General features: G+C 41.6%; 1 protein-coding gene and 1 long non-coding RNA gene across 2 annotated transcripts; one reads left to right on the top strand and one right to left on the bottom strand.

Annotated features, from left to right (window-relative positions):
• Window positions 1–20,672: 20,672 nt before the first annotated feature.
• Window positions 20,673–21,138, bottom strand: LOC149462620 (uncharacterized). Its single transcript, XR_016312638.1, has 2 exons — window positions 21,056–21,138; window positions 20,673–20,942 (listed from the first exon to the last, which is right to left on the bottom strand). It is a non-coding gene; the product is annotated as an uncharacterized LOC149462620 (long non-coding RNA).
• A 33,589-nt stretch (window positions 21,139–54,727) lies between these two features.
• CA4 (carbonic anhydrase 4) lies at window positions 54,728–121,206 on the top strand. Its single transcript, XM_089676624.1, has 8 exons — window positions 54,728–54,859; window positions 79,625–79,675; window positions 84,891–85,052; window positions 90,304–90,452; window positions 99,518–99,619; window positions 103,872–103,938; window positions 112,665–112,825; window positions 119,385–121,206. Exons 1-8 carry the CDS (start codon window positions 54,796–54,798, stop codon window positions 119,562–119,564), a joined length of 936 nt encoding a protein of 311 aa, XP_089532750.1. The 5' UTR covers window positions 54,728–54,795; the 3' UTR covers window positions 119,565–121,206.
• The last annotated feature ends 690 nt before the right edge of the window (window positions 121,207–121,896 follow it).

Genomic DNA, 121,896 nt, shown 5'->3' on the forward strand with positions numbered 1-121,896 from the left:
ATAGTAATTCATCCCCCATATAGTAATTCATCCCCCATATAGTAATTCATCCCCCATAGTAATTCATCCCCCACATAGTAATTCATCCCCCATAGTAATTCATCCCCCATATAGTAATTCATCCCCCATATAGTAATTCTTCCCCCATAGTAATTCATCCCCCATATAGTAATTCATCCCCCATATAGTAATTCTTCCCCCATAGTAATTCATCCCCCATAGTAATTCATCCCCCATATAGTAATTCATCCCCCATATAGTAATTCATCCCCCATAGTAATTCATCCCCCATATAGTAATTCATCCCCCATAGTAATTCATCCCCCATATAGTAATTCATCCCCCATATAGTAATTCTTCCCCCATAGTAATTCATCCCCCATATAGTAATTCTTCCCCCATAGTAATTCATCCCCCATATAGTAATTCTTCCCCCATAGTAATTCATCCCCCATATAGTAATTCATCCCCCATAGTAATTCATCCCCCATAGTAATTCATCCCCCACATAGTAATTCATCCCCCACATAGTAATTCATCCCCCACACAGTAATTCATCCCCCACATAGTAATTCATTCCCCATATTGTCTCAATTCACTTACCTTTGCTCCGCGCGTTCCTCTCGCTGTGTTCCCGCGCCGTTCTGGTCTTCAGGGCGGACTGAGAGAGGAGTTCGTCACTCTGCCCCGCCTACATCCTGGCTGCCCCACCTACATCCTGACAGCCAATGTTCCACGCTCCGCGGGCCGGATTTTTGAGGAGGGAGGGGAGCGGGCGCCCGGCACACAGAAGAGCCGCATGTGGCTCGCGATCTGCGGCTTGCCGACCACCTGGTGGGCAGTGTGCTCCGGAGCCGCAGCAAAGATGAAAAAGAGCCGCATGCGGCTCTGGAGCCGCGGGTTGCCGACACCCGCTCTAGGGTGTCAAACTGGTAGACCTCCAGCTGTTGCCAAACTACAAGTCCCATGATGCACTGCAAGATTGACAGTCACAAACATGACTCCAAAAGGCAGAGACATGATGGGACTTGTAGTTTTGCAACAGCTGGAGGGTCGCTAGTTTGAAACCCCTGCTCTAGAATATTCAGAAAGAGGTAAATTAATGGAATATTGGTACATAGGTGTAGCACCCTCCTAAGTAGTTAGGGGGAGCAAGAGTTCTATTGTTAGTTAGGAGGGCTGAGTAGCAGCACAGGTTTAATAGTCAGAGGGGTCAAATTTCGGTCAGGAGCTAAGAGGCTCTGCAGATCAGCTCTCTGGGATTTCCCCCAGCACTAGAGCTTTGGAGAAAGTTCTAAAAGCAGTGGGAGGGAGTGAGGAGTGGCTGGTTTGCACTCTCAAGGGATCCTGGCCAATCCCCAACAGGAGGCTTGGCACCAAGACAGCCCTTAAGAGTGACTGAGCATGCTCAGCTGAGAGGAGAGGAGAGGGAGAGAGTTTAGGTGGAAGATGGAGAAGTGAGGCTGGAGAGCAGGAGCCTGGGAGGGAGCTCAGATGGAGAAGAGCTCACCTCCAGGCAGGGATGCTAGAAAGGAGGAAAGCTCAGCACCTCATGGGCCCTCAGTAAAAGGACCACCTGTGCAGCTGGGAAGGAGCAGCCCAGCTAGGAGGCCCAGTAGCAGCCACCAACCCATCTGCTCACAGACGTAGGACGGAGTGAGTAGACCTACACCCCCTGGGCCAGTCAGGGGAAGGAGCACTCTAATGGAAAACTGGATCAGCTGCCTGCCCAGGATTGTCTTACATTTAAAGTGACAGGCACTGGATCCCCTGTCCAGGGATTCCTTCAGGCTGCTGGATAAAGGAGTATCTGGGGTCTGGGTTGGTACTACAGGAGATGCTGGCTAGCTCTCCAAGAAGAAGATTTTTATCTAGAGACTTGTATATACAGGTGAAACTCAAAAAATTAGAATATCGTGCAAAAGTTAATTTATTTCAGTAATGCAACTTAAAAGGTGAAACTAATATATGAGATAGACTCATTACATGCAAAGCAAGATAGTTCAAGCCGTGATGTGTCATAATTGTGATGATTATGGCTTACAGCTCATGAAAACCCCAAATCCACAATCTCAGAAAATTAGAATATTGTGAAAAGGTGCAATATTCTAGGCTCAAAGTGTCCCACTCTAATCAGCTAATTAAGCCATAACACCTGCAAAGGGTTCCTGAGCCTTTAAATGGTCTCTCAGTCTGGGTCAGTAGGAATCACAATCATGGGAAAGACTGCTGACCTGACAGTTGTGCAGAAAACCATCATTCACACCCTCCATAAGGAGGGAAAGCCTCAAAAGGTAATTGCAAAAGAAGTTGGATGTTCCCAAAGTGCTGTATCAAAGCACATTAATAGAAAGTTATGTGGAAGGTAAAAGTGTGGAAGCAAAAGGTGCACAAGCAGCAGGGATGACCGCACACTAGAGAGGATTGTCAGAAAAAGGCCATTCAAAAGTGTTGGGGACTTTCACAAGGAGTGGACTGAGGCTGGAGTAAGTGCATCAAGAGCCACCACACACAGATGGATCCTGGACATGGGCTTCAAATGTCGTATTCCTCATGTCAAGCCGCTCCTGAACAAAAAACAATGTCAGAAGCGTCTTACCTGGGCTAAAGAAAAACAGACCTGGTCTGTTGCTCAGTGGTCCAAAGTCCTCTTTTCTGATGAGAGCAACTTTTGCATCTCATTTGGAAACCAAGGACCCAGAGTATGGAGGAAGAATGGAGAGGCACACACTGCAAGATGGTTGCAGTCCAGTGTGAAGTTTCCACAGTCCGTGTTGATTTGGGGAGCCATGTCATCTGCTGGTGTTGGTCCACTGTGCTTCATTAAGTCCAGGGTCAACACAGCCGTCTACCAGGAGATTTTGGAGCACTTCATGCTTCCTTCCGCAGTCGAGCTTTATGGGGATGCTGACTTCAATTTCCAGCAGGACTTGGCATCTGCCCACACTGCCAAAAGCACCAAAACCTGGTTCAATGACTGTGGGATTACTGTGCTTGATTGGCCAGCAAACTCGCCTGACCTGAACCCCATAGAGAATCTATGGGGCATTGCCAAGAGAAATATGAGAGAAATGAGACCGAACAATGCAGAAGAACTGAAGGCCGCTATTGAAGCATCCTGGTCTTCCATAACACCTCAGCAGTGCCACAGGCTGATAGCTTCCATGCCACGCCGCATTGAGGCAGTAATTGCTGCAAAAGGGGCCCAAAACAAGTACTAAATACATATGCATGCTTATACTTTTCAGAGGTCCGATATTGTTCTATGTACAATCCTTGTTTTATTGATTGCATGTAATATTCTAATTTTCTGAGATTGTGGATTTGGGGTTTTTCATGACCTGTAAGCCATAATCATCACAATTATGACAAATTATGGCTTGAACTATCTTGCTTTACATGTAATGAGTCTATCTCATATATTCGTTTCACCTTTTAAGCTGTATTACCGAATTAAATGAACTTTTGCACAATATTCTAATTTTTCGAGTTTCACCTGTAGATCCAGGAGTTTGTCCTCAGTTGCCATTCCCTTGGGCCTCCCATACACCCCTTACCCTATCCAAGTTCAATCCCCTAATAAAATCCAAAAACAAGCTCAAGGACTGGTTGTCTTCAGGATGCAAGTCTGTGTGGAAAATGTGTGTTGCCTGCTGTGCAGAGCTATAGGGGGATCCAAAAACTTCAGTGATTCCTAAGGGGGTGAACGTAGCCTTTAAATATCGGGACCTCTCAAAGCATTACAACACAGAAGAGCCATGAGAAGAATTAATGGGATTTTAGAAGCTTAATCTAGAGAGAGACAATTTAGTACTACAGCCAAAGGCAGAGGTGAGGCGCACACAACTTAAAGCCTAAACAAATTTTACCTTAATATACTCCCTGCATTAAAGTAAAGCATTTTCTAGTAGCAGTATCACCTCCCCCCCCCCTTATTCTTACCTAAGTCCTAACTTGATTCAAAGCCATGTGCGTCTGTAGCTGCTCTCTCCTCTCTCCCTGCTGTCACAGGTTTTTCTGAGGCAGTGGGAGCCATTGACTAGGGAGCGGGGGTCAGGGCTGAGCTGCACTCTGTGTGTATATGGACTCAGGCAGCATGTTTCAGGATTGAGCCTGCATGTTCACCCCTATAGGAAGCAGCTTCCTATAGGTGCACAGAGAAGAGCAGGAGCCAGGTCCAGAAGAGCGGGCAGAGGACCCCAGAAGAGGAGGAAGAGGAGAATGCCATTCCACAGAGCAGGTAAGTATAACTTGTTTGTTATAAAAAAAATTAAGACATTGCAATTACCTTCATGAATCTAAATCGTATCACTGTAAATCTACTAAACACTTCTTCAGATCTGCCAAGTCTCTACAATCATGATCTTCCAATATTTATATCTGTTGTTTATCCATACTTGACTAGGCATAGAGCTTTTGATCTAGGTAGATCTAATATCCAAAAATGGTCTCAGGACTTTCAGATGGACAACATAACATTTAAAATATTTCAAGGGTTTGCAAAATCATAGTAAATGAAGTATGGCGAAAGACTCAATATAAAATAATGCACTGAGCATAATTACCAATTCAAGGTTATTACTCGTAGACAGGACTCAACCATAGGTGTCCAAGATGTGGAGAAAATAAGGCTACATTAGCACACTATTTTTGGTATTGTCCCTTAGTTAATAATTTTTGGAAGCAAGTACTAATTTACGCATCTAAGATCTGTGGCTGCAGCATTCTGGAAGATCCAATGCTAGTTTTGTTTAGCTACTGGGAAACAGCGCCAGTGGGACAGTCAGAAAAATACAACATAGAATGAGTCCATATCTGTCTAATAACAGCAAGAAGGTGCATACTTAGAGAATGTCTCATACTTAGAGACATGTATTTAATTTTTTTTCAAAAATTAAAAAAATTACAATTAATTAATTACAACACAAAACTCGCCATGCCCCTTATTAAATGCTTCAGACTGTATACTTTGCAAAAGGGTAATTTGGGGGGGGGGGGGGGGGAATTTATACTGTCCTAGCATTTTAGGGCCTCAAGAAATGGGATAGGCCATGATGAAAGATGAATTTTCAAATACAATATACCATAGTTTGTAGATGCTATAACTTTTACACAAACCAATTATCATATTTATTTTACTAAAGACATGTAGCAGAATACATGTTGGCCTAAATTTATGACAAAATTTGATTTTATTGGTTATGTTGTATAACAGAAAGTAGAAAATATAATTTGTTTTCAAAATTGTCAGTCTTTTTTTTTTGTTTATATTGTAAAAGATTGTAAAAGGTTAAAAAAAGGTGCTGATCAAACACCACCAAAAGAAAGCTCTATTTTTGTGAAATAAATTATAAAAATTGCATATTTTGCAGTATAAACAGGCAATTGCCAGTGAAAGTAGTACAGTGCTGAATTGCAAAAAAAAAATGCCCTTGTCATGAAGGGGGTAAAATCTTCTAGAGCTCAGGTGGTTATTAAAACCCATGCCAATGCTGAAGCTTTCAAAATTCAAGCAGCCTTTGCCTGAAAGAAAGTGGAGATGGATGCAGAAGCTACATGCAAGAAAGCAGAGGTGGAAGCAAAAACTGCAGAAAATGCATCCAATAAAGCATTGATAGAAGCAGGGGTGGAAGCAGGAGCTGCACACAAGAAAATATCCTCGGAAGCAGAAGCTACATGCAAGAAAGCAGAGACGGGAGCAGAAGCTGCATGCAAGAGAGCAGAAAGTAAAGCTTTGGAGAAACATTGTGAGCATGCCACAGCCATAGCAAAGTTAAAGGTTTTACAGCAAGCTGTGGCAACCCTCTGGATAGCCAGGGGGAGCTAGTTTTTTTTCTTAGAAAGGCTGAGCAGCAGCCTCGGGAATAGTCAGCAGAGTCAAATTTGGGTCAGGGCTGAGAGGCTCTGCAGGCCAGTTCCCTAATACCTCCCTCTGCTCTAGAAACTTGGAGAAGATTCTAGAAGCAGTGGGTAGGGGTGAGGATTGGTTGGCCTGCATAATTAGTGGACTCTGGCCTATCCCCAAGCAGGAGGCTTGGCATGGTGCCAGGGCAGCCTTTAAGTGTGATTGATCTTGCTCAGCAGCCGTACAGTTCAGGTGGAAGATGTGAGGAAGGCTAAGATGCAGGAGCCTGGGAGGGGGCCCAGTGGGAAGGGTCTTACCTACAGGCTGGGACCTGGACAGGAGGATCTCTCAGCCTCACCAGTCCCCAGAGGGAGGACTGTCTGTGGAGCCAGGAAAGGAGCCAGCCCAGCAGAAGGCCTGAAGGCAGCCACCTAAACCAGCTCACAGGAAAGAGATTGATTGAGCAATCCTATACCCCCTGAGCCAGCTAAGAGGAAAAGAGCGCTCTGGTGGGAAATCTGATTAGCTTCTTATCCGAGACTGTTCATCTTAAAGTGGCAGGCACTGGCTCCCCTTATCCAGGGATTCCTTCAGATAGCTGGGTGAAACAGAGGATTTATCTGGGGTCTGGGGTGGTACACCAGAAGAGGCTGGAAAGCTCTCAAAGAAGAGAAGTTCTGTCTTTGGACTTGTATTTGCCAGGAAGTTGTCCTCAGTTTGCAGTTCCTTGGGCATCCCATACACCCCAAACCCCATCCAAGTTCAATTCCTCTAATAAAATAAAAAAAACAAACTCAAAGACTGTTAACTGTCTCTGGAATGCAAGTCTGTGGAAAGTGCGTGCTGCCTGGCTGTGCAGGACTATATGGGGACCCGAATCTTCAGCAACTCCTAAGGGGTAGTGGTACACTTGGTTGTATTGTATGCACTATATTCTTCACACTTTCTCCCAAAACTTCAGCTCCCAGTCACAGGAGCTATATCCCTCAACCAAAGTCAGCACACTTTTCCCACCACCTCTCAGGACAATCTGCCTACTGTAGACACTGGTATGCAGATAATAGACAATGCATCTTACTATGAAGCTAATCAACTCTCTCCTATCAAGTGCTCCACAGCTGCACCCAACATGGCAATCAACTCTAAATCAGTGTAGGGTATATACACATTTGCACCAACATTCCTACCCAAAGTTGTGCAATCGTAGCACATTAGCCAATGTAGCTGACTATTTTGCAAATGCAGCTGTGCATCCAAAGTCCCAAAACACAGATGTGTCACAGTTTTCAAAATACATGCTTTGCAAAGAGCTCACCAAGACTAGTCTCACTAAGTTTGATAACAAACCTGAAAAGTAGAGAGGCTATAAATCCACCTACAAAGCCACACTCAGTGAACTAAATGTCGCAGCTACAGAAGAACTAGATCTGCTTATCAGGTGGCTAGGTCCCCAGTCCGCTGAATATATCAAAAGACTGTTCACAATGACAGCCCTGTTGCAGGTTTGAGACAAACATGAATGTAGCCTCTTCAGCTCAGAAGCCATTTATATTTAAATGGTTGCAAAGCTTCCCAAAAATATCTAGCAGAGACAGTCTAAAGTTTCAAGAGCTCATTGACCTTCTCTTGGAGGTTCCACTCGCCAAAGTTGATACCTGAATACCATTTGTGGGGATAACCCAATAGTCTCCACGTTACCTAATGGTATTCAGGAAAATGGGCATCACTTGGATCAAGGTACAAGGAGGTATCCTTTCCTCCCTTTCCAACTTCTGTGAGTTCATTAGGAGAATTGCAAACACTAGGAATGATTCAAGCTTTTCTTTTAGGGAGTCTAACCCTCTCAGTCCACCTTCTCCAAGGCTTGCAAGATCACGCATTCCTCAGAGACCTCAGAGGTCCAGTGATTGTGAAAAGGACTGATATTCTACGTGAACCTACTCCAGTCCTTAAAAAAAACAATAAAAACTAGAAAATCCAGAACCCAAATTGCCAATGTTCAATACATAACAGACCACACCTGCTTAAATAGTGTACCAGCTTCATAAAGAAACCCTTGCAAGAACGTAAAGAGCTTTTAAATATATTTTGGGTTTACTTCAAATGCTATGCTTCCAAAGAACACCCTGCTAAAGACCATAAGACCAATATTAGGAGGTAATCCTCCTACGGTAAAGCATGGCTGGGAGAGCACAAACCAAACAGTGCCTCATACTCCAGTTTTGTCTACATGTACAGAACTCAGTGCAGAAGGTGACAAATCCTGAGCCAAAATATTCTTAGTTCATGTATAACTCAAGAGTCAACCTGAAAAAACTGTAAGACTATTCTAGATCAGTGATCACTAAATGCTGGAACCGGACCAAGGAAAAGTCCCGTCTGGACCGCAGCCACGCCACCATTGGGTGCCCTCCCCCAGGCCCCTCGCCCAGCCTTAAGGGGCGCTGTGTTGTGTTAGGGGCACTGTGTGGTGTTAAGGAGTGCTGTGTTAGCAGACGCTGTGTTTTGTTAAGGGGCGCTGTGATGTAAAGGGGGGCAGTGATGTGAAGGGGAAAAGAGGACGCTATGAAACTTCTTTAACCACTTGCCTACCGGGCACTCCCCCCCCTTCCTGCCCAGGCCAATTTTTAGCTTTCAGCGCTGTCTCATTTTGAATGACAATTGCTTGGTCATGCAACACTGTACCCATATGACATTTTTATAATTTTATGCTTTCTTTTGGTGGTATTTAATCGCCACTGTGGTTCTTATTTTTTGCACTGTAAATGAAAAAACAGCAAAAAATTTGAAAAAAAAAGTTTTCATTGTTTCTATTATAAAATTTTGCAAACAGGTAATTTTTCTCCTTCACTGATGTGCATTGATGAGGCTGCACTGATGGGCACTGATAGGCAGCACTGATGGGCACTGCTGTGGTGGCACTGATAGGTAGCACTGATGAGACGGCACTGATGAGATGGCACAGGTGGGCATTGATGAGGAGGTACTGATGATGCACCGATATGTAATGATGGGCACTGATAGGTGGCACTGATGAGTACTGATAGGCGGCACTGATGGGTGGCACTGACTGATAACATCGACTGGATGCACTGACAGACGTCACTAACATGCAGCACTGCTGGGCAGCACTGATGGGCGACACTGCTGGGCAGCACTGATGGGCAAAACTGCTGGGCACTGATGGGCAACACTGCTGGGCACTGATGGGTGACACTGCTGGGCTGCATTGCTGGGCACTGCTGGGTGGCACTGCTAATCAGAGCACCAGTCCATCAATACCCTGATTATTAGTGCAGATCTCCCATGTCACATTTGCCGGTTATTGGCAGTACTTTCCTCACACTTTCCTGTGACAACGTGAAGAAAGTGCAGCTGATAACTGGCAACTGTATTTACATTGTGATCTGCTGTGTAATTGGACACAGTTGATCACGTGGTAAAAGGCCACTGTGATTGGCCTTTTACCTTATCACGTGATCAGCTGTGTCTGTCGCTGGGGGCGCGCTGGGGGTGACTGTGATGTAGAGGGGACTACAGTGTGAAAGATACGCTAAAGATCATAATGTACCGGGGGACTGTGATGTGTTATATCGCTAACGAGATTTGGACCTCTGCTGGAAGGAAATTTTGCTGACCGAACCTCCGTAAATTTTAATTTTCAATTTCAATTCAAGATCCCTGTTCTAGATGACCAGAGTAACAGAACTCCTACAAGATCAAAGCTTTTTGACCTGGTAAACGTAATTGGAGATGCCTTGGTATACACCCTGGGTACCTGTGCTGGCAATTATAGAAGTTTCATGCATGAGAGCCACTGGTCTTGTAGTAGCTCCCCTAAATGGTAACGTAGAATTACGACTGCCCACTCTCAATGAGTGCAACCAGATTCCAACCAAGAGGAGATCCCTACTACTGCAGCTGTCTCTCACTACTATCACTTAGTGGCATAGCTGATGGCATACCAGCACCAGAAATGTTGATATTTTCCTGCTTCTTGGCAGAGACACCCAGAGGTAGACAAGGCCTGTCAACAGGCCCAACCATATGCCCAACACCTAGACCTAGGCTGGGTCATAATTGGCAATGTCTGTTTGGGTAATGTCAGGAGGTCTTCCGCAGTTTCTTCTTTCAAGACATGTTCTGAGGCTCCTGCTTGTTTTGAACAGTACCCACATTGCTACCGTTTCTAAAGCAGCATTTGCAGTAAAGGCATGAAACATTTCTTCACACAAGGCCCTTAATGTCTGCGATGATAATGTGGGCACCACAGTGTTTGATGTAATGACCAGGGGCGGACTGATCATTTGGAAACTTGGGCACTGCCCGAGGGCCTGGGGTCAGTAGGGGGCCCCATGAGATGCCCCTGGTACCCTTTTCATAGGCTTTTTTGAGTTTGGGCAAGGACACAGGGGCCCCATGATCCCCTATTGCCCGGGGGCCCCATGAGTTGTCAGTCCATCCCTGGTAATGACTAAAGATAATAAGCTGGCAACCACCATGGAAGACCAGGAGTTCCTAAAACTATAAGTAAGGAGTTCTATCATGACAATTCCAACAGCTGGGTGGCACCACTACCATTTTGTGCCTCAAAAAAGAAACAATCAAATATTGTTCAGCATGCAAAAGCATGATTTGCTTCTTCACAGCGCACCCTGAACAGAAAACCTGAGATGAAAAAACACTTTGTTGACTTTATCATGGGACTTTTCACTATGGGTCTTTTTGTATTTTAATGGTTTTTTATTAACTTTTGTAAACAATTTAACAAGAAGGGTTGGAGCAAAAGATACGCCCACGCAGGGGCTATCAATGGTACAGCTTCTGCTGATGAGCCAACAGGCCTGGTATGGGACAATGAAGCAAAGCACACCGAGCCTCAGCGTATGGAGAGATGGAACAAGGTGTAAGAAGGCCAAAGACACAAGACCAGAAACGAAGCAGTCTCGGACGTGACCACCATATATGCAACACATCTCCATCTGGCCGCAATCCCAAAAGTAGCGATCACTATAGGCAGGGTTCGCCTGGGCTATACGAGCCGGGACCCAATACCAACAAAACAGTACTTTGTATGCCGCCTCCAGCGTGGCCGTATTAATTGAACATTTAGCTACAAACGACCGGGCCTTATTCCACTCCTTCAAATCCATGACCGTCCCCAAGTCATACTCCCACTGGACAACATATGACAGAGAATTACGCATTGGGTGCCTATTCAAGGATGCATAGAGTAGGGAAACAAGACACAGGGCGCCTAGACGCTGTTGGCAAAGCTATTCAAAGACTGATCTTTGATATGGAAAGGCGGAAATGACACGCAGTGAGGTCAATCAGTGCCGCAATTGAAGATAACGGAGAAATTCTGCCTGAGGGATATATTTTGATTCCCAAAGAGAGTTCCAGGTGGGGAAGGATCGAGAGGCCAAAAAGTGTTGCACTTGAGAAAAACCGTTGGCCACCCACCAAGAGAATGCCCCTGGCTGATCCAAACCCAGTGAAAAAAGAGGATTATTGTTAATCGGGAGCAGGGGCAGAAAGGGCAACATCAAGCCACTAGAGTAGCATACTAAATCCCACACTCATAGGCCATGGAGCAAAATGGGACTCAATGTCCTTGGGCGTTGAGCCAGGGGGAGCCATAAAATCGTTGATGTCGCAACGGGGACACAGTTAGGCAGTTCCAAAAGGACCCAGAGAGGAACATCAATATGGGACTTTATAATGCATATGCTATGCGGTGCCAGGCAGGGTGACACAATAAAGATTACAGAAGCGGGGCTAAATGTTGTCACTTAGCTGTGAGGCTTACATAGAGGAGTAAAAAGACTTACATGACAAGTCTCATGTAAGTCTAGGTGATATCTTCACTACAATGTCCTCTACAGAATGCTCCTTTTATTTTACTAAAGTCACATATTGACCTCCTACATTCTTTGATTTACAGTGGGGATCGAAAGTTTGGGCACCCCAGCTAAAAATTTGTATTAATGTGCACAGAGAAGCCAAGGAAAGATGGAAAAATCTCCAAAAGGCATCAAATTACAGATTAGACATTCTTATAATATGTCAACAAAAGTTAGATTTTATTTCCATCATTTACACTTTCAAAATAACAGGAAACAAAAAAATGGTGTCTGCAAACGTTTGGGCACCCTGCAGAATTTATAGCATGCACTGCCCCCTTTGCAAAGCTGAGACCTGCCAGTGTCATGGATTGTTCTCAATCATCGTCTGGGAAGACCAGGTGATGTCAATCTCAAAGGTTTTAAATGCCCAGACTCATCTGACCTTGCCCCAACAATCAGCACCATGGGTTCTTCTAAGCAGTTGTCTAGAAAACTGAAACTGAAAATAGTTGACGCTCACAAAGCTGGAGAAGGCTATAAGGAGATAGCAAAGCGTTTTTCAGATGTCAATATCCTCTGTTCGGAATGTAATTAAGAAATGGCAGTCATCAGGAACAGTGGAAGTTAAAGCAAGATCTGGAAGACCAAGAAAAATATCAGACAGAACAGCTCGCAGGATTGTGAGAAAACCAATTCAAAACCCACGTTTGACTGCATGATCCCTCCAGAAAGATCTGGCAGACACTGGAGTTGTGGTACACTATTCCACTATAAAGAGATACTTGTACAAATATGGTCTTCATGGAAGAGTCATCAGAAGAAAACCTCTTCTATGTCCTCACCACAAAAATCATCGTTTGAACTTTGCAAATGAACATATAGACAAGCCTGAAGCATTTTGGAAACAAGTTCTGTGGACCGATGAGGTTAAAATTGAACTTTTTGGCCGGAATGAGCAAGGGTACGTTTGGAGAAGAAGGGGTACAGAATTTAATGAAAAGAACCTCTGTCCAACTGTTAAGCATGGGGTTGGATCAATCATGCTTTGGGGTTGTGTTGCAGCCAGTGGCACAGGGAACATCTCACGAGTAGAAGGAAAAATGGATTCAATAAAATTTCAGCAAATTTTGGATGGTAACTTGATGCCATCTGTGAAAAAGCTGAAGTTAAAGAGAGGATTGCTTCTACAAATAGATAATGATCCTAAACACACCTCGAAATCCACGGGGGATTACATCAAGAGGCGTAAACTGAAGGTTTTGCCATGGCCTTCACAATCTCCTGACCTCAACATAATTGAAAATCTATGGATAGACCTTAAAAGAGCAGTGCGTGACAGACAGCCCAGAAATCTCAAAGAACTGGAAGACTTTTGTAAGGAAGAATGGGCAAAGATACCTCAAACAAGAATTGAAAGACTCTTGGCTGGCTACAAAAAGCGTTTACAAGCTGTGATACTTGCCAAAGGGGGCAGTACAAGATATTAACTCTGCAGGGTGCCCAAACTTTTGCAGACGCCATTTTTTTGTTTTCTGTTATTTTGAAAGTGTAAATGATGGAAATAAAATCTAACTTTTGTTGACATATTATAAGAATGTCTAATCTGTAATGTGATGCCTTTTGGGGATTTTTCCATCTTTCCTTGGCTTCTTTATGCACATTAATACAAATTGTTAGCTGGGGTGCCCATACTTTCAATCCCCACTGTATATTGCTCTTTGGTGCTATATATGGTAATATTATCCACTGAAGTACACTATAGAACAAAGGAAGTCTCCCCTGTTACCAATATTGTAACTGTCTCATTTATCTTCCATTCTCTGCACCACTCATTTCATTCTCCTGGACACTAGCTCTTTTACAGTGCAATTGAAACAAGGAATTGTGCTTCTAAGCTTTTCTAAAACAGTTTACTGTGACTTGTTTAATGTGTTGAGTGTTAGGAATACGTAATATATTAAGCTGCAGATCAGGCACATACTTGAACATAGTAAAGCAAAGTTCCAACATCATTGCCTTTATGGATCTTTGGTCGTCACTAGTTTATGCATACATTGTGTTTTACCATCTGCACAACATAGTCTCTTATAATCTCATTTTACCTGGTTACATAGTTACTAAGAATGTTGAATAAACACACAGGTCCATCCAGTTCAATTTATATACCTAGAGTTTTATGTAAAAAAAAAAAACCCAACCCATTTTGTGGTTTAAAAGGTAAACCTTTACCAGGGCTGTAAGGAAACATAAAAGATTATAATCAAAGTACAGTATTGACCTTTAAATGGTATAGGATATCAAGTATAAATCCATAGGGATATACAATACAAAATTATGGTAGAATATCTAAACAACATGTAGATAATATTTAAAAAGTAATAGTAGGTATGATTAAACATAAATAAAAATTATGTTCGAATATATAAGCTATAAAAAAACACAGGCATGTATTCATTATAATTTGATTTGGTGTGGTGTAGATACATTGATCTAGGAAGACCATGTAGAATACTGACCAGTATTATTCACCATATTTTACAGTATAGTATTCTGTGCCAAGAAGGCACCAGTGTGGAAGCTCCTGTGTGCTGCCCATGTGGTCTTCTACTTACTTTATACTTACGTTCATCCCCAAGCCTTCATCACTGTGTGGCTCCCACTCCATTTTTTTTTTTTTGGGGGGGCGGGTATGTTCACAGGGTTCAATCCTAGGATTGGCCCATTCTTTGTTTTTTTTTCATTATTATTTTGTTCCATTATACTGCTATAATGGAACTAATTTAGAACTAACATGTAAATGTTGAAATATTGGATAAATAAAGGATGGGGAAGATGGATTGTGAGATTTATGTTGCTCTGAAAAATAAGAACATAATAATTGTGTGTAAAGGGAAGTACAGCAGTTGTAAAACATTTACTGTCCGTCAGTAGCTGCCTTATTAAGTCATAAATATGTGTACTTAGATATACTGTAATTCTCTTCATGTGCAAACATATTCTAAAATACCCAAGTTACAGCTGATCCTTGGCATAGCCATACAGATAACTTTAAAACGTATTCTGTATCAACAGGGAGCATTGAAAATGTTGTTGCAGCAGAAGTAACAATCCTTCATTGCTTTAGGACACGAGTGTCTCGGCATAGCCTATATGTACAAAGTATTAACACTCAAATTTGTTCAAAACAAAATAATTTCTTGGCATCATCCATAAGTTCTCCAAGTTCTCTGTCTACATAGAAAATGCTTGAGACGGATTGATGACACTAAACACATTTTTTCTTATAAAATAAATGCCTAAATACAAGAATTTGTTTCATCTCCCAAATGCAAGCTTTTTTCTGATGTTCTCAGATTTAATGTTCTAGGGTGGCTATATTTGTTCTCTATGCCCCCCCATGTGTGTGAGCATAGCCACCCTATTCCCTGTGACGGACCACACATCTTCATGCAGTCAAATTCAACTGTGTAGGAGTATGCATAGAGCGGATCATGTGAACAGAAATAATGGCATTGCTTGATTTACACTAGTGGTACTGAGATGCATTAGTGAAGGAGACAGAGCATGAAGAGGATAAAAAAGAAGCCTGAAAACAATTGTAAAAGATTTAAAAAAAATAAAAACAGAGCCATGGTATACTTGATATTTTATAACAATTAAAGTAAATAATTCTAAAAGTTCTTTTTTTTTTGTAAAATAATAAACATGTCTATGTTTACCTGCTGTGTGCAGTGGTTTTGAACAGGATCCTCCTCTTCTTGGGTCCCTTGCAGACTCTCCTGGCTCCTACTGTGTTTTGGATGCCCCCACAGCAAGCAGCTTGCTATGGGGGCACCCGCTGCTCCATGTGTCCATTCACACACAGAGCCGTGGCTTGGTCCCGCAACCTTTCTCTCCTCATTGGTTGACTGGCTATGATTGACAACAGTGGGAGCCAATGACTCCCGTTTGCTGTCTCAGTCAATGAGGAGGCAGAGACCCTGGACAGCTGAGGCTGTCATTCACATGGCTAGATTGCAATGAGGCTCAAGTTATCTATTTATTATTTATTTCAGGTACTTATATAAGTTCAAAACAAAATGCAAGCGTGTCATGCTCCACTAATATAATTAAATGTGAAATATAAACATGCACAATATGATATATATACAGTATAAATTTGAATTAAATAAATTAATAAATATAATTAAAATTAAAATAACATAAGTGAGTCCAACATTAGTTCAGCAGCATTATATTGCAATCCTACTAATGCTGCGTGCTTGTCTTAAAATAATCCGTGACTTTGGCGTGTCTTTCACTAGTGTAAAAAGTGAATCAAAAAGTGTGCGCTCACCTGACGTATATGACCAAACCGTTAGGTGAGGTTAAAAACAGCTTGTGTCCCTTTAAATGGACTCAGAGATGAGTAGATATATGTATCCCTGTTTCCCAGATGGATGGATGGATGGATGAGTGGAGTGTTTCCTTTTTCCCAGCAGGGGGTCTCACTGCTTCCTAGAGACCTATTTTCTGGAGTCAGATGGATGTATGGAGTTATCCCTCTTCTCTCTAGGGGGTCTCTTCACTCCTTTTTGATATTTGCTGTGTCTCCCTGATGAAGCCAAGTGACCTGGTGGCGTAACGCATAGGGGAGGGGCTCTGACATTACAACGCTTAAAGGCAAATACACAGCAAGTGTTTGGAGTGTGGCAAACACATTGAGGATCCTGTATTTTTGCACAAAAAAGTGATTTTATTATATATTTCATGTGAGTGCACTATATTTGCTTAATAAATACTTTTTAAAAGAAGATAAGGCACTATATTCTACTCTATAATTACATGGCACTTATTCATATGGAGAGAAAAATCAGAAAGGAGTGAAGAGACCCCCTATAGGGAAAAGGGATAATTCCATCCATCCATCCGACTCCAGGAAATAGGTCTCTAGGAAGCAGAGGGAGGAAACTGGAGGACCCGGAGGAAACCCACACAGGCTCAGAGAGAACATGCAAACTCCAGGCAGGTGGTGCCATGGTTGGGATTTGAACCAACAACCCTAGTACTGCCAGGTGGAAGTGCTAACCATTTAGTATTGAGGGGATTGGAGGAGCTGCTGCATGTAGAAGGTTTTTTTTATCTTCATGCATAGAATGCAAGAAAGTTAAAAATCTTCAGCCTTTACAACCACTTTACTGTAAAACAAATTGAGTTTAGTGTCACTTTAAGCCCTTCCTGGCTGACCTGACCCAATTTTGCAACGTTATCATGTGTTAGTACAACTGTACATGTGATTGCAACTACTTTGTGAATCCAAATAGACTATACCTTGCTTTTTTTCAGGAAAAATTGGGCTTTCAGTAGGCTAGGTTCACACCTATGCAGTTTGCATTTGATCTGTTTCTGCGGTACATTTTGCAGTGCGTTTTGTGTTTTTGACGTGTTTGCAGTTTTTTTCCTTTTTCTTAAGCAGATTTAAAATGCAAAATTCAAAACGCAGCAACACTGCACTACATGCTTTTATGCAGCGTTTCCATTGAAGTCTGTAGAACCAAAAAACTGAACTTTTTGCATTTAAAAAAGTCCCTGATCCTTTCCAAAAAACGCACCGGGTGGAAACGCGAAGATATGAACCTTTCCCATAGGAAATCGTGTTACATGGACTGTATTCCTGCAAAATGCTGAGGAAAAAGCTTAGGTGTGAACCTAGGGTAAGGGTTGCCACCTCATCCCTTTAAAACCAAACACATATTATTTACACAGGTTCTGTGGCAGATTAAGGCGGTAATTAAAATCACTTAGTGCCTTATCTGCATTAAATTAGCTTCAGAACCTGTATAATTAATATGTGTTTAGTTTTAAAGGGATGAGGTGGCAACCCTAGCTTTCACTTGGTCGTAAATTGTAATGAAAATCTCCTGATTTTTTTCAAAGGAAAACTGGCCCAAAATAGAAAAATATCAGTATCATCTTTTAAATGTAGTTGTATATTTCTTGTTAATACCATTACCTACCACCAAAGAACAATCCAAAATAAATTCTAAATAATAGTATTCATACCCCTTGCAATTTTCCACATTTTGTCATGTTACAACCAAAAACGTAAATGTATTTTATTGGGATTTTATGTGATAGACCAACACAAAGTTGCAAATAATTATGAAGCGGAAGGAAAATGATAAATGGTTTTCAAAATGTTTTACAAATAAATATCTGAAAAGTGTGGCGTGCATTTGTATTCAACCCCCTTTACTCTGATAGCCCTAACTTAAATCTAGTGGAACCAAATGCCTTCAGAAGACACCTAATTAGGTTACTCCGGGGGGCTGAATACAAATGCACACCACACTTTTCAGATATTTATTTGTAAAAAAATGTGAAAACCATTTATCATTTTCCTTCCACTTCACAGTTGTGTGCTACTTTGTGTTGATCTATCACATAACATCCCAATAAAATAAATTTACGTTTTTGGTTGTGACATGACAAAATGTGGAAAATTTCAAGGGGTAGCAATATTTTTCAAGGTAATGTATGTGGTATCATTTCAATCGTCAGGAGCAGGAGAATTTATTTTGGATTGTTCTTTGGTGGTAGGTTATGGAGTCAAAACGCGTTGGTCGGAGCTAACTTATGTCACTTCCGATTTCCGGGTTTTGGCTGTGGAACGCATGGCGTTCAGGTTTTAAGTGCTTTTTACTTCTTACTATTGTAAGTGTCTTTTTTGCACTTCCTATTTCAAATATTAAAAGGTTTTACACTATAGAAGCTTGCCCTCTTCTTTTTAATGGTCCAGTATATGGAAGATTAGAGCGATCCTCTGGTACATTTCCTTCGTAGTCTGGTATATGGAAAACCAGTGTGTTTGAAATTGAAGGGGCGCACACAGCCCTTGCGCAGTGGATTGGAGAGCTACAAAAACGTGTTAGACCCACTGGGAACAGGAGTCTAACCTTGCAGTGAGTGCAATGTCAAAGGGGAAGCACGTGTGGTTCTTTTATTATCACCTACAGCACACTAGAGCACAAGGAATGTGTTTAATGGACTACATTTTTTTTCTGATTTGAAATATCTGATTTATGGAGGGACACTTTATTTGCTTCATTTGTTATGTTTACTGTACAGTGCCTACTGCATTAATGTCACCTACTGTATATTGTTCATTTATATTGGTGAGTTTAGGTATGGTATTTCTAGGGGGAGGTGCACTATAGTACCATGTCTGAATACGTTCACTTTGAAGGGGGAGTATTGTGTATGCAGATCCTAATTTTGCAAAGGAGGAAGGCGGCTTGTAGATTTCCATTTGCCATGATTTTTGTATAGAGTTTATTGCACTGTTTATTGGCTTTATGCATTTGGTGACTTTATGTATGGTGTCTCACGGGGGAGGTGTATCATAGTACCATCCCTTAGGTACGTTCATTTTGGAGGGGAGATATTGTTTATGCACTACATTTTTTGCATCTTTTGCAATAGAGGAAGGTGGATTGTAGGTCCATCCTTCATTTCACACATATTGGATCACGGGAGGTTTGTAATTCCTACACTTGATCCATCTTAAGTAGGAAGGTGGCTTGTAGGAAGGAGGGATCTTCCTAGGGAGCCTTACTTCAGTATATATTATTTCACATTAATTTATTTGAGACAACCACAGGAATAGGAAGGGGCAAGGTGTCATATAGTACAGAGTGACTCCTTCACAGCAGATGATACCTATCACATTGAGCACTGTAGATTGCACTAATACTACATTTGAGGAACAGCGCTACACCCTTATGTTTTCATTGATTTCACAAATTCCAAATAGGGTGTGGTAGGTGTTAGCAGCAGTCCCATACAATTGCGCAGAACCAATTCCATATTTTTTTAATCACCCACATATGCTATTTCTGGGTCAAAACCACAACCTCCTATTCTACACTATACCCTGCCAACTATATCCTTACATACTTGATCCCCCTATATCAGGCATGTCCAAAGTCCGGCCCGCGGGCCATTTACGGCCCGGGGGTCGGTTTAATACGGCCCTCCAACAGCCCTCCCTGCTCTGTGTAATGTGGCCCTCCCACGGCCCTCCCTTCTATGGCAGACAGTCTTCTGCTTGAGAGCAGAGGGCAGTGCGCATGCCTGACTGCGGCGCGTTCTCCCTGGTCTGTGTAAATGCGGCTGACGCACGGCCCTCCCTTCTGTGGCAGACAGTCTTCTGCTTGAGAGCAGTGCGCATGCGTGACTGCGCTGCGCTGGGAGCGACAGAGGGCGGTGACGTCAGGGCCGGACTTCCAGCGTGAAGTGTGTTTCTCTTCCCCTCCAGGCTGCCGAGCAGAGACTTCAGCTCCAGCTACCTTTTTCACCCTTCACATTAGTGCAGGTAAGTTTTTTTTTTATTTATTTTCAATACATTGTGAAAACTCAGCTGTCAGTTGATCTTAATGTTATGAAATGAAAAGTATGTCGTTTGCAATTAACTTGGCATAAAATAATTTATTTGCATTTAATTGTAATGGTTCAAAGAATGTTCGGAAAAATGTTCGGCCCTCCACCATGTTCACTTCATCCATTCTGGCCCTCTTTGAAAAAAGTTTGGACACCCCTGCCCTATATTCTTTCATGGTTTGGCAAAAATTGTTCTAATATTTCAGAATCATCTGTGTGGCTATTCTCTCATTTGCCCTTAGGACACTCCAAAAAAAACAAAAAGAAAGAGGCACACATTAACCAAAGCATCATACATTACATGTTTCACCAAGTTCTTTGGAAGTCCCCAATTGTCACCCAACCTCTGTTCCCTCCTTACCACATCACAGATCTACAGAAATACACTATATTGACAAAAGTATTGGGACACAAATAATTGGATTCAAGTGTACCAATCACCTCCATGGCCAGAGGTGTATAAAATCAAGTACACAGAAAAAAATGGCAGTTGACTAGTGCATAACCACCCAAAAAGTGGTTAATTAAATCCCATGCGGAGTAATGTTCACTACAAAAAATTCAATGCAATGTTGTATTTATTAGATCACATGGATCATAAAAAGGTTGACATTAACATGGTGAACATGTTGCAATCATAATAAAATCAAAGAATTAAAATGAAAGAACCGTTAGGCGTCTTCAAATACGGCTGTATGGGCAAGAATGGATCCATATGAGTTTCCCTTCTGTATTCATCAACAATAAAGTTCCATATAGTAAATCCTAGTGAAGAAAGATTCTTCTTGGGCTGTTCCTTCATGAAACACACAGTGAAACTGGATGAACTCCTAGGGATTAAATCATGGAAACATGATGAATGCAGAGGAAACAGAGGAAAGTCACTTTACATAAACCTAACAGGGTGCACATGCTCAGATAGCCTTGTATAGCTCTCCTTTACCTTCTCATTGACTGTGCCATCATGAATATGCAATAGATGTGAAACCTTCCTGGATAACCACCCCAGTTGAAAATGAATCCACAATAGCAAACGATTCTAAAAGTGAATAAACGTGAATAGTGAAAATAGAATATCAGTGATACTGGAATAAATATAATAGAATAAAGTAATGTGAATTACCATAAAGGAGATCAGGTTTCCAAAAATTGCTCTTGATTAGAGAAATAGTGCGATTCCTATAGGTGTAAATGAGACTGTTTAAAACATAGTGTATAGAGTCCAAAAATTTCCCTTAGACTAAGGTTATAGACAAAACAAACAGCGTTCGGGATGTAGTTCCCATTAAAAAGTCTAAAGTGACTCAACCAAACAGACTTTTACTTGCCACCGGAGTAAGTGAGCTGTGTCTCTTAAATCACCAAAAAGACTCTTTAGAACGGTTGCCTCGTCATATTCTATATTGCCACATGCTTATCCAAGATGGAGCTGCATAGTTTGCTTCTTCTTCCCTCGTGGATATCGCACCCTATGAAGACGCCGAGCGTGATGATGTCATTATGTTGACGCGTTTTGTCTGCCAATCATCGCAGGCTTCGTCAGAACTGGGAGGGGACAAATCATCCATTGCCTTATATAGTGCCTTAATTGCGCCTTTATAAACCGCTTACGTCACCCTCTTGTGTTGAAATGTCATTACTACATTAAAATCAAAATCACGTAGAAAAACATATGGTTGTAGAAGAACACTAGGAAAAAGGCCCAATTTGAATGGAATTGCTCAAGATAGTGTTCAAGATGAATCTTTAGATAAAAGTATGTTCCCATGTTGTCAAATAGTCTTGTGGACATGTTGAATCAAACAAATTCTTACTCCTTATTCAATTCAAAAAGACTTTAAAGTTAAGTTCTGTATTTAAGCCATATGGCAATAATGTACTGAGAGTATAAATTTTTCTTTTTGAAGGAGTACTTTATCAAAGTCACCCCGCCTTGCAGAGATATTTAGCAGGAAAAAATCCCTTTACTTTCAGACCATCAGTTCTTCCCATGTGAACATCCCTAAAATGCTGGGCTAAGGGATTCTCTCTCTCCTTTTCACTTCTATTTTTATTCCTATATTTAATATCTCTAAGATGTTCACCAATTCTTACTCTCAGTGTCCTTTTAGTCTTTCCTATATAGATCTTTTTACATGGGCATTCAATCATATAGATCACTTTACTACTGGAGCAGTTAATGAAATTTTTTATTTGGAAAGCTTGAGATTTATCAGTATTAAAAAATTGATCCTTTTTGTGTACAAACGGACAAATTTGGCAATGACCACACGGAAACATACCTACTACCTTATTATTTGTTAACCAGTTAGCTTTTAAATTCTGACTGAACCAGTAAGTCATTCAGATTGGAAGCTCTTCTTGCTACCATTAATGGCCTTTCACCTACAATTTGTGATATTCCAGGGTTCATGGTTAATAGGTGCCAGTGTGAATTTAAGACCTCTTTAACCTCATTCCACTGTTGTCCAAATTTTGTAATAAATCTCACTGGTTTATTTAGTGATTTATCAATTTTCTTGGGATTCACTTTATTAATTAATTTCTAGTTTTATAGGAAGCTTTTCGTTTGGCCCTTCTTAGTACTCTATGTGAATATCCTCTTTCCCTGAAACTTTGATAGAGTTGAATTGATTCAACTCTATATTGGTCCTCATCTGAACAATGAAAGCCCATGAAAGCTGCCTCCAATACCACAGCAGCATTGGTCTCATCAGCCACTATCCAGTTGTGCGCATGAGAGAGCAACACTGCAAGGTAATAAGAATATAGATCAGGGCAGGCCAATCCCCCCTCAGTCCAGGGTCTCTGGAACACCATTAGTTTAAATCTTGGCTGCCTCGAACCCCACAGGAAAGTGACTACTGCTGCATCAAATTATTTGAAGTATTTCCGTGGAATCCAGACCAGAGTATGTCGGAGTACATAGAAGAAGGAGGGAAGGAGTTTCATTTTGACTAAGGTAATCTTACCTATGAGGGAGAGTGGAAGGTTAGTCCATGATGCCATACATTGCTTCACCCTCAAGAGTAATGGCAATAAATTGAGCCTACAGAAATCTAAGGGGTTCGATAAAACCACAATACCCAAATATTTCACTGTGGAGGCCCACTGCAAGGGGATGTCAAGAGCAAGCAAAGTTTTAGCACTCTGATCTATAGGGGGAATTTGAGATTTATCCCAGTTAACCCTTAGTCCCGATAATGGCGAGGAATCAGAAATCAGGGCCATGGCCGCCTTAAGGGATGGACCCGGATCATGGAGAAACAACACCACATCATCTGTGTATAGAGCCACTTTCTCAGTAATAGTGCCCCCTTGTATGCCCTGAACTTCGGGGGACATCCGCAAGGCCTGAACCAAGGGTTCAATAACCAGCGCGAAGAGGGTAGGGGAAAGAGGGCATCCCTGTCCCATCCCCTTAGCCACAGGTAAAGGGTCAGAAAGGTCACCACCCAATTCGATCTGGGCTTGGGGATCACTATATATAATGCTTAACCAGGAACTAAAATGTTGGCCAAAACCCATTAGCTCCAACACCTTAGACATATAAACCCAATCAACAGAGTCAAACGCCTTTTCAACGTCAAGCATGACCATCACCTGGGAGGATGACTCAGACGAAGGAAACTGAATATGTGACAAAACGTGTTGCAAATTAATATCAGTAGATTTCCCAGGGATAAACCCAGTCTGATCCATACTTTGGAGAGAAGGAAGGAGTTTCCTCAACCTCTGTGTTAAAATTTTAGTCAGAATTTTTAAATCATAATTCAAGAGTGATATGGGTCTATAGGAGGAGCAGCGTAGAGGATCCTTATCAGGCTTTGATATCAAGACAATGTGAGCCTGATACATGGAGGGGGGGAGGACACCCTGGGCCAAGCTTTCCCTGAAGAAATCACAAAGATGCCGTGCCAGATCTGAAATATATAATTTATACCAGTCCCCAGGAATCCGTCCGGCCCGGGGGTTTTATTGGGCGGGAATGAACAAATAACTGCCTCAATTTCTGAGATAGTGATTTCTTTGTCAAGTTCAGCCGCATCATCGTCCAACAAACGCGGCAAGGAAAGGCTCCCCAATCTATCCCCCAAAACCATGGGATCTGGAGAGGGGTGAGGACTATAAAGAGACTGAAAATAACTTCTAAATTCCTGCAGGATCTGGGAATGCTCTAGAAGGAGGTCATCCATAGAGGACAAAAGTCGAGGAATTATTGTCTGCTGATGAGATTCAGCCACTAAATTTGCCAACAATTTGCCATTCTTATCACCAGATTCAAACAATCTGCCCACGAGAAGGGCTGCATCCGCATGAGACAGGGACATAAAATGTAGTTCCAGCTCCCTGCGGGCCTCAGCCAAGCCAGCATAATTGTCCTGAATAGGGGAGTCCATGAAATTAGAAACCATATTAGCAACATTAAGTTCCAACACGGAAGTGGTGCTGGTAAAATCCTTCCTTGCTGTTTTAATGGCCCAGATATATTGCCCTCATGTATAAGCTTTGAAAGCGTCCCAAACTAACAGAGGGGAGGTAGACTGGGCATTAATTTCCAAAACTGAGAGCAGGACCCAGATAACAACTCTGGTATTTTGGTGATGCGAATCCACTTAGGATCCAGTCTCCAACATCCCGGATGGCTCCAGCTTCCCAACCTCAATATCAACTCTAGTGGGGAATGATCAGAGATACCTGCCGGTAGGTAAGCAACCCTCTGCACTGATTTGGACAATGAGCCAAATGCAAGATCAATTCTAGAGGCCAACCTGTGAGTTGCCGAGAAACATGAATAGTAACGTACTCCAGGATGTTGAAGTCTCCACAGCTCAGTCAAACCAAAGGCTTGGGACCATATCTCCAAATCCGGACAGGCGGTCCTCCTAGGGTTCGAGGAGTCCAAAGAGACATCAAGTACCGTATTAAAGTCACCAGCAATAATCACCTCAGAGACCTGTATCGGGGCCAGCTGTTCCTGTATCTTATATAATACCTCAGCAGAGAAAGGCGGTGGCAAATAAACATTGACAAAAGCATATTTCACATTGCAAATCTCTAGGACTAAAATAATAAATCTGCTCCCAGGATTTAAATATACCTGCACTACAGTACACTGTAAGGATTTATATTTTTTACATTCTTGTGTTTATTAAAAGTGAATCCATTTGTAATTATTATATATTATCAACAGTTTGTGCAGTGCTTTATAAAATGAAGGTAGACAGTATAGTCACAAAATGAAAAATGATGGTGCATGATTAAAAGATAAGCGAGCATCTATGCCAGGACAACGTTGTGCATACCGTAGAAAGCCATAACGTAAGTAGCAGTCCGGCACCGACACGGTATGAATAAAAATTACAATTCTTTATTCCTAATCCATCAAGACATAAAAAAGATCCATCCAGTAAAAAGACAGGCGCGTTACAGCCGCACAACCTTTGGGCCTTAGTCATAATCTAATAAAAAGCAGTTACAATGCAAGTCAACACTGGAATTGCATTGTAAGGGGCCCTGCTCGTTAGAGTTTACAATCTCTTTGCATGCTAAGATGAATAGAGCATTTTCTATAACGCATTATGGTTGTTTCACCACACTCAACAATAATGAGCCTTTACTTTTGTGTTTCAACATTTGTTTTGGTTTACGTTCTTCCATTTGACAATGTGTCTGTGAGACATACTGAATTAAAATTATTGCACACCTTTAATTTTTATTTTTTAGTAACAAACATGTTATACTTATCCAGAGCTGGTGCTTCCACTAGGCAAACTATCATCAATGATCCTTCAGCTGAGGGGAGTGGCGGCAGAGGGGAGGAAGAAAGGACAGAGGAAGATGCTGGGGGTCTGGGGCCAGTGTAGCAGCTGAGCTGCCGCTCCGTCCAGTGTTCCTCTCAGACTCAGTCCCTTACTGCAAGCTGGCTGGTGGCTGCTGATCACTGTGGAGTTCCAGCCCTTCTCTTCCCATTCATCAGCAGAGGTGGAGCTGCACCTGCGAAGAAAGGTAATGTCTGACTCTGATGTCTTGTGTCTGTGTGAATGTGACCCGGCCAGCTGGCTGTCCATCACACGTGCAATTTGTCAGTGAGTGATGACATCATCACGATCCCATAGCCTACTCTTCTAGTGCCCGCTGGGCCTGTTGATCTGTGTCAGTGTTGGTGGTGGTGTGTTGTGTCGGATCTGTCACTGTGTGGGATCGCTCAGTTCAGCTGCCTGCTGTCACAGCGTTTTATCTCCCCTCATTGCCTGGGTAATTCCAGCCTGGGATCTGTCAGTGTGGATCCATCATCCTCCACTCACTGCAACTGTCACCCTGCCACTGCAAGTCACAGATACAATCCATCCGTGACACTGATTTTTGTCTTTCATTTTGTTGTTGGTGGCATCTTATGGCACTTATTTTTGCTAATTAAAAAAAATTTACCGGTTTCATGTTTTGTTGATTTAATATTTTCTACTGTTTTTAATTTTTTGTGGGGGGGCAAGGGGCGCAAGTAGCTAGTGTTGCCTAGGGAACAAAATAGTCTAGCATCGGCCCTGTACTTAGATGCTCTTTATGCTTTATGGTTTTGCACATAGAATCCCCAATCCTCCTCTTCTAAGGTGCCCCACAAGCGCTCCTGGCTCCTCCTGCCTTCCGAGTACTCTCCCTAGCAAGTTGCTTGCTAGGGGGGTACTTGTGCAGACTCGTTTGCCTAGCCCAGCTACCTGCATCCATAGATACAGACTGTGGGGCTTTACCCCACCCCCTGCTCCCTTGTCATTGTGTGATTGACAATAGCAAGAGCAAATGACTCCCACTGCTATTAATCTGCCCTGTGAGGAGGGAGAGAGTGGAGAGAGCTGCTGCACAGTGCTAGACTGAAATCTGGCTTAGGTAAGTATAAACAGGGGCTTGGGAAGGGGGGATACTCTTTACAAAAAATGTTTTCCTTAATGCACTAAGCATTAAGGTAAAAAAAACCCTTAAGGCTATAGAACCATTTTAATGTATGTCCACAAGCCCTACAAGGTATAACCAGCTTGCAATTTGACTACAGTAGAAAGAGATGACACAAGACATATGGCCTAGAAAGAGAGGAAGTATAAAGCTGGCCTTGAATGTTGTCTTTTTTTTCCCTTTTTTTTTTCCGTAAAGGGTACTTACAGCTCCTTCGACAATATCTATTGTATAATACAGCACTTTTTCAGAATTTGCCAGAAAATCTACAGTATTTCCTTATGCTAATATCTTAGTGGCATTTACCAGTGCAAAACCACTTGCTATCCACCCGATAGCAGAAGTACTGCTAAAGGGCGGGATGGCTGCGCAAAATCACGTATATATATATATATACACACGTCGTTTGCATTTCTGCTATTGGCGGCTGGGGATGTCGATCACTGGGTCCCAGTCAGTGATTCCTGGCTGGCACTCGGTGATCATCGGTAGTGTAGCAATCGTGCACACAGAGCCGAACGCGGCCCTCCATTTTGTTAAGAATTCTTCATTTTGTCCCATCATCCCCCCTCCCTCGCTGTTCATCCACAGTGACATGTGGTCGGTGTGTGTTGGCAGAGGTCACAGGCAGCCAAAGCACAGCAGGGAGCTCCGAGCTATAAAACCTCCAAGGGAGCTGGGTGCCTGGCTGTCTAAGAAACTGTGCAATCTGGCATATCGTAAAAGTATAACCCAAGCCTTTCCCTGAATTCAAAGACATTCCAGAGGAGTAATAAACTAGATACCACATTCAAAATCCATTTTCCCCTATGTCTCATATCTTGGAATATGAAAGACTTACATAAAAATTGTTTGATATGTCACACTCCTTGGCTGGCGTATATAGAAAAGCAGAAAAGTATATCTTTCGAACCATCCAAGTACATATTTCATATTTCATATCTAACCGTTCCACAGAGCGTCTGCATATTAATCTACCCGCGGGTGGAAGGTTACGTGTACCTAGGACAAGTTATGGATCATAATAGCAGCTATGAGAGCTTCTAGTCATAACTTCGGGCTCCACCTACACCTCCCTCCCCAAAAGGAGACCATTGGTTACTACTAAAAAGAGACACCCTGCTGAGATTCTAGAAAAAGGGCTGTTATGCTTAGAGTTGGGTGTGTGAGAAAAAGCAGAGTCTCCTGCGTTTAACATCGAAACTAGCAGTAGAGACAAGAAATCCTTTTGACTTATGACACTTGAAGCTGCTTAAAACCAAGGCTAAATGGCAAGTACTTTAACCCTTTAAACTTCTTTCTGTTATCTCTTTGCTGTGCTATTGTTTTCTGCATATTTATATATATATTGGCTACATCTTTTTTCTGTAAATATTTTTATTGCACCCTTTTGACCTTTTAGTAATAAATCTTACTTTCTGACAGTGTTGAACTGTTTCTAAAGCTCTTTAATGCAACTTACGAATTCCTGCCGCTGAAGAGCGCTATTATGTGTGTTTAACCCTCTGTATAACCTGTCTGTGGTGACAGTGGTATACAGACGATTATCCAATCATCCTAGTGTATTGCTGATATTGCCGAGTTTCCTCTTTCTCTGTACAAAAAGGAGGTGGTGGCAGTGTGAAGGGTTAATTGCATAATTAACCTGACCCAGTAACAATCGCTTTCAGGCTGCCGGTACATCGATTGTGGTCCAATTAGCTGGAAAATCATTGTGCAGGGTGCAGCTGGGCGTGGCATTGTTACGCATGTGACATCGCAGTTTTAGATTGGCTAGTCCTTCGGTCACGAATTTGGTGAGAAGGGCAGGGGTCTGACGCTGTGATCGTCACATATTGGCTGGCAGCGTACGTGGGATAGTTGCATCAGAGCTTCAGTGCATTGTTAGGAATTAGCTCTGCACTGAAAGGATTGTAACCTTTGGGGAAACAGTCCTTAGAAACAAGCGGTGCATATTTTTTATATATATAGAGAGAGACATATAGCAACAGCTCCTTCCTTTTTCTACTTTCTATTCTATCTTTGCTTGCAATTATGCCTGGTGACGCAGAATACAAGAAAATGAGCAAAAGTGATTTGAGTGCAGAATGTGCCTCACGAGGAATGGACGTCGGTCACAAAACTCGTGAAGATTTGATTCAGGACCTACTGGAGCATGATATCCAAGCAGATCAGAACTCGGGGTAACTTGACCATGCAGGGGTTCCCGCTATCTCCGATCCCAGTGGCTCAGAGACGGCCTTGCAGGATGGGCATACAGAGACTGACACTGGAGGATCACCGAATGTTATCGTCACACCACCGCCTAAGCAGGCCAGCACCGGAATGCCTGTAATTAGCAGAGACTCTCCTCAGATGCAGGAAGCCCTGAAATGCATCATGAAGACAGATCCTATGGCATACTTGCAGTTCCTTGACTGCCGGGCTGAGAGAGCGGCTGACAGAGCAGTTGCGGAACGCCAAGCAGCGGCTGACAGAGAGGCTGCGGAATGCCAAGCAGCGGCGGACAGAGCAGAACGCCAGGCTGACCGAGAGGCGGTGCAGAGGGAAGCTGATCGCTGGAACAAACTGGAGATGGCGAGACTCCAGCAGCAGCGACAGAGTCAGAACCTCGCGTCCTTAGAGCATAGGGATGCCTCTCTGGCCGTGGGCACAGCAGCCAAGTTTCCAGTGATGGAAAAAGATAGTGACATTGACACGTATTTACTGTCATTTGAAAAAAAAGTGCCGTCAGTACCATCTGCCCCAAGCTCAATGGACTTGGTACCTGACACCAGGGCTACGAGGCAAGGCCCTGGATGCATTTGTCGAATTGCCAGAGGGGCAGGACAACAATTACGAAGCTTTAAAGATGCCATTGTCCGAAAGTACCAGATGACCCCGGAAGTGTACCACAAGCGGTTCAGGTCCTTGCAAAAGGGACCTGGGGACTCTTACACGTATGTGGCGAGTCACTTACGCACCACATTCCGGCAGTGGACTAAAGGACTGAGAACTGACTCTTACGAGTCTTTAGAGGGTCTCATGATACGAGATCAGCTCCTGCATATCTGCCCGGCAGACGTCAGACAGTTTGTCTTGGAGAGAGAGCCAGCATCTACTAAAGCTGCAGCCAATTTGGCAGATACCTACGTCCACACGCAGATGGCTGACCCTTGCAAGGCTCCTCTGAATGGCTGGAAAGGAGGGAAATCGCCCATAGCAACCCCTCCTACGCCGGTGAGTCAAGCTCCCCCTCAACCAACACCTGTAGTACTTGGAGCCAAGCCATCCCTGCCTGACAACCGCAGATGTTTCACCTGTTGGAAAACCGGGCATCTCAGGACGCAGTGTCCTAAACAGAAGCAGATGACATCACCTGGCCAGCAACTCTTCCTCCGTGCTGTTTGTCCGCAGGAAGATGCGGGTAACCCCCGCCAACTTGCAGCCAGTCACTGTGGGCAGCCGGTCTGTAACTGGTTTCCGTGACACCGTGGCAGGTCACCTTGATCCGGCCAGAGGTGATTCAGCAAAGGAACCTCATCCCAGGAAAGTTCCTTACCCTCACTGGAGTTGGGGGGAACCCGTTCGCATACCCTGTGCAAAGGTATTCATAGATTGGGGTGCGGGAAGAGGGTTAAGGGAGGTGGGGGTCTCGGATGGAATTCCCACCCGTTTTGTTGGGTGCCAATTTGGGTACTCTTGTGTCATATTATGCCCCTGCCGGAAGGCCCCCCTGGAACTCTCTGGACATGCCAAGGTACTGTGTGCAGATGTTGGGGTAATGTCTGGGCACCCTGTGGATGGACAGAGGGAGGGGGCTGGGAATGGAGTGGGGTTGCAAGATTCTCCATTAGCTGGAGAACGAGAAGAAATCCCCTTGCCTGGGGAGGTATCAAACTCATGTGTCATTGATATTATAAACGTAACTGTTGATAATGATGACGATAATGATGACGATGATGCTGATACTGATAATGTCAATAATGTTGATGATGATGGTCATGATGATAAAAATGATGCATTTTCATTGTTGGGGGTCACCCACAGTGCTGTGAAGGGGGCAGAGGTACAATCTCTGGGGGCTGAGCAAAGGGATGGTCTGGATATGCCTGTTCCTTACCCAGGCACAGAGGATTCTACCTTGGAAAGTGCCCAGCCGTTGTCCGTGCATGGTACTGGACAGCTGTCTGGGACTTGTAGTTCCACGTGTAAGGCAGCACTGAAAAGCAATCCACACATGGACTTCAGCAGCCAGCTAGCTGTGAGCTTCCCTGCTGAAAAAGGTAAACAACAGCTGGCTAGTACTTGTAGTTGCACGGATGAGGCAGCACTGGAAAGCAATCAACCCATGGGCTTCAGCAACCGGCTAGTTGTGAGCTTCCCCGCTGAGAAAGGTAAACACTGGCTTGACAGGGATGATGGAATGAATGGTCTACCAGCAGGGGGCTTGGGGACTGAAAGCATGTCATCTGATCTGACCTGTCCCGGTGGGTGGAGAGAATCTGAAGCCAGGAAGGAAACCACCTTCAACTATTGCTGGCCTAGATCCCCTCCCCCAATCATCAGATCAAAGAAAGGGGGCTGCGGCCTTCAGCTCCAATCACCTTTCCTTTCCATTCAGGTACAGGAGCTGCTGGCAATGCCTATGAGAGATGGCGTCAGAGTGCAGGAAAACCCGGGAGAGCTCACCGTGCTGGTCATGAGTTGGACGGCAGGGTGTATCCTTCTCTCATGCCTTCAGCCCACCTCATCTCACAGGAGGTGCAGACTGAATGGGCCAAAGAGACAGAGGGAATGGCACCGTCAGGAATCCAGGGGTCAGCTAGAGTCTGGGCATCCCCGATAGTCTCGGTCCCCAAACAGGATCAGATGACCAGGCTTTTTGAGGACCTTGGAAAACTGAGCGCCAGCCCTGTGGTTGTGGCCTATTCCATGCCCAGGAGCCATGTGGTAATGAAGCATCCGGAAGGTGTCCACTGTCTAACCATCATGGACCTGAGCAGAGGGTATGGGCCACCATCTCTATCCCAGGAGGCTCAAGACGAGTCAGCCTTCACGGGAAAGCTAGCTGGGGTTGAGAATGCACCAACCACCTCCCCAGGGGTCAGGAATGACCTACAATGTGGAGTGGAAATGTGTGCAGTTGCCCACTTTAGAGGCCTTGTGGTGTTCGGCCCTGTCTGGGAAGAGTAACTTGGGCCCCTGTCACTAGTCAGGAGCAAACTGCCAGTGCCTAGTCTGACAGTCGAGAATGGTAACTGTCAGAGGGGCATGTCAGTGGTTCAGCTTTGGGAACCACCAGTAGGAAGAGCCCCCAGAGGTTTGGGAATGGGGAGACTGAGGCAGTTATGGCCTGACCTACTCCCCAGGCCAAAAAGCAGGTTTCGTCAGTCTTGGGTGCAGCTGGCTACGGTAAGACGCCTGGGTGCAACTATCAAGGCTCAGCTGGACCCATGACTGACCTAGCAGACAGGAAACTGACGGAACTGGTGTCCTGGATGCTAGCAGGTAAAGAGGACTGTTCATCTTGGACAAAGGTACCTGTGGACCCATCCGGGCAGCGAGTTCCATCCGGTTCCGGTACCCACAGGCGCCACTACCTTCAGGTTAGAAGGCCCTGTGCTGGAGGAAGGAGATGGGAGAGGGAAATCTCATTCTCTACCTCGACAAGAAGCTACATCTCCATATGTTAGCAGATGACACCCCTGAACAGAAGTGTTTTGTGAACAGGTGGGCACCCTGGCAGTTGCCACGATATCCGGATAGTCACAGCCGGCTGGTGCTCACCCGTGACAACTCACTTGGTTGGCACAGCAGTGTTGCTGGGGAGAACAGCTTTCCTTCTCAGAAGGAACCTGGTTCTCCCGCAGTGCAATGGCACCATATCACCCCAAAGGTGAACCTCTGGGCACAATGGCTCTGTGCCCTGGTCAGGTAAACCTGCGGCAGGAGTCGGTTGCATCAGGAGGGACATTGCAGTCCCCTCCCATGCAACCACCTGAGGAGGGAGGTGTAGCAATCGTGCACACAGAGCCGAACGTGGCCCTCCATTTTGTTAAGAATTCTCCATGTTGTCCCATCGTCCCCCCTCCCTCGCTGTTCATCCACAGTGACATGTGGTCGGTGTGTGTTGGCAGAGGTCACAGGCAGCCAAAGCACAGCAGAGGGCTCCGAGCTATAAAACCCCCAAGGGAGCTGGGTACCTGGCCTGGCTGTCTAAGAAACTGTGCAATCTGGCATATCGTAAAAGTATAACCCAAGCCTTTTCCTGAGTTCAAAGACATTCCAGAGGAGTAATAAACTAGATACCACATTCAAAATCCATTTTCCCCTATGTCTCATATCTTGGAATATGAGAGACTTACATAAAAACCAGGCATATCTTCAGATTGGTCACGATAAGACAATAATGTCACACTCCTTGGCTGGCATACAAGGAAAATCAGAAAAGTATATCTCTTGAACCATTCAAGTGTATATTTCATATCTAACTGTTCCACAAATGCGTCTGCATATTAATCTACCCGCGGGTGGAAGGTTACGTGTCCCTAGGACAAGTTATGGATCATAATAGCAGCTATGAGAGCTTCTAGTCATAACTTCGGGCTCCACCTACACCTCCCTCCCCAAAAGGAGACCATTGGTAACTACTAAAAAGAGACACCCTGCTGAGATTCTAGAAAAAGGGCTGCTATGCTTAGAGTTGGGTGTGTGAGAGAAAGCAGAGTCTCCTGCGTTTACATCGAAACTAGCAGTAGAGACAAGAAATCCTTTTGACTTATGACACTTGAAGCTGCTTAAAACCAAGGCTTAACTGGCACGTACTTTAACCCTTTAAACTCCTTTCTGTTATCTCTTTGCTGTGCTATTGTTCTCTGTATATGTATATGTATATATTGGCTACATCTTTTTTCTGTAAATATTTTTATTGCACCCTTTTGACCTTTTAGTAATAAATCTTACTTTCTGAAAGTGTTGACCTGTTTTGTAAAGCTCTTTAATGCAACTTATGAATTCCTGCCGCTGAAGAGCGCTACTATGTGTGTTTAACCCTCTGTATAACCTGTCTGCAGTGACAGTGGTATACAGACGATTATCCAATCATCCTAGTGTATTGCTAATATTGCCGAGTTTCCTCTTTCTCTGTACAAAAAGGAGGTGGTGGCAGTGTGAAGGGTTAATTGCATAATTAACCTGACCCAGTAACAATCGCTCCCAGGCTGCAGGTACATCGATTGCGGTCCAATTAGTTGGAAAATCGTTGTGCAGGGTGCAGCTGGGTGTGGCATTGTTATGCACGTGACATCTTGGTTTTAGATTGGCTAGTCCTTCGGTCACGAGTTTGGTGAGAAGGGCAGGGGTCTGACGCCGTGATCGTCACAGGTAGGGCTGAAAGGGGAGAGATCTGTGTGTAAACAACACAGGTCTCTCTCCTGTCAGAATGGACATGCTGCTTTGTATCTCTCTGCATAGCAGAGAGATACCAAGTAGCATGTCTCCCAGGTAAAACAGCACACAATGTAAAACACACACAGCACACAGTTAACCTTTTGATCACCCCAGATAACCCTTTCCTGCCCAGTGTCATTAGTACAGTGTTAGTGATTTTTATTAGTGTCACTGGGGATGTCAATGGCAATTAGTCAGTTCCCACCCAGTGTCAGAATGCCCGCCGCAGTTCTGTTATAAGTCCCTGATCGCCAACATTGCTAGTTAAAAAAAAATAAAAAGTCCAGTATATATAACACCATTTGTAGACACCTGTGTTTAGTTGCATGTTACTTTCACGTAAACCAATTATTATACAATTATTGAGATTGTTTTTAGCATCCTCTGGAGGGCAAGTGGTTAAAAATCATAACTTATCATAAACTGGACTTTAATCTTTCGCTTGTAATTAGGCATGGAGAAGCTGAATGGCATGTGCTACCACAGCAGCTATTTGTATGTTGTGTTGTAGAGATTTTATGTTCTTCTGCACACACCTGTGTTTTTATTTACATGTTACTTTTGTCATAGCTTGTGGAACTCTCTATCTGTACTCTGCTATTTAGTATAGTGACAGCTGTCAGAGATCACTTAAGCTTGTAAATATGTAGTCTTTTGACATACAAGAATGATATCCTTTGTAGGCATAGGACTTGCAATAAAGTACACTGGAATTCACGTCTGTGTCTTTTTGGCTAGTTTAGCTATCTCTGGAATTTTTTCAAAGCCGCTGTCATGAAAGTAGTGGGTCCTATGCGTCAACAGGCAATTGTAATCTGTAAGGATTGCTGAAGCTCATAGGCTAAGGAACCGCCTGATGTTGACCAGAGCATCCCATAAGGGGTGATGGGCAGTGCTGTGAATGGCTCCCAATTTGCAATCCTAGGTAACACAAATTGGCAACAGTTTACAGTAGGCAGAAACATGGTTTAAATATGAAGGGTAAGGTCATCTTCAAACAGGCAAAAACAAGGGCTAGCAGATAGCAAGGATCAGTAAGCAGAAGGCAAAGATGGGTATCAGAACTGGAACAGAAATCACAGGAACAGCAAAATGGGAAAAGATAATCAGAGAAGTATTTTTCAGGCAATTCCTAGATGCCTACTGAATAATTCTTGGGACAGGATTCCAGGGAGTTTCAAAGTTGTTGCACAGGTACTAACAGTGCGGGAACTTGGGGGAACGCAGTTCTGGCACCTCCAGCACTGAATGTATGTAATGGCAAGGAGTGCTGGGCTGTGTTGGAAGATCTATTTTGTTGCTGGCTTCTGGGGGAGCTATTGTCACTAGAGGTGATCTGCAGGTGAAACTCGAAAAATTAGAAAATCGTGCAAAAGTTCATTTATTTCAGTAATGCAACCAGGGGCGGACTGACAACTCATGGGACCCCTGGGCAATAGGGGATCATGGGGCCCCTGTGTCTTTCCCCAAACTCAAACAAGCCTATGAAAAAGGTACCAGGGGCATCTGCCCAGTGCCCAAGTTTCCAAATGGTCAGTCTGCCCCTGAATGCAACTTAAAAGGTGAAACTAATATATGAGATAGACTCATTACATGCAAAGCAAGATAGTTCAAGCTGTGATTTGTCATAATTGTGATGAATATGGCTTACAGCTCATGAAAAACCCAAATCCACAATCTCAGAAAATTAGAATATTACATGCAATCAATAAAACAAGGATTGTACATAGAACAATATCGGACCTCTGAAAAGTATAAGCATGCATATGTACTCAGTACTTGGTTTGGGCCCCTTTTGCAGCAATTACTGCCTCAATGCAGCGTAGCATGGAAGCTATCAGCCTGTGGCACTGCTGAGGTGTTATAGAAGACCAGGATGCTTCAATAGCGGCCTTCAGCTCTTCTGCATTGTTCGGTCTCATGTCTCTCATCTTTCTCTTGGCAATGCCCCATAGATTCTCTATGGGGTTCAGGTCAGGCGAGTTTGCTGGCCAATCAAGCACGGTAATCCCATGGTCATTGAACCAGGTTTTGGTGCTTTTGGCAGATTAGAGTGGGACACTTTGAGCCTAGAATATTGCACCTTTTCACAATATTCTAATTTTCTGAGATAGTGGATTTGGGTTTTCATGAGCTGTAAGCCATAATCATCACAATTATGACAGATCACGGCTTGAACTATCTTGCTTTGCATGTAATGAGTCTATCTCATATATTAGTTTCACCTTTTAAGTTGCATTACTGAAATAAATGAACTTTTGCACGAAATTCTAATTTTTTGAGTTTCACCTGTATTTGTGCATGGTGTTCCGTTGTTGCTGGGGAGATCTATTGTTGCTGGGGGGGTCAATTGCTGCTGGAAGTGAACTACTGTTGAGAGGGGTCTATTGTTGCTGGTTGCTGGAGAGTCTATTGATGCTAGCTGCTGGTAGATCTGTTGTTACTGCTGGGGAGTCTATTGTTGGGGTTGTATTTTGTTAGAGGGGTCCATTGTTGCTGGGGGAATCTATTTTTGCTGGGGGGGGTCTATTACTGGCTGCTGGGGATCTATTTTACTGCTTATTTTGTTATCATTAACAAATTCCATAGCACCACATAATGACACTTGGTTCTGTATTATCTATTAGGAGCAGTACTAGGAGGAGGGTAAGGGATGGAAGCAAAGGACTGTGCTCAGAGGTGGGCAGGGGGCTGATATAAGACTGACTCAGAGGACGGCAGTTCCTGTACCTATTCTCTGTGAAAAAAAGCCCTGGGTACTAATGAGCAAGAATCAACTATGGGGCCCAAGTGAGAAGTAGAAAATGAGAGACTCAGCTGCAACATGAAAAGCTGTGGACAGCTGTATAGGATATATGACAATAGAAAATACAGGACAGAAGCAATTCTTATAGACTTACTTAAAATACCTGGGTAAATACAAGCAACATTTATCTGTATGGATTTGTCTAGATACAATTGTAAACATTGGTGACATGCAGAGAATTCCTCAGTGACAGGTGATCAAAAGAATAAAAGGTGTACAGGACACCAGGGATGGGTCTTGAATAATACATATATGTCACCATTATTTTGGTTGTGGTCCCTTTAAGATTGGACCTGAAAGGATCAGCCCATCTGGGAGAGAGACCTGAAAAGGGAATGAGGCAATCAGCAGGTGTTAAGGAGGGCTTGTATGGAACAGGACACAGTGGTTGTGAGACCTGTGGACTGTTTGCTGCTGAGACATTGCTTCGATTTGTGACCTTTTTCCTGCATCTCTGGAGCAAGTGGAACTTTAAGTGCCCGGTCATACCGGTGCGATTTCAGGTGTGATTTGCGAATTGAAATTGCACCTGAAATTGCATCTAATGAAGGTGAATGTCAGCGTCTTAACCTGTGCGATTTGCTGCAGCACGTTTTCTAAAGTAGTTCTTGCATTACTTTTTCTGCAGTTTGGTTGCGATTGCACATACATAGAAAATAATGGAAATTACGCTGCCAATTGCAAGAAATCGTTGAAAATCTTCACAAGTAAAAATAAAGTCTTCAGAAATCGTGCTGAAATTGCACACAAATCGCGTAATTTTAAATCGCAGCAGTGTGACTGGTGACTAAATCCTGCTGTGGGACAGGTGTATGCTGGCGGTAAGTCGACTCTTTGCTTTATACAAAAGTACACTGACTGTTTTGTTTCTTTAATGAAGATAAGTTGTTTTGTTTCCTTTTTGGAGAAATAAAAACTGTGTGTTTTACAAAGACATGGCTAATAAATATAGAAATACTCGTGCTAGAGCACCAATAATAATGAAGAAAGCAGCTGACACAATACCATATGTGCCATATAATCAGAATATAAAATAACAGTGCAGCGCTAAATACAGACTACATATATAATATAACCTTGTCCACATATTACTGACGTCAGTCCTTTTAAATGGTGCAAATATAAACGAAAGCAATAATCCTTGGAAAGATAGATTAGGACAGATGATATTCACATAAATACGGAAGACAGGGGAAACAAGCCTCCACCACACCGAATAAACTGCCTTTTATGGTGCTTTTATAATGTGAGTTCAATTCTTAGATTAAATTCTATTCGTATCAACTTGCTACACTATGAGAGGGTTTTTTTCTTTGATCTATGCATTTCTGATTGATGTTACTCATTCGGTTGGAGCTGATTCATCTACACTGCTCAAAAAAGTTAAAGGAACACTTTTTAATAAAAGTATAGCATCAAGTCAATTAAACTCCTGGGATATTAATCTGGTCAGTTAAGTAGCAGAGGGGGTTGTTAATCAGTTTCAGCTGCTTTGGTGTTAATGAAATTAACAATATGTGCAGTAGATGGGCAACAATGAGACCACCCCCAAAACAGGAATGATTGTACAGGTGGAGGCCACTGACATTTTTTCCTTAATCATCTTTTCTGACTGACTGTTTTTCACTAGTTTTGCATTTGACTAGGGTCAGTGTCACTACTGCTAGCATGAGGCAATACTTGGACCCTACAGAGGTTGCACAGACAGTCCAGCTCCTCCAGGATGGCACATCAATACGTGCCATTGCCAGAAGGTTAGTTGTGTCTCCCAGCACATTCTAAAGAGCATGAAGGAGATTCCAGGAGACAGGCAGTTACTCTAGGAGAGCTGGACAGGGCCGTAGAAGGTCCTTAACCCATCAGCTTTGTGCAAGGAGGAACAGGATGAGCACTGCCATAGCCCTACAAAATGACCTCCAGCAGGCCACTGGTGTTAATGTCTCTGACCAAACAATCAGAAACAGACTTCATGAGGGTGGCCTGAGCGCCCAACATCCTCTAGTGGGCCCTGTGCTCACTGCCTAGCACCATAGAGCTTGATTGGCATTTGCCATTGAACACCAGAATTGGCAGGTCCACCACTTGTGCCCTGTGCCTTTCACAGATGAGAGCAGGTTCACCCTGAGCACATGTAACAGATGTGAAAAGGCCTGGAGAAGCCATGGAGAACATTACGCTGCCTGTAACATCGTTGACCAGCATGACCATTTTGGTGGTGGGTCAGTGATGGTCTGGGAAGGCATATCCATGGAGGGATGCACAGACCTCTACAGGCTAGACACCTTGACTGCCATTAGGTATCGGGATGAAATCCTTGGACCCATTTTCAGACCCTACGCTTGTGCAGTGGGTCCTGGGTTCCTCCTGGTGCATGACAATGCCCGGCCTCATGTAGTGAGAGCATGCACGCAGTTCCTGGAGGATGAAGGAATTGATACCATTGAATGGCCCCCGTGCTCACCTGACCTAAATCCAATAGAACACCTCTGGGATATCTTATTTCAGTCCATGCAACGACTCCAGGTTGCACCTCAGACTGTCCAGGAGCTCAGTGATGCTCTGGTTCAGATGTGGGAGGAAATACCCCAGGACACCATCCGTCATCTCATTAGGAGCATGCCCTGACATTGCCAGGAATGTATGCAAGCACGTGGGGGCCATACAAACTAATGAGTATCATTTTGAATTGCTGCAATGAAATTTCTGAAAAATGGACTAGACTACTGCATCATTTTTTCAGTTTGATTTTCAGGGTGTCTAAATTCAGTCCTCTGTAGGTGGATAATTTTCATTTCCATCAACCAATGTGGAATCCTTACGTTCCTAACACATTACCTAGTCCATATCAGTATAGATATCCAGCATGAGATTTTTCCCCATTGAGATCTCATGTGTTTTCAAAGTGTTCCTTTAATTTTTTTGAGTAGTGTACTTAGTGTGATGCCATTTGTGGTCCAAGTGGGAAATTCAGCCAAAACGTCTTATGGTGTATCTTTCTGTGCATATTCACTGTTCCTGATGGCTGGTCAAATTATCTGGTAAGAAGCAGTTTATTCGGTGTGGTGGAGGCTTGTTTCCCCTGTCTTCATAACGTAGGCCATAGACGGGTCGTTTATCGGCCGAATTTTCGTTAGCACGAACAATATTCACGCCGTTAGTGGGGCAATGCCTTCAGCCATTTTTCGCGGATCTTCACGTTTATTTTTATCGGTCATGCTGGAAAATCCACGAAAAACGGCCATTTTTTGTGGACGTTGGTGGCAGCATTGGCAACGGAAACGACCAATTTTCCGTTTATCGGCCAACAATCTATCCATTGGGGACTTTCCAAGGATTACTGTTTTCTCTTATATTTGCACCATTTAAAAGGACTGATGTCAGTAATATGATGGACAAGGTTGTATTGTATTTGTAGTCTGTATTTAGCACTTCACTGTTATTTTATATACACAAACATGGCTGACTAGGTAGCCAGACCTCCAGGATATCACAAAATGTTTGTCTTGCTGTCTCTAGAATATGTCAGTGTTTTATTTATTCACATTAAAAAATACATGAAAAAATTAAAAAATTTGCAGCAGCATTTTGTTCTGGAAGGCTTAAGGATATTTGTGAAACAAGGCTACAGTGGCTTTATATCAGTTTCTTAGTTAAAGCAACCATATGGTGAAACAGAATACACAAAAAGCATTTTATCAGTAAAAATAGATGGTTGAAGTCTGCTCCATTGAAGAATAAAAGTCTTCTTCTAAAACCTACAGTTCTGGGAGTGTTGTCTCCTATGACTATTAAAATACTGCTTGTGCACAAAATTAACATATATACATATATACCTATGTACAATGCACAATCATAAATGTAGGAATGGGGTCAATAACCAACAATAGCTAAATCCAGTTTACTTTGCATCGGTTTAGAACAGATAGAAGGATGATATCAAACTGCTGACAACTTAACTTGCTGTAGGTTGAAGCTCCTGCATTTTGCCCTTCAAAGTGGGTAATTAGAGTCTGCTTATGGTTTTAACCACTTTAATACTGGGCACTTTCACCCAGTTTCTGCCCAGGCCAATTTTCAGCTTTCAGTACCGTTGCACTTTGAATGGAAAATTGCAGTCATGCAACACTGTACACAAACAACATTTTTAGAATTGTTTTGAGAGATAGAGCTTTCTTTTGGTGGTATTTAATCACCACTGGGGTTTTTATTGTTTGCTTAACCTCCCTGACGGTATTCCCGAGTGTAGCTCGGGGTAACATTTCAGTACCAAAAGCGGTAACCCCGAGCTACACTCGGGCTTACCCTGCGGCACTGCTCCGGCAAGTGTTCTTCACTTACCTTACCCTGCGATGTGTCCCCTGCAGCGTCCCCGGCCATCTCCTCCGGCCGATGCCGGCATCCGGCTTCTGTGTCCTGTCCCTGTGACGTCGGGACGTACGGGCGCCGCCGCCGGCGGGAAATTTAAAAATTTTAAAAAATGTCATTTTTTTTTTTTTACATTTTACACAGTAAAACATTGCTGTTTCAACCTATTTCACATACATATTGTCCCTAGTGCTTTGTCCTGCGCCCTGCCTGCATTTTGTCTGTTCTTTCTGCCTGGAAACTGAGAAATGTCCATGGCGTCCAAAAAGTGTCCCTTTAGGTCAAAAGCGGTTTAGACCAGCTAGAGAACAGCGATAGTAAATTAGAACCACTTTCAGAATTGAGTGATAATGATTCGTGGGGGAAATTCGTCATCAGAAACTGAAAACGATTTTGCGACTGAGCTCAGCGATGTGCGAACTTGGCGCTCTATTTCACATTTCAGTGTTTTTGGTTTGATTATATTATTGAATTAAATTTTTTATTATTTTTATATTATTTTTATGATTATTTATTAAATTATAATTTATGATTTTGTGTTTCAAATTTTATCATACCCGGGATGTTTACTAGACTCTTGTTCGGACAGATTTCAGTGAGTTTTTCCTAAAAATTACAGCCTACAATAAAAAAAATACATATTTCCATGCAAAAAAATGGTACCGCTTTCAGCACCAAAAATCTGAAATAATCATACCGCCAGGGAGGTTAACAAATGAAAAAAGACCAAAAATTTTGAAAAAAAAAAAACCCTGTTTTTTAGTTCCTGCGTTTGAAGCTTTACAAATAAGTAACTGATGTAAATGATGGGCACTGATAGGTGGCACTGATGGGCACTGATAGGCAGTACTGATGAGGAGGCTCTGATAGACCGCACTGATGGGGCTGCATCAATTATCAGTCTAAACGTCCCCTGTGTGAATTTCCAGTTACTGGCTCTCCTATCCCATGGATGCCCTCCCAGAACTGGACAACCGTGCTGTAGCTGTCTTTTGAACAAGAGTAAATATTCCCTTCTTTGTTCCCTAACAATTCTGGAAAATTATCAACATTTGATAAATGTGGAAACTCTTTGTACCCTTGGAATCTTGAAAGAGGTCCCTTCAGAGGCTACATTTTACAGGGTAGATAGTATTTATCTCCAGCGGCGTCGCTAGGGTGGTGCAGACCGCACCCTGATAACACCTGCCCTTTGGATGACACCCAGGACCATCTGTCGGATTGCCTCTGCCGCTCACTGTCACTAACACAGCAGAGCGGAAAGCAGGAAACAGAACTCTTTGCTGAAAAGAGGGTGGTAGCTGCTGTAGTTAACTTTCCAAGTTAACCAGCTGGTGATTGGTTGCTAGGTGACTAGGTACCCCACTCTCGACCAACAGAAATATACTCTTGTACTAATTTTTTATTTCCCAAAGCGATAAGGAGTTGGATATACTAGGAGAGTCTTGTTACCTGGGGTTTCCTGCCTGCAGAGTATTGCTCTCAAAGCTAAGAGTGGATATATTGGAGAGTCCTATTGCCTTGGTGCCTGTCTACAGATCATTGCTCCCAGAGCAAAAGTGCAAATTACTAGTTTATAATAAAACTAGCAATATGCTCTATTGAGTTTATTTATTTCTACTGGTGGTGGATTGGTACACTTTTGTTGGTGATGGACTTTTTTCAGATCGTTTGAAAGAATTCAGAGACATTTTTTGTTCACATTTATATTTATTTTTACCACAATATAAGTTTTCGATTTATTTATGATAATAGCGCTACCTTTTTATTTGATTCATGTTGTTACCTTTTCTTTTAAGGGGTGAGGTTTAGCAGCTTAATAATTTAATTTTACTTAATTTTGGCGCTGTATTCATGTATATGTTATTTTATAATATAAAACATTAACTCCAACACCTCTCACCTCCTATTCAGCACTGCTTTCTCCCACTCTGCGTGCTGAGTAAGGTAGGAAGGGGAAGAACTCCAAGTAGGCTATGTAGTGTGCAGGGAGGCTGTGTAATGTGCAGGGGGCTGTGTAATGTAAAGGGGTTCAAAAGTGCAGCGAGTTATGTAATGTAAAGGGGTCCAGAGGTGTAGGGAGCTGTGTAATGTAGAGGGGTCCAGAGGTGCAGGGAGCTGTGTAATGTAAAGGGGTCCAGAGCTGCAGGGGCTGTTTAATGTAAAGGGATCCAGAGGTGCAGGGCTGTGTAATGTAAAGGGTGTTTTCCTGTATTTTACCCGCAGTTATAGCTGCACACCAAAAGTCCCACGTGCTGAATCATTGGCACTTTCAGAAAACAGGTAAAAACAATTTTGGGGAGGTGACATCATGTTTCACCGCACCAAGTGACACCAACCCTAGTGACGCCACTGTTTACTCCACCTCTGTGCTTCAGGTGACCAGATGTGGATGTCTGCCCACTGGAAAGAAGTACACTTTCTTCCCTGTTTTACAGTCATGCATGCACATTTAGACTGGAATAAACCTCCTGACTCATATGACTGGTTAAATATTGCTTAAACACAGACATTTATACATACACTGCATATCAGAGGTGTAATTTGAACCTTCAGAGTCACTGTGCAAGAAATGAAGGGCCCCCCTGGCCATTGCCATTCCTCCACGATAGGGGCCCTTCCCTCTGATCTTGGGGCCCTTTACTCCCATCACAGGACCTTTATTACGATCACGCTGTGACCCTTTCAAATGTTCTGCAGTGGGCCCCCTTCCTTCCCCCTTCCTGCTGTCTTGGGCCCCCCATGGTGTAAGAATGCCTGGCCTAGTCACATGTGTGACTTCTGCGACCCTGGTAGTTTTGTCACTGGTTTCAGTATTTTTTTTATTTTTAATATTTTATTATTTTTTACCATTTTATTTTATTTTTTACCATTTTTTAGGAGCCCTGCTGGGGGCTTAGATGAGATATCAGGGGGTCTAACACAGAGCTCCGATGTTCCACCTTTGTGACAGAGAAAGGAGATTCTGCAGCCTCAGCAGCACAGAGTAAAAGAACAGGAACAGCTCTGTACAGAGATTCCCGTACATTCACAAACTAAAGCATAGTAAACACAGTCAATGGTTGGTTTTGATCACTGACTCTGTAACTTCAGAAAAGGAGGTCATATGTAATTTACCGGCCCCTTCCCCGCTCTGCATCCTTGCACATCCCCCGCAACAACCAGCGGGAGAGGGGAGGAACGAACCCGGCAGTGTTGCAGGGGGCCAGGAGGCTAAGAAAGCATATAAGGGTCTGGGGACAGCAGGACTTGGACAGAAGGGGTGGCAGGGGCATACAGAGGAACGTTTCCCCTCCATTTTCCTCCTGCCACCCCTGAATGCCTGCAGGAAGGAGAGGAAGAGAAGTGGTCTTTCAGAGGTTGCAAGAGGAAAATGGAGTGCATCAGTTTCTCTATATACCACTGCCCCCTCAGCCCCTCCTATCCAAGTGTACAGGGGAGCTGCACTGGCCCCCTGGAGCATGTGGCCAGGTTGTAAATGAGACCCCTGTAGGTACGCCCCTGCTGCATATATTGTATAGAATTATAAAGGGATGGGGTGGGATAAAAGGTAATGCAATACAGCTAGTAATATTCCAACTTTCAAACGTTTAGAACAGTTACATAAATTAAGGTTAACTGCTGATTAGCTAGCTTATGTTAAACCATTTTGGATATTGTTTTGTACCATACTAAAAATGGCTGTCTTTCAACTCAATAAACTGTACCCTGAAAAGAGGAGTACTGTTTTGGAAATTTTATCTATAGTCAACTCCTATCTTTATATTAGTTAGTAGTTCCAAATAAACAATAACTACTGCTGTGTGGAATAGACACAAAGAGATACATTCAGCATCTTTCCAAATAACTGTTCTGTTTATTTGGCGCAATTGAAAGTTTTTTATACACATGATTACATAGGTATCACATTAAAGTAGAACTGCACTGCATCTGAGCACCACAAACCAAAATTGCTATTTAATTCATTTTTAATATTCAAAACAAACTCCCCCCATCCATGTCTCCATGCTTTATTTTGCTGAGAAATCATTTTGAAAAACACCCCCTGCATTTCTGGCAGTGGCCATCTTGAGCAAGGGCAGATGATTCATATAGTATTTACTTCCTGGAATCCATCTGCCCTTAGCTCAGGCGCTGGCTGAGCTGAGAACCCTCCCTTCCCTCTTGAAGACTCCTGGGATGTATGGCATCATTTGCCCAGGCATGGAAACCAGGAAGTAACTGAGGAAATGTAAAAACAAAAATTTAAAAAAAGTAAATATGATATACTTTCCTATCTATTTACTAATGCTAGCAGCATAAAAATTAAAAATATTCACTGATGATGAAGTTCCACTTTAATATTACAATTGTACCTATATGGTAACAAAAGGCGTTACATAGGCAGGCTAATTTCTAATCAGGATTTATAAGAATGAAAAAAATTTAATGAAAACATAATTAGTGGCACATGCACAGTGAGAACAGTGTGCAATACATAGGCAAACCATACAAAATAGAGTATAGTTTTTACAGAATTTATAAGTTTCTTTAACAGATACATGCTTAATACACATTGATAAGATTATTTCAATTATAGGTAAATTTGTATTTTTTTTAAAGCAAGCATCCCTATAACCCAACCATTCCCAAAACCTAACCGGCTTTCAGTTTGCTTGCTCTGTCCCTGTCATACTATGCAGGGGCATCATAGTTGCACCAATATTTTTAGGTTTGCAGGAGCTTTATGCAGTATATAGTGATCCAGTGCTGCATGGTATTTCTTCTATTCATGAAATATATATATGTATATATATGGCATTTTTCCTCAGAGAATAAGTCCAGGTACTCCCCTCTTCTGAGTTACCCCTTGTCTCCACTCCCTACCCACCTCCGAGCACCGTCCCTTAGTTTCACACCCTGCCCACTCCATATGGAAGAAAAATATATTTGAAATATTCTTCCCAGATATATTGCCACAATTTTGGCCATATTTAATATATTTCAAAATATATTTCAATTAAAAAAAAATAATATATATATATATATATATATTGTAATAAAAACGCATTTCAACATGCAGTATATATATATATATATATAAATACTGCATGTTGAAATGTGTTTTTATTACAAAATATATATTTAAAAATACATTTCAAATATACTGTATGTCTTTAAAAATACAAATCTACATTTTTGGAATGCATTTACAAATATATGTAAAAATATATGTTAAAATTACTTTTTTATATGTTAAAAAAATCTAAAGAATATATTTAAAAAATATATATTTTTAAAAATATATGTTTTTTTAAATATATTCTTCAGATTTTTTTTTTACACATAAAAAAGTAACAGCGCTGGATCTAGAGCAGTCTCGGGTAAGTGTTTACAGAGATGGGTGGGGGAAACAGGTATTGGAAGGTTTTTAACCTAATGCAGTTTAAAACCACTTTAAATGTTTGTCCTAGCACCATAAGGCTTCATGCACACAGGGCTTAAAAAACGCCTTTATTACAGGTTTTTGACTTTATCTTTCAGCTTGTAAAAGCACCTCAATGTTAGCGTATGTGTCCATATACACATAGGCATTTATAGGCATATTGGAAGAGGGATATTTACAGGCTGAAAAAACAATCATCACCAGCGTATTCAGGAGAGGAGCTTTTGGCCAAGAACAACGCTTGATGTGCGTAAACATGTCTAAACGCACCTAAACACACTCAAACACTAGACTAATTTAGCGTTCATTCATTCCAATGGCCAGGATAAATTAATATTCTGGGAAATGGAAGCTATGAACTCTCAACCCCTAAATGCATCTAAACATGTGTGCATTTTTAAGCTGTTTTTTCCTGTCAGGAGTAATAGGCATTCAGAGGAGAAATTCTAACACCCTGTGTGCATGAGGCCTGAGTGTCTTAAAATGTCTTTGCTCTGTACTTTCCTCTTCTAAGCATGTTCAAATTATTTGCAAAAAGTTGTGCAAAGCAATTAGGTTGTCGTTGGCTTAGCCACAGGTTTGCAGTGGATTACAGTAGGCTGATATAAAGGACTTATTCATGCAATAATAATTCTGTATGTAAGTGTAACTGCATAAAATCTAAACTTTTCTATCAGGCAATAATATGCTGCACAGGGTACTGAAAGCTGCTATATACTGTAGGCTACAATTCTTCACCTGATTAAACCAGGCAAGGGTACGATTTAATGTGATTAGCTTTTGCTGTTACAACAGAATATAGGTGAGGCACCCTTATTGTTGAATCTCTCTTCCAATGGCAGAAAGGAGGAAGAAGGAAGGCATTGCTTTAAACAAGGGAAAAACATTTTTTTTTACTAGTTATGGCTGATTTAGCACTTTTAATAAGTTTACCCTAAAGGTATTAAGCTTTTCCTCATTTCACAAGATATAAGCTTTCCTATTTGAAATCCTTGTCATTTTAAATTAGTTATCCAAAGCTCAACTTAGACATTGGCCATTCACAAATATTTCATGGTTTTAAAATACATGTGTAGCACTATCCCTGTATGAGCCACTGGTGATGATGGGCTCTCTTTTCTGCCATGACCCTTTAAGCTGCTCGGTCCCCACTGACAATGACACCTGGCTGTATGGTGTAGGCCTCTCACACCTGTTTAACTTAAGCATAAGTGTACTACACAATTGCAACAGTTCACAGAATGTATTGACCGCTCAGGAGGAGAGACTTGTATCAACTTCCCAAGCTGCTCACTGATCCTTCCAGCTAGTAGAGTCACCATTCCTTCAATTAGGACACTTCCACCTTCATTGCAGCTATTTCTGAGTTAATCTCACCAAAGCAACCACCCTGACTCCCATGGCAGGCTCTAAAGACAGACTCTTCTTTTCAGATGGTGCTTGAGATGTGGTCTTTTTTAGCAGCTCAACAACTGATTCGCACTCTGACTCATCCTCATCCTGCGAGAAGTGCTCTCCTGCTTGAGCAGAGCACATGAGGGCCTTCTCTTTCTTGATCATTTGCTTTGAACTGGTGTTTGAATCTTGAGTTTTCTCCTCTATCAAAGCCTTTTTCCTCCCTGACTTCCTTCAGCAATTCTGGATAGGTGGGAGTATTTTTGAAGCCCTTCAAAAGAAACTTTAGGACAATGGGATGTTTGGACGGACTCCCTGTAAGATTTGGTCGAGCCAGACTGTGTCTGCATCTTATGGTTCTATCTCTTCTGAATGATCTGCGTCTTGTCCACTCAGGTTATGTAGTCAGAGTTTCTCACCTCTGTGTTGGTAAGTATGTTCGAACTTGTACATTCAATCGGAAAGTGTCTTTACTCTCCCAAACATGGCATACAGTGCCTCAATGTAGTCTTAGGCTGTACAGTCCTGTTTCCCAGTTTTATTTACGAATCACTCTGACAGTGGGTCTCCCCCAGACTCCACTGACTCTTTACTTCTTTAGGACCTCTGGGATCTCCCACTCCTCTAATGCCTGGGAGGCTTAATCCTTCCATGTCCTCCTCTTTTGACAAGACAGGAACTCTTCCTGACAAGAACAACAGGTTACTATACCCATGATTAACGGGAGTGGAACCGTACTTCGCAAAGCTCTCCAGCAGTTTTTCCACATCTGTGAAGGAGGCAGGTGGGAATACTGAGATTGATTCAGAGGCTGCTGTAGCTACTTCAGGTTCTGATGCTGCCTGGATGGGACTTTCTGGATTCACGTGTGGCACTCAACTGTACCAAGTAGGCCTCAATGTCATTAGTCAACTGCAAGCTAGCTCCTTGGGAGTACATAGGTGTGAGAGGTGACTCAATCATGTCCAGTATGGGCACTTGCTGATCAGGATCTAGTACCTTCCCTGCTTGGTGAATCTGCTGTTCTGTCCATGAGTCTTCAGGAATTTTAGCCACCACACTTAATTCCAGTTGGCCGTTTTGCTCCTCGCACCACTAGATTGTGGCATCCATGTTGGCTGTCTCTAGGTCATTGTCTTGGTAACATGCTTACAGAACAGAGGCCCCAAATCTCGATTTACCCTCACAGGAGCCAATGGTGATTATGGGCTCCCTGCTCTGCCATTACTCTTTAAGCTGCTTGATTCCCACTGACATGCCTGGTTGTATGTTGGAGGCTGCTCACACCTGTGTAACTTAAGCGTTAGTGTGTTACCACTCTATAACCATACACAGAAATAGGCTACAAGCAACTGGATGGCAGATTAAGTAAATGTATTGTGCCAAGGCCGGTAAAAAAAGCACTAAGCAGTAAACGGCAAGTGAACATGCTTAAAAATATATTGTATTAGACAATGTGAACACTGACCATAAGATGGCAATCAATTGCTCTGTAGTGATGCCAAACCAAATTATAACTGGTACAAACAGGGTTAAGAGTATCAGCACTAACTATTGCCAAAAATAAAGGTATTTGTGGGCACACTACGCATACAGCCCCAATACTGGATAGGCATATGCATTCCTAACAAAAGGGTATCCCCGAAGCTGTCAGCTGGAAAAGGGTCATGGGAGTGCAGAATGAACTACAGTCCTGTGATCCATAGAAAAAGTAGGGTCAAAAAAGCTTTGGCCATGCATCTTCTTTAACTAAAGTTGCTGCCACTAATAGCACTTTCCCTTTTAGGCTGACAATGATAGTCCACTGCCATGCAATTAATAGCAGCAATGCCAGCCTGCCTATGTGTTTCTTTAGTTAGCCATTGGACTGCCTAATATGTCTATTAGGTGTGCAGAGTAACTGACAACTAAAAGACTGCATGTGGCAGGATGAAAACACTGCTGCTCATACTGTGGCTTAGCGTTATAAGCCTGAAACAGGAAACACTGTTAGGGAAAGGAAAATTCAGATACTTTTCTCTTTGACTTACACCTAAATCTGAACTTCAGGCCAGCAGTCAAATTGATACTAAAAGCCAAACCTTTCTTTTGTTGTTGTTGGCTAAAGTGTGGAAAGGTTAAAATCTCTGTTTTTATTCTTTTCTGTGTCCCTGCAGGTTTTGTCCTAGTGACCATTGTCACTGCCACTTAAATAAGAAAATCCAAAATTTTGAGTTGACACCAGAACAAGAAAAGATGGGAAACCTTTAAATTGGGATGTGTTCTGGTGGCAACTGTCTAAGGTGGGGATATCCCTCATTATGGAGAGATTTTGTCTAACTTCCTGTTGTGTTTACAAGACAGGAAGTAAAGAGTAGTCTCCTCAATGAGACCCATAGCAAAAAAAAACCCTTTCCTTATTCTGACCACCCCATTCTGGGATTTACACAGCCGTACCACCCAACATAACCAGGTATACAACCTCTAATGCAGCAGCAGAGCAGCTTGGTCAATGATATACCCAAAGTTTGTACATTGATAAGTCATCACTCTGCTCATTCAACTGCTCCCTGTCATTATGTTTCCTATCAGAGTGATTAGAGTGCTGCTGTGCAGAGGAATAAATAAGGGTAATATTAAGATGCTACTCTGTTTGCATTTCAAAATAGATTTAAGAAATACTTAATTAAAACATACACTTACCGGACTCTTTATTAGGTACATCTGTTCAATTGCTTGGTAACACAAACTGCTAATCAGTCAATCACATGACAGGCAGAAGTAACTCAAATAACCACACAATACAGCCAATATATGCAGAATACATATCTGAATGCACAACATGTCGAACCTTATTATATTATTATTATTATACAGGATTTATATAGCGCCAACAGTTTGCTTAGCGCTTTACAATATAACAGGAAACAATACAGCAACAATAAAGTTCAATACAAGAGGGAAAGGAGGGCCCTGCTCTTTGGAGCTTACAATCTAGGAGCCTTGAAGTAGATGGGCTACAGCAGCAGAAGACAACATTGGGTGCCACTTCTGTCAGCTAAGAACTGGAAACGGAAGCTGCAATTTGCTAAGGCTCACCAAAATTGGACTATAGAAGAATGGAAAAATGTTGCCTGGTCTGATAAGTCTCGATTTCAGCTGCGACATTTAGATAGTAGGGTCAGAATTTGGCGTAAACAACATGAAAGCATGGATGCATCCTGCCTTGTATCAACAGTTCAGGCTGGTGGTGTAATAGTGTGGGGGGATATTTTCTTTTTTGTTAACAAACGTTTTTATTAGGAGATATACTACAAAAATTGCAGCTTGAAAAAAACATATATAAGAAATGAACAGAAATACAAAGTACAATCATGAAAGTATAAAAACCAGTACATGAGAGAGGTTGTCAATAATATCAGCAGAACAACCAATAAAAGGTTCGATACAAAACAACTGATGATAGACCATCAATCAAATAGTAAGTGTCGATGCATATCAACTCTCCTTAAGACAGAAGCCAAAGGGACCACTGGAGATTTCCAATAAAAAGCAATGGCCCATAGGGTGGAATTGCAGATAGTGTGAATTAGGCTCATTTGGTTAACTGGGTTCCCCAAAAGCGATACACCCAATAAGCAAATTTGCAAGGATAAATCCACCAGAGAACCCGCCAAAGCAAAAGCCACCTCTGAAATCCTATGCCAGATCAAGGAAAGACCAGGACAAGACCAAAATACATGTAGAAGGGTAACAGCCAAGCCACACCCCCTAAAGCAAAGGTGCGATGTTCCCAAAAACATGACATGAAGTCTAGAGGGGGTATAGTACCAGTGAGTGAAAACCTTCAGGGCTGTCTCACGAACCGAAAGAGATCTAGAGCCCTTCCGTATATTCTCCATCATAGAACCGCAGTTGGGGGGATATTTTCTTGGCACACTTCGGGCCCATTATACCAACTGAGTATTGTTTAAACTCCTCAGCGTACATGAGTATTGTTGCTGATCATGTCCATCCTTTTATGACTACAGTGTTCCCATCTTTTGATGGCTACTTCCAGCAGGATAATGCACCATGTCACAAAGCTCATATCATCTCAAACTGGTTTCTTGAACATGACAATGAGTTCACTTTACTCCAATGGCCTCCACAGTCACCAGATCTCAATCTAATAGAGCACCTTTGAGATGTGGTGGAACGGGAGATTCACATCATGGCTGTGCAGCCGACAAATCTGCAGCAACTGCATGGTGCGATCATGTCAATATGGACTATAATCTCTGAGGAATGTTGCCAACACCTTGTTAAATCTATGCCATGAAGAATTAAGGTAGTTCTTAAGTCAAAAGGGGGTCTAACCTGGTACTAGCAAGGTGTACCTAATAAAGTGTCCGGTGAGCGTATACATTATGCACTAACTGGTATTTTTCAGTACCTGCTCTGAGTTTACCTTGAAAGATGGGACAGTCTAAGCCTACCTATAGTTAAGATTTAAAGTTAATAATGTGCAAATCCATGCATTTGATAACTATTACTATAATAAAATAGTGTATCAACTAAACCATAGTAAGTGCCAAACAAAAGCTTGCTCTATATGTGGTCCTAAGAATACTAAACTTTACTTTACCATGTAAAATGTCCAAGTATACAATAAGCTGCTGCTCACCTCTGTCAGGTATCCATGTCTGCAAGTGAGGTGCAACGGAAAGCTCCTATCAGCTCCAACACATATGAATGTATGAATATAGCACTGTAACTCTTGCAATACTCTCTTTACTTGAGGGAATACAACATACAGTCCTCCAGGCTCACGTGTATTGACCCTCAGTAGGTCTTAATCATAGCCTTTGCTAACTGTTACTATAATAAAATAGTGTATCAACTAAACCACACTAAGTGCCAAACAAAAGCTTGCTATGTAAGTTGTCCTAAGAATACTAAACTTTACCTCCTATCCTCTGGTACCATGTAAAATGTATAGCCATGTCCTTGCCCAGTACAAAGTGTAAAGCTGTTACCAAAATGTTAAGTAGGTCCCTGGGGCCCACGTTATGGACAGAATCTACTATACCCAGGGGTGGACTGACAACTGAGAGGCCCCTGGGTAATAAGGGATCATGGGGCCCCTGTGTCCTCACCCACACCCAAAAAAGCCTATGAAAAGCCAATGAAAGGTACCAGGGGATCTGATGGGGCCCCCTACTGACCCTGGGCCCTCTGGCAGTGCCCGAGTGCTCGAATGGTCAGTCCGCCCCTGACTATACCCAATCTTTATAAAATAATTATTTTTAGTAGTAGTGGTAGTAGTAGTAATAGCAGTACTAGAATAAATAATGGTTACCATCATACATATGAATATTTGTAAAATTTATGTAGTGTTCATATTTCATTACATTGTCACATTTAATCAATATAAAATACATTAGCAATAAAAATGTATCCATACCTGAAGTGTATACCATATCTCATTAATCAACTTCTCTTCAGCACATCATTGCGACAGAGTGAAATAAGCTCTCATGATGCCTGTAAATTGCAGCAAGAAACAATTGCAAATGACCACTGTATGGCTGTTTTTTTGATTCATCATATATCACAATCTCAACAAAAGCCAGATAATGCAAACTTACATTTTAGTTAACAGAGGATAACTAGTAGAGTTGAAAATTGAGTGAACTATTGTATCTAAGTAAATAAGTTTTTGAATAGGTAATGCATTTCATTAGTAGCCAAGTCTAGATTTCTTCTTTAATTAGATTGCAAGCTCCAAGGAGCAGGGCTCTCCTAACCCTCTTGTATTGAACTGTATCGTTGCTGTATTGTCTCCTTTTATATTGTAAAGCACTGAGCAAGCTGTTGCCGCTATTTAAATCCTGTATTATAATAATAATAATAATTATTATTATTATTATACAGGATTTATATAGCACCAACAGTTTGCTCAGCGCTTTACAAAAATGAAGATAGACATTACAGTTACAATACTATTTGGTACAAGAGGAAACAGAGGGCCCTGGTCATTAGAGCTTACAATCTAGGAATTAATTAATAAATTGAACACTTCTGATTTTTGTCATGTTGTGATTTCCTTAAAGCTCATTTTCTACATGCCAGTGACAGATGAATTTACTGTCAGTCCTTGGAGCAAGTTTATAAGGATTAGCAATGAGAGACACTTATTGGTGGAATCAAGGAATATTCAGTAGAAGGAGGAGTTCACCTTCTTGCCTGTGTACCCTCTCCTGTATAAAAACTCTCAGCTGAGATGTGAGCACAGTATAAAGATCCTGATTGATTCTGGCTCACAGCATCACTTGCTGGTAGATTTGCAAGAATGACATTCACCTATTTGTGTTTTTTCCTCACTCTGCATGTTATCATTGTGACATCAACAGAAGGTAAGACGAGTCTTTTCATCTGCTTACAACAGTGTTCTTTACAAAATGCTCTGTATGCTGTGCTCTTTGTAGAACTGGGGACAGTAAAAGGACAAACTCAAAACACATAACAGGATTCCTATATTGCTTATCTACTCTATTTGTTTTTAGAGCTACACTGCAAGAAAAAATGCTGAATTACCGTTTTTGTGCTGGAGAGCCTATCGCATGCATGTTCTGGCCTCTTAGCATTCAAAGTCTGAAATTGCTTTATAAAACAACTAATACTGCTTAGAATTCATTCATTCATTGACATGCCTGCAATTTACTAACAACCCTGCTTTTAAACAGCTGCCACATTGTAAAAATAAGGTTTGTTAAAAAGTATATAATATATGTTAAAACTTGTGGTTAATTCTGTTGTTAATTCAAGGCAATGGAAATTCTCTTTTAAATGACCCCTTAACCTTTATGGGTCCTTGACTGGGTCACATGTATATTAGACTCTCATAAATTATATAGATTAGAGAGAATCATGCTTACCTAGTGACAGATTTAATTTTCCGGTAATAAATAGACATCTTTATTCTGAGTACAGATGAAGGGGATAGGAAAAGAAGGGAAAGAAAAGAAAATGTAATTAGATTTAGGTTTTTTTTTACATAGCTATTCATATACTATGGACATTTGGATTCTCTTGAAGTTACAAGGCAGAAATAAAAACTATGATATAAAGTAACCCACAGCAACCTTGTGAAAATACAATTCTTTGCTTAGGAGTTTCTTATTAGCAGCCCAGGTATCAGAATGAAAATGGGCCACTGTAGTTTATAATTAGTGTTAGTCTTTATACAGCAACCTGTCACCTAATACATCATTTCAGTTTAAAGTATGTTTTTTTTTTTTGGAAACCCGTCAAGGCTTCTTTTTATTATCTCTATCTGATATAGAAAATGTATCTGCTTCTTCTTCCAGAGACTCAAAAGGCAGTGAGAGGAAATCTCTCCAAAGTGAGGGGAACTCCCTGCCTAGACAGTTGGCACTGCTTCACTTTTGAAACTGCCATTGCTTGCGCATGCGTCATTTAAAGAACGCTGCAACACATCTCTGGTGAGAACAAACTGAGAAATATGTAGCACAGAGTTTGACTGTACTGTAAAACATAGCGTATTGAATGGAAACACTTCTATTTGTATTTAGACCAGTTAGCTAGAATAGAAGTCAAGATATGCAAAGCAAACAATACTTTTATACCATTATATATTTCATGTATGTACCTGTCAAAAAATGCCAAATTTTGGAATTAATGACCTCTCAGGTATCTTCACTCACTAAAACAGAGAGTATGTTGCTAAGGCTGGACATACATTATACAATTTTCTTGAGAGTTTTGCTTTAGATTTACCAAAAACCATATAATAGGAGGTCAAACCTAAACAACACTTTCAATTGTATCCAATTAGGCGGGCCCTTGCGCTACATAGTTAAATCTAAAATAGATAAATCTAAAGGAAATTGGGCAGAAATTGAACAGAACATTGTATAATGTATGGCCAGCCTTAATCAGCAATTATATAGTTGTCAGGAGTACATCTCTTAAAGTTATCTTTCAGCGAGCTTCAGGGATATCATTTTAATGATGCCGTGCAATTAAGAAACCCTCACTTCTCCATTAGTCCTTCAATGACTTTCCCAGCGGGTAATTGTCACAGAGATCATGCAAAGTTCACAACATATCTCTAGATTACTTGAGGAAGTAAATGCCTTCGTCATCAAGGACTGTAAAGTAATTAATATCTAGCTTTGGTATCAGAACGGCACCAATTTTGAACAATTATTTTTACATCAGCATTATCATGTATATACAACACACTTTCACAGCAAAGAGCACCACAAAGTCTTCAATTAGTTTATTGTGAGCCTTTTTTAGATATGTTCAGTTAGAAAAGTACAGTTGATATACATTGATATACAATTTGTGGATACTCCATTTAAAAAGTTAACATTAAGTTTTTTAATAATTAGGTAGACAGTTATAGAAATGGATGGTATTCAAGACTGCCAGAAGCATGGGCGGTGGAGGGGAGTGGGGTGGCGTGTGCTGAGTTATGGACAAACTGGTGTGTCTATTGATGGAGACTACGCCAAATACCCATAGATTGGTAAATATTGGAAGAATTAGCAATCGGCCAAATGGGATCATTTCAGCCAGACACTATTGTTTTCTTGCAAGATAAGCCACCATTGAAGGTGCCTGGCTTTCCTCCTACTCCTGTAATAAATATGTAACTCAGGAAATGTACATGTTGATATTAATTAAGAAAAATAAAATAAAGTCTTGTGGTTGGATTTTATCTGCAGTCCTGACTGTCCTCTAATGTCTATATTTAAACTAAAGCCCCATACAGATGGGCTGAATATTGGCTGGTTCAAAAGAAACGGTCCAGCTTCTGTCAAATGGGCATGCTGGCATCCGATCAGTGCTGGGAGCCAATGGCTGCAAGTGCTCACCGGTATGTTTTGGTGGGGAGGGGGGGCAGTCTCCCTGTCAAAACTCAATAGCTCAACGGGGAGATCACTGTACTAACATTGGATAGTTAGTACAGCAAACTCCTCCCAAGCTCTTCAGTTTTTTTTCTTTCAGCCCACTGGGTTGAAAAAAAAAAAAGTGTGCACCAGGCATTAGGACGGTTTCACACTGCTGCGCTGCAGTTTGGCCACAGCATGGGTGAATCTGCTGTCTTTGGAGCATTTTACCCATTGATTTTAGCCACGTCCCATAGACTTTCTATTAAGTCATGAGTTCTTTGCACTTTTTCTGAAAGCACACCAAAAGTTCTGCATGTTGCATTATTTGAGGACTTTTAGAAAATGTGGCAAAAGCACACAACCTAATAGAAAGTCTATAGGATCACAGCTAAGACCGCAGATAAAAATGTGAAAACTGGGGATACACTTGCACTGCGGCCAAACCACAATGCTGCAGTGTGAAACCACCCTTAGGGCCGGTTCACATCTGTGAGGTGCGTTTCTGGCATGTTGCATTTTAGGCGCGTATTAGGCGTACTGCCATAAAATGCTATAGAACATATGTTTTGATGAAAGCAAAGATGCTTCATGCAGGACTTTTTTTTAGTGCACCACACAAGTAAACCATGCAGGTGTGAATGGAGAATTAAAACAGAACTCTAGGCACAAAAGCATTTATTTAATTAAATTCTCCAATAGCCACATAGGGTACAAATTCTGGAATTCAGTTTTGAATCTGCACTGAAGAGGAAGCAGGCACATCTGTGTCTGCAACTACAAAATCCACCACCCTGGGAGTTTTCTGCCTGGTTAAAACAAGCATTAGGCTGCATTCACACTTGAGCGTTTTGTAACTTGAAGCTCAAAGCTCCAAAAACGCTCAGACTTAAAAAATTAGTTGTTCTCTATGGTGCCTGTTCGCGTGATCAGGTGTGAACAGGAACCATAGAGAACAATTGATTTTTTAAGTTTGAGCTTTTTGGGAGCTTCAAGCTACGAGCTACAAAACGCTCAAATGTGAATGCAGCCTCAGACCCACTGACTATTGACAGCTGACATCTGCTGCAGTTCAGCCTTAAATGTACACCTTTTCCTAATTGAATTTAAATTCTTTCTCCCATGGGAATCTGAACACCTGTATCCAGCTTTAAATAACATCTCATGGTTTTCTCCTATCAATGTAATTTGTTATGTGAACAGAGCTCCAGAGCTATGGCCTCTTTAAGTGATTACAATCCTTCCAATTAACATACCGGTACATATCCAGTATATACTATAGGCAAATGTCCTGTCCAAGGGTGGATACAACAAGAGTACCCAATGAATTCTATTGGGGTAGAAAGCCTCTCCCTTTATGATTCCTCTTTGTTAGGCTGCAAGTGTACAATCCAAACGCACATGTTCCTGCGTTAAAAAATGGCTGTATAAGTGGGTGCTGCAGCTGGAACCGAACAGAATCAGCAAGGGAGAATGTCACCAGCACACCAACGATCACCAATATGGGTCCAAAAGTTTTAATAAACGATCACGTAGTTACAGCAAGGCAATGTTTCGGAGTCTCGCAGGACATCACATGCCTGATGAAGGGGTCCTGCGAGACTCCAAAACGTTGACTTGCTGTAACTATGTGATCGTTTATTAAAACTTATGGACTTATTGGTGATCCTCAGTGTTCTGGTGACATTCTCCCTCTTTGTTAGGCTGCACTCACATTTGAGTGATTTGTAGCTTGAAGCTTGAAGTTCCAAAAATTCTCAAACTTAAAAAATCAATTGTTCTGTATGGTGCTTGTTTGCGTGATAAGATGTGAACAGGCACCATAGAGAACAATTGATTTTTTAAGGTTACCATTATTAGAAACTAAGATATCTCATAGAACAGTGAAATGTCAGTTGGCAGGGCATAACTATGAAGTCAGGGAAAGTTGAAAACCTAGTAACAAAGCCAAAACTAAAGCGGAAAGGTGATAAAGAACTATTCTGGCTAAAGGGATGATTGCAGGACTTTTAAAAGTTTGAAATATTGAGCAGGCCCTCTTTAAACCAACAGTTCTTACCACTGACAGATTTATACATGTTTCTTAGGACTATATTACATGGGTGTATCTCACTAAATACATCATTCGGCTCAAGACTGTAATAGGCATGTGTCTATGAATATGCACTCTGTATTTACCTGAAAGGTAGACTTAATCTGTTATACATGCAGCAATATGCATCAGATTGTGCAGAACAACACTTCTGATGTGCTGTGACATGAAGTACCCTGTATGTATCACAATCCAAGTTTACCATTTACTGTAAGCTATAGGCATAAAATTTTGTTACTTCATAGAGCCTTGTCGCTGCTGCAGATGTGATAAGTGTGCTTAGGTATAACATACATCTGAGGACCCAATTCGACATTTTAATTATAAATACACATCTGAAGAAGGGGAAAGAAAAGAAAGATGAGAAAAGCATTTCCATGCCAGCTTACTACCAGTGATTGCTTGGTCACATGACATTTTCTATTGGTACCAGACTTGGAAATGTGTCAAATATAGAAAACGTTTTCACAGCTTATTGCTTATCATCTCCCTTACATTCCTTAATATCTATATAAAGTTAAATACTGCTGTACATTTCTTGCTGGATTTAAAGAGTTGAAATATACCATCAGACTCTTTGTATATGAGATATGTTTCTCATATGATACTTCAATCCCATAATGTTAAAACCTCATGATGTTCTTAACTCATGAGTCAATTAGATTTCAGTTTCTGTAGTTAGTTCAGTTAACGGTAGCATGAAAGCAATATGAGATTCCCTGAAAACATCTGTAAAAAGATTTTTACAGGCATAAAGCATGAATCTGTGTAGTTAACTAATTGGCACAGCCAAATAAAAATCCACAATCATGGATTTAATTGCCAAGGCTAAAACTCAAACATATACTGTAAAATAAACTGTATAGATGGAAAGATTTGCATGCATACTATTTGTTCTTTGTTTGATATCCATTGTTTGGCAAAATTTAGGATAGACTTTTTGTAGATTTAATGTATATAATCAAAATATCCTGAAATAATTGTAAAGCAGTTGTGTAGTAGTAATAGTGGAAATTGGCTTTCAGAGTGGTGACCGATCAAACAGAATAAGTCAAATTAGATCAAAATACAGAAATCTCTAAACAAAGCACAAGGCTGGATAAAAATAGAAAATGCTGCCTTGTTTGCTCCAGGTGCTGTTATTTTTCCCCTAAAGAGTACAATCTTTCAAATGATCTTGTATAGCATAGAGAAGAAAGAGCAAGAATATCATCCTTGGTGAACTTCAGAAAGTGACCATTACACAATTCTGAGAAATCTGATTTATACATGTCAGTGACTGCCACTATGTCTAATAAACCTAATTAATGACAACATATGTTTAATAATAAATCTTTAAGTGTCTAGGTTGTGGATGCTACTAGATTCACAGCTTCAATATATTATTGTTTCTTTTATGAATTGTGGCAACATTAGGGGCCAGTTTACATCTATGTGATACAGGAATATACAAGTTACTGCAATGCACACAATGCACGCAATGCACATTACATGCATTGCTACGTTGTGGTGCCATTCATTTTGAATAGCATCCTAATGCACTGAGATAGAGCACATGTGTTGCTGCACACTGCAGTGCACCATAGTAGGTTGCAATGTGTTGAACACTTTTCAGCATATCCAAGTTTGAAGTGTTTGGTTTCAATTGCTGGCGTAATGCAACATGCATTAACGTGATTCATAACATGTATTATTACCCAGCACACAAACATAAAAATCCACTAATTGCATTTTCTGCACTGCAAGACTTAAGCAGCCTATAGATGATTTGATTTTCTTTCCATCCACCAGGGGTATGGGGAGCCTTCCTAGTTGGCAGAACTCAGTGATTACTAGCAGCTAGCAGCAGGAATAAACTTGGGTACAATCATCCTGCCCATACATGGATCGAATCTCACCCAGTCAATGTTTAACGACTTCAGACGTACTGCTACAGGGCGGCACGGGTGCGCAAAATCACATATATATATTATATACGCGCTACCCACGATGCCATTCGCAGCCTCGGCTGTCCATCCCAGGGTCCCAGCTGGTTAATCCCCGCCAGCACCTGGTGATTGCTGAGTATTACCGAAGAGGGAGAGACCTGTGTATAAACAACACAGATCTCTCCCCTGTCAGCGCCTGCACACTGCTTTGTATGGCTCTGCATAGCAGAGCCATACAAAGCAGTGTGCTTACATGGCAACAGTACACAGTTAACCCTTTGATCGCCCCACATATTAACCCCTTCCTGCCCAGTGCCATTAGTACAGTGTCATTGCTTTTTATTAGTGTGTTGGTGTCACTGGAGATGTCAGTGACCAAGTCAGTTCCCCCTGTGTCAGAATGCCCGCTGCAGTCCCGCAGTTCCGCTATAAGTCGCTGATCACCGCCATTACCAGTAATAAAAAAAAATTCCAGTATATATATACCGCCATTTGTAAATGCTAAAACTTTCACATAAACCAACTAATTTACATGTATTGTGATCTTTTTTAGCAAAGACATGTAGCAAAATACATTTTGGCCTAAATTTATGATGAAATTTGATTTTTTACATTACATTTTACTGGACATGTTTAATATCAAAAAGTCAAAAATATTGTTTTTTTTTTTTCAAAATTGTCAGTCTTTTTTTGTTTATAGCTCAAAATATAAAAAATGCAGAGGCTATCAAGTACCACCAAAACAAAGCTCTATTTGTGGGAAAAAAGGACTTAAATTTAATTTGGGTGCAGCGTTGCATGACCATGCAATTGTCAGTTAAAATAACGCAGCATTGTATCGCAAAAAATGGCCTGGTCAGGAAGGGGGCAGGGGGTAAATCCTCTGGAGGGCAAGTGGTTAACCAGCTGAATTTTCGATCCATGTATGGCTGGCTTTAGCCTAGCCATTCAATGTAAGGACAGCTCACAGTAATACAGGATGTAAGAAGTCAGCCAAACTTTTTATGGTACACCTGAACCAGTTGTTATTATCATCAGATGCCTTGGGGGAACACTGAAAGCCCAACTCCAGCTTCTGAAAGAAAATTCCTAGGCTTTTTATCTCTATCTCCCTGCACCTCTCTTCACAAATAAATTATAATAATTGAAAGCACACATAATTTAATTCCAAGTGCATTGTATGTGGCTACATGACAAGCATTGTCTCTTTTCCTATTCCCCAGCATCAGGCTGAGTTCAGGCTCCAGTGTACATAGATTTTTCATCCTGTGCAGCATTACACTATGGGGTAGATTTACTAAAACTGGTAGACTCAGAATATGGTGTAGATGTGTATGGTAGCCAATCAACTTCTAACTTCAGCTTGTTCAATTAAGCTTTGTCAATAAAACCTGGAAGCTGATTGGTTTGAATGCGCAGTTGCACCAGATTTTGCACTCTCCTGTTTAATAAATAACCCCCTATGAGCCCAGGCTCTGTGATGACCTCCCTAGTGGTATGATTATTTCAGATTTTTGGTGCTGAAAGCGGTACCATTTTTTTGCATGGAAATATGTAGTTTTTTTATTGTAGACCTGTAATTTAGGAATACCTCACTGAAATCTGTCCGAACAAGAGTCTAGTAAACATTCCGGGTAGGATAAAACTTGAAACACGAAATCATAAATTATAATTTGATAAATAATCATAAAAAATAACAATATAATAATAATACATTTAATTCAATAATATATTCAAACCAAAAACACTGAAATTTGAAATAGAGCGCCAAGTTCGCACATCGCTGAGCAAAGTCGCAGAATCGTTTTCAGTGTCTGATGTCGAATTTCCCCACGAATCATTATCACTCAATTCTGCAAGTGGTTCTAATTTACTATCGCTGTTCTCTAGCCGGTCTAAAACCGATTTTGACCTAAAGGGACGCTTTTTGGACGCCATGGACTTTTCTAAGTTTCCAGGCAGAAAGAACAGTCAAAATGCAGGCAGGGCACAGGACAAAGCAGTAGGGACAAAATGTATGTGAAATGCTTTGATACAGCAATGTTTTACTATGTAATAATCGTTTTAAAAAAAATTAATTTTTTAAAAATTTTAAAATTTGCCGCCGGTTCCGGCACCCGTACATCCCGACGTCACAGGGACCGGAACACGGAAGCCGGATGCCGGCATCAGCCGGAGGAGATTGCCGGGGACACTGCAGGGGACGCATCGCGGGAGTGAAGGACAAGGTAAGCGCTGCAGTGAATCCCTGTGCAACGCCGCATGGTAAGCCCGAGTGTAGCTCGGGGTTACTGCTTTTGGTACTGAAACTCTACCCCGAGCTACACTCGGGAATACTGCCAGGGAGGTTAAAGTGGAGTTCCACTCACTCTGTCCCCCGCAGCCCGTTTCACCGGCCGTCCTGTATTCCAGGAGGCCGACATCTTCAGTGTGGGCACCCGGCTGTGACAGCTTGCGGCTTCACAGCCGGGTACCCACTGCTCATGCTATGTGAATTGTCCTGTAGTCTTCTGGGACCTGTCATATGTCCCAAAAGACTACAGGGCGGGAGGGAGGACACCTTTTACTTCCGATCGAAGTGGTTGCGGGTAGCTGCCAAATTCGGGTACCCGTTCCCCCCCGCCCCCGAAGGTGCCAATCCTTAATGGGGAGCAGTCCTTAAAGCGGAACTTCCCCTCTTGGGTGGAGCTCCACTTTAAGCATAGTGAATGGGTATCATGTACTTGGTAGCAGAGCCTGATATGATGAGGAAGGCCTCTCTTACTCCTCTAATTCGAGGCCCCTGGTAGTGTAAACAGAAGGTGCAGGAGTACAGAGTGGCTGGAGTGCCTGTAAGTCTTGCTAGCAGCAGAGCAGGTGACCACGCTGGGGAAGTAAAGTCATCAGGGGTCATCAGTAAGGCAGGCAGACTGGCAGGCTGGGCAGCAGACTGAAGAAGACTGGTACAGTGGACAGCAGGTAGATGAGGCAATGGCTGGTAGCAGACTGTAGATCGGCAGGAAGAGAGCGGTAGGCAGGTACCAGTGGCAGCAGGCAAGTTGCAGAGTCACACATGCCGGGTCATAAACAGGCAGGACGGATCAGGTACAGGGCACAAGCAGAAGTGTGGACTAGGTAAAAGCCGAGTCTGGATCCTGGGTCTAGGTCTCCAATCCGTGTAGAAGAAGCCAATGGAATAGAGAGAAATGGAGGTCAGAGGACAAGTAGAGGTCAGTGCAGGCAGAGTTCAGAGGGGAATCAGGATAATCCAGGCCCCAAGTGGAATCAGGATCACAGGAGGCTGAAAACAAAGCAGCACCGATCCTGAGCACTAGCCCAGTTTAAATGGCTGAAGACAAAACAGCACCGATCCTGAGCACTAGCCCAGTTTAAATTGCTTAACTTGCTGAAGAAAATTGCACACAACTGGTTCTGGCAATTGGTTACTTATGTACCAAATGTTGAATTGTGGGGAGTCACACTTGGAAGTTTGCTGGGTTTTGGCAGTGAATTAGAAATGTGGGCTGGTTTTCATTAGATACTCTGCCCTAAGAAACTATGGACTAATTATAGAAACTATAGCAAAAAAGGGTTACTTTAGGCATTTCTTAGGAATGTGATACATTGTTTATAGGTTGATATCTGACCTTAAGGCCTACATATGTCTGACCTCAAGGCTCCTCTTGTCGACCTACACATCCTTACAGGACACAGTAGTGCTGTGGAGGATGGTTGGAGGAACAACTACCACTGTGGAGGTCACAAGTGATTGTTACTTCTAGAAGTGTTGGTTTCAAAGCAAACTCCAGTGGAGTTATTATTAACAAAGCATCATTTGACAGTAGGAGAGGTAGGTATTTACTCTCATTTTTGCAGGAACCAGCACATAAATTCCCTGGCCTGTACACATGGCATGACCATTACAAAAGGGTACTACTCTTTCTGTTGAATTATTTTGAATATTTAATGAGTCACTTACCCCCAAAAACATGCATGTCTGACAGGTCACTTGATATTCACATACTGATTCCAGGTCAATGATTCATCAGATGATGAAGAAAGGATAAAGTTGATAGGCCTGAAATTTGCACCTTCAAAAATCAGTCAGCAATGGCAAATACCAGTTGCTTAATAAATTACAGTTGTTGCAAATTCAACCCTAATGTTTCTGAGAAGAAATATTCTGCAAGTTTACACGTGATTATTCATTTGTTCTATGCTGAAACTGGCTGCCAATATGTTTTACAACAATTCTCTTACACTCCTGAAAAAAAACAGTGTTTTCTTTGTTCCTCCTGTTATGCTTTGTACAATAAGTCTTGTTTTATATGGTAAAATAGCGAAATTTCCCCAAGGTAAGAGAAGCACAGGGGATGCTAGGAAAGGCTTATCTGGAGTGAACTTGTCACATCTAATCTCTAGCCATCAAATCACTATTAATAAAAACAGTACAAGGTTATATTGGTTTAATACAAGTAACTAAATTACTATGAAGGCTGTAAACTGAACAAAGTGCAAAGACTAACATAAAACATTACCACATAATGAACAACATAAAATGATGCCATCTGAAACTTTATAAAGAGGATTGATTTCACATCACTGGTTAATATGTAGTCTCAAGATCCCATAATTCATTCATTGATAAAGACAGTCCCTTTCTACAGATAGTTGTACTGTAAATCTGACAGATGATTCTTTCAGTCTACACATCTTTTCAAAATGTTTAATTTTATTAAAACCATGCAGATCATTTTCGAAACTTCTCACTTTTAGTTGCTCGAATTTTTATTTATTCTACCAACTATTTCAATAAGGGGGCCCATTCACATCAGCAGTACATTGTGGTAACACAAAATTGTTTAGTCTAGTCTTTCTCAACCACTGGGCCATGGCCAGTGTTGGGTTGCATCCTTCCTTGTGCTGGGCCACATCTTGACAGTCTATGTGCTCAGTGAATCTATATGGGAGTGACTGAGCAATTATCAATCAGGTGCTGCACATGCAGGGCACTAATGAGGAAAATTGGTCTGCATCCCTTTAGACGTGATTTATCATAGGAAGTGTTTTAACAAAAAGGACATTTTTGTTGCAGGGGATGCCAAAAATCTGACTTTTATCTTAGTGTAGACTTCTGGAAAAAAATCAGTAATCAATCACACAGGCAAGAAATGACATTTTCAGGGGGTGTTCTGTACACACTCTGTGTACAGAACACCTCCAGGTAGCCATGTTGCATTGCATTTTACAGAATATTACAGCATTGCAGATTGAAAAGGAAAGGTAATTTTTAATAACATTTAATTACAATATGACTTGAGTCACAATTGTAAATGCTACATTTTTTTTTTTTATTTGCTGATTTTTTGAAAGTGGAGTTACCTTTTAAAAGCTGTGGCATTCTTTCACATATCACACTGCTACACATAGTACATGTGTAATTATAAGATATAGTCTTCCTGATTGATCATGGCTGGGATATTATTGTATAGTCCCAGTTAGGGTCGTTGCGGGAGGGGGGACCCCATCAGGTAGGCCGGACAGGCCCCATGATTTCTAATCACAGCCCAGCTGGCACACGAGCGGTAAGGGCATTCAGCGGGCTGTTTGCCTGTCACGCCCCACAATGCACTGCGCCCTGACAGTGCATTGTGATTGACCAAAGCAATGTACCTGACTGCAGGTCACAGCGCATGATGATGTCACAAGGGATGACTTCATTACAGTAGTTAAGAACTGTCATCCTGGTGCAGCTGTCAGACGGTGGGAGTCAGCATCGAGAACAGAGCGTTTTTTTTCTTTTTTCGAGTTGGCGGTGGTGGGCGGGCATTGTGATTAACGCTGGATCTACTTCGGGGGACATTTTTATTTTTTTTGTTTTTAATAAAGGACTTGTCAAAGACTGTCTACTGTCATTTTTTACACTACACTTTTTTTTGTGAATGAGTAGCTATACCAGGTACCCCATACTCATTCACATGGGGGAGGGGGCTGGGATCTGGGGCCTCCTTGTAAAGGAGGCTTCCAGATTCTGATAAGCCCCCCCGACTGCAGACCCCCACAACCACCGGCCACAGTTGTGGGGAAGAGGCCTTTGTCCAAAGCAACATGGGGACAAGGTGCTTTGGGGGAGCCCCCCTGCCCCATGTTGAGGGCATGTGGCCTGGTATGGTCACCTGCCTGCCCCCCCCCCCCATCTTTCCTAACCTGCCAGGCTGCATGCTCGGATAATGGTCTGGTAAGGAATTTTGGGGGGGAACCCCATGCCATTTATTAAAAAATGTAAAACAAATTTAATTGCCGGGACATTCAGCTGTCATCGGGGAACCCCGCTCACAGCTGAAACAGTAAAGAATGGTTCCACTACTAAAATACCACATGATTGTGAACCGAACAGGGGGATGTTCAGCCCATCACTAATTACAAATCACTGCCAGATCTAGAAATCCACAGTGACTGTTTTTAAGCCTTGATTGAGACCCAATAAGAGGAGAATCTGGGCTGCTCTGTGCAAAATCATTGCACAGAGCAGGTAGGTATAACATGTGTACAACATGTTTATTTTTATTTTTTTTTAATATGTGAACCTTTCATATTACTTTAAGGGTTTTTAGGTGGTTTTAAAAGTTCCAAAAGACTTATAGAAGCTCCTGTATTAAAAAAAATGCTCATCATTAACACCAAAACCCTCCAACAAATACAAAGAACACTATATAAATTAAACTCAGCTGCCCCAAATACACCTCTCAAAAAATCTAAAAATCTCTAAATAAAGGAAAAAAAATGTTTCCAGCAAACTTTCCCTAAGCAGCTCAATGAGTGAAATTGAGAGTTTCCACTTCAGCTAAATTTTACAAATGAGGAAAATTGATTCAACTCACAGTAAAATCAGTTTCAACAAAGATATTCCACTCATTTCTACCCTTCAGCACTGACCAGCAAATATGAGTTCCAAGAGCACACACAAAAGAGTAACACAGAAAATGCATCATTACCCTGCCAGAAACCATGCAGTTTAAGAGGGCATGGTCTTAATTACAGTGGCTGCCATTTTACAGAAAATTTCAATTAAATATATTCTTCAATAACCGTAAAGGAAATAAATCCACATGCCATGCACCAAATGCATTTCCAAATCAAGATATCACCTTGTAAAGCTAGTGAGGACACAGCACAAAGCCTGTGTGGAGAACAGAGCTGTGGGAGGGACTCATCAGTCTCCAACCACTACAGGCTGCCTGTAGAAAACTACAAGAGGGGGCGGAGACAAGACCAGTCACCCTGCACAAGAAGAGAGAGCAGCAGTGTATGGTCTTTATCACAGGAATCTCCAACACGGAGGCAAATTTCACACTAGGTTACTGGAAGAAATACACAAATTACACCAATATTCAAGTAAGAATACAAGTCTTTTGTATTTAGCTAAAATTTGCTCATCCTGAAGTTCAGCTTTAAGGTAAATGCCAGGTCTTAGGTAATAAGTATTCTTCAAACAAGACTCAGGTATGAATACAGTTATCAAAATGCACTTGTAGGTTCTATTACTAGGTTTTATTACTTGCAGTAAACTGTGTTATACACTTGATTACCAAGATTAGTCCTTTTAGATTCTAAATGTTCCTTAATAAGATACCATGCACTGCATGGGAAACATGGTGCCTTTATTTTGTATGAAGGATCTATAGTAGGTATTTGTTTTTTTTATAATAGAAACAGCCTTAATTCATATGAATTGTGTATACTTACTATCAGGGGCGGACTGACAACTCATGGGGCCCCTGGGCAATAGGGGATCATGGGGCCCCTGTGTCCTTGCCCAAACTCAAAAAAGCCTATGAAAAAGGTACCAGGGGCATCTCATGGGGCCCCCTACTGACCCCAGGCCCTCGGGCAGTGCCCGAGTTTCCAAATGGTCAGTCCGTCCCTGCTTACTATTCCAGTGAAAACTGTTTCACCAGCAAGGTAAACTCTGCAACAGGGACACAGTCTGCAAAAAAGGCTAACATTTTTTGTCTTCCTCTGCTCTACTAAATGTAGAATTTTTATTTCTATTACTGTTTTTTCCTCTCTTCCTATCTAATGAAACTTTTGTTGCTGGAACAGGAAGTGAGTGCAAATCTCTTTTAACCCCACATGGCAGTTAAAACCTGACAGGGGTTCTTACACTTCTCCACTGCATCCAAAACAAAGAAATGTTTTGGCACATACAGTTTTTAAAAATCTTTTTTTTTTGTAAATTTGTGTTTTGCAATTTCATCCTTTCATACTCAGCCTACTTTCATACTTTGAATCATGTTTTCTCATTTCTCTTTTGTATCTCAACTTCCACTTTATGCACTAACATACAACCATTGATCTCAGGCTGTCCGGACAGTATGACCACATGCTGATTCAGCAGCTTTAAAGTGTTACTAAACCAAGGACCCTGCATTCAGTATATCTGGTCTCCCACAGTAAACACAACATGGAAATGCAATTATTTTAGTAAATATAAACTGCTAAATACCTTTTCTCATCAGCAGTTAGTGCAGTCTTGTGACTTCTATCAGGGTCCAGCAGAGCACTGGTTAAAGCTTGTAGGAGGAGTTTTCTTTCTCCTCTAGGAAGATGCAGAACCCGACCTCTGTCTGGACAGTGCTGATTGGCCATGTGCTGATCACATGCACTCTGGCAAGAAAAAAAAAAAACTCTAGCAATACACACCAAACTGAGCATGTGCAGAATGACTCCACACGATATGTCTTATCAGGAGGTAAGAGGTGGACACTGGAAGAAGGGGAGGATCAGAGAAGTCAGGATCAAACAGTCTTTTACATAATTCAGAGGATTAACCTCTTAGGTTCCACAGTGAGTATAACAAACATGCTTTGCTGCATATACAGACTGATTTTACTGTTGTGGGTTTAGTAACATTTTAAGTGAACTTTAAACTCAGCATAATTTTTAATAAAATTTATTTTCATATATTATTATCATTTATTTATCATTTTTATTATAATTTATTTTATCTTTCATTTATCATATCATGCATTTATTATTATTACCAGTTCCCAATTACATTATAGTACACCAAATTCCATTGTACTTTTTATGTTTTTTATGTAGCGTTCTCATGTTTCTCCCTGGTCTTATTCTACTGTAAGACATGGAAGTTAAATCCAGTGCAATTTTACTTCTCAAGTGAAGCGCAGCGGATATTTTTTCACTCTTTTAAAGTGTAAAACCAAATGGACTTTCCATTTCTTAACTTTACTATCTAGCACCGGAGAGGAGGGGGAGAACAGTGCAACATTTAAAGCACACACAATAATAAGTTTTGTGTGCTGAACTACCATTAGCTGTCAGCAGATATTAAATTCTAATAATACAATGTAATCCAATGCAACAGCAAAAAAAAAAAAAGCATAATAGGTGGGGCACATCCTTCGTCATTAAATATTTCAGAAGCCAGTAATAATTCTATTTTCAATTACAGATTAATATTGTACTGCGATTTTCTTAAAACCAGTCGTCTGCTGGATAGGATTTGCGATTTGCTAGCAATCCTGTTCCAATTAACATCTGTGTGCTGAGAGAACAACTTTGTAATCTGAAATTGAACACGTAAATAAAAGACTGAATTAAGCTCGAGAACACCGTCTGTTTTCATGACAATGATTTGTGCTACTTTTGAAAGAAATAAAGCAGGTTCCTCTTCAGTAACAAAATGACTGAATAGTTGCCAGGATATAGTGTTTCAAGCTTAACTAGTTTGTAAATAGTCTTTTTCAGCATGCAAGTAGCTGGAAAGAGATAAGCATTTCCCTGCTGATTTGTTGTAAGTTTAACAAACAACTTCTACACATTGCCCCTGCAGATTGAGAATGCAAGCCAGCACACTTGATTTTTTATGTAGCTATCTGATTAAAATGTTACCAAACCCAGGACCCTGCATTCATTATATCTGATCTCCCACAGTACACAGAACATAGAAATGCAATTATTTTAGTAAATATAACCTGCTAAATACCTTTTCTCATCAGCAGTTAGAGCAGTCTTGTGACTTCAGCAGAGCACTGTTTAAAGCTTGTAGGAGGAGTTTTCTTTCTGCTCTAGGAAGATGCAAAACCCATGACCTCTGTCTGGACAGTGCTGATTGGCCCTGTGCTGATCACATGCACTTTCCCAAGGAAAAAAACCAAAAACCTCTCTAGCAATACACACTAAACTGAGCATGAGCATGTGGCTACGGGTTCAGTCTGTCTTATCAGGAGATAAATAAAATATAGTGCTGTTGCGCTTAGGAATAGATATTCATGCAACTTTGATAAGTATACGCTGCAGTCCTAATTTGTGAACCAATAACACAAGAACACACAAAATACCATGTGGACCACGCATAAATTAAGTGCATTAAATTTGACAATACATAAGTAGTATTTCTTCACATATACAAAGTGAATAATTGTAACATTCAGCCCCAATTTGGAAAAATAAAGTGCCCAGGTGTTAAATATTAATTGGTGAACTTCAAGCAAAAATGACAGGTGCTCCTCTGTGCTCAATTGGTGCCCCACATGGATGTGCACTCAACGTTAGCCGTGGACCACCTATCTCTATGTTGGTCTTAAGCGCCTGGTTTGGGACTAGCCCAATGCGTGATGGCAAGAATGGCGAGATAAGATGTGGACATTAAAACAAGAGGAGGGGCAGAGAAGACAGGATCAAACATCCTTTTTACACAATGCAGAGGATTAACCCCTTTGGTTCCACAGTGAGTATAAGAAGCATGCTTTACTGCATATACAGACTGATTTTACTGTTGTGGGTTTAGTAACACTTTAAAGTAAACCTATCATATGCAATCTATGGGGCTGCCATTAATCACCAGCATCTGAAAATGCTAGTTGCCTGCCTGTTAAGATGACCCATTGACTTCAATGCTTTCTTAGCTGCTTTAAGTGTGAAGATCAAGTAAGTTGAAGGAAATTCAGAAGCTCTCAATCTGCTATAGGCCAGACAGGAGGGTATTAAATGCAAAAAATTGCATTTTGGTTCAATAGACCTCTATGGAGATGCTGCAGAAATGCAGTGCATTTTTTATGCATTTTGCGTTTTAATCTGCCTAGCAACAAGTTGGAAAAAAACAATCGCAAAATGCATAAAAATCACGTCAAAAACGCATGTGCAAAAGCAAAAAAGCACTGCAGAAACTGATCGAATGCAAACTCCATAGGAGTGAACCTAGCCTTAAAGTGGTTGTAAACCTCAGACATGAAAAATGAACAAAGCACATCCCCCTATAGTGTGTACAAGCCTGATCTCTTCTTTCTCTGCTATCTGCACTAGCCATTGCTGAGACTGTAAGCTGACACAAAAGCCTCCCGGGAAATGTTTTGCCCCCCACTCCAGCACACTGCAGGTGACTCAAAACCTCTATGTTTTTCTATGGCAGTTTGTAGATGGGGGGCTGTCCCTTCCCTCCATTCAACCATCAGATTACAGGTAGATCTGTGCTAGTCTAGCTCTGCAATGTATGTGAAATCAGAGCCCTGCCCCCTGCTCTCTGCTGCTGAGAAAAATCCTTTTATCTGTGTGTTTTTAAAGACTGTAGAGGAGAGATTACAGCAGATAAACAGGTACAACTAATGTAGGAGGAATATAGAGAATAATAATAATAATTTAGAAAAAAACATTCCTAAAAGATATCTAGACTTTCGTGGGAAAAAACTATAGAAAAAAAATAGCATTAAAGTGTTACTAAATCCACAACAGTAAAATCAGTCTGTATATGCAGTAAAGCATGCTTGTTATACTCACTGTGGAGCCTAAGGGGTTAATCCCCTGCATTGTGTAAAAATGCTGTTTGACCCTGACTTCTCTGGTCCTCCCCTACTTCCAGTGCCCGCTCTTTTATCTTCTGATAAGACATACCGTGTGGAGACACTCTGAACATGCTCAGTTTGGTGTGTATAGGTCAAGGGTTCTGCATCCTCCTAGAGCAGAAAAAAAACTCCTCCTACAAGCTGCAACCAGTGCCCTGCTGGACACTGTTAGAATTCACAAGACAGCTGTATTCTGCTGATAAGAAAAGGTATTTAGCAGTTTATATTTACTAACATAATTGCATTTCCATGTTGTGCGTACTGTGGGAGACCAGCTAGAAAGAATGCAGGATCCTGGGATTAGTAACACATTAAGTATGTAATAGCATGTAATGTAACTTTATTAAAAAGGATCTTTCCTTTTCAATCTGCAGCGCTCCTTTTCAACCTGGAGGTGTCCTGTATACATATAGTGTACAGAATGCCCCCCCCCCCTTTTCCCGAAATGTAATTTCCTGCTTGTGTAATTGGCTTACTGATTTTCCCATAAGTCGACACTAAGATACAAGTCAGATTTTGGGCATCCTCTGCAACAAACATTTCAATTTTGGTAGGATACTCCCAAAGGGTTAATAATGTCAATGGCCAAAGCTAGGGGGAGGCAAAAGGGGTATGTGCCCTGAGAGTGGACACTGAGAGGGGCACTGCCGACCCAGGAACTGTCTTCAATAACTGACCCTAAGGGGGGCGGGAGCGGGCACCTGCTCTATGTCTCAGTACAGGGTGACACTGTGATCTGCTCCTATAAAGCAGCCAGTATCTCTCCCCCTGCAGGGCTGCACTGTATAGAGACATCCTTCTTTCTATCCCAGTGCTTGTCTTGTGTTACCCCGCCAGAGAAGTTGTGGTGCGGCTGGCAGGCTGCCATCTCCCCCTCCCTGCCCCGGACTCCTGTCAGTGCCATAGATAGAGGTACACATCTCTTACTGACAACAAGGATGGCAGGATTATGATCTGTACATTGGCAGTCCTGGTGGTGTTTTGGGGTGAACATGACTGCTGCACACTCAGGAGGGGACACAGTGCCCAGGAAGGTGTGGGGGGAAAGGAAGAATGATTTATTCTGACTGATTTGGGAAAGGTGGGGGTGTAAAAAAATGATATGCTGGGGGGAGCTTTTGGAGAGGAGAGGAGAGGACTTGTCTGGGGGGGGGGGTTCTGATTTGAAATCCACCCACCCAAACCCACCTTCAAGCACACAAGTCCTCTCTCCTCCCAAAGCATCCCCAGCACATATCCTCTTACCCCCCCCCCCCCACCACCGCCACCAAATATAAGCCATGCCAGCTGCCATAGAGGGGGCGATCGCAGCATCTGGGACCCCAGGGCATGTGCCCCAGTCTCCAGGTGCTCATGCTAGTGCCCCTGCCAGATGTGTTAGGCCAGTTCACACTGTCTACAGCAGTTTAGTGTGTGGGCAGTGCTTTGTTCCAGTGAACTGGGGGTAGGGGCGGTGTGATATAGTTTAACGCAGCAAGCAGCTCCTTTTTTTTTTTCTTTTTTTTGTAAGAACTTTCATTCATGTCACTGTACAGCGGCAGAGTGCAAGGTGCTGCTGTATAGTGATAGGCAATGCCTTCCTGCAGGGTTGCTGTTAGAAACCACGGGGGCCCATACAGCTAACCTGACAGGCACCCCCGCAAAAAAAAACACAGCTTGCTATACTGCAGTTCCGAATTAAGTGAGTGATCGGTACTGATCACTCATTATGTTCATTCAGGAAAGGAAGGGGCTGGTAAATGAGACATATTTACTGGAAAAATCCCCCACTTTCCATCCTGAAGGATCCTATTGTCCTAGTGCCTGCAGCTGGAAAGGAAAGGAGGGAATCTGGCAGCACTGGGGGGGGGGGGGGGGGGGCACACAGGGGGGCCTGGGCAGCAGGGGGAAACATATGATGCACAAGGAAGATGATGCAGGGCAATTACTGCAACCGATCCCCTGTATGGCTCTCTCTGCAGCAGCTGAAAGCCGACGGGAGGGAGAGAAGAATTCAGCTGCTGCAGAAAGAGCCATACAGGGGATCGGTTCCAGTAATCGCCCCTCCGCTGTTCTGATCAACCTTCCTGCATACATCTTATTCACCCAGCTGCCTGGGCCCCCCTGCTGGCCTGGGCCCCCTACAGGAGGACTGGTGGTACCCCCTTATCCATGGCCCTGCCTTCCTGTGTGCTGCAACAAAATGCAGCAATATTAGGGTTGCATCAGCAATCTTGTCTCTAAATATCACCCAAACCGTCCTCTCCGCTCCTCGCAAGACCTCCTGCTCTTTAGCTCCCTTGTCTCCTACTCCCATGCTCGTCTCCAGGACTTCTCCAAGGCTCCAGGTTTTATTGTCAAAGCTTAATTGAAAAAACTGAAGTTAGAAGCTGATTGGTTACTATGCTCAGCTGCACCAGATTTTGTGTGCTCCAGTTTTAGTAAATCTCCCTCATTGTCACTGTACTAATGACACTGGCTGGGAAGGGGTTAACATCTCGGGGCAATCAAAGGGTTAACTGTGTGCCTAACAATGTGTAATGTGTTCTGCTTTTACTAAGAGATGTGGTTGCTTTTTCTTCCTGTTGGTTAAGAGAAAGTTTGCCATCATCATACAAAATTTCAAGAAAGGCATCTTTAGAAATGTTTAGAAAAGGCAATCTACGAACACATACTACGATAATGACAGGTGTTTTATTCTTTGTATGCCTAATTTCATTTTATGAGACCATTTTCACTAAAATCAAAAGAATACTTCTCCTTTACTTCCTGGAAGTCTGCCTAGAACTCCAGGTCTGCCTCCTGGAACATGTGTTAGGTGATTGTGACAACATGATCTGGGTTTGGAATGATTAAGGCGGAGTTCCACCTAAAAAAAATAAAAATAAAAATAAAAGTCAGCAGCTACAAAAACTGTAGCTGCTGACTTTTAAAAATACAGACACTTACCTGTCCCTCGGTTTCACGGTGTCCTCACCACCACTGGTTTCACTGGCTGTCTTCTCTCCCTGGCGCTGGCATCTTCAGTGTGGGTATCCGGCTGTGACAGCTTGCGGCTTCACAGCCAGGTGCCCACTGTGCATGCGCGAGAAACGCTACGCTTTGTGACTGGCCCCGTAGTCTTCTGGGACCTGTCATGTGTTCAAGAAGACTACGGGGAGGGAGGGGGGGACAACGTCCACTTCCGATCGCCTAGGCGATCGCAGCGGAAGTGGAAGCTGGTACCTGTCAAATTCGGGTACCCACTCCCCAAAAGTACCAATCCTTAATGGGGAGCGTGGACAAAGGCTTAAAGCAGAACTTCCCCTTTTGGGTGGAGCTCCATTTTAAGGCAGTTGTATGGAGCTGGGAATCCTTGTGGATGAACTCCACCAACTAAATACTATGTTAGTTGAAAAAAAAAAAGAAAACAAAACATGATGTGTCATGCCCTGAGCCTTCTACCTTCTTCCCAAGAAGAGATGAGGCAAAGACTGCAGGGGGACCTAAGCATAATAAAACTGAACACCACCCTGTTAAAAGCTCCCTGAAACATGCACATTATCTAATTTAGTTCCAAAAAGGTTTGTGATTCTGTGCAGTCAGTTCTGTGATCCTGGCACTCCAGCCAGACAGCACAGCCAGATCACCAACCTACATTACAACAGCTATGCAGCAGGGTCAAAAACACACTCTTTTGCTGACTCTACAATGAAGCAGCAGCAGGTGCCCATTCTTTTTATGGTGGCCATTTTATGGACAATTAATCCATTTCCCTTTTAGTTTCTGGAGCTCTCTCCAGAACTCTGGGTTTGCCTCTTGGAACATGACAAGAACTTCCCAGGATGCAGCTAAGAGGCCCTGGTTTTATCACCAGCACCTCTCTCAACCAGGGTGTGGAAAAATAGTAACTGTAGGCAAAAGCAAAAACATGTTTATTTAACCACTTGAGCTCCTGAGGATTTACCCCCCTTAATGACCAGGCCTCTTTTTGCTACTCGGTGCTGCACTAATTCAACTGATAATTGCGCGGTCATGCAATGCTGCACCCAAACAAAATTTTTTCACACAAATAGAGCTTTCTTTCGGTGGTATTTGATCACCTGTGCGCTTTTTATTTTTCACACTATAAACAAAAAAAGGCCAATAATTTTGAAGAAAAACAATATTTTTTACTTTCAGCTATAAAAAATATATATTAAACTCAATGTTGGTTATAAATTTAGGCCAAAATGTATTCTGCTACATGTTTTTGGTAAAAAAAATCCCAATAAGTGTATATTGATTGCTTTGTGTGAAAGTTATAGCGTCTACAAACTATGGTATAGATACTGCAATTTATGCCATTTTTTCGCTATACAGCGCTGCTCTAGTTTAACGGACAATTGCGCAGTCATGCAATACGGTACATAAATGAAATTTACATCCTTTTTTTCCCCACAAATTGAGCTTTCTTTCGGTGGTATTTGATCGCCTGTGCGGTTTTATTTTTTGCGCTATAAAAAAAAGGCTTACAATTTTGAGGAAAAAAACAATATTTTGGACTTTTTGCTATAAAACATGTCCAGTGAAAAAAAAATGTAAAAATCAAATTTAGTCATAAATTTCTGCCAAAATGCATTCTGCGACATGTCTTTGCTTAAAAAAAAAAACCCAATACGTGTAAATTAATTGGTTTACGTGAAAGTTATAGTGTTTACAAATGGCGGGAAAGATACTGGGATTTTTAGGTTTTTTTTTATACTAGTAATGGTGACGATCAGCGACTTATGGCAGCGATCAGTGACTTATGGCGGCGATCAACGACTTATGGCGGGACTGCGGCGGACATTCTGACATTGGGGGGTACTGACTTGGGGTCACTGACATCCCCAGTGACACCAATACAGTGATCAGTGCAAAAAAAAAACACTGACACTGTAATAATGGCACTGGGGAGGAAGGGGTTAAGTTTATTTTTCAGGGAAGGGGTTAACTGTGTGAGGGGAGTGTTTTACTAGGGGGCGGGGGTGTGTACTGCACGGGACACCGCTGATCGGGAGAGAGAAACTCTTCTGTCCCGATCAGCTTGTCCTGGAGCTGTCAGGGAACTGACAGAAAGCACAGCTAGTGCAGCTGTGCTCTCTGTCAGCGATTGCCGCCGATCGCCGGGACATAGCCGGTAACAACCGGCTGTGACCCGGCGACTGACATCCGCAGCTGTGATCGGCGCGACAGGTAGGGCGGTGTCGCGCCTCGCGCGCGCCCCTTACCTGTTTACAAAACACACATTTTAAAACGTGGTTTTGCCCAGCCGTGCCGCCCTGCCGCCGTATTTATACAGTGGCTGGGCAGCATGTGGTTAACTAATGAATGTAAGATGATTCCATAATAGCACGCACTGCTGTATGTTGGAGTGATCTTTAGTGAAAGGAGGAAAAGCTCAGCTTTAAATTTCTATCTATAAATATAGTATCTACTGAATAATACTACCTCTATAGTATATATATGTACATGACAGTATTCCATGTAGCAGCAAAGTGTCGGCTCCCCCCAGGATGGGAAGTGATGACATTAGCCTAGGATCACAGGCGTTCAGCAGTCTCTGATGAGAGAATCGGTCTGTACATCTCCGGTACACACACTGTAACAGGGAGGCGGCTATTGACCGAATAGGGCTTGTCCAGTGCTGGCTCTGCCTTCTTCTACACAGCTGGAGCCAATCAATAGACAGTAGTGTGTGCTGGTTTCAGGGTTAACCCTATGTGAATAGGATGATCGGGGCCCAATGTGTATGAGAGGGAAGCGGTCCCCACTGGGAGCCACAGCCTGGACTCCACACCCCGGCAGCAGCCATCAGAAGTGAGCCGCGCATAGGAATATGACAGGTCACGGAGGTGACAGGAGGAGGAAGGGGGCAGAGAATAGTCAGGGTGAGGGGAGCGGATGCTGATTGATCTTCTGGGACACCACCACATCATGAATGATCCCTCACCTGGGGGGAGGGGCAGCAGAGGGGGAGGAAGAAAGGACAGAGGAAGATGCCGGGTGTCTGGGGCCAGTGTAGCAGTGTTCCACAGTGTTACTCTCAGACTAAGTCAATTACTGCAAGCCGGTTGGCGGCTGCTGGCCACTGTGGATTTTTGTAACTCTTTCTTTTTATTGTTTCTCTGTCTGATTGGTTAATATAGTTCATTTATATTTGTTTATTATATATTTTGTCTTGGTACTGGTGGCACCTTATGGCACTTATTTTTGCAAAATTAAAGAAATGTAGCATTTTCATGTTTTTTTAATTTAATATTTTCTATTGTTTTATTTATTTATGTATTGGGGGGGGACAGGTCGCTGGTCTCGCCTAGGGCGCAAACGAGTTTAGCACCGGCCCGGCAAATGCATCTATCTTGGAAGTTGTTACTGTTGTGTTTTGATCTATTTTTTTTATCTTTTTCTCTTGCAGGCGAATCATGGTGTTATGAAATCCAAAAGTCATCTGGCCACAACTGTCAAGGTAAAAAGGCACTATTATCTATTGCATTACTATATAAACTAATCCATCCAACCAGAGTTAAAAGGGTAGGTCACATCAGGGCTGCTGTTTTGTGTTTCTGAATATTTCAGTGCCTAAGACTAGACACCATGCTACTATTACACAGCAATTAACCACTTGCCCTCCAAAGGATTTACCCCCCTTCATGACCAGGCCATTTTTTGCACTGTGCTACTTTAACTGACAATTACGTAGTTATACAACACTGTACCTAAATAAAATTTATATAATATTTTTACACAAATAGAGCTTTCTTTTGGTGGTATTTGATCACTATTGGGTTTTTAATGTTTTTGTTATAAAAACAAAAAAAGACCAAACATTTTGAAAAAAAACAAACAATTTTTTTAATTTTGCTACAAAACATATCCAATAAAAATAAAAACAAAAAATCAGACTTTTTCATACATTTTAGGCCAAAATGGATTTCTTCTACATGTCTTTGGTAAAAAAAAATCCCAATAAGTGTATATTAATTGGTTTGTATGAAAGTTATAGAGTCCACAAATGACAGTATATATACTGGCATTTTTATTTATTTTTATACTAGTAATGGTGGCAATCGGCAACCTATAGTGGGACTGTGATAGTGCGGTGGGCAGTCTGACACTAACTGACACTGACATCACCAGTGACACTAATACAGTGTTCAGTGCTAATAATATGCACTGCCACTGTACTAATGACACTAGTAGGAAGGGGTTAACATCTGGGTCAATCAAAGGGTTAACTGTGTCCTTAGGAAGTGTTAATGTGTGTACTGTGTACTGATTTTACTAAGGGATCTTGTTATTTTTTCCCCTGCTTAGCAGGGAATGAAAAAAAACAACAAGATCATCTGTCACTATACAGAGTTCTGTAATGTTTACCATCACAGAGCTCTGTCTGTGAATCCCTGAGCCGATCAGCGGGTCCCAGCGGTCAATCTGGCTTGTGCAGTAACAAATAACAGTGGCAGAGCCGCTCTGCCACCGTATATGTAAGTTATGCAGTCAGCAAAAGGTTAATCATGTAATGCAATATGCTATAGAATAGTACATTGCAGTTTATGACAGCTCTATACCATAGACTCTATAATGTGGCTATGAGCTATAAACAACTATATAAAGATATGAGACAAATAATCGTCAATGCAATGTACATGGCATTCCAAATAATATTAGAGTGGTAGTGAACTCATTTTTTATACTTTTATCTATAGGTAAGCTTATAATATAGCCTACATGTAGGAAAAATGAATATATCCTAAACCTGCACCATTTGGGAAATATTCAGTGTCCCTGCAGCCATTGACATCACTGGTGCATGTGCTCTGAAGGAATAACATATGCGTGCTGTTCCATCAGAGCTGTGCACATGAGCAGGGGTGACATCATCGCTGCTTCGGCCATTCAAGTGGACGCAGCCTGGGAACCTGGAAGGAAAACCAGGTGAAGATGGAATCCTCTGCAGTGGTGATTGCTGTAGGTCTTCGTTCTCAGGGAAGTCTCTCATAATGTCCTAGTATGCGATGCATATGCATTATGACATTATTATTATTATTATTATACAGTATTTATAAAGCGCCAATGGTTTGCTCAGCGCTGTACATTACAAAGGGGGACAGAACATATGACAGAACAATACCAATACAATGCAAAACATGAGGGGATCGAGGGCCCTGCTCTTTCGAGCTTACAAACATTACCTTATCTTCTTTTTTTTTTCCTCCCTGATCATCATTATGAAGAGTCATTAGGTCATTTACTCATTATCACAATATTCCAGGCCATGTTGGCTCCATGAAACATGTACATTGTGGGTGTTAAAGAGATGATCCCAGCTGATGGTTGTTACTTAAGGTGTCAAATCTTCTGTGCTTACAGTATCCATGACCTCCAGCCATGTTGTTTGTAGCATGTTATTAAATAAAATGTTCAACTTATCAGTTCTCCCTAAATCAATTTTAAGACATACACTAGCAAATGTGCACTATCCTTCCACTGGAAGGATGTATAAAATTCAGAAAAGATATTTGCCATCTTTTTAACACACTGAAAGGGAGATATTTTTAGCAAACAGTCTGATATCCAGCAAGTTTCCTGGTGTGAATGACAACATAGGCCAGCCCCGAGGTTTGTAACCTATGGTTGTACAGTATATATTAATGAATCCCATATAGTATTAAGAATGGGATTTTAGGGTCAGTTCATCAGACAAGATGCATCAGTGATTTGTAACTGCATTCTTTATTATATCCCTTAGTAATTTTCCAATAAAAAATGTTCATGACCCAAACAAAAATATGCCATTGGTATGGATTCTGGGTTTTTTCCCATTAAAAGAATATTGAAGTATTAAGAATTCTTTAAAGCTTAAAGTGGAAATTTAGTACAAAACAATTTGTGAATGGGCAAGATTTTAATGCACAACTGTGTCTTTTCTGCATTAAAGTTTCTTACCTGCCCGCAAGCACAGCTCAGTATACAATTTGGCAATGCCGAAATAAATTAATCTCCCATGCATGCGTGGGAGTGACATCATTTTGGCCCTGCCAATAAAAATGGATTGAGATTGGTACCCAGAAGCAATCTGGCCGAAGATGTCAGTGACTGGTAGAGAACTCTAGGACACTGCAGTGCTGGCGGGAAGATGACTATAGTTAATTTCCCGCTCTCCTCAATAGACACCCCATACAACCTCAAAGCTATGACAAGGCAGAAGCTAGTATTATTTTAAGGAGAAATAACCTATGAACTGACTTTTACACGCCTTTTTACGTTAACAAGTGTTAAAATCTAGCATGATTTGAAAATCACATGTGGTGCTTGCAATGTTAATGTAAAATTATCTTATTTGAAAACTATCTGATTTGATATTTTAATGCAGATAAAGAAAATAACACAAAGTAAAGCACATAACACATGTGGTATAGTTTTGTGAATTGACCATTATCCCACTTCCTTATTAGACATGGAGTTAATTTCCCACTCTCCTCAATAGACACCCCATACAACCTCAAAGTTATGACAAGGCAGAAGCTAATATTATTTTAAGGAGAAATAACCTGTGAACTGACTTTTACATGCCTTTTTATGTTAACAAGTGTTAAAATCCAGCATGATTTGAAAATCACATGTGTTGCTTGCAATGTTAATGTGAAATTATCATATTTGAAAGCTATCTGATTTGATATTTTAATGCAGATAAAGAAAATAACACAAAGTAAAGCACATAACACATGTGGTATAGTTTTGTAAATTGACCATTATGCCACTTCCTTATTAGACATGGAGAAGCAGGGGTGAGTTGTTGGGGGTTACCCCAAATGAAAATGTGTACAAACTTTATATTCGTAGAGATTAACAACATCATTATTCATATTTGCATTAAGGATGGATTTATTTTCTAATGAGTGTCTACTATCTTTTGTTTGTTAACACCTTCGCATTTTTCCAGGTTTTGTAGGTCATATGAATAATATTATTTATAGAGACATAAATAAAAGAAAGACTAAACAGGAAAATAAGCACCTAGCTTGTGGTTGACCAAATAATAGTGACTATGGAAAGGAGGCAGAGCTTGGAACTCTGGAAATATATTTTTTATCTATCAGGTTTTCATAGAAATTAGATCCTGAAGCCTCATTCCCTCAAGAATGACAATCCATGAAATTACTTTGCATAACATTTTAGGGCAAGTGAAAAGTACAGTAAGTCCCCTACGTACAAATGATCAACTTTCGATCTTTCAAAGATATGAACATTGTTTGCATGTCCAGTCATGTAAAGCTGAATACACACACTCAGTGGGCTAAACAAAAAAAATAAAAGAGAGATCGTTGTAATGCAAGTGATGTTAGTGCGGCGATCTCCCATGCCGTGGCTTTGTGTTCACCGGAACACACTGATCAGTGCTCACAGTCATTGGTTGCAAGTGCTGACTTTGTTGGACTTACGAACAAATTAGACTTATGAATGTGCCCTCGGAACGAATTTAAATCGATTTGAATTTTGCATGAATTTTGTTTCGTTATTTCAGATTCGTTTAAATTCGTTACTGTTGTAATTCAGGATTCGGATACATCCGACTCTCTGAATAATGGAAAATTTGTACGAACAAAATGAACTGCACGTCTTCAGTCTTCTGGATAATTGTCAAGTCAGCAGTCTTCCCCATGATTGTGTAACCTACTGAACCAGACTGAGAGATCATTTAAAGGCTCGGGAAACCTTTACAGGTGTTCTGAGTTAATTAGCTGATTGGAGTGTGACACCATACGAGTTTACAATATTGAACTATTTCACAATATTCTAATTTTCTGAGATACTTTGGGTTTTCACTACCTGTAAGACATAATCATCAAAATTAAAAGAAAGAAATGCTTGGAATATATCACTCTGTGTGTAATGCATCTATATAATATATGAGTTTAACTTTTTGAATTGAATTACTGAAATAAATTAACTTTTTGATGATATTCTAATTTGTTGAGATGCACCTTTATATATTTAAGTCATGTTAATGCACCATAGTTATATCTCATAGCAGAACTTGAATTCGAGTAATGCAGGCCATAGACTGTTTGTTTATCGGCCGATTTTTCGTCCGAAAGAATAATCGGCTGATTTTCGCACTGATAGTGGGGCAATGGCATCGGTCGATTTTCACGGTTCCTCCTCATTTCTTTTATCGGTCATGCTGGAAAATTAGCAAAAAACGGCCGATTTTCGCAATCATTGGTGGCAACAGAACGACTGATGTTTTGTTTTTCGGACCATCTATGGCCTGCATAACTCTACTTTTTAAAACTAGCCCTCTCCCCCCACACTCCAGCCTTCTCATCAAGATGTAGATGAAGCAAATTCATAGAGTATAATGGATGATAGAGGTCCCTTTTACTCTTTGACCCATAGTCAATGAATTTGAAATCTCCCTTTTTGGTCATGGGCGTGCCACAGCAGTGAGAAGACTAGGTGTCCCAGATCTAAGCTCTAGTCAGCAATTCTGATAACCTAGTTAAATCGAAAAGTAAGGTTGACAGAAAAGCTAGATTTTTAAGTTTACAGTTCTTTTTCAAATGTCTCCTGATAATTTATTATAACAGAGCATACCGAGCATGTATTTTTTTATTGAATTGTGGCTATAGTAACCCATGTGACTTTTTGTTTTGTATTGTATTTTTCTTTACAAACAGGACCAAGAGAATGGCCAGCAAGGGGCTCGTGTGGTGGAAAAGAACAATCTCCAATAAACATTGTTACGAAACATGCTGATTTTAAAAATGATCTAAATCCCTTTCATTTTATTGGCTATGATGCTGCATATGATGTGGAAATAGCTAACAATGGCCATTCAGGTAAGTTTCCCTGCAATGTATTTGTAGATAAACAGTACTGTTCTTTCCATATTGAAACTCACAAAAAAACAAGTGACACACAGAAGGCTGAGTACAATATTACAAATCACATGCTTTAGCTTATGGGAAGCTCCTGGAAAGACTACATTTGACTGTCAGGCTTTACTGCATCACAATCGCACCCCGTTCGTGCGAACCGCTGCTGGTATGTATGTTAAGTTAACAACACCCCGAAATCGGTTCTCAAAACGCGGTGCGATGTGCAGAATCGGATCGCATGGGTGTGAATACCCATCCAGTCCGAATCTAGTGCGTACCAAAAAAGGGTCCTGCACCTTTTTGGTGCAGATGTGGTGCAATTGGAACCGTACAAAATCGCACAGCACAGAATTCGCATGTGATTTGCACAGGAATGCAGTGCGGTTTCTCGGCGAATCACATGCAATATACCGCAAAAGTGTGAACGCAGGCTTTAAAAATCTCATCGCCAGTTAAAATAAAACTAAAATCTTTGATTACACACCTGTCCCAAGTCCGCTTTCTTCTGGTCTGTAGTGCTGCAGTGTATACATTGCTTCCTGCTGATATGAGACTGCACATTTGCTGCCAGTAGTGTCATTACAGGGCTCTCACAGTATCCTAAGGAGTGCTCACAGGGTCCTAAAGGCTTTCAGTGGTGACAACATAATGCCATAATGCGAGGGCAGCAAGAAGATCAGTTAGCTGGCCTAGAGTGCAGCTTTTGATCTCCCCATTCTAGTCCTGAAAGAGGCATCATGGATGGGACAGAAGCACTTAGAAGCATTTCTTTTTTTCTTTCTTACAAATGTCTAGATAGGCGGTTGGAGTCACATTGGGATTTTTTTTTCCCTAGAGTTAGGAGCTAATAGTCTGCTCCAGGTATTCCCTTTTCCAAAGTGAATGTCCATTCACATACCCTTAGTATTATGTTGAAGGACATTTATCTACAGACTGCAGCAGGAAAGTGAAGTGTGTTACATCAGATATCATCTTTAGCCTGTAATGAAAGGTTAAGTCAATTGGACCGTATTTAATTTGCGCTTTTCTCTTGGTGCCTTCCTTTTTAGACCTGTTCTTGGGGTTATTTGGGGCACTGATTCTAGCGTTGGCTAGACTGAGTCAGCTCTTGTTTCCTATATATGGTTGAATTTACAGAACTTTTTCATCAGTTTTTGAAAAGATCTTGCTGATCAGCTTGCTCTTCTGTTGCCTAGTTTGGCAGATATAGTGAGAGTGTTTACATACTTCCATCTGTAATTTTACATCGGAAACATTGGATTCTAATGTTTACAATATTATTAGTATTATAGTTATGATGAGTTTTGGTGAGTTTTGCTGCTTTGTGGGGTTGTAGATGTGTGGCATTTTACTTTTATTCTTATAGTTCTGATCATAAAGGAGGTGTGTGTATATTGCCACTCATATCATTTAATTTTTGCAGACTGAACACTGTAGAGGTTATGTCTACTTTTTCATGTGTTTCTTTCATGCTACAAGGAGATGAAATAAAACAGAAAGGCACAATAAAGCAATAAAATATCCTGATTTTCAACAGGTTCCTGGAGTGAAGAGTGATATATGGCATTTATGGTGTATCTCAAAAACTAGGAAAAATAGGTGCCATTTTTGGAATCAGCGGGTCAGATATTCCCAGGAACAGGTCTAACACACCATGTGTGTTGACCTGTGTTATAATTTGATGTGGTAATATATGTTTTTATGGAAAAGAAAAGAAAAAATGCATGCTTAAAGTATAACTAAAGCCATCATTTTTTTTTTTAGCTTTGGATAGACTGGGAAGGATTAGTACACTTGTCAAGTTTTTACTGCTGTTTATGCCCTGTTAGGGAGATTCACCATCTCTATTAGTCCTGTTTACCATTATCAGTGAAAGTGAAAGAAAATCCTAAATTTTGGGTTTTCCTCAGAACAGGACTAGTGTGGATATTTTCCAATGGGGATGCAACTTCTGGTTACCCTGGTACCAGTCAAGGATCTCCTCATTTTAGAGGGATTTTCTTTCACTTCTTGTTTTGGCTATGGGACAGGAAGTGGAGGTAAATATCCCCCTGGGGACACAGATGGCAAATAACTAAACTGTACAGGGGTAATAACCCTCCTGTACTTTATCCAAAATTGAAAAAAGTTTTAGTTCTACTTTAAATGTTCCTGTAATCATTACAAACTCAATCTCCTTACCAGGGGTGGACTGACAACTCATGGGGCCCTCGGGCAATAGGGGATCATGGGGCCCCTGTGTCCTCGCTCACACTCAAACCACACCCAAAAAAAGCCTATGAAAGGTACCAGGGGCATCTCATGGGGCCCCCTACTGACCCCGGGCCTTCAGGCAGTGCTCATGATCCCAAATGACGTGTAAAGGACAGAATAACAATCCTAATATGAATACTCGGTCTAATATTGCACTGCCCTTCACAGCAACATTGTAATTATGCATGATTCTGACCACTCAGAAAATACAGGGATGTTTCCCAGCACATACAGACTGGAAGCAGGGGTGTATTTACCACAAAGCAAACAAGACACTTGCCTAGGGTGGCAGTTTTTAGGGGGGCAGCACCTCCCCCCAGAAGAAGGGATGAAAGAAGGGACACGATCTCTATGAGAACCAGGTGGGATTTGAGAGAGGCTGCAAGCTGCTTGATGGTGTATGTAGAGCCTGACTCTCGCTCCTGGGGATGCCCGGAGCTGTGAAGATGAGCGTCTTTTTCTCTATTGCCGGGAGGGGGGCGGTGGTAGTGGAAGGCTCTCCCGGGTGGATGGCAGGAGTGTTGTTGGTCAATTTCAGGAATGTCAGGCTCTCTCCACAGGTGGGGGAAGGGGAGGGGGTGTTGGTCGGTGTCCGTGGGGGTAAATGATTTTTTGTGTTGCCTAGGGCAGCACAAAACCTAAATACATTACTGACTGGAAGGATGTTATTCCCAGCCTAATGGTCCCTCAAACGTTCTACTCAATCTGGTGACAAAGAATCTTGGGTAAAATATCTAAAACATATATAACCAGCTCTGGACATTTGCCCTGATGATGGATTTTCTATGGCTGGAGATGCACTTACAGACCTGAAAATATCTACATTTGTGGATTTAAGCTGCCATCTTGGGAGAGACCCAATTCTTTTAACAGATCAGCAATCTCAATTAGCTGAGCTACAGTAATAGTTGGACCCAATTATGCCCATTAAGCCTACAAGCAATTACCTACCCCTCTTCTATTATGCTGAGATGTGACCTAAATTACTGAAATACATATTTGATTCTCAAAAGATATAGCTGGTTTATTTATTTCAAGTACTTATATAGTGCCATCAATTTACGCAGCGCTTTACATATATATTGTACATTCACATCAGTCCCTGACCCTCAAGGGGTGTACAATCTAAGGTCCCTAACTTAAATTCATACATACACATACTAGGGCCAATTTAGACAGGATTCAGGTAACCTACTGGTATGTCTTTTGGAGTGTGAGAGGAAACCGGTGTACCTGGAGGAAACCCACGCAGGCACAGGGATAACATGCAAACTGCAGGCAGGTGGTGCTGTGGTTGAACCAATGACCCTAGTACTGCCAGGCAGAAGTGCTAACCATTTAGCCGCTGTGCTGCTCAGTGGTTCCATGCTGGGCCACTGATAAGACAGTACCACCTGGCACTGTTATACCCAGACCCGGCCCCATCAGCTCAACGGGGGGGGGGGGAAGCTTTATAATTAATTTCTGGCTAAATAAATAAAAGGCTTTTACTAAACCACACCCTTGCTCCTTCTGGCTTTCCAGGGTGTAATTACATTTTCCTGGGCCCTATCAGGTCAACAGAGGGGTCCTGGAAGTAGGAGCAGAGCAGGGATTTTGTTTCCTTTTTTGGGGCTCAGTCAGATAAGCCCGTGCCGCACTATGCCCTGCACATGTTATAGCTCCGTCCGTGACTGCACACTCCTTGTACCATCCCTGGCAGAGTGATTAATTTGTACACTGTTCCCTCAGTAAGTGCGGTGGACTAAGGGAGAGACCTAAGTGAGGTGGGAAGGCTGCTGACAGGACACAGGAGGTCTAATCTGGTGGCATGTGACAGTGCACAGCTTCAGGCAAGCGGCGGCACACAGTGGACACACTGACTCAGGCTACTGTGGAAGGAAGGTACAGTCCCCTGACTCCCCACTGTATACTTATGATCATCATCATTATGATGAACACAGCGGGTGCTGGATGGCTCTGTCACAGTATTCACTTGGCTGTCGGGTGCTGACTTTGTTAACTCATGGCTGTACTGTGCCCCATGATTCCCAACAGCAGCCCTGGTTTCATGTGTCTTTCCCGAGGCAGTTGTTTTAGGTTCCCTGAGCATTTTATAATATAAGAGGGCACAGACCACTAGCTGGAATCAGACTATGGCAATGTATCTATCGGGGTCCAATACTCACAGACCACTGATAGGGGAAAAAGGGACACATTTCAGGAAAAATTTCACTGATAGTAAGTAAGATACTACGACTAATGCCTCTACTTAATATATCCACCAGATTTGTATGTCATTTTAATTTTGACCCCTTAAGAGGTTTGGAAAGATGGGATGCATATTCCCTGATAATGACCACTGTGATTGGCTGTTGCAGAAGTCATATGATCAGAAGCCCTGCTCACTGACTTTCAATCGTAAATGGGGACCAGCAACTGGTGGTGAAAGCTTGGTTGCTGTGCTGATAGCACCCAGTGAGTGTGCTCTTTGGCTGCCCATACATTATACAATTTTCTTGAGAATTTTGCTTTAGATTTACCAAAAACCTAAACAACACTTTCAATTGTATCCAATTAAGCAGGCCCTTGCACTACATAGTTGAAGGTAAATCTAAAGGAAATTGGTCAGAAAATTGTAAGAAATTTCCTGTATAGTGTATGGCCAGCCTAAGTACAGAAGAGTGGAGCCAGCTGATACATATTATTATACAGCCAGGATTACAACCCACCCGCTGTGCTGAAGCATATGTGCATTATACTAACCAGAAGAGGTTGTATATATAGAGTATAATACAGTATAAAAGATTCTACAGCACACTGAACAAAGGTTTTTGTTGCATATCATTTTTGTGTTTATTCTGCTTTATAATAATGTTTTTTTTTCTTTACTTGTTTTATGATATTCAATTTAATCCATTTGCCTGTTCTATAGCTGTTATATTATTTTAATTGGGGTAATGTTTATATTTTATTTTAGCTCAGGTGTCTTTGCAAAACAAAGGAATTCAAATTAGTGAAGGAGGACTTACTGGTACATACACAGCTGCGCAGCTTCACTTTCACTGGGGTAGCAGTGGTATGCCTGGATCAGAGCACAGCATAGATGGAGAAAGATACGCGGCTGAGGTAGGAAATCCTAGCTCACCTATTCCTTATCCGAAGGCAAAACATTGTATTTTGTGAATGTAACATAAGAAATGGTCCAGACATTTCATAGTATTCTATGTCGTTAAATAGTTTTAGACTTTCTAAAAGGATTACTGCACCAAAAACTGATACTTCCGTTTTAGGTAAATGCTGGTAAGCTGGATCATCTTTAATTGATTCTTGTATCTGATTTACACCTAGGCTGATCCACATTCAAGTTATGTTTTCTCATTTAACCACATTAAATCACGTTACATCATGGTGGCTGCGATAACAGAATTTAGCTCCCATTCTTTGCAGTGTGCTGCATTACTGCCAGGGGCGGACTGACCATTGGGGAACTCGGGCACTGCCCGAGGGCCCGGGGTCAGTAGGGGGCCCCATGAGATGTCCCTGGTACCTTTCATAGGCTTTTTTGGGTGTGATTTGAGTGTGGGCGAGGACACAGGGGCCCCATGATCCCCTATTGCCCGGGGATGTGAGTTGTCAGTCCGCCCTGATTACTGCATTTGCATTTTAAGTGTGTTGCTTTAGAAAGCTTCATTTTATAAGGACCACAACACACCAAAGATACTGCATGCAGGGGCGGACTGACCATTTGGAAACTCGGGCACTTCCCAAGGGCCCGGGGTCAGTAGGGGGCCCCATGAGATGCCCCTGGTACCTTTTTCATGTTTTTTTGAGTCTGGGCAAGGACACAGGGGTCCCATGATCCCCTATTGCCCGGGGGCCCTATGAGTTGTCAGTCCGCCCCTGACTGCATGCTTAACTTCTCTTAACACAACACATTGCAATGCACAGATTGTGTATACCTGCATGTGTTTCCTGCAGTGTTGTATTAGTGCATTGGGACGCTGTTCAAAATGAATGACAGTACAACACACTGCACTGCAAGACACTCATTGTTGTGCATTTTACAGTGCATTAACCACTTCCCGTCCGGCCCATGTATATAAACGGCCGGACAGTGGCAGTGCAGGTGCGGGTTGCCGTTCATAAACGGTGCCCTCCATTTTGGACTGTGCGCGCTCGCTGGGAACGCGCTGCACCGCGATCCGGGGCCCACTGTGTCCGACGGGGCTGAAGGATCCGATCACTGTACAGGACCTCTGTGTGAGGTCTCAATCATGTGATCACTGATTGGCCAATCAGTGATCACATGAATAGGAGTAAGCAAGATGTAACTTCTGACATCATTGCTTACTACGTGTGAAATCTGTGATTGATCACAGAGATCACATGGTAGAAGGCTATTCACAACAGCCTTGTACCATGTGACAAGCTGTGACCAATCACAGCTCACACAGTATTTCTCAATGGCTGCAAGAATGCAGCCAGAGAGAAGGAGAAATTATTGCTTTTACAGCCTTTATGGGTGCAAAAGCAACCAGTGTAAAAAAAAATCTTCATCACCTCCCACAAGTAGTACAGTGTCACTATGGTGACACTGTACTGCTAGGTTGACAGTATGTTAAAAAAAAATAATAATATAAAAAAAATAAATATGTAAAAAACATTTTTTGAAAATTTATAATTTTTGGTTATAAACTAATTTGGGTTATTTTTTTTTACTAAAAAGATAACTGAATACATGTTGGCCAAGATTTATGAAGAAAGATTATTTATTTGCAAAATTTTATAAGAAACACTTTTTAAAATTTTTGGACTTTTTCATTTATATAGCAAAAAAAAAATCCCAGTGGTGAATAAATACCACCAAAATAAAGTTTTATCTGTCTCCAAATAATGCTAAAACATTCATATGGGTACAGTGTTGCATGACCGCACAATTGTCATTCAAAGTGTGATAGCACTGAAAGCTGAAAATTGGCCTGGACAGGAAGGGGGTGAAAGTGTCTGGACATGAAGTGGTTAAAGAAATTCACTTGTGTGAATGGGGCCTTTCTGTTTTTTCTGTAAGGAGAAGTGATATTTCACACCCAGAGGTGGCAGATTTGTCTACTCCAACAGGAAGATCTCACCAATGAAAAACGTTAGAAATATGAGCAGCCTGAGAATGATTCAACTTTCCACCATTTACACATAACTAAAACTGTATTTGTTTATATGTAACTTATTGGTGTGAAATAAGTATTGTAATGATTCTTTCAGATATGGTTTGATGTGAAAACACATTTATGCTATTTTTTTAAACTCTTGCTGTCATTGTTTAAATATCAGCAGTTGAAAATTAGTAGTTTAGATGCCTGTTATTTAAAACGTATCTAACTAAAAAATAAATATATAATACATTGCAGCATACCAGTCCTTAGGCTCCATGCACACTGGACTTTTTAATAACGCTGGTAACATTAGCTGTGTAAAGTCACGTTAACTTGAGTTTTTCAGTGTTTTTTAGCATTTTGCATTAGCGTTTGGCGGCATTTTCCGCCTTTTTCTTTGCATTCGCGTTTTTCAGCATCTTTTAGCTTTTTTTTTACTCAAAAAGTCTAAAAACGCTGGTTTTCCGCGTTTTACCACGTTTTTCAGTGTTAGAGCGGTTTTTTTACAGCTAAAAAACTCCTCTAGAAACCCATTAGTTCTGGGGGTTTTTTTCAGCCAAAAAACGTTCCAGCCAAAAAATGTTGATTACAGTCTATGTGTACATGGACACATAGGATAACATGCTGGGGAGTTTATTGGCTGTAGAAAAAAACACCAAAAGCCAAAAACATCAGCTGTAAAAACGTCCAGTGTGCATGAGGACTTAGAAGTAGTGGCTGCATTCATTTTCTTTTTTCAGGCTCTTTTTTCTTTTTTCTCTATTTCACCTAGTTATACAGTGAATTTGCCTTTCCTCATCTCTATTACATGGTGAAATGATAGGCCTAGTATTTTTCTAAAGATCAAATTTCTCACTTCCTAAGGTCCTCGTGCCCAGACTAATCAGAATTTCTATCGCTTTCTCCTTATGGTGCACTAATGACAAGGGCCAGAGAGGTGGAGTATCTCTAATCTACCTTCTGTTACTTCACTCTCCATTGAAATTACCATACATGGGGGAGTGAGACAAGAATCTGTCAGTTGACTTGATTTGGAAAAATGGCATGATTGCTTTTGTTCTTCCCGCTGAGGTATCTTGAATATCTCCCTAATTCAAAAAACCTGAAGGTACTTACCAGATGGTACCTTGTCCCCTCCTTCCTAGCTAAAACGTACTTTGGCTCATCCCTGTTCTGTTTTTGAGGATGTGCTCTGAATAAACTCTATGCTCCACATAAGTGGGAGCCTCATAAAATCAGAGGGTTTTGGAAAATAATTTTTCACGTGCCAAGGTATACAACAACAGCTCCATTTCGCTTTACTAAATAAACCTATACTTCAACGGGTTAAAAAAAAAAAAAAACCTATACTTGGTGCTCTTCACAGTTTGCAGAGATTGACATCTTTTATTTTCCTTGCGGCTAAAAGCAAGAAAACGGGAGCATGGAAAAAACCCTCTGTCTTTATACCTTACACTAAACATAATATCTTGTGGATTATGATCCACGAGAAGATTGCCAGTGTGATCAACAATAAGATGAAGCAATTTTAAAAACACGGGAGCCCTGGGCTACATATGTGAATGTCCAGCTCTAAGATTCATTAACTCCAGACTTGAACAATAATGAAGATCTCTAGTTGTCAGGAATGGACTCAGCACTGGTGGTGGGACTCACCTGCCGTGTGGGCTGCAGTACCAGGGCTGACCAGCGGGTGCTCTCAGCAGCCAGAAGCTCACTTCTGCAATCAGCCAAACCTGGGGCTGATTGCAGAAGGTGTATTTAAGGCATGACCAGGCCTGTGATCTGGGCCTTGGTGTGATGTCAGGAATCTAGGAATGACCAGAAAGGTGTGGACTGACACAGGGAAACGCAGGTCTCAGGTACAGTATAATACAGTTTATTATTAGCCACCCAGATATATATATATATAAACGCACAGTGAGCAAACCGACCTTCCACTAATCTTAGGAGGTGCAGGAACACAGGCGTAGTCAGGGCTGGAGAGGTGGAACGGTCAGGCCGGCCGTAGGGTTCTGTAATGACCGTTTGGTGGTACCTCTAGCGGTCCCCAGGACAGGATTCCCCAGGGCACGGAGTCTAAGTCCCAGTCTGCTTATTCACCAGGGCCCTTGATGGTGGGGATGGACTTGGAGCAGACAGGAACCAGGTCGCGGCCCCTGAGTACACCTGCTAGTGGTAGAGGGATCCGCCAGAGGTATGTGCAGGTAGAAAGCCTGATGTGAAGAGGCAGAAGGTGTGAGCAGGGACGGCTGGATCCGTGCAGGATGGATGGATGGCAGAGTAGTTAGCGTGGTCAGACGGGCCAGGTCAGCAATGTGCGGGCAGCAAGGTACCAAAGGAGCAGGCAGAGAATAGTCAAGGTCACAAGCTGGGTTCAGTAACTCACGGGCTGCGCGGTACAGGGGATCAGGCAGAAGGATGGTCAGGCAAGCCAGGGGTTCAACAGGAGATGGTCAGCAGAGGTCAGGATCAAGCAGGGTCAGCAACGAAGCAGGAACACAGGATACCAGGTACAGAGGCTCATGGGAAAACATACACCAAGGCCCAGATCACAGGCCTGGTCATGCCTTAAATACCCCTTCTGCAATCAGCCCCAGGTTTGGCTGATTGCAGAAGTGAGCTTCTGGCTGCTGAGAGCACCCGCTGGTCAGCCCTGGTACTGCAGCCCACACGGCAGGTGAGTCCCACCACCAGTGCTGAGTCCATTCCTGACACTAGTGCTGTATTTCTTTCTGAATCATTTTAAATTCTTTCTTTTCCACTCCTTCCTTCCCTTGTTTTTTCTTCTTACGGTAATAATTTACTTACTGCAAAAAACCTAGCAATAATTTAATTTATATGACATTACTGTGTACAGTGGCAGACATGGAAGTGTGCCCATAGACATTGGATAAAGATTCAATATCTAAAATGTTTTTCCTAACCAAGCATATTACAAAAATTTTCTATTTTTGTAATTTATACAGATGAATATGAATTATTATGTGTGTTTATAATATATATATATATATATATATATATATATATATATAGCTATCCCTGGAGGAGCTACTTGTATTTTTGCCCAGGTTTCCCCCTTTCTTCAACCTGTAGCCAGGCACAAAGTATTCTCCACAGCCAGGTACACACACACTTGCTCGTTGTCTTCAATGACCAGTCTAGGGGATGTTTGTTTTTAGAGTTTTATTGTAGAACTGGGGGTAGGAATAAGGGATTTAGTGGGATACTCCAAAATTAGAACTTTTCACACTGAGGATAGCCAGCTGATCTCTTAATTGAGCACCATTGAAGTCCTGGCTGAAAACAGATAGCAGACTTCTCTTTAAAATGGTTCCAACAAGTAGTTTAGGAGTGAGCAAAGTCCCTTTTGTAGTAGTAGTAGTTGCAGGGCTGAGCTCCTCAAATACAGACCTGTTACTGCAGACTGTGGCAGTCCAGAAGTAATACAACTGAGCAAAGTCCTTTGCAGTAGTATCAGTTGGACAAGCTCTTCAGAACACTAACCAGTGTTCCCTTTATCTCAGACCCACGCTATCAAGCACACAGAGTCCCTGAGAACTCTCAGTGTCTGTACTCACAAGCACAAGGACAGAATGGTTGCCTCCTTCCAAGCTTTCAAGCTACTCTCTCCAGTGATACCAGACAGATCTTTTGCAGATGGCTCTCCTCAGTCAGCTTACTTTAGAACCAGGGTCATTCTCTCTAACTTTAGGCCTTCAGGGCACCCACCTGAGGCTCACATGGAAGCAAGTGCCAGGTGAGGCAAGCCTGCCTGCAGCCTGGCTTGGTGCAATCCACTCCAGAGAAAGACACCGAATCCATGTGCTCACAGAACATAAATACCACTCCCAGCATGCAATGGGGCCACCCTTCCCTGCAATTGGCTAAGGCTGTATCCATATTCTTGTTGTTCATTTGCCGAGTCCATTCCCATGTTGTGGAAGGCTCACATAGCTTCTAGAAGGCGGACAGAACTCAGACAAACTCAAACAGCATCAGAGCTTCATGAGCAGACCTAACTAATCAATCGCAATATTCTGGTAAGCAGAGAGCCCAAGTAGATTTTCCTAACAGTCTCTCTGTTAAGCAGAGAAACACACTATACTTATCCTATCTATACAAATCCTAGCACCTAACTAGAAGGGTGATATATATATATATATATATATATATATATAAACACACACACACACTGTATTGCCAAAAGTATTGGGGCACCCTTCCAAATCATTGAATTCAGGTATTCCACTCACCTCCATGGCCACAGGTGTATTAAAAAATCAAGCACCTAGGTATGCAGACTGCTACTACAAACATTTGTGAAAGAATACATCGCTCTTAGGAGCTCAGTGAATTCAAGCATGGTACCGAGATAGGTTGCCACCTGTGCAATAGGTCCATGCGTGACATTGTTTTGCTACTAAATATTCCATGGTCAACTGTTAGTGATATTGTAACAAAATGAAGAAACTGGGAACAACAGCCACTCAGCCACGAAGTGGTAGGCTACGTAAAATGACAGAGTGGGGTCAGCGCATGCTGAAGCACACAGTGCACAGAAGTCACCAACTGTCTGCAGAGTCAATAGCTAATGACCTCCAAACTTTGTGTGGCTTTGAGATTAGCACAACAACAGTGCGTAGAGATCTTCCTGGCATGGGTTTCCATGGCCGAGCAGCTGCATCAAAGGCTTACATCACCAAGTGCAATGCAAAGCGTCGAATGCAGTGGTGTAAAGCACACCACCACTAGACTCTAGAGGAGTGGAGATGTGTTCTCTGTAGTGATGAATCACACTTCTCTGCCTGGCAATCTGATAGACATGTCTGGGTTTGGCGGTTGCCAGGAGAGCGGCACTTGCCTGACTGCATTGTGCCAAGTGTAAAGTGTGGTGGAGGGGGGATAATGGTGTGGGGTTGTTTTTCAGGGGTTGGACTTGGCCACTTAGTGACCAGTGCACAAAGCAAGGTCCATAGAGACATGGATGTGTAAGTTTGGGGTGGAGGAATTTGACTGGCCTGCACAGAATCCTGACCTCAACCCGACAGAACACCTTTGGGATGAATTAAAGCGAAGACTGTGAGCCAGGCCTTCTTGTCCGACATCATGCCTGACCTCACAAATGCGCTTCTGGAAGAATGGTCAAACATTCCCATAGACACACTCCTAAACCTTGTGGACAGCCTTCCCAGAAGAGTTAAAACTGTTCTAGCTGCAAAGGGTGGGCCAACTCAATATTGAACTCAACTCAACTCAAGACTGGGATGTCATTATGTTCATGTGCATGTAAAGGCAGGCATCCCAATACATTTGGCAATATAGTGTGTGTATATATATATATATATATATATGTGTGTGTGTGTGTATATATATATATATATATATATATATATATATATATATATATATGGGGGGGGTTTTCATAATTTTTTTATTTATTATTAATTTTCATTTTATATGTGCCTCTTCTGGTCCTCAGGTGGCAAGCAAGGGTTCTCTCCAAGTACAAATTAGGTCCTCTAGCTCTTCAGTCTACAGGATTAGTCAACCAGTACAGAACTAGTGATAGGCTGTCTTTTAAGAAATCCCAGCATTTTCTGTAGCTTTAAATCACCCTGCTTATGTTTATGGATAAAATATGAATTTTATAAACTAACTTGACACATAATCATTTTTAATCTTATAGCCATTAGAGTTTCTTTCAAATGTTTAACTAGTTGCCGACCGCAGATAGCCGAATGACGGCTGCACTGCGGCCGGCCAGTTCTGGGTGGACGTCATATGACGTCCCCCCAGAATGCGCTCTGGGGCGCGCACCCGGCGATCTCCGTGATCGCTGTGTCCTACGGACACAGCTGATCACGTGATGTGGTAAAAGGCCAATCATACCGGCCTTTTACCACGTGATCAGCGGTGTCCAATGACACGCTGATCACAGGGAAATGCAAGTGCCGGTTCTCGGCTGCACTTTCCTCACGCTGTCAGATCGTGAGGAAAGTACTGCCGAGAAACGGCAGTTGTCAGAGCGAGGATCGGCACCGATCATCAGGCCCTGATGATCGGTGCCCAACAGTGCCACCCACAAGTTCCGCCCACCTGTGCCCAGCAGTGCGCCCACTACCTCCGCCCACCTGTGCCCAGCAGATCACCCACCTGTGCCCAGCAGATCACCCACCTGTGCCCAGCAGTGCACCCACCTGTGCCCAGCAGTGCACCCACCTGTGCCACTCTGCAGTGTCACACACCTGTGCCCAGAAGTGCCACCTACCTGTGCCCAGCAGTGCCACCCACCTGTGCCCACCTGTGCCCACCCACCAGTGCTGCCCACCAGTGCCACCCACCAGTGCAGCCCAGCAGTGCTGCCAGTCAGTGCCACCAGTCAGTGCTCAGCGGTTGTGCCAGTCAGTGCCGCCAGTCAGTGCCCAGCAGTGATGCCAGTCAGTGCCGTCTATCAGTACCCATCATCAATGTCACCTATCAGTGCCGCCTATCAGTGCTGCATATTAGTGCTGCCTATCCGTGACACCTCATTAGTGCTGCCTATCAGTGCCGCCTATCCTTGCCACCTCATTAGTGCTGCCTATCAGTGCCCTTTAGTGCTGCCTATCAGTGCCCATCAGTGCCGCCTATCAGTGCCCATCAGTGCTGCCTCATCAACGCACATCAGTGAAGGAGAAAAATTACCTGTTTGAAAAATTTTATAATAGAAACAAAGAAACTTTTTTTTTTTTTTCAAATTTTTTGCACTTTTTTAATTTATAGCGCAAAAAGTAAAGCGCCCAGTGGCGATTAAATACCACCAAAAGAAAGCTCTATTTGTGAGAAAAAAATTATCAAAATTTCATATGGGTACAATGTTGCATGACCGCGCAATTGTCAATCAAAGTGCGGCAGCGCTGAAAGCTGAAAATTGGCCTGGTAAATAAGGGGGTATAAGTGCCTGGTAGGCAAGTGGTTAAATAAATTTGGGAAGCTTTTTGTTTACAAAAAAGAAAAACAGAAATAAAACACTAATACAATGCTGCCTCTGTGATTCAGCTTCATATAGTTCACACAAAAGATTCCAGCGGCCGGTCAGAATCTGGAGGAGCAACTACTGGGACAGAAAGAACAATTGCTGTACTTGGATTCTTCATTGAAGTAGGTTTGATATATAAATTATTCTGATAGTATGTATTTCCTAATGTATTAAGAATGTGTATTTTCAGATGGCAAAAATACAACTCCCATAGTTAAAAACTCAAACATTTGAGTGAGATGCACAAGTCAAAACTGACATCTAAGACAGTGCTATATTTACCAGCCCCTCAAGAAGGTCCTTTCAAATTCTAGAAATGTATATTCTTTAGCTTCTGCAGAAGATTATTCTGTCTTTGCTAGTAAAGTTAATCTATTGTTATCTGATATATTGTTCTCTGTAGTAGGACATACATTTGAGTAAAGATGAACAAATAATTTCTATTTCTTACCAATTCATAGGTCTAGAATCATACTTTCTTCCCTCTGGGGTAACTGCCTTCTGTTACCCCTTTATATCCCACTTGCACAATTTTTCCCACTCTGCATTAGTACACCAAGGACTCACCACTGAGAGAGAACAAAAATCTGTTGTCCTACTCTGACAGCAGCTTGCTTGTTGAAATACACGATTGTGTATCACTATTGTTAAGCTAGGCTTACACATGCAGTCTGTAGTTTACATACCCTCTTTAACTGGAGGTGAAGAAGAGGATGGTACTCTGACATTTTAACACTGAAGCTTTCAATGATTTATTTTAACGCCTTTATCTTTAAACATGCTAGTAGGATGTTATCAACATGATAGGAGGTAGTACACTTGGGATACTGCCCTGTATGCCTGCTGACAAAAAGAATTACACAAACATTCTCAAACTGACTTGGAAACAAATACAAACACTTTATAAATGAAATCTTAACTAATACCGCTAAACATTTCATATACTGATACAGAGCAAAATTTTAAATGAGTTCCAAAAAGGTGAACAGGTGAATGTTTGCAAAATACAGCTATATCAGATATTTAACTCACAAAAGACCCCTCAACCAACCATCCTTAACATACAATACCAGTTCTATCTTCTTCCCTATTAAAATCCCAAGCTTTAGACAATTAGCTAGCAACCCCAACATTAACACCTACCCCGTTGAATTAGCTGCATATTAACAAATCATCACATCCGAAGAAACAGTAGCTGCCATAAAAACTTTAAAAATAAAAAAAATCCCTGAGGGTTTTTCTGATGTATATTAGAAAATGTTCACCTCCTTCCTGGTTTCCTATCTACAAATACTGTTTCATAAGATTGTATTAAAAGCCTCATGCGCTAAAGAATTCCTACAGACCTACATTACCATGCTGCCAAAACCAGGTAAAGACTTAATGATACATGAAAATGTATGCTTATTTTCATTTTGAATATAGCTTACAAAATTATTCTACCAGCCCATTTAACATTAGACATTTCCTCCATTTTCTCCTCAGAACTCTTCAGATATGGTTTCATGCCATCTCATCAGCTAACAAACAATAGACACAATCTTAATATCATTTTCCACACCGGAACCAACACCCACATTCTGATACTCAAGTTAGGCAGCTATGTTTTTCAACACCATTGGATGTGAATTTATGGAAGATGTTCTCCCAGAATATGGACTGTTGAGCAGCTTTAATTAAGCCTTATGAGCATCTTACAGTAGCCTTTCTGCTCAATTGAAATTTAATTCACAATTCACACCCTTTATGATGAACCAGGCAGGGGTGCTCCCTTTTCCCATCAGTCTTTACTATTACTAATACTACTATGTTGTACTACTACTACTACTTCAATACATTCAGATCCCAGAATCTTAGGATACATATGCCAGACTGCTGAATTTCAAATTAGTATGCAAGCTGATAATATCCTGGTAACTCAACACCTTATGATCCTCCCAACCTCATTTCACATGTAACCAATTTCTCTTCTATATCATGACTTTACATTAACAAGCAAAAGTCAGAGGTAAAACCTTGAACATTCTACCATAAAATGCAAAAATCAGAGGTATAACCTTGAACATTCCACATTAACAACCAAAAATCAAGGGTATAACCTTGAACATTCCACATTAACATGCAAAAGCCAGAGGTATAGCCTTGAACATTCCACATTATAATGCAACAGCCAGAGGTATAGCCTTGAACATTCCACATTAACATCCAAAAGTCAGAGGTATAGCCATGAACATTCCACATTAACAACCAAAAATCAGAGGTATAATCTTGAACAATCCACAATAATATGCAAAAGTCAGATGTTTAACCTTGAACATTCCACATTAACAACCAAAAATCAGAGGTATAACCATGAACCTTCTACATTAACAAACAAAAGTCTGAGGTATAACTTTGAACATTTCACATTAACATCCAAAAATCAGAGATATAGCTTTGAACATTCTACGTTACCAACCAAAAATCAGAGTTATAACCATGAACTTTCCATATTAACAACCAAACATCAGACATAAAACTCTGAACATTCCATATTACTAATCAAAAATCAGAGGTACAGCCTTGAACATTCCACATTAACAACCAAAAAAAGTCAAAGGTATATCCTTGAACATTCCACATTAATATTCAAAAGTCAGAAGTATAACTTTGGACATTTTACATTAACATCCAAAAGTCAGAGGTATAACCTTGAACATTCCACATTAACAATCAAAAGTCAGAGGTCTTCTTTTTTTCTACATCCCTTCAAATGATAGGTAAAATCCTTCTGCATTTGTCAGTATCACAGAGGTGGGGGCAGGGAGCTGCAGTTAGAGCTCCATGAGAGATGATTGGAGGAAAAGGGACCCCCCACACACACACACACCACACAGGAGCTATGTTGTGAATAGACAAGTCTGTCTGCCGCCCCAACACAAATTCATCTCATGTGTTGAGAAAACTTCTCAGAGGTGACTCCTGCTGATAACAGAGGAATGAAGCACCAAAGAGAAACCACACTTAGAGCTTTGGAAATAGGTAAACACTACAGATATCTGTGCTTTGTTTAATTTTCATGACTGAGGTTTACAACCACTTTAACATCCAAATCGCAGATGTATAACCTTGAGCATTCCATGTTAACATCCAAAAGTCAGAGGTATAACCTTGAACATTCCCTGTGACATTAAAAAAACAAAATAGTTCCCTTTTTTTTTACTCCTCCAAAGGATACATCGTAATATGCCCAATAGAAAAAAATTTTCCCCCTCTCCAAAGGTCAAGCTAACTAAAGTGGTATTAAAACCACTAAAAATGTAAAATAATGCAGCTTACAAATCTGTAGATGTGGTGGCTGCATTTTTTTCCCGCTATGTTTCACCTGGTGATCCAGTCAGTAACACAATTCCTGTCTTAAGGTGTCTACCTTCTGGATGAAGCAGTAAAGCAGACAGCTTTGCATAGCAACACTGTCAGTCTGGGGAAAGGATAGTGTTAGACTTGCAGATATTTTAAGACTTGACTAACAAATTAAAGCAGAACTCCAGCTAGTACTTTATAAGCAGTTACTGAAACCATTTTTTAATTTTCCTTTTGGGATGAAGGTTTTACATAAATTAATAAAAGCTGATCATTGTAAAAACCCTTGTCAGTGGTATACGTTTTTTTCCAGCCCTCTACTGACATTGCTTAGTGAATTCTCAATTTAATACATAAAAACTCCAGAAAATGTGTAGATATTGCAATCACAATACATAAATATGTAGTACTAAAACAAACACAGAGATATATTTATAAACTCCATGAATCAAAAGGTAAAATATATAACATCTAAATGGTGCAAAATCAAAAGTCTGTGCAATATGTGAAAAGTCAAAAATGTCCAAATTTCAGTGTAATGGCGCACTTCAAGTGAATAGCCTCTCAGTCCCCTTGAGGATAAATGCTCACCTCAAGATTTGACCCTCAATGCAAAGGTCTAAACACATATCTTTACTAGAATCCAGCAAGTTGCTTAGTAATGGACACAGAACTGGTAATACTCCAGTCGGCTTGAGTCAACATTAATTACCAGCATGACTCTTGGGAACTGCTTCAGTAATTAAACCATCCAGGGAGAGACTCCTAGTGATAAGGCTCGAAGAAGCAGAATAAGGACCATAGTGTTCACCACTTAAAAACTATTTTAATAAAAAAATAATGAAAGTGCTCTCACATTTAAAACAAGGAGAAACCTCTTTCATGAATCTGACATAAAGCTAAGGAATAGCACTGTCAGGAAGAAGTACAGAGCCAAACCACTATGCAGTGCTGTAGTCCTAGCAGTCAGAAAAATAGCTTTGGGTAAAATAGTATATTTCTACATTTTCTAATATTTTGTTTTCTTTACAGGAAGGACCTACTGACAATACCAAGTATGGAAATATAATCAATGCACTAAATAGAATCAGATCAAAAGGTATGGCACAAGTAATTCACAGGCTTTAGACACTGAGTTTATGACTATTATAACTAATTTGAAACATTTGTTACTGAATTGATTACTTTTAACGGCTTCCTGACCGCCCTATAGCAGAAATACTGCTACAGGGCAGCGGGTGCGCAAAATCACGTATACATACATGATTTTGCATTTCCATTTGTGGCCGCAGCTGTCAATCACTGGGTCCTGACCAGCATCTCCGACAGGGAGGAGAACTGTTTGGAAACAAAATAGTTCTCCTTGTCAGCTTGTGCACACTGCATTGGATGGCTGTGCACAGCACAGCCATCCAAAGCAGTGTGCTTACAGTGAAGCACATGGACACAGAACAGAATAAAACAGCACACAGTTAACCCTTTGATCACCCCTCATGTTAACCCCTTCCTGCCCAGTGCCATTAGTACACTGTCAGTGCTTTTTTTTTTAGCACTGATCACTGTATTGGTGTCACTGGGGATGTCAGTGACACCAAGTGAGTTCCCCCCCAGTGGTAGAATGCCCCGCTATAAGTCGCTGATCACGATTACTAGTAAAAATAACAAATAAAATAAAAATCCCAGTATATATACCACCATTTGTAAATGCTATAACTTTCACTAAACCAATTAATTTACACATATTTACACAATTTTTTTTAGCAAAGACATATAGCAGAATACATTTTGGCAAAATTTATGATGAAATTAGAATTTTTATATTTTTATACTGGAGATGTTTAATAACAAAAAGTCTAAAATATTGTTTTTTCTCAAAATGTTCGTTTTTTCATAGCGTAAAAAATAAAAAAAACGCACAGGTGATCAAATACCACAGAAAGAAAGCTTAATTCATGGGAAAAAAGGATGTACATTTCCTTTGGATGCAGCATTGCATGACTACACAATTGTCAGTTAAAGTAACGCAGCGCCGTAATGCAAAAAATGGCCTGGTCAGGAAGGGGGGTAAATCCGCTGGAAAGCAATGTTTGAAATTACAGGACATATTTATAAGTAGTGTAAGGACATTCAGCATACATTGACTGCAGGTGAATCAATCACTGTAATTTATAACACATGCACCAGAAAGAGACACCTGCAGTGAATGTTTGGTGAATGTCCTATTTACTACTATCATAATATACCTAGTTAAGAAAGCATACATCATAATCTTTCAACTATGATAAGGGAAGCAGTTAAGGCCCTGTTACTTTAAAGTGTTACTAAGCCCACAACAGTAAAATCAGTCTGTATCTGCAGTAAAGCATGCTTGTTATACTCACAGTGGAACCTAAGGGGTTAATCCTCTGCATTGTGTAAAAATGCTGTTTGATCCTGACTGCTCTGATCCTCCCCTTCTTCCAGTGCTCCCCTCTTATCTCCTGATAAGACATATTGTGTGGAGACACTGCACATGCTTAATTTGGTGTGTATTGCTAGATATATTTTTTTTTTTGGGGGGGGAGAGTGCATGTGATCAGCACAGGGCTAATCAGCACTGCTAGGACAGAGGTCAGGGGTTCTGCATCCTCCTAGAGAAAACTCCTCCTACAAGATTTAACCAGTGCTCTGCTGGACACTGCTAGAAGTCACAAGACTGCTCTATCTGCTGATGAGAAAAAGTATTTAGCAGTTTATATTTACTAAAACAATTGCATTTCCATCTCTGTGTACTGTGGGAGACCAGATATAGTGAATGCAGGGTCCTGGGTTTAGTACCACTTTAACTCCCTGAAAAAGATTTACAGGAAAAGTCAATATTTGCATATAGATTCAACTGGATCTACTGTTTGTTTTGACATATATTTTTTTGCTGCAATTTACATATATAGGAAAATAGGATGTTTGAACATGTTACTTACACTTTGAAGGGTACTTTTCAGTTTAATTGTATGTATAAAGGAAATTACAATTCATTCACTGTTATTATGCTCAATGACACCTTCGCTGGGGTTCTCACAATTGCCAGGTCAAGCAAACACCATCTTAGTGCTGGACCCATATTGTAGGCTGGAACCGCAATGAAATAAGTAGATCTGATGTAGATAGGATGCAGGGCTATCCCATTATTTTAACTGAACCAAAATAGCAAAGAAGTGAGGAAAACGCTAAGGTACCTAGAGTAATGCGTCAAGTATGATTCTCAGAAAGGACATCTTCTGTGGCGTATTACTCCCAACTAGATGTTTTTTTAATATTTTTTTGGGTGGTTTTTTTACATATTTAATTTAGCTCTACTGAATAAATACCTTTGACACACTTTGTTTTGTGTATGTTGCCAAACCCTGCAGAAACACAGCACACACTCAAAGTGTAACTTTTGATGAGAAAGAAACAAACGTGTCATGGTCAGTTACATACAGCGCAAGGATTTTAGAGTAATTCCTACCTGGCACCATTTGTGCTAGAAGAAACACACATATATTTATTTCCTAAGTACTGCATGGGAGGGTCTTCCTACTATAGTCACATGAGCAATCCCAATGCTGTATTTTTTTAATATAATTTTTATTTATAAATTTCCAAGTACAAAGCAAATAATAGAAAATAAAATAATAAGGCACATACATGGGAGTACACATTCCCGCCACATCAGTTACAATATGTAATACAGCGGCAAAGGAATTCACAATCCCAAACAGTATAAGAGTAAGTGCATCATATGTGATATGCTTGAGTTACACATGAGGGAACAAAAAGCCCCCAGGGATATTCCAGTGCGTACCTGATTGCTGCAGTGGAATGCCAGTGGAACTAAAGTGTACCCGAAGAGGACGCCAACAAAACTGAACTTTACATAGACTCCCACCACAGCCAGCTGCATAGAGCCAAAAGCAAAAGGATAAAAGTTATCCGTTGGTTCACCTGGACAAGTTGTTGGAAGGAAGGATCAGCTAGAACTAGTAAGGCGATATCCAGGCTAGAGTGGGTTATGTCATATCCAGTGGTATACCTCTGCCAGGGTGCCCAGATGGAATTAAAGTTGGCTTTTGTACCCCTACATGTAGCCACCCACTCCTCGGCCTCCATGATCTCAGTGACCTTCTTAATCCAGTCCCCACGACTAGGAACAGAAACACTCATCCAATTTATCAGGATTAAAACGCTTAGCTGCATTAAGCATGTGAGGAAGAGCACTTTGTTTATAACTAGCTAGCGGAATCGTGGGGACATGGAGCAAGAAGTGAGATGATGAGAGGGGTAGGTCTACCTCCAGAATCTCAGCTATGCAGTCCTGTATTTCATCCCATTAAAGCCTGATCTTGGGATATTCCCACCGCATATGGAGTAGCATACCCCTCTGACCGTATCTTCTCCGGCATAGATCAGAAGGCAGGTAAATCCGGGAAAGAGCAGCAGGCACTTGGTACCACCTGGTTAACAGTTTACAATTATTATCTTGTGTTTTCATATCTATAGAGCTGGAATGAGTCAGGTGGTCTTCAGTGAAGCAGTTGGTCTTCAGTGAACTCGCACTGTAGGTCCCGTTCCCAGTCCCTGATATAACTCGGCTTAGGTTGAGAGGCAGTAGAGAGTAGCAGCTTATACAGTCATGGCCGAAATTGTTGGCACCCTTGATATTTTTCCTGAAAATCAAGTATTTCACACAAAAAAGGTATTGCATTAACACATGTTTTGCTATACACATGTTTATTCCCTTTGTATGTATTGGAACAAATATAAAACAGAGGCAGAAAAGCAAATATGACATAATGTCACACAAAACCCCAAAAATGGGCTGGACAAAAGTATTGGCACCCTTAACTTAATATTTGGTTGCACACCCTTTGGAAAACATAACTGAAATCAGTCGCTTCCTATAACCATCAATAAGCTTCTGACACCTCTCACCCGGAATTTTGGACCACTCTTCCTTTGCAAACAGCTCCAGGTCTCTCTTATTGGAAGGACACCTTTTCCCAACAGCAATTTTAAGATCTCTCCACAGGTGTTCAATGGGATTTAGATCTGGGCTCATTGCTGGCCACTTCAGAACTCTCCAGCGCTTCTTTGCCATCCATTTCTGAGTGCTTTTTGACGTATGTTTGGGGTCATTGTCCTGCTGGAAGACCCAGGATCTTGGACGCAAACCCAGCTTTCTGACACTGGGCCCTACAGTGCGACCCAAAATCCTTTGGTAATCCTCAGATTTCATGATGCCTTGCACACAGTCAAGGCACCCAGTGCCAGAGGCAGCAAAACAACCCCAAAACATCATTGAACCTCCACCATATTTTACCGTAGGTACTGTGTTTTGTTCTTTGTAGGCCTCATTCCGTTTTCGGTAAACAGTAGAATGATGTGCTTTACCGAAAAGCTCTATCTTGGTCTCATCTGTCCACAAGACGTTTTCCCAGAAGGCTTTTGGCTTACTCAAGTACATTTTGGCAAACTGTAGTCTTGCTTTTTTATGTCTCTGTGTCAGCAGTGGGGTCCTCCTGGGTCTCCTGCCATAGCGTTTCATTTCATTTAAATGTCGACGGATAGTTCGCGCTGACACTGATGCTCCCTGAGCCTGCAGGACAGCTTGAATGTCTTTGGAACATGTTTGGGGCTGCTTATCCACCATCCGGACTATTCTGCGTTGCAATCTTTCATCAATTTTCCTCATCCGTCCACGACCAGGGAGATTAGCTACAGTGCCATGGGTTGCAAACTTCTTGATAATGTTGCGCACTGTGGACAAAGGCAAATCTAGTTCTCTGGAGATGGACTTGTAACCTTGAGATTGTTGATATTTTGCCACAATTTTGGTTCTCAGGTCCTCAGACAGTTCTCGTCTCCTCTTTCTGTTGTCCATGCTTAGTGTGGCACAGACAGACACACAATGCAAAGGTTAAGTGAACGTCTCTCCTTTTTATCTGCTTTCAGGTGTGATTTCTATATTGCCCACACCTGTTACTTGCCCCAGGTGAGTTTACAGGAGCATCACATGCTTGTAACATTCTTATTTATCCGCAGTTGTGAAAGGGTGCCAATACTTTTGTCCAGCCCATTTTTGGAGGTTTGTGTGACATTATGTCGAATTTGCTTTCTTTCCTCCCTTTTTTTGTTTTGTCCCAATACACACAAAGGGAATAAACATGTGTATAGCAAAACATGTGTTAATGCAATACGTTTCGTGAGAAATACATGATTTCCTGGAGAAATATCAAGGGTGCCAACAATTTCGGCCATGACTGTATAAAACCAAAATCAGTTGTGGAGTAGGGTCAGGGACTCCCCACAGACATTCAAAAGCTGTTAAAGTGGACCTAGTCTGAGTGTAGAAAAAGTGGCGAAGTTGACGATAACGCCAAATGTGCAGGGGAAAGTGGCCATAGTGCTCCCTAAAGGAAGCTAGAAAAATAAATGTACTCCCTTTTATAAATCTGGCAAGACTAAAAACCCTGTCCCGAGCCCATGATCCAAAGAATGTTAATCTATCCCCGGGGGGAAACCATAGGAATCCCCCCACTGGTGCCAATGGAGACTCCGGAGGCGCCAGCGAGTGGGAGCCGTTTAATGTATCCTACACCCTAAACCCACAACCCAATCAGAGAGTCCTCTGTCTCCCTTACCCATGGGGCATATGATAACTTATGCCCTGCCATTGTTTTTTCTAAGGGGATCCAAAGTTTTGAAGAAGAATGAAACCACCAATTTAGAATCTACTGAAGTGCAACTGCTCTGTAGTATTATTTTATGTCAGGTATACCAAGACCCCCTAGCAGTTTAGGTTTTTTCAACGTGGCTATAGCTATTCGTGGTCTTTTACCATTCCAGACGTTGTGATCATATGTTGAAGCTCAAGAAAGATGCATTTGGGCAGGAGAACAGGCACCATCTGCAGGAAAAACATAATTCTGGGTAGAATAGTCATCTTAATTATGTGGGTACAGGCCAACACAGTGAAGGACACCCTATTCCATGACTGAAGATCATGATGGATCTTATTGACCAAGGGATTATAATTGGTCATGTACAAAGAGTCGAAGCAATCTGTGAATTGAATCCCCAGATATGTCAGGGAAGTGGGGGTTCAGGTAAAGGAGAAGGCATTCTGCAAAGCCGCAGAGAAAGTCAAAGGCAGGGTTATCAGTAGAATCTCTGACTTAGAGTAGTTTATCTTAAAGTTAGACACCTGACCATAAGCCTGTAATTCCGCCATCAAGTTGGGCAACGAGACAAGGTGGTCCGTGATATGGAACAAAATCTCATATACGGAAAGCTTATGCTCCGTGGCTCCCATCGTAACACCCTTTCTATCTGAGTTTGCTCTAACCCTGCAGAGCAAGGGTTCCAAGGTAAGGACAAACAAGAGAGGTGAAAGGGGACACCTCTGTCTTGTGCCATTCCGGATGGGAAACTCCAAAGACAAGGAACCATTAAACCTTAACTAATCATATTGGTAGGTAAGACATAAAGTGCAGAGATCCAACTCAGCATATGAGGGACAAGACCCAACCTCTCTAGTACAGCCATGAGGAAGTGCCAGTCGACCCGATCAAACGCTTTGTCAGCGTCCGTAGAAAGCACTAGATAGGGAGGGGGTTGGTGTTGCATTCAGACCCAATAAATAAGCTGGATTGCTCTAATTAAATTATCCTTCGCTTCCCCGGCCATCTATAAATCCAGTCTGATCAGGGTTGATTATCAAAAGAAGTGTTTCAGCCAATTGGCAAGGATCTTAGAGAATATCTTCCAGTCAGTGTTCAATAAGAATATCGGCCAGTAAAGTAAAGTAAAGTATGGTCCTTCTCTTCCTTCTTGAGAACCGTGACATGTGCCAAGAGGGCATCTTGAGGGATGTGGCCTCCTGAAGCAAGGGAGTTGAAGTACCTACACATGTTTTTGGAGCACTGATAAAAACTTCAAGTAGTATTGCCATCAGGGCCAGGGCTTTTACGATTGGGAAGGGATTTCACAGTAAGTAACAATTCCTCTGGGGTTATAGGTAACTCTAAATCAGCCCGTTGCCCAGGGGTAAGGGAGGGAAGTCCAGAGGAGGAGAGGTAGGGATGTATGCAAGAGAGCTTCTAGTCCTCGCCAGCAGGAGGGCGAGCAGTGTCCAGATACAGTGTGGCATAATAATCGTGAAACAACGACGCAATTTTGGAAGTATGCACAACAGACATCCTGGAGCCTGGAGTTTGTGGACACATATAAAAGCACAATTCTTGTGAAGGGCTCTCACCAACATCCGACATTTATTGGCATATTTATAATATTTGTGAGCGACAAACCACAGGCAATGGCAAATAAGTCGGTCAGGAAGTTGTGAGAAAAGCTTGCGGAGTTCAATGAGATGCTATAATGCCCCTGGCGTCGCCTGATGTTTGTGATGTAACTCTGCCTGCTGTAGTGCCATAAGGACCTGATGGAAATCTACCTGCCTCTCCTTCTTTAGCTTAGAACCAAGGGAAATGAGTATGCCACGCACAACCACCCTGTGGCCCTCCCAGGTGACACAACCACTGACCCCCTCCGTGATGTTTTCAGGGAAATATTGTGTTAGAGTTTCCATGACTTTCGCCACAATCATCTAAATGATTTTGATTGAGTATCCATGACCAATTTCTAGCAACTGAACCAGGGAGCAGGAGAGAGACCATTATCAGAGTGTGGTCAGAGATAATAAGCTGTTCTATGGAGGAGTCAGTCAAGGTCTCCAACTTATGGTTGTCTACGAACAACAGGTCAATTCTAGTATAAGTGTCATGGACTTGTGAATAGCAGATAAAATCTTTCTCAGATGCATGCATAGCCCTCCAACTATCTACCAGAGAGTGAGCCTACAGAAGTGTTTGATAAAAGCGTAGGAATGTGTGGGGCGATCGCGAGAAGTGTCCAAAGGTCCAGACTGACATTAAAATCCCCACCCATAATCAACTTACCCCCCCTAAAATCTGCCAAACAGTCTAAAACCGAATCCATAAAAGTGAGTTGAAGAGAATTCGGGGCATAAAGTGTAGCAAAAGTGTATTTCTGTCCCTGAATAGTCCCTTTCAGAAATATGAATCTACCCTGGGGATCCTCATAGTGGTCTATGGGTTGAAAAGGACAATTTATATGTAGGGCGATGGCAGTGCCAGAGTCTTCGCCACTGGGGAAGACTGAGGAACCACTGTGAGAATAGGTGAGTAGGACGTTTAGGGACGGGGGGGGGTTAAAATGAGTTTCCTGCAGAAACGGTACCTGCGCCCCGAGTCACTTGAGCTCTAGCCACAGCCTGTTTCACTTATTAGGGGAACAGAGATGACAAACATTATAGGACACTACCTTAACCGCAGCCATAGGAAAAAAGAAGAAAAGTTTTCCAAGTGACCAAACAGATGCTCCCAAGCCTAGGGAGGTAGAGAAGTAGGCTGTACAGGCTTCCTATATGCAGTTGATCACAAACATCTAGCTGTACCCTTCACAGGAATACAGTGGGCTGGGGGGTGTACAGCTGTTAACACCCGAGTGAATGAGAGCTACTTGTTGATAAAGCTTTCTATGATTATTAGCAATAATGGAGATACTTATAAAGCAAAAGCAAATGTGACTATCACCCAACATTCTCTAGTGGTGAATCAATCACTGTCATTTAAAACACCTATACCTGGAAATCCACCTACACTGAAAATTTGCTGAATGCACTACATAAAGGTTTGTTCTTTTAGATAATGCAAGAAAAAATGTTCAACAAAATATTTTCCTTGATGTTAAAGTAAACTATGTTTGTTTTTTGTTTTTTTAAATCAGACAGTACAACTGTTTTAAACGTGAAATTACAAGACCTGATTCCAGAAGAAATATATCTAGAACATTTCTACAGATATGATGGCTCTCTCACTACTCCTGAATGTTATGAAACTGTCATCTGGACTGTCTTTCCTGAAACAATAAAGCTAAGCAGAGATCAGGCATGTAGTTTTATTAAAATCTCAGTTTCACGCTCTCACTACCTCCCTCTTTTTTTTTCTTTCACTATCTTCCTATTATCTATCATATATTTTGTCAATAGTAAATCCACATTTACCCTAGTGTAGTGCGTGAATGCACACAAAATGCACACGTTCATGAAATGTGCAAAAAACGAGTGTCTCGTTTGTGATACCGTTTATTGTTAATAGCACCACGTGTCAAGCAAGAAGTGCATTTTTGCATGCACAAGAATCTGCGACAATTGGGGAGAAACATGCAGTTAAAAACCACAAATTCAAAAAGGTGCATGGGTATATTTTCTGCATTTCTTGCATGTAGAGCAGCCCATTGAAATGAATAGGCTTTCTCTATGTGCAAATAGCAAAAGCGAGCGACAGCTGATATAATGCGTTAGTAATGTGGAAGGGAGTTTTTGTCTACCTATTCAGTGTCTTATTAATATCAAAGGTAACCACTTCAGCTCTTACACTTGTATACTCTTATGGACCAAGCAACTTTTTTGCTTTTCCTCATAGGCCTTTTGACTCGGTGATAGCTTTGTCATTACTTATGATCTACATGAGATATACTGTATATACAGTGGGTAAAATATGTATTGAACACAACACCATTTTGCTCGGTAAATATATCTCTATTGCTATCTAGGTGCTATTGACATGAAATTGTCACCAGACGTTGGTAACAACCCATGCAATTCATACATACAAAGAAAAAAAAACAAATAAGTGCAGAAAAAAAAGTTGTGTAATAAAATGGAATGACACAGGAAAAAAGTTTTGAACACATAAAGACAGAGAGGTGCAAAAATGCATGAAAAGCCAAGACACCAGCTGACATCTATCAGTAATTAGAAAGCAATCCTGCCCCTTGTCAGTGCAAATTAATATCAGCTGGTTCAGTCTCAACTGCTGGTCTATAAGAAGGTGTCTCATTGCCAAGGTGTCACACAAAAAAAATCTCATGATGGGTGAAAACAAAGAGCTCCCTCAAGACCTTTGCAACCGTATTGTTGCAAAACATACTGATGGCATTGGTTCCAGAATTTTTTCTAAACATCTGAATGTTCCAGTGTGCACAGTTGAGGCCATAATCCGGGAGTGAAAGACTATAATTTCACCATAAACCGCCCATGACCAGGTCCTCCTTGCAAGAATTTTGACAGAGGAGTGAAAAGAATTGTCAGAAGAGTAGTCCAATAGCCAAGGACCACTTGTGGAGAGCTTCAGAAAGACCTGGAATTAGCAGGTACAATTGTTTCAAAGAAAACAATAAGTAATGCACTCAACCTCCATGGCCTGTATGCACACTCACCACGCAAGACTCCATTGCTGAAGAAAAAGTATGTTGAAGCTTGTTTAAGGTTTGCTGCACAACATTTAGAAAAGCCTGTGAAATACTGGGAGAATATATTCTGGTCAGATGAGACCAAAATGTTACTCTTTGGATGACATAATACTCACCATGTTTGGAGGTCAAATGGCACTCCATATCACCCCAAAAACACCATACCAACAGAGAAGTTTAGAGGTGGAAACATCATGGTGTGGGGCTGTTTTTTTAGCATACAGTACTGGCAAACTTCATATCTTTGAAGGAAGGATGAATGGAAAAATGTACCAAGACATTCCTGATAAAATCTGCTGCCATCTACCAGGATGATGAAGATGAAACGAAGGTGGACATTTTAGCAAGACAATGATCACAAACACAAAGCCAAGGAAACTCTCAATTGGTTTAAAAGAAAGAAAATACAGCTGCTAGAATGGCCCAGCCAATCACCTGACTTGAATCCAATAGAAAATATATGGAAAGAACTAAATATCACAGTTCATAGAAGAGGCCCACGGAACCTTCAAGATTTAAAGACTGTGTGGAAGAATGGGCCAAAATCACACCTGAGCAATGCATGCGACTAGTTTCTGCATACAGGAAGCGTCTTGAAGCTGTCATTACAAACAAAGGATTTTGTAGAACTATTAAATAAATTTCATTTAGCGTGTTCAATACTTTTCCCCTGTGTCATTCCATTTTATTACACATAACCTGATTTCTGAATGTATTTGTTTTGGTTTCTTTGTATGTATGGATCGCATGGGTTGTTACCCACATGTGGTGAAAATTTTATGTCAATAGCACCTTTAGAAATCTGTTTACTGAGAAAAATGGTGATGCATTTTATATATATTTACATATACACACACTATATTGCCAAACATATTGGAACGCCTGCCTTTACACACACATGAACTTTAATGGCATCCCAGTCTTAGTCCGTTGGGTTTACTAATGAAACCCACCCTTTGCAGCTATAACAGCTTCAACTGTTTTGGGAAGGCTGTCCACAAGATTTAGGAGTGTGTCTATGGGAATGTTTGACCATTTTTTCAGAAGCACATTTGTGAGGTCAGGCACTGATGTTGGATGAGAAGGCCTGGCTCGTAGTCTCCGCTCTAATTCATCCCAAAGGTTGAGGTCAGGACTCTGTGCAGGCCAGTCAAGTTCCTCCACCCGAAACTCACTCATGCATGTCTTTATGGACCTTGCTTTGTGCACTGGTGCACAGTCACGTTGGAACAGGAAAGGGCCATCCCCAAACTGTTCCCACAAAGTTGGGAGCATGAAATTGTCCAAAATGTCTTGGTATGCTAACACCTTAAGAGTTCCCTTCACTGCAACTAAGGGGCCAAGGCCAACCCCGGAAAAACAACCTCACACTATAATCCCCCCTCCACCAAACTATACACTTGGCACAATGCAGTCAGGCAAGTACCGTTCCCCTGGAAACCGCCAAACCCAGACATGTCCATCGGATTGCCAGACAGAGAAGCATGATTTGTCACTCCAGAGAACATGTCTCTACTGCTCTAGAGTCCAATGGCGGCATACTTTACCACATCCAATGCTTTGCATTGCACTTGGTGATGTAAGGCTTGGATGCAGCTGCTCAGCCATAGAAACCCATTCCTTGAAGCTCTCTATACTCTGTTGTTGTGCTAATCTGAAGGCCACACAAAGTTTGGAGGTCTTTAGCTATTGACTCTGCAGACAGTTGGTGACTTTTGTGCACTGTGTGCTTCAGCATGCGCTTACTTCGCTCGTCATTTTACGTGGCCTACCACTTCGTGGCTGAGTTGCTGTTGTTCCCAGTTGCTTCCACTTTGTTATAATACCACTAGCAGTTGACCGTGGAATATTTAGTAGCAAGGAAATTTCACAGATGGACTTATTGCACAGGTGGCAACCTAATACAGTACCATGCTTGAATTCACTGAGCTTGTGAGAGCGACCCATTCTTTCATAAATGTTTGTAGAAACAGTCTGCATGCTTAGGTACTTGATTTTATACACCTGTGGCCATGGAGGTGATTGGAACACCTAAATCCAATGATCAGGAGGGGTGTCCCAATACTTCTATCAGTATAGTATATATATATTTAATTATTTATTCAGTGTATATTTACTTTTTTTTTTAGAATACACACACAGTAGGTGCAGTGTAGCGCCACCCATAGTAATGAATGAACATTCGCTGTGCATAGGCATATGCTGTACACGAGCACAGATGCAAATCTTTCAATGCCGCTTGTGTGCATCCAGGGATTTACACATGTACATGTACTAGTGTACATATATTCATTACTACAAGTAGCTGTACACTGGAAATGCACCAGTGGAAATACACCATCCTTTTTTGTGTTTGCCTTGTTTTTTTTCAACCTATGGGCACAAAGACATAGCAAAGTAAAAAAACTATCTTTTTCTAGTTTTACCAGTGTTAGTTTTAAAACAGCAAAAGGTGCCCATTGTAATCTACAGGTTGTACCATTTTTTAATGACACTAAGGGCTCGTTCAAACAAGTGCCCTTTTGAAGAGCAATCCATGGTGGACTGCTTTTCAGAAGATGTCAGGCAATATGTCACCTTCTCATCACCTATTTTAATCCTAAAATTTCTGCCACATGCATTGGGTCACATTTGTTGGCAGCTACTGCCTGCTGAATGCAACATGCAGTTTAACTTTTGGCGCAACATGTGTATAACCTAGCGCTGTTGTATGCCCTTATTTAGGTAGGCGGTTGGGGGTGACTTAACTGCCTACTCTTTATAGCCACCCATGTGAACGTGCCCTAAAGCTACCAAACGCAATAAACACCTGCGCTCTTAATAGCTCCCTTTTTTGTTAATTCATGACCAATAACAGCTGTGCTAGAATAGAAATTTACTTAAAAATCTTAATAATAAAAAAAAAATTCCCAGTACTAACATATTCTTGCCAACCAAACAATATACCCACATTACCTAATAATTATTCAAGCATCACAAGCTTTGTTGTCTGCACTATAATTACTCACTAATCACTTTATTTTTATATTGACTACTGCACAGAAAATACAGCATTTGGAATATTTTATGTTTGCACTTTATATGGTTATACAACATTTCATATACATTTTTATTGTAGGGTCATGATTGGAATGTGAGTGTATATTGTTTGGTTTGCAAAGGTATTTTAGCTTCTTAAAATCTTTGACAGGTTTAAATACAGAGTGGCTGGATGCTGTACAGAGCAGTACTCATGTTAAGGATGTATGCCCCAAATGCGGAATTCTTGTTAGGTGCATATGTCCCTGAACACACTAAATGCCTAAACGCAAGTACTGATCGGTACAGTATCCAGCTGCCACACCTTCCAACCTGTAACACTCCAGCCTGTCAGAATCTTTGACAGGCTGGAATATGTGGCAGCTGGATGCTTTACAGAGCAGTACTTGCAAGCAGTACTTGTGATTGTCTCCAGTGGACTGGTTCTTAGAAAGTAAAATCAGATTCTACACGGTTTCAGACTGTTCTGCAATTCTGTAAATTGGCTACACACAGCTTTATAAGTACCTGTAATAAATATGACAAAATCTTTTATTAGCATTCAGGGGAAAAAAGACCCAGTGTTCCAATAAGAGCTGGTATAGAACTTCCCTATGTACATTATTATTATTATACAGGATTTATATAGCGCCACCAGTTTGCGCAGCACTTTACAAAATGAAGGTAGACATTACAGTTGCAATACAATTTAGTACAAAAGGAAACAGAGGGCCCTGCTCATTAGAGCTTACAATCTAGGAGGAAGGGTTGAGTGATACAAAAGGTAATAGCTGTGGGGGATGAGCTGATGGAGGAAATAAAAGGCAGTTTACAAGGTAGAAGCAGGATAGGCTTCTTTAAAGAGAGAGTTTTTTTTGGGATCGTCTAAAGGTGGATAGATTAGGAGATAGCTGGACAGATTGGGGTAGGGAGATCCATAGGATTGGAGCAGCTCGGGAGAAGTCCTGGAGGTGAGCATGGGAGGAGGTGACGCAGGAACTAGAGAGCAGAAGGTCTTGGGAGGATCGAAGAGAGCGGTTTGGTTGATATTTTGAGACCAGGCTGGTGATGTAGCTGGGGGCTGAGTTGTGGATGGCTGTGTAAGTTTTTGTTAGTATTTTGAATTTTATTCGTTGGGCAACTGGAAGCCAGTGGAGGGATTGGCAGAGAGGGGTAGCAGACACTGAACGGTTGGTAAGGTGGATGAGCCTGGCAGCAGTATTCATGATGGACTGGAGGGGGGATAGCCTATGTAAAGGTAAGCCGATGAGGAGGGAGTTGCAGGAGTCAAGGCGAGAGATAACCAGGGAGTGAATTAGGAGCTTTGTGTAATCATTGATTAAAAAGGGACGTATTCTGGAGATGTTGTGGAGGTTGAGGTGGCATGATTTGGACAGGGATTGGATGTGGGCCTGAGAGGATAGTTCAGAATCCAGGGTTACCCCTAGCACCCTGGCATGCGGGGATGGGTTGATAGTGGTGCTATTGATCCTGACTGAGAAATCAGGGGAAGAGACACGTGGGGGAGGAAATATGAGCTCAGTTGTGGATAGATTAAGTTTTAGGAAGTAGTGTGACATCCAGTCTGATATGTCTGTTAGTAAATCAGTGATAAGTGAGGAAACTGATGGGGTGAGCTGAGGGGTAGAGAGATAGATTTGTGTGTCATCAGTATAGAAATGGTATTGGAAACCATGGGAAGCTCTCAGCTGACCCAAGGAAGAGGTGTAGATCGAGAATAGGAGAGATCCAAGGACAGAACCTCGGGGGACCCCAACAGTAAGATTAGGAGAGGAGGAAGTAGAGTTGTGACACTGAAGGTGCGGTGAGATAGGTACGATTTGAACCAATTGAGAGTACAGTCACAGAGACCAAGTAAATAAAGTTTTTTTTTAGGAGGGGGTGGTCAACTGTGTCAAAGGCAGCAGAGAGGTCCAAGAGTAAAAGTACGGTATATTGACCATTGGTTGACCATTGGTTTTACAAGTCAATAATCACCAATAATTACCAAATAATATTTTGATTCATAAAATTTAAAAAATTAAACCCATTGTTCGAAGAGTGACTCCAAATTTTTATCTGTAACACTTGCTGCACATCAGTTCATTGTAACCTCAATTTCCTTAAAACTGATATTGTGTTTGAATCACACTGTTCATCTCTTTCTTTCCACAGCTGGACGCATTCTACACGAAACTTAATTACTCAGCAGATGCTGTCATGGTGGAGAACTTCAGACCAGTACAAAAACTGGGAGGGAGAACTGTCTATACTTCTGGTGTGGAAGCAGTATTGTCTTGCAGCAGACATTTGCTACTCGCATTGATTGTGACATATATAGCATCAACTTCTTAATCAATGCTCACTGAAGTCTGTAAATGAAGCTGGTTTAGTACTGTTAAACACTGATTGGTATATTGGAGTGGATCTGTAGCTAATGCACTTTGAATGTGGCCATTACTTGGTCTTTTTAGCTATCTTTAAGGAGGGATTATTTCCAATGACAATAAATATGAGGAGCATTCTTTGTACGGACCGTCACATTAATATATACCAAAAGCTGCAGAAACAGTAGTTATCAGCAGGGACCAAAACGTTATTTCAAAGGTTCCTCCATGTTAAAAAGGTTGAGAAAGCCTAGTCTAGAGCAACAGTTCAGAGAATAAAGCTTTATGTTTCTAGTAATAGCAGGCCATCTTTGCAGTGCATTGGCAAAAGCTCCACTTTTAGTATAACTGAATGAAATGAATTATTAGTAACAGTACACCTTTTGTATTTATTCACAAAACAATGCAATGAGGATATGCTAAATGCAGTAATCTATTGCAACCAATATGATTTTAGTTTAATGTAATAAGGCCGATAAAAATTTATTTATGATTAGTGCTGCTATTGGTTACTGCATTAAGGTAATTGATATTTGTCTTATTTAATTAGCCAGTCTTTATGTTGATTTCACAAGCTGCAGTAGAAATACATTTTAAAATAATCAATTAGTCTATGAAATATTGACTTTCATCACTGCTACATAAATAATAGAAAATAGCGTGCATCAAGCTGGATTTGTTCCATAATGGTATAATAATGTTTCTTTTTCATTATTGTTCAACAATACCTCCTAAAGCTATTGGTTGTTAACTTTTGAGATACAAGAGGCCTCAACTCCGGCCCTGATATCACCAAGGAGACTATTCCTTATATGTAATGTTACAGAAGGCTATCATAGATTGCTGATTTACTAGAGAAAATGGTCAAAGCCTGTGGATATGCTATAGATGTGGTTGGTGATGGAGTCAGGCAGCGAATGAAGGCATGTCACATGAGACACCTAGCAATCACTGCTATGACCGCACTATAAAAACCAAAGAGCTGCATGTGGCCCTCGAGCAGTAGGTTGGACACCAGGTCCCTAAGCAAAAGACAAAAGTAAACATCAAACTGTATTCACTCTATAGCATTATAAAAATTCTCTTTTAGCATATACATGTTCTACTACATGTTACCATGTGTTGTGTGTATGCATTTGTTTGCATTTTTACTGTTAACATTTTGCCACATCAAAAATACAGCATTGTGTACACCATATCACAGCAAGTACCAGTCATAGAGCTCAGTTCATAAAGCTAAAACTTTAGGATGGGGATTATGATTATCAAAAATAATTATTTTCTGTCCAATGAGATATGAAAGTTACATTTGAATGGACAACAATAAAGATTCTTATCTTTGTGTTAAAACTTTCTTATATTTCAAGTGTAATTTTAGGCTCCCTGGTGCATACTGTACATCTTTCAGAATCCCAAATATTGGTGTAACTGTTTGCAACTCACATTTTAATGATCAAGTCATACACCAATATGAATATACTAAGCCATTTAACAGAAACAACTACAAATATATGTTAAAGCTAAAGTTTAATCTGCATATATTCACCTTCCCTATCCTCTTCATCAACATGCTAATGAAATGTTTAAATAAAACCTTTCCATTTTCATTACATACTTTGTTTTAGACATTATCACTGTGACTCTGTTCTTCTCTATACAATGCAGTCCTGGTGCAAATAGTGGATTGGCTCTTAGGAGGAGTTTTGCAAATGTCAAAATGTTTTGATCGGTGGGTGTTAACCTGGAGGAGTGGGAATTCTTAGGAATATTGCATTTGGATGCTCTATCTATGTAATGCACACATGTGATGCTTCCATGATTGACAGAACTTAACTCGAATAAATGAAAGGGGTGGGCCAGGGACAGTAAAGCTGGGGAGGAACGGGCAGATGATGCTGAATGTCCTCCAGCCAGGAAATGTGGATAGCTTTCTGTAACTTGCTGCAACTTTTACTACACACTCAAGCGGAGAAATCAGAGTTAGGATTCATTCACACTTGTGCGACTTCAAAATTCTGCAATTTTCATTGCGACTTTACAGTGGGACTTTGATACCACTTTGGCTTTGACCAAGGATAATTGTTTCTGCTGTACAAAGTCGCACACAAATCACATGTACAACATTCAGGTGTGACTTTCATGCAAGTTTGGAGGGTTTACATTAAAGTCTATGGCCCTCAAGTCACATGAAAGTCGGACCAAAGTAGTGCAGGAACTACTTTGAAGTCGCTGCGACTTGAAGTTGCACAGATATGAATGGTACCCATTGAGAAACATGGGTTTGTCATGACACTTTGGGC

Source organism: Staurois parvus, unplaced genomic scaffold, assembly GCF_062004578.1.
Source record: "Staurois parvus isolate SC_StPar_1 unplaced genomic scaffold, SC_StPar_1.0 ptg000172l, whole genome shotgun sequence".
Classification (NCBI taxonomy): domain Eukaryota; kingdom Metazoa; phylum Chordata; class Amphibia; order Anura; family Ranidae; genus Staurois; species Staurois parvus.

Coding starts and splice junctions, on each gene's coding strand:
- CA4 (XM_089676624.1), top strand. CDS start 54,796: ATGACATTCACCTATTTGTGTTTTTTCCTCACTCTGCATGTTATCATT. Junction 54,860..79,624: donor CATTGTGACATCAACAGAAG/GTAAGACGAGTC, acceptor TTTCTCTTGCAG/GCGAATCATGGTGTTATGAA. Junction 103,939..112,664: donor AAATAGAATCAGATCAAAAG/GTATGGCACAAG, acceptor TTTTTAAATCAG/ACAGTACAACTGTTTTAAAC.